This window comes from Hemibagrus wyckioides, linkage group LG09 (assembly GCF_019097595.1).
Source record: "Hemibagrus wyckioides isolate EC202008001 linkage group LG09, SWU_Hwy_1.0, whole genome shotgun sequence".
Taxonomy (NCBI): Eukaryota; Metazoa; Chordata; class Actinopteri; order Siluriformes; family Bagridae; genus Hemibagrus; species Hemibagrus wyckioides.
Genome location: NC_080718.1, coordinates 15,775,840 through 15,888,156, shown reverse-complemented (window position 1 = coordinate 15,888,156; position 112,317 = coordinate 15,775,840). Strand labels below are relative to the sequence as shown.

The 112,317-nt window shown below is 36.5% G+C and overlaps 4 protein-coding genes across 13 annotated transcripts in view; 2 read left to right on the top strand and 2 right to left on the bottom strand.

The window, feature by feature from the left end:
* Positions 1-4,413, top strand: part of kiz (kizuna centrosomal protein) — a 25,098-nt gene extending 20,685 nt beyond the window's left edge. For all 5 annotated transcript variants that reach the window (XM_058399752.1, XM_058399751.1, XM_058399749.1 and 2 more), the window contains 2 exons: positions 3,184-3,233; positions 4,204-4,413. In XM_058399752.1, coding sequence (XP_058255735.1) covers positions 3,184-3,233; positions 4,204-4,307 — 154 coding nt within the window. In that variant the 3' untranslated portion in view covers positions 4,308-4,413. The remainder of the gene's footprint in view (positions 1-3,183; positions 3,234-4,203) is intronic.
* Positions 4,414-24,189: 19,776 nt separating this feature from the next.
* nkx2.4a (NK2 homeobox 4a) lies at positions 24,190-28,465 on the bottom strand. Of its 2 annotated transcripts, XM_058398425.1 has the most exons (3): positions 28,187-28,465; positions 25,888-26,499; positions 24,190-25,506 (listed from the first exon to the last, which is right to left on the bottom strand). In XM_058398425.1, exons 2-3 carry the CDS (start codon positions 26,255-26,257, stop codon positions 24,821-24,823), a joined length of 1,056 nt encoding a protein of 351 aa, XP_058254408.1. In that variant the 5' UTR covers positions 26,258-26,499; positions 28,187-28,465; the 3' UTR covers positions 24,190-24,820. The 2 variants fall into 2 exon arrangements, with proteins under 2 accessions (XP_058254408.1, XP_058254407.1); XM_058398424.1 differs by lacking the exon at positions 28,187-28,465 and having other exon boundaries at positions 25,888-27,072.
* Positions 28,466-53,281: 24,816 nt separating this feature from the next.
* On the bottom strand, positions 53,282-94,516 carry nkx2.2a (NK2 homeobox 2a). 5 transcript variants are annotated; one of them, XM_058398309.1, is made up of 5 exons: positions 93,155-94,516; positions 64,532-64,805; positions 64,324-64,401; positions 55,626-55,940; positions 53,284-55,082 (listed from the first exon to the last, which is right to left on the bottom strand). In XM_058398309.1, the coding sequence occupies exons 4-5, from the start codon at positions 55,879-55,881 to the stop codon at positions 54,532-54,534; spliced, it is 807 nt and encodes a 268-aa protein (XP_058254292.1). In that variant the 5' UTR covers positions 55,882-55,940; positions 64,324-64,401; positions 64,532-64,805; positions 93,155-94,516; the 3' UTR covers positions 53,284-54,531. The 5 variants fall into 5 exon arrangements, with proteins under 5 accessions (XP_058254296.1, XP_058254292.1, XP_058254293.1 ...); XM_058398310.1 differs by lacking the exon at positions 93,155-94,516 and having other exon boundaries at positions 64,532-64,848; XM_058398312.1 differs by lacking the exons at positions 64,324-64,401; positions 64,532-64,805.
* A 120-nt stretch (positions 94,517-94,636) lies between these two features.
* pax1a (paired box 1a) lies at positions 94,637-98,835 on the top strand. The gene is made up of 5 exons (XM_058398308.1): positions 94,637-94,901; positions 95,336-95,965; positions 96,824-96,957; positions 97,197-97,389; positions 98,320-98,835. The coding sequence occupies exons 1-5, from the start codon at positions 94,898-94,900 to the stop codon at positions 98,409-98,411; spliced, it is 1,053 nt and encodes a 350-aa protein (XP_058254291.1). The 5' UTR covers positions 94,637-94,897; the 3' UTR covers positions 98,412-98,835.
* Positions 98,836-112,317: the final 13,482 nt, after the last annotated feature.

Genomic DNA, 112,317 nt, shown 5'->3' with positions numbered 1-112,317 from the left:
ATAAGCAAAACCTCATATTTTGCTGCCTTATTCAGGATTTCTGACCTGAGGTAATTCTGTAATTAAATGAGCAAAAAAAAAAAAGTCTTGCAACTCCTCTGCCCCAGCTACCTTCCTCTTCAGTGTATGTATACAAAAAAAAAAAAAAATCTCGAACCAAAACAAAATAATCCAGTCCTGCAGTTCTTGTGCTCAGCCAATAGAGAGCAGTCCTATTTAGGCTTACTGAATAAACATGTCATTTCCAGACAGTAGCCTGTAGAGGTCGCTCCTGCTGCTCTTCACAGAGTCATTACCTCATTGTGTCACTCCCCATTCTCCCACCCTCCTCCTCGGCCGCAGTGCAGTGCAGAGGTCTAATCAATCCTAAATCAGCCGTGTTGCAGGTCACTGCTGCGATGAGTGTAGGAGGAGGTGAGAATGGCGGCACTGCCTCATTTTTGCACCCTTACACAAACATTGTTTCAGAGTGCATGTGCTATTAGCATTTTTGTGTGGGTGGCACTTTTTTTTTTCTTTTTACACCAGGTAAATAAGTGGAATTTTCCTTAACCACATGGGACTAATTACAATACATAATAACTGTCAGTATGAAATGATTCTTGACATATATACTACTTTACAAATTCAAGAAGTTCATTTGATTCCCCCCCTCCCCCCTTCCTTCCTTATTTTTTTTCCACCTGTCTGTCTTCCATCATACATTTTGCTTAATCTCTTAGGAGAGATATTGTTAAGTGACATGAATGATGGCGGATAATAAACGCAGTAGTTCAGGGACTTTGACCGGATGTTTGTTTCTTTTCAAAAACAATTTCAGAGCAGAGAAACAGTCTTGTCTGCCAGACCCTTTTATTATGTTTAATCACACAACTATAATGATGCGAGATCACTGTTATTATGAAAATGACTGCCCAGATGCCAAGCATGGAACAGTAGCAGTCTGTTTACCTGCGGCACAGTGAATACAGCCAGTCGAGTCGTCTGCCTTTTTATTCTCGGTTCAAATTCATAACAGCAACCCACACGTATATTATGTCCCATATATTAATGTATCAAATGCTTGCATGGAAATGAACTGGGGCACTCTGCATCCAGCATTGCAAATACGTCCTAATGCCCAAAACAATGTGCAACAGAGAGAATAAAAAAAAAAAAAACAAGCACTGCAGCGGAGGTAAAACAGAGGTTTCTGTCAAAGTGGTAATTTGCATCATTTTACACATTACATTCACCTCCGTCTATGAGACACAGCTAAACAGTTGCCGGTCCAGTCTTACATATTCAGATTCGTTGCCTCAATTAAGTGAACCTCAGCACAAGATGAACTGGCATAAATGTTTATGGAAATGGAATATTAGATTGGAGGGGTCAGTGGCATCCGCAGCTCTCTATGGTAATCATGTCTTGAAATCAGACCCGTCCCTGTCTGAAGAGGAGCATTTGATGGAGCGTTCCCATGGCATGCAAGTCATATAGAAGAATAGCCCAATTTTACACACTGAAACGTGTATTTATTATTGTGCTTGTTTTAGTTATAGACAAGAAAAAAAAAGCAATGTTGTTGATGTGATAACAGTTAAAAAGAAATGATGCTACGTATTTTGCAATACACTTGCAGTCTCTTTTTTCCTGCTTCTTTTGTTAGTGTCTATTCTTTATCATTACTAGGGAAAAAGTGAATGAATATAATTTATATAAAGAATATTGCATGACTATATAGAATATATCAAACGCATAGCAGTTGTTTTCAGGGCCATTTTTCACAATTCTCATTTTCTAATTTCTGTGTAACACTCTAATCCAGTGCAGTTATGACGTGATTACATGATTAATGAGAATATTCAATATACTATTGTGCTCATCAAGGCTACATTGAGCATCTGCTTAAAAAAAAAAAAACTTCTTTTCTTTTTTTTTTTTTGCTTTCTTTCTCTCGAGTTTAGTAAATTGTAAAAGCAGGATATGTTCATGGTTATGCTAGTCAGCCATGTAAACTAGTTCATAATTACTTCACCTTGCAAAATATTTCTAACGTGTGTCATTTGTGAAAGGCATTTATTCTATTCGCTGAGGCTTTACTGTACTGTACTGCATTACTGTACATACATTGCGTCTTGTGGGTTGATTTATTTATTTTTTTTATTTTATTTAAATGTGTGAAATTTGAATTTCTTTCTTTCTTTCTTTCTTTCTTTCTTTCTTTCTTTCTTTCTTTCTTTCTTTCTTTCTTTCTTTCTTTCTTTCTTTCAATGTTATGAGTGAAAAACAGAAAGGAGCAGAATAAACAATATGGGTATATGATAACGCTGAGGACGGTGATAAAGATGAAGACGAAGACAACATTGTTAGGACCTGAATAGACCCTGTGCTGATGGAAATTGAAGAGCTAGCGTGTATGAAAAGTAGCTTGGGCTCTTGCATATGCATTGCTACAGATCAAAGGCTTGCCAGGGGTCACTCATTTACATAGAGATATCACTGATGCTATGGGAACCCAGCAACCCTCTGCTCAGAACACTTATGAATAAAGAGGGCCTTGACTGGGTCCTTCAGCACAATTAGAAAAGGAGTCAAGGAAGTTTATTTGGCCACTCGGCTCGTTTGCCAACAGTCCTACCAGGGAAATGGCAGCTTTCTGGAATTGGTCAGGTTTTCAAAAATATATATTTATATTTTATTTGTATCAGACATTAAGAATAATTGTGTCATACTGAAGGGTTGGGGGACAGTTAATGTTAATCAATATTTTTTTTTTTTTGCGTATGCTGTCTAACATCTGTCCAACTGCCTCCTGGATTTGGAGTAGTATATATTAGTTATAATATATAAAATGTGTGTTAAATATTGCAGTGTAAAGACAATAGTCTTGAAGAACTGTCAGTATGTCTGAGAACATGATTAACAGCACCAAGGCAAAAAATAAATTGTCAGCTAGAAGCTTGTGTGTGTGTGTGTAAACATTACCTTGCTGTGCTTACTATACTATGGTGTGCTGTGTGACTGATAACTACAGGCTAAAGATTTGTGCTGTGATTTTTATGAGCTTGACAAAAAACAGGGTAGGATTTTGTGCTCAGTATGGTTAGGTTAGGTTTGCTTTGACGTAAGTAAAATTGGTCTCTAGGACCTTTTGGGATAGATCTTGATCTCAATAATCAACTTTCTTTTTTCCCTTTACAGGAATGATCCAAAGAAGAAAACCCAGGCGTTCTCTGCTGTTCAGTCAAAAGGTAAGACCAGGACTATTGAAAATCAAAATCACATTGCATCATGCATTTACTGCAGCAAATCTCTAATTGCTCTCACAGATGATTGTTTAAAGGTATTTCTTCGTGTTAAAATGTTATACCATATATATTTATGTTGAATTCATAAATGTGTGTTGATTCATTTTCTCAAACAGCATGGCTCTGTCATTAGTGCTGATTGCAGGGTTTATATTAATGCACTTGTTTTAATACCTTATTGTTTCTATAGTAACAACGGTATTTACTGGGATTTCAGTGGAAAACACTCTGCATCGAAAGCCTACTAATAAACGAGTGAAAGTCATGTTATTAAATTGTCGATATGGAGTTTTATAACATTTATAGATGTCTCCATTGTCAATGCTTTGTATCTTTTTCATTGAGCGAGAGTTTTGAGCTTTCTCATTAATTTGTAACAAAAGAGAGTGGGAAGTGTTGTTTCTAGCTAAATTTTATTATTATTATTATTATTATTATTATTATTTTTTAAAAGTACCACGGGAGGAATTGAACAGTTTAGGATATGCTTTTATTGGAAAATAATACACATTTCTAGGTGTTGGGACGCATCACTTGTTGCTGATTGCTTTCTTATAATATATTGTATTTTATTATACAACTTATTTATACCTTGAAAATAATCTGTATTACATTGCAGTTTTAAATACATGTACATTGAGTAGTTGTAAAATAGCACCAGTAGGCATCCAGAGTAGTCAATAATTATATATAATGTAAATTTGACTCCAGTGTTATTTTTACTGAATTAAAACATTTTCTTGTCTTACCACAATCACTATTACAGAAGAAATAAGATTATAATTGCAGTTATTATACTACATCCATGCATATTAATTTATAGTAAGAGACAAGGACACGAAAGTTTTTGAGATTACAAATGCTGAAATGATTACATATTAATTTTGTTCATGTATTTTTATTTTGTTCTCAGCTTTTTGGGGCGATTCAGATGACACCAACTCTGACATTGAAATGGCCTTGCGTCCTCGATCCCACAACACTAATAACAGTGACTTTGATGACTTTTACGATTAGGTTTTATTTGTGCCAAGCGACCGCGCTATCTCGTTTGTTTTTCACCTGACCCTATGCTGTAACTGTCCTTCAAAAAATAAATAAAAACAAGTCTTTTACTGAGGAACATTAACAGTTCATGAAAACAAGGATGGGAAGACCCTCTTTATTGTGCACAAAGAATGTGGAGAGTGTTCAAACCAGGCTGGTGTTAACCCTGCTTGAGTCTCTTTAACTGAACAACACTTGGGCCTGGTTAAAATAGATTAAACTTGGTTTTTAAAGTGATTCCTTTGCTCTGTGGTGAATATTATGCATTTCAGATCTCAACACATTGCAAGCATCTCCACACATTTTTGCATCAGAGCTGGAGTGGAATGTTGTGAGTCAACTCCTGTGAAAAGCTGGTACACAATGGCCTCTCTGGATACTGCTGAAATACCTTTGAACTCACTCAAGTACCTATGGCCCATTTAGAAGGACAAAATGTGCTGCACTCATCTGAATATAGAAACAAATGCTCTCTATATTTGTACTGCCACAAGAACAAAATCAGATGGCTTAATGTGACGTGGTATTTCTGTCGGCACCCGCATACTTTACCTTGAACTAAATATGAGCGCTTATGTTTTGTGAAGGGTTTACAGATAATATTTCACATACTTTAGGGATTCACTCCTTAATCTTTTCATGCTCCTTCTGCAGTGTTGAAAACCAGCCTTGAAGAAATGTTTTGGAAAAGTAGTCTAACGCAGAATATTTCATCATTAATCATACATTATTTATGTAGGCTTTTTAACTCGAATAGATATGCTGTGAGTGATATTTGCTACAGTCTACACCTCTTTTTTTTCTAAACTGATGTACCAGTAATTTTCAGATACAGAAATATACATTTATAATACAGTAGAAATATTAACAGCTAACAGTGTCATATTTGTATAATAGGTGTTTTTTTTTTCCTGAGCCAGCTAATCAGTGATAATAACTGCAGCCATTTTAATGGACCTAAAATAACAGTACACACTAAAATTGCCACATACTGATATCTGGAAACCGTTTCCTCCACCATCAATATTCCTCGTCACCTGTGACTCGCATCTGCATGAGCAGGACGATGTTGCCTGCTTCGCAATACGTTTCTGCCTCCAAGTTAATTTGGTCTTGTGTTAATATAATTAGCATACGCAAAGGCTTAGAATCCTGTAATAATATAAAAGCAGCGGCATTCAGTCCATCAGTAGGATTCCATTAGTCAGTTTTTAGATGACCTTATGATGCTGAACCTGCTAAAGTAGGACTCCACACTCATTAGCAGTAATGGCTGTAGGTAGCCTTGACCCTCGAGTGCAGCACATACCAAAACCTGCATGCATCATTTGGAGTTTGCCAAAAAGCTCCCCTCACATAATATCTGAGTTAAGGATCATGTCAACAGATACTTGTGTGCTGAAAGATAGCTCTAGGCGAGAGTAACATTGTGCTGATCTCTAAAAACACAATCAGCTCTTTTTAATGGACCTTTTCCTCCAAGCAGTTTAGTCTTCATTTGCTATAACCTCCCTCACTGAATAGCCGGAGACACAAGGATGAATTCGGATTGTTCTAATCAAACGAAGCAGCTTTTAGTATCATAGATGCACATTAGCCTATTCGTTAGCCCCTGAAATTTTTGTTTCATAATTACAGAATAAAATTATTTCCTTTTTATACGTTTTATGGGCTTATAAGCATTGAAGATAAAAAGGAAGAAGAGATGCCGACTGCTGTATAAAAGAAATATCACGTTTGTCATCATATGGTTAGAATATTAGCATGACCCAATGACAGTCACACTCTTAATTGGCCGATGTTGCTTGATTGGGTTATAAATACAGCTGACCCAATGTCAACTGTCTCCATCCATAATGTTTCACTAACACTGTTGTACCTTTATGCCTTAGTTTGTTTGTTTATGTAAATTAAACAGTGGTCTAGAGATGGAATATGTGCAGGATGCGGTCGCTATACTGTATGCTTATGCGATGTGACCTGTCTGCAGTCTAGGTTACTTAGTCATTTGTTACATGCTGTTTCACTGCATTCATTTCATTTTTATTTCAAGCCTGTTAATGTATTTCTCAGAACCATATATATGTTAGTGGTATGTGGTGTGTATTACTATGAAAGAACATCTTCAAGGTTTAAAGGTTCTTTGTTGATTATTAAGGGCTCTTGGTTTCCAAAAAAAGAACTCTACTTGGAACTATTTCTGATAAGGGAAATCCTCTGAAATATTCTATGTAGAACATTTAAGGGTTCAACCAGGGGCACAACTGAGAAATCAAAGGTTTCTAAAAGTGTATGGACAGTTTGGCTCCAGGGTAGAGCTTAAAAAGGTAGCAGATGGTATGTTTCCTTGTAGCTGAAGTGGTACCATCAAGGCTGCATCTTTTGTACTTTTAATATGAAATCTTTTACCTGGGAAGTCGCATATGGTGTACCTTTAATTAGCTTTTAGAGTAAAGCTATAAAGGTATATTGATGGTCCTTAAAGCCCAATTTTTTAAAAGTATACAATTTGGTTTTCAGATGAAAGATATAACCATGCATCTGCAACATGAAAACGGTACAGTCTGGTACTTTTATTTCTGATTTCTTTAACAAACAGCCTGTTTTAGGTTTATACAAAATCCATAATAAAAAATAAGAAGAAAAACGGAAGCTTCTTTGCTCATGGCCCACATCACTTTGTTTGGTTCGATGGTGGTGTGTAAGTGTGCGCTCCAATTATGCGATATTTCCAAAGATTTAGTCCAGCCTTGATGTACACAGAGGCCTCAACCAGTGGAAAGAAAGGATGACAAATATACACTGAGGCTTATATGACAATGAGCTTGAGCTGGGACAAATTTTAATTCAAATTTGATAGCATCTCTGCTGCATGCACTCCTTTGTATCCCTTTGCAATGAAAACCAAGCATTTCAGTCTTTAGCAGCAGCAACTCGTACAATGAAAGAAAGGAAGACCCAGATGAAAGCAAGTAGGGAAGTTAAACACTCTCATTAACAATGATATGCCAGCATTGTGCCATTTGCATATTGCATGTTTATGTAATTTATTCTCGCTTGTTGGGCAAGTTGAAGTTTGAAGTGTGTACCTTCCATTCTTTCCCTCTCCACTTTTATTTTTTACCAAGGAATAATGATTTAAAACAAGGTCATTTGATCTTCTGTTTCAATGGGCCTTAATTAAATATTCATTCATGCAGCTATGGTTTCTCTGACAGTGTTTCTGGTGGAGTGTAGCTAAGACACAAAAGCACAGCTTTTTGTTATTCAAGCCCTTATGAGGTTTTGGAAGACTCAGATATGTAGACAGTCTTCATAAATGGAACTCAGACTGAAAAGTTTTCTAAGTCTGATGATTTGATTGAGATGAACAAATGAATAGTTTTGTTCACTCGCAGATATTTCCTCATTTCTTACTTATTTTTAATCATGTTTACAAAAATGTATATATTCAGTATTTTCATGATCTATACATATATATTGTATGAGGTACTGTATGTATGAAGACAACAGCGCTGGCTTTAAAGGAGTAGCACTTGGACGCAAGGTGAGACTTGTGCATAGAGACAGATGACTGAAAGTTTGATGTGATATTATAAAGAATATAGTGCACTATAACTAAGTCACTAGGTCCAATCTCATGTACAACCAGTAAAATATTACTTGATTCAGGAAGAATCTGAGCGACCCAGAGGGGAAACAAAACGTCACATTTACACATGAATGTGTTGTGAAAACAGAGTGAGGGTGGAGACTCAAAGACTCGGGTGAGACTCAAAGAACAGACTGTGAGCTGAGATTCAGTACACATGCTGCTTACGGACATGGTTGATGTTCGGACTCAGAGAAGGTACACAAACTGCCTGACACCCCATATTCTAATATAATCATGTTTAGCACAGAGCTACATTGACTGCTTCATTCATTCATCCATCAAGTGCACTCACCTTCCACTTTATTAGGAACACCTGTGCATCTGCACTTTCATACAGTTATCTAATCAGTCAGTCATGTAGCAGTAGTGCAATGCATATAATCATACAGATACAGGTCAAGAACATCAATTAATGTTCACATTAAGCATCAGAATGGCAGAAAAATGTGATCTCAGTGTCTGACTGTATTACTGCCAAATGGGCTGGTTTGACTATTTCAAAAACTACTTCAGAAAATCTCCTGGGATTTTTACACACAATAATCTCTAGTGCTTAAATAGAATAGTACAAAAAGAATGAAAGGTAGTTCTACTGGCAGAAATATCTTGATGGGAGATTTAACATGAGAATGGCAGACAGGAAGTCTAAGGTAGTTACTCTTTACAACCATGGAGAACAGAAAAGCATCTCAGAACACACAGCAGACCAAACCTTGAGGGTGATCACCTTAGTTTCTATTCTTATCAGCCAACAATAGATATCTGAGGCTACAGTGGGCACAGGTTGAACTTGACAAAAAGATATTCTATGGAAAAGAAAAATTGCATGGTCTGAATACAAGCGTTCACACTGGAACATGTTCTACTTTTTAGTAAGTTGGGTCCAAACGAACTGTTCGTGACGATTCACAGTGCATAGATCATGTAAGGCTGCTCCACTCCACACCTCTGGGCCCCAGTGTCTAATGCACAAAATCAAATTATAATTAACCACATTTAAGTTGGAGCAGCAAGTCCCTCCTTATAGGTTTTCCTGTGATCTCTCCATGTTTTTCCCTCTCATGCCCATGGAGTAATTAATATGGGGAGGCATCATGCTCAGCAAATTCCTATGAGATGGGCTTGCTAAAGCTGTTAAGGCCAAGAGGCTGAATTAGTATTCATGCAGGTTTTCCTGCTACAAGTCTCCACTCCCACTGGGACCGTGGGCTAGATTGGGTAGACAGACAGCGTTCATCCTTGATTATGTGAGCAGAATGCCACTGAGCAGCATGAACATAGAAGGGGAAAAACATTCCTTGGGCAGCAAATCAATTTCTGTGATATGCTAAATGGAATGGTAGTGTGATTTTTTTTAACCCCACAGACATCAGGGAAAAAATGAGAGGCAGATTCAGAGTTTGAGTGTCCATTTACCTATAACTCTGCAATTTATAATATACTTTGGTTTTGTTTACTAACCAACTGCTGAATCTACTATACTATTACAGCATGTGTTTATTTGCTGATGAATTTCACCTCATCTATATGCAACTAGAGCATCTCCAATTTGATGTGTCTGCAATTCTGAATGTGTAAAATGTGTAGCTTTTAAATTCCATACTTTTTATACTAATAGTCTGCATTATTCATGGACCTACATTATTCACATACATTAGATTCTCAATTTGCTTGTTTTCTAATAAAAAAAAAAAAAAGGCTAGTTGTGCCCATGGTCTTCCACTTATTATGCTAAGTATGCAGTGTAGACAGGGAAAATATGAAAATGACCAGAAATGCCTAACTACAGTAGTTAGCTGTGCTATTTTCAATGATAACTTCACCTGTAGCTAATCCTTTACTGTAGTGTAATTCCCGCAGATATGTGTAGTTTTAATAAGTAAGATGATTATATATAAGAACTTAACACAACTGATGGTCAATATGTTTCTGTGTCTTCTCAAATTCTCTTCTCCTGGCATTGTTTTACATTTGACCCTAGCTGCTCTCTTGTCAAGAAGCCCAGCACCGGATCATGAGTTCTGACTTGCCATCAAATAATTAAGCCAGTGCAGTGCCATATTAGAGCCTGTTCGGCAATCTGTCAGAAACTAATTCACTACTCGCTGTACGCAGGGCTACAGCACTGGCACCTTATGCTCTATGATTGAAGGCAATCTCGAGGGATGGACAGAATTATTCATCATCTCGTCCTGCAGATAGAGGCAAAATCATCTGTCTTGTTTCTCTCTGTCTGCCACATATCCACTGACTCGCTGCTTAAACAGCATTAAAATGATCTGAAGAGTTCAAACTTCTCACCCAGAAGTGAAGCCCAAACTCTTTCCTCCCTGTGCCTATGTGTCTGTCTGTCTCCCTAATCTACATGTTCAGATATTCAAACCCAGTTCATAACCTGCTGCGACCTCCATAACATTTCACTTCATTCCACTTTGTCTGTCTTACCTCTGGGAATACAAATGTTTATAGACTGTTGGCTGCAGGCTCCATCTGGGCCAGCAGAAGTCACATTACGGTAATCTCTGCCTGGATTAAATCTGTTGTTCATGGAGATGTTAACAAAGGTGATAAAACAAGATTAGTCAAGACACACAGTGTGGGAATTGTAGAGTGCGTTCTTATTAGCATGCACTGTGCTCTGAAGAGGAGAGCAGGCACAGAGCTCCTCATGGGGGGAACAGGGTTCAGCCATTAGCATGAATGGGAAATGCTAATGCTGAGCCTCAGACACCTGCTCCCCAACAGCAGCCCTGTTTAGATACTGATGAAGCAAGGGAAGACATTCCAAGTCAGATCAACACTAGGATATAAAGTAATAATGATATTTAAAGTGGCACACGGCATTTCAGCAACTGCTACAGTTCACTCAGTTGGCTTAAAAAAGCTGTACTAAATTACTAAACTCTAAAATCCTTAGTCATGTTTTATTATTCCCTCAGAGTGTAGAATCCGCTGCAAACATTTGGTAACCCAGAATTTATTCAAGATCAAATAATAACCAAATGTACATTTATTCATTTGCTCCATTAGATTTATTATTTTGGCGGACGCTTTTATCCAAAGTGACACAATTGAGTTGAGCAGAAGAGGGCTTTATTCCAGGGCCCATCAGTGACACAGTGACAGTACAGAGGGTCAAACTCATGCACATCCAATCACTACAAATGTTTTGAAATGTTTAACACTGTTCTTTATTACTAATAATTGGAAGATTGTTTACCACTTTACCATTTAAGGGGGAAAACACTGTTAACTAGAGTGAAGGCTTAATGTTACATTTGCAAAAAGGTTCAGTATTTAGCAGGCGGTTTGTTCCACCTTAAGAAGAACTGGTTCTGACTAGCCCAAATTATTTACAAATAAAATAAAAAAATAATGAAATCAATTGTGATTGCTTTGAAACCAATTTAAAATTAGTTTTGATGCAATCGGTTGCCAACAGAAGTCATATCATTTGTTGATCAGAGGCCATCTGTGAGCAATTTAAGCATCACATGAGCTCAGTATTAATACACCTGTTCCTGAATTTTAGATATGCCCCCAAGCCATGGATATGGAAGAGTTTTGAGAAGGAAACCGTTATTGGAAAAAGAAAATCATACCAAAACACATGCTGAAACTTGTGGGGAAAAAGGTTCTCTTGGAACATTTTCGGGCAGAAAGCACTGTGTTTGGTAAGAACATAATACAGTGAAGCATGGTGGTGGATGATTTCGATCGGCAGGGACACAGAAACTTGTCAAGGTTGAGGGTAATTTGGGTAGAACCAATTACAGGGCAATTTTAAAAGAAAACTTGTTGCAGTGTCAAAAAACTTGTGACCTTTATGCAACCCAAAATCTTTACTTTTTTTGGCTTAATTAATTAAATAATTAATTAATTAATCTTGGTGTCACAATAAAAAAGGCTTTGCAATACACATTCAATTTTTAGATATATTGTGCAAATCAAATGATAAAAATCTAATTTGCTTGTAAAATGATAAAATGTGCACAGCACTTTACATGGGTATTTTATGAATCATAATATAGACTTAATATGATTAATTACTACTGATCACTTGTGTGAAGTATACTGTTGTTAGCATTTCATAAATGTGCATTATCCAAGGTTAATATGTTAACGGAACAAAATATCTTTTAAAGGAGTTACTACATTTTTCCCCCATTCCCCTAGTGTTATTGGGTTACTAAGCACCTTTATTATTTAGTGTTACCAGAAATTAAATATGATATTAATTTTGGAAAATAAACTGTGCACTGTTTGCACTTTCAAAATCTTAGCACCCATGTATCCATTATTATTTGACAGTATTTATGCCACTGGTCATTGCACCTGATCGCTTTGATATTTCTTGATGTGTCATGGTTTGACAATTGTAAATTGTGTCTATATAATTTTATACCTTTGCTTGATTTAATGTTCTTAAGGGGCATATAACTAGCCAAGCACCATGACAGCCACAGCTACTGTAAGCCATATCACTCAGGTTATGGAGGTTTTGTTGTTCTTTAAGAGCTACTCTCCTATCCCACCTCTTCTGTTGCATTATAAAGCAATGTAGTCATTGACCCTGCTCCCTGTTGACTTAGAGACTTTGTTCATCAAAAGGGGAAAACTCACTCATAAAGGTGTGTGAAGAGCATGTGACCACTCCACAGCCTGCCATGCTGTTTTGCTGTATTGTACTTTCAAAAAGGGGAACAAGTGCTCTCAAGTTTCATAGCAGTCTGAATGTATGGTATATAAACCGTTTGGATAATTAGTGTTTTGTCAATACTCCACATGAAATGGAAAAGCCATCACTTTCCTCCAGAAGGAGTCTTATTGCCACTCTTAAGGGAATGATATCTGCATGTCCCACTGTTACTGAGGACAAGGAGACCAGTGTAGCAGTATTGTACAACAGATAAAGTTACTACTAATCAAACTGTCAGTTATTTTTTCATCAGAATCTCATAGTGGTTACTATCAGCTTCCTTTTAAACAGCTATTTAAAGAGAACAAACTGGCCATATGCTCTGGGTGAGAGTAATGGCATGCTCTTCCCCTGTCAATCACAGAGACACTAGCTTGTAATTGTGTAATTGTGTAATTATCTGTTGTACAATACTGCTACACTGGTCTCCTTGTCCTCAGTAACAGTGGGACATGCAGATATCATTCCCTTAAGAGTATAGGGTTTAGTTTCCCATATAGGGTTTAGTTTCTTCTCCTGGGTAGTTCAACTGACACAGTGGGGCTTAATTTGGGCTAGGAATGAAGGCTTCGTGTAGCGATTTATGCTAATTATTTAAGAGCAGAATTGCAAGAGAAGAAAATACATAAACAAACAAATTATTGTAGCCTTACAAGCGATCACATCGCCACTTTGGTAAGATATTGGATATTGGATAGTCACAGAATTTGTCCTATAAACATTAAAGGTTAATTATTTAAAGTTTTATTTATAGGTTTCAAACTTGGTATAAGTTTGGAACTGGAATCTCAAAAAGGAAAGAAACATCAGTCAGGTCTCACGTATCAAACAACGGCTGCCAACCAGTGAGGATGAAGGTTAACATGCTTCCTCCCATGACACATGAAGCCATCCTATCACATCCTGACTCTTATGCATGCATATAAATGAGGTCCCAGACACTCATGATTGGCTAGTGTCTCTGTGATTGACAGGGGAAGAGCATGCCATTACTCTCACCCAGAGCATATGGCCAGTTTGTTCTCTTGTGCTCCTGGCGATGGATGACTGTGGCTGCACCACTAGTCAGCTCTAACATTCTATACTGAAGTCAAACTGCACTGTAAATATAGTATGTTTGTTTCTGCTTCTGCAGAATTTAAATTGGCTTACATATCCTGGCTTTTCTCTCATTCTACATATTGCTGTTATGCACACACGTGTTCACTTAGTGACTCTAAACAGAAAGATGCATATGACATAGTTAGTTGACAAAAGTAATGAATATCAGTCACCAACCACAGAATGTATGCAAATTGAAATGATATAAATCTAACGTTTTATTCAGGAAATAAACCACAACCAATTTTCTCATTTAAAATGGGAACACACAGGTTGTCAAAATCAAATGAGAACCCAAGCCCAAGCTTTTATAAGCTACTGTAGATTTGCTTTAATTGGTTAATAGACTATGATTTGTTGTTGTTGTAGTAGACTTCTTGTTGTTGTTTACATGTGAACCAGTGTTATACAGTCATGAACATGCACTAATGGTAGACATTTAGAACTCTAGCTGCATTTGATCGACATAAATCGAAAAGACCACAAAACACAAATGACAAGGATATACAATTAGCACTGGGGATTGTTAAGATTAGACAGACTGATTTCATTTAGCAAATCTTATAGACCATGAAAAAAAAAATCTATCTTCTTTCTTACCAAAATTTTAGTGTTTGGTTTAATTAATTATTGGTGGAAAGTTCCATCAGTACTGCAGGTGACTACATGGAAAAAAATTGGAATTAAAGAGGACAGAGACCAAAAATGACTCTAATTTGAGACAAATTGCACCGTATTCATCTGCAACCCCATCTACATAAAACTGCTCCAAGGCCACTCATTTTGATCTGTAATGCATGTTTATATTATGCTGGGTGTCCTAGAGTGCTGTGTTTAGAAGCGTTTCCTTTATGACCAGTGCTGAATAGGGACTTGTATGGTTTGTTTTACTTGGCAGTGAGAAAAAAAATTGGGAATAGCATAGTCCTCGAGTGTGAGTGTCTGTCTGTTCATGCAAGCATCTCCACCTTTTATTAATGTAGGACACATTTACAAGTGCAGCAATATGTGCTATTCAGCTGATTCAAAAGACCATCAAGCGGTGCTGAAGCAAAGGAAGGCCAAACCACATTCATTTATTTGCTGCTCTGACTACCTGCTGTTCAGATCTCTACATAATATAGGATTAATCCTTTTCAACATTGTGTATGTGTGTGTGTGTCTGCATGTACGTGTGCATGTGTGGCTGTGTTTATGTGTGTGGCTGTGTGTGGTGTAAAATCTGAACAGCTTTTCTCTTCTTTCATTTCAGCTTCATTTTTTTTGTGTAAAATTCTAACCCACTGCCCTCACACTTTGTTTTAAACTTAGCAAAGTGCTCTTTCCCTTGCACCCTTGATGAACTTAATCAGTCTTAAAGGAGACTCTCATATTTCCTCAGATGTCTTAACTGATGAAACTATGTGAACCTCTGTTAGAGAGAGAGAGAATGTAATCAATGAAATTCTGCCCTGGTCTCCTGAGTTCCCTAAAGGTAAGGCCACAGTTTCTCTTTAATGAAAATAGTGTGAATTAAATCTTGCACATTCCTGATCTGTGGATAATTGACAGAATGCTTTAACTGTCTGTATTGCAGCAGTCTGGGCAACCATAAATCGCATTTTGTGTTTTTTGTGAAATGTAAAATCCCTCTGTGCTACATAATCTCTTATATACTATGGTATCTACATAAATATCAAGCATACTTTTGTGTCTATTAAGTAAAGTGCTACTGCTTCTGACTGATTTTCTCTCTACATAGTTTCATACTTGAATTTGAGTCACACTGGTATGCCTCCCAAAAGCCAATTTTCTTGAGTTATGGATGTGTTGAGCTGTCCAAACTCCCTGATGTGATGTCGATTTCATGAGACCAGGCTGAAAAAGCCAAATTCCATTTATCCACCTAAATGGCCATTATCTGAGTTTAGCACTTGTCCAGAGGTCAGATCAGGCTCTGTGGGGAATTAAACATGGTAATGTGAGCGATGGCTGTGGAAGGGCAATGCGGTCAATCAAAGGCTACCTTACATCTCTCAGTGCCGACATTGGGTGTTCCTCTCCATAATTCCCTGATTTGACTTTGATGTGCCAATTTGTGCCTGATGAATAATTGTCTGGTTTGCTGATAACTTGTGGGAGTCAAGAGCATTCTGGTGGCACTCAATGCAAATGGGATTTTTGGGTTAGGCGAATCACGACAGTGTCCTCCATATATCTACCATGTGATTCTGTGGATAAACTTAACAATTAGAGCTGTTTGAAGAAGCCATTTTTGATTAGTGCAATCAGTAAACAGCATAGCCTCTCCATGATTGTCCTTGTGATTAGATGAGTTGTCACTTGAGAAGTTGCTGGAGATTTTAATTTATGGCCTTATAGTCTTGAAAAGTACAGTAATTACCTTATGCGTATTTTGCAGCCTGGATAAGCTGCAAAAAAAAAAAAAAAACTAGAAGAGGATGATGAAGAAGAAGAGAAAAGGGACTAGAGGAAAGATGCAAGACGTTTTTTAAATGACAAATTTTTGCATGCAAAGATGAGAAAAAGAAAATATTGATAATAATGTTTTTCTTAATATTCATTTAAGATGTGCATCCAGTATACTTGAGATATACATACTTCTGTTAATTAATGTTTTAGTAAAGTTCACTTAGAAGTAGATTTAATACGCAAAATGGAATAGACATTTAATGAGAAACGTGAAAAAGAATGAAAAACCTGAAATAGTATTACCTGTTTCTTACCAAAAAGAGTTGGATTCACTAAAAAGTAAAATAACTAAAGGTGAGAACAACTGAAACTGTAAGCAATCATTATACTCGAAACACCAATTGATCGGGTAAAATGATTGATTTTTGCGAAGGATTTCCAATCAGTGGGCGCCCAACATTAACTGCTGACTGATTCTAATCAATACTGCTAGGCACTGTGTGTCTTGTGAAAGTAAAGGAGAGTGAGCAAGAGCGCAGATCCAGGATTAGGCCTGCCTGATTAGGGCAGCTTTAATGTGCTGTTGTGATTATGTTGCTGCCTAAAGGATGCTAATTAACCATGAAGTGTGGCTGGACTGAGGACTTTGGGGAAAACATGAGGAATTGACTGCAATGCATATTGTCCCTGCTTCCCTGTGTCTTCATCTACAACCCAACAAAAGGTTCCAGGAGGGATGACATGAAGAGGGAACTAAAACTGAGTTAACTTTCTCTTTTAGTGTGTCACTACCCCCTGTGGGGCAGGATGAATGTGCCCTTTCTACTGCTTGCCAGAACTAACCTCTGTGACCAGCTGCTGAAATCAGGCCAAACAAACACTCCAGCGTCTGCTGTGACCAAGAGGCCAGCCAGCTGTAACACACCTTTGTCCCATGCGTTTCCTGGCCTAATTGGTTACATTTGCATAATGTACATGCATCATATTAAGCAGGTTATGTGTAATGCTGCAGGGAACAGGAATAAAAAATATGGAGGATCAGATGGACAAGCCTGAAATTCAAGCAAACATGAAAAGATAGACACCTACAAATGTGAATACATAATAGATAGACAGAGGGACTGACGGACAAGCAGAAAAATATAAAACCAGATGTGAACTCAGATTGTACCATAGACAGCACTGTCTGTTCATGTCTATTGCACACATACTAACTTTGAGTGTCTGACCCCCTGGTAACACAGGAGGGGGAGCAGGAGCAGGAACGTGGGATTTGGGGTGTAATCCTGTTTGTCTTCGGGGGGAACATGGACTGCAGGCTATTGATTCTAAGCAACAGTCTAGAAATTTATTAAGATGAACAACAGGCATCTAATTGTAAATGCCTTCCTTGGAGTACCATGTCCACTGATGAATGGTGAAGAGGAGACAGGTTGCCACAAGATGATAATTGGAAAGAAAGTGGGTGGTCTTTCTCTGCTCTTTGGGTTTGTGTAGTTTGTGTATTAGGTTTGCTCTGCCCAGTTTGTATACAGGGATAGCACAATGACAAACGTGCTGAAATGCTTAGGTTCATCTGCACTTAATGACGCAAGTGTTTGTCACTTCATTTTTCTGTCTTAATTAGGCTGATTAAACTTATTAGTGGGCTGATCCCTTGAGTAAATGTAAGGACATTACTGTGATATTAACAACTTAGGTTAACCTGTCTATCCCTAGGCTAATATACATATGTTCACAAACCAAAGTGATATAATGAGCAGGGGAAAATTTGATCATTTTATTTGTCATCCTCTCCATAATCCTTCATTATGGTAATATTTGTCATGGAGTTGTTTCTCGTTTCTGTAATAGCTGTCAGTATATCAGGTTATAATTATTATGTAATTACTGCTGCTTGAATACACACCACATTTTTAGCATTGTTTCTGCAAAATTGTGCATGCATGCATATATGTGTATGTATGTGTTTGCGCATGTGAAAGTGTGCATCTGTGAACGTGTCCCAGCAAGCACCTAAGCGTGGACATATAATGGGTACACATAATGAAGCAGAATCTGAACATATGCAACTTCATTCATTCCTCTCACATGTCTGAAGTGGTCACACACAAACAATCCGTGCTATTGGCCGGATCCATTTGAACCACCATCCAGCCTGGCTCCCATAAACAAACAAGGCCCAGCCTTGCAGCTGGCCATTGCCTTGGCAACATGGGATTGGGACAGAGCTGTGGACTAGTTAGAAAGTGTAGCATTGTGAAGGCGCAGCAGAGACCTGAAATACTTGAGCACTTTACAATGCAGCCCATTCAAGGCCGATTTCAATTTTGGGGAGTGAATACAACTTAGACACTTGTGTCTCTTGAGAATGCTATTGTTATCTGGAGCATTTTGTCAAGGTGTACAAATGTTCCTGGTTGTTTTATAAAAATTTAATGCAAAGCCGGTGCATAGATATCAAAGGTAATTGGCTTATAAAAATATTCCATTCTTTAGTTGAAATCCAGTTAGAAAGAAATGTGATGGTTAGTAACATTTTAACTCTAGGAAGCATGGGGTGTAAATAAACCGAAACATGCATATTTATTTATTTATTTTTACACCTTTCTTCTTCACACTGTGGCTGTGTGATTTGTTATTTGTAGAAATGAACACAACCCAGCAATGATCACTAACATTCTATTTTCTTTTAACCAGGTGTGTAGGGAGTAATGAATTTTGCTCCGGAATTTAGACCTAAATTTGGAAATTGTTAAGTTTAGGCTGTACTTTCTGGAAAGAACACTGTAACTGAAGGAAACTTAATAACTGTTCCTCACAGTCTATGTCCTGTAACATTTCCAATCCCTAATTAACAGAATGATTAGCTAAAGCCAAAGGTCTGACCTATTGACAGTATGATTTTTGTAAAATTATGGTAAGAGAACAAGTATTAATGAATTATTAATACCTGCTATGGTCAGAGTATATGTATACTCCTTGCTTACTTGCATCATGGCTAATGTTTTTTTGTTTTGTTTTTTGCATTTCCACTATTTTTTTATTAATGTAAGTTGTTAGCATTATATACAAAGAAGGAGAGAAAAAGAAAGACAAGAAATAGGACATGGCTCAAAAAAGATGGTTGCAAACATGCATACATAGACCACACACAAAAAAGAAAACTTAACTTAAATGTAGCACTTCAGAAAATATTCAGATATTCAAAGCTGGTCATTAATGTTCACATTCACAGTGCCTCTTCCATCTAGGTCCAATATGGTGCCTTATTTAGAGTATATTAGTTGTTTAAAGGTAAACAAATTTCTCTTAAGGGATGTTTGCTAAACTTAATGAGGCATAAGTAATGGTGTACAGCCATAATTACAGCTAGCCAAAACCCAGCAGGTAGGGACAGACTGGCCATTGATTCTTGCTTCAGACCTCTTCAAGTACTAATCAGCTTCTTTGGTTCTGCAACTCAGGCCTTGCAAAGCCATTGTGGGCCTGTGTCACTCTAGGTCAGTAGTTATTAGTGGCGACTGAAAACAGTTTCTTTAACTACTTACGGGATGCCTGAATAAGATGCATGGGGAACTTGGAGGGGGATTACAGGCTGGCCAGTGCAGTGCAGGCAAGCACAGAGAAGAATGTGACATGGTTTGGTAATAAGGGATGCTTCTCTCTGTTTCTCTTCTCTCTGTTTCTCTCTCTCTCTCTCTCTCTCTCTCTCTCTCTCTTGTAGATGTGAAGGAGTATACACTAAAGGGTTTTGAACTGCCTTCACAATATTGCAGAATTATACAGTTAGAGCTCTAGAAAAGTCCGTTTTTACTTTTGTGTGTGTGTGTATGTGTGTGTGTGTGTGTTTGTGTGTGCGTTTGTATGTGTGTCCTATAGTTCTCAGCAATGACATGCCTTTATTTACTTATTTTTATGGAAATCTATTAGAGTGAATATTGCTTTCTGAGTCCTCTGGCATTCTTCAGATGTTTTTCATTCTGTTGGAGGATTATTATTTGCTGGCTATTTCTGCCAGTTTTAAATAACTAGAATTAGGAAAGTTTGTGTTTTACATGGTCTACAATCTCATCTTCTCATAACCACATGAAAAAAATGACTCTACACACAATTTGCAGAAACAAAGTCAATGGACCAACAGTGTCATACACTTTATGCACATGGTTTTGCATAAAACTGCCTTAATTCTGTATACCTTGCCAAGCCAATTTTGGCTGCACTGCTCTGCTGAGGTGGCAGGGTGGTACAGTTACAATTGTCTGAGGATCTGAGGAAAATAAGATGCAGTAGAGGGAGAAGTGAACAATAATCTCTTTTGGTTTAAAAAAAAACAACAACAACAACAACTCAACAACAGTTAAACCAATTAACACCACTAATAGATATTTAAAAACTGTTAGCAGCAATTTTAATGTTCAGATATGACCTAGACTGATCTAGGAAGCAAAGAATTCAAATATCTTTTAGCTGTAAGTATTTTCAGACCTTCTCAATTGGTGGTAACAGAAGTGGCTCTTATGTTTGGGGATGTACAGCCTCTGGCTTGCCTCAGTGAGTTTGTGGGGGTGGGGAGCTTCATGCTCGCTTATTCTTGCTTAGAAAATTCAAATTATGACAAAGGACTCCAGTCAGTGATTTTATAGCAAATAATTGTGGATATGACAACAAAATGGCTCAGATGTATTTAATTGTGTAATAATACCTGCTAAGAAGTAATTCACTCTTGTAGTATGCTTAATTCATTTCTGAGAGAAAAGGGATATTTCAATCTTCAAAACATAATAAACAATTATGATAATGAAAAATCAATACTCTTGTTTCTGCCACTCATCATTTACCTTTTGATGATTACATATCATAGCTCCTTATATTTCAAGCTTCCATGAATCCTGTATAATTCAGTATCCAAAACTATATTTAATAGACACAGTTTCTCTTTTATTCTCTAGATCATCTTGTTGTTTTGCCTATAAATAGTCTGGAGTCATTGTTCCTATAATTTAGAAAATTATTTCATGAGCTCTGCATTTGTTCCCACAAAAACTGTAATGCTGACATCAGGCAGGCTACTCCAATTAGTGCTGGCCAGGTTGCTAGGTCACCATGGTCAATTGAAAGACACATCAATAGAACTTGAAAAGGTTTCTCTGCGATCAGACCTTCTGACATATTAAGTAGAATAATGGTAGGAAAAAATACAGACAAGGCCTCCAGCCTGGATTCAAATTACTTGCTGTTAAGAATTCGTTTGGATCCTGCAATTAGCAGCAAAGAATAGCGCTCCAAAAAATCTACTCTCTTTGAACCTTTATATTTGTATTTTCCAAGTGTTGAATAAATGGTTTTAAAAAAAGCTTGCAATTATGTAGTAGGTATCTACACTGCATGATAGAAAAACTGTGGTATGTAATTTTTACACCTCTTCTGTAAGGTGTCTAAGAACCTCTGCAGGTTGTAAACATATTAGTGACCGTTAGGACCAGGACCAGAGAATTCAGTCTTCATCTCTTACTTTGAACCCGGAATTCATCATATATTTTAGTATTGAAATTAATCAAATATAATTAATGTTTATAATATTTAATATTTATTCATATAGAATATAGGTAACAATTTAAATACTATATTACATAGTTGCATATTCAGCATTAATTACAGCAAAGTAAAACTTTATTTTTTTGATATTTATGTTATTTCCATATAGCTATCACAACTGTGTGATTTGTAAAATACTACTACTATTACTACTACTACTACTACTACTACTACTACTACTACTACTACTACTAATAATAATAATAATAATAATAATAACAAATGCTATGAAAATGGGCTGGAGAAATTGATTGCTTGGAACAAATATCACAACAGTAGAGTTATATGTTGATGTTGCAAGGTTTGTCACTGTTTAGAGGATTTTGAGAGTCTTTACCGCATGCCACTAAAGATTCAGAATAATGAGGCCAAAACAAGGTCATAATCTGTCATTTAAATCCAGCCACTGTCCTCAGCACCATATTATTGGGATACAATTTGCACATGTATTCAATCTTCCAAAGCCCACTTAAAGCAATATCATAATCAGGTGGCAACAGGTTAAAGCATGCTTTTCAGGATATGTTGGACAACAGAACCATTATCACACAGCAGCCATCTAACACTGCCCATATAACCTTTACTAACCTGTTACTGATAATGAACCACATAACCTTGTGACAGCAATATTTTCTTTCACGAGAAAGATGTCCTGTACTAATTTCCTAATGGGTGATAATCATTCTCAAAACGCATTCTCAATAATAACTGAGCATCAGTGAGCTTCTTCTTTAGACAATGCACCTTAAAAGTCCTTACATTTCTCTATAGCATTTACTAGGGGCTTTTTTATCACTCTGGTAAGAAGCCTAGAATGTGGTGTACCAGAGCCTTCCATGAGCTGAATAAATTCTTTAAAAACAAACAGACCAACAAAGAAACAAACAAGAACCCCAATAATAATAATAATAATAATAATAATAATAATAATAATAATAATAATAATAATAATAATAACAATAACAATACATATTATTATTATTATTATTATTATTATTATTATTATTATTATTATTATTATTATTATTATTATTGTAAAAAGAAGAAACATTACGATTATTTTGTAATAAAATAATTATTAATATTTTGTGAGTTACATTATTTAGAATTACATCCCATTTTAATTTATAAGTAAGAAAACGTTTACAAACCTTGATAGGCAAGCTGCATATTGTTTAAAACAGTGCAGTAAAATGATTTGTGTTGAATAAACACTTGAACTACTGAAATTAACACCTACAATGTTTATTAAAAAAATCCAGCTGGACAGGAACACTATTATTATAAATGAATACCTGTCTTTCTAATAGTGTGGGCCCTTCGACCGAGGATACTCTTCTCTACTATTCATTCACAATAACTGTTCAGTAGTTATATTAGTGACCATGCTAGTTCAATAGTCTAAATGAAAGGCATTTTGCTATTGATAAAAGCCTTTATAGCAATGTCTGCCTGCAAACAGGCTTTTGTATTAATTCCTCAGTAATTTAATTTAGCTCCTGTTTCGCTGTAAATGGCAAAGTAATTTAACCATCAGCGAGAACACATCATGAAAATAGGGGAGATGAAATAGCTGAGATAGATAGTGAGATAAATAATAACAAATAGACTTGGCGAAAATATTTTTCTCCGTCCTCTTCACATAAATGTGTAACATCACATTTTTAAGAACTAAACGGCTGATCATTTCTGTGTTACGAAAAATCGCTGTAGTAGGTTTTTTTAAAAAAAGCCTAGGTAAAACTACTATATTCTGGACATTGTTCATATTAGATGAAAAAAAGTCAGATTCACTTTCCAATTTCACAATTTCAAGACAATTTCATTACATTTTCATAGAACTTTTTCCCGACTGATAAAACATTTCTGTATTATATATATATATATATATATATATATATATATATATATATATATATATATATATATATATATATATATATATATATATATACAGAAATGTATTGCGAAATAAAATTAACACATTAAATTAAATTAAACAGCTTAAGATCGTATTGATTAATGACTAAAAAAAATTCATTAATTGCATGACATATACATGTATACTATATACTATAATATTATAAATACAAATATAAATTATTTGTATTTTTTCCAGTTCAACTAAGTTTTAATCATTTTCTGATTTGTGAAAACAGCTTAATTCGCAATTGTCGCAAACGTAGATTTAATGTAGATTTATATTATGTTTAAACGAGCTATGCTATGAAAGTATTTTGCAGCCTAGCTCGTAGTCTCTTATATTAGTCCTAATTACTTGACACAGTTAAATTTTCTTCCATCGACCTTACTTTCCCTTCTACTGATCCTCAGTAGTACCGCGGGCCTATTGAAAACTCACTCCAAATTAATTCCCGGAGAATGACTTGTACTTCAATCGATTTATTGTCAACGTTCAATTGGTTTGAAACATATACAGCAGCCATAGTGTATGTGTTTGTCTTAACTTACAAAAAGGAAATAAAATAAACCACCAAAAAGTGTCATTTATATTACAGGTAAACAGAAAATGAAGTGTTAGCCAAATATACAGTCCCTACTTTTCATTAATCTAAAAGGATACATTAGCTTACAATAGTCATATCAGAATAAATTCAATTGTTCATCGCGGGAGGTTCGTTGTAAGATCAAGTCACTCGGAGATCTTCTGTGGATCATAAGTTCGTACCTGACGCCCTAGCATCCCGTTTTCTGTTTGTGTACCACTGCTGAGAGCGGCGACCTTGTTCAACAACGGGTACCCTTCTACTACGATAATAAAGGGGAGTCCAAAACACACAGAATAAGGCTAGAAATGACATCTTGTCCTTCACGGGCAGAAGTGTTTAATGTAGAAAAAAAAATCATGCCCGGGATAAAAGAAAAGGTGGCTTGACCCAAAGCCTTGTTTTATCCATACACACTCCACATTCTCAACCGATGTCTACTTTTGGCCTCGTTTTCACTTCAGAGTTAGAGTTTGTATAAAAAAAAAAAGTTTAAAATGATGAATCAGTCCTACCACGTCCTGCCATAAAGCAGGTTTGATGTGACCATGTTGCTAGTGTAATCTACAGACGTGTCTATCTGTCCCATGTTGTTTAGTGAGGAGTGAAGGGATGGAGGACTGGGCGACATTTCCTCTAGGTCTTGGGCCTGTACCAGGGCTCCCACCTGCTGACTCTGGTGTTGATTTATAGAGTTACTTGTGGCAGGAAGCACGACCCCAGAGCTATTCTGTTGTTGCTGATGTTGCTGCTGCTGCTGCAATTGCTGTTGGCTGGGTGTCGGAGTGTTGGAGCCGTTCTGGCACGGCTTTCCGTCCTTGACCAGCACGGGTACAGCCACCCTCCTGGGCGACTGCTGCTGCTGGCACAGGTTGCTCTCCTGCTGCAGCTGCTGCGCCGCCTTGTCCTTGGCCTGCCGTTTCATCTTGTAGCGGTGATTCTGAAACCAGATTTTCACTTGAGTGGGAGTCAGGTGGATCATACTGGCCAGGTGCTCCCGTTCGGGTGCTGATAGGTACTTCTGTTGTTTAAACCTTCGCTCGAGCTCGTAGACTTGGGCTTGAGAGAAAAGGACACGTCGCTTCCGCCTGGGCGCCGCGTGCAGCGGGGTCATGGCTTTTGTAGCGTCCGCCATGCCGCTCAGTGTTCCCATTCCGCTCATGTTCATACCTGTGGAAGGTCCCATGAATCTAGAAACTTAAAAATATACATAAACACGTACGGACGTTAAATCACCAATAGAACCAAGATCAATGCCATTTTAAATAACGTTGCATATTGCTGTTATAGGTGATATTTAAATACAGAGTAAATACCCAAGTGGACATTTATATCTAATAAGTAACCTAATCAAACGCAATGTATGCAATTAATGACATAATGTGTAATATCTGATAAATTTCTAATGAGATTATATCATTAAGTAAAACTAAATTAAGTTAGTACTTAAAACTCATCCATAGCCTAAAAACACTATATTCATATAACTTGTACATAGTTCAAAAATACTATATTTAATTTTAGTGTAATAACTGATAAGCTAAGCAAAAAAAAAAACTTTAAAACAAAGCTCCTTACTTGTTGAATATCTTGGGTCGGGGTTGGCGCCGTACCACCCTGTTGCCGCCGCACTGCTCCTCATAGTTTCTTGATAAGAGGGCAGATCGCCCATGTTGGCAATGCTTCCGTTGCAATAGCCGCTCATTGCGCTGTGGGAGAACTGGGAGACGGTGTGGGGCATGTGGTAGGTACTGGCCACCGTGGCGTTGTGGCCCATCGAGTGTTGCTGCATGCCCGTCTGGGATACCTGAGGTTGCCGGTAGGCTCCCAACGGAGATGCCAGGTTCCCAGAGCCCTCCATGCCACTAAACTTCTTGTACGTCTCTTCTATGGGGCTAAGAATGTCTGTCACTGAGAACGGTGTCGTGTGCTTTGGGCTCAGCGACATGGTTCAGAAAAGCGAGGCGGGGATGCGCGTGGTGGAGCCGCTCGGCCGCGTCGTTCTCGCGCGCGTCGACGTAAGAGAGCGCTCGCAGTAGTTGCCTGAGATCCGATTGATCGCCTTCGAGGAGGAGGCGAGCCCTGGCCACTCTCATCTTGGGTTTATTGTAGCCAGGCGCCAGGTTTACGACAAACACGAGGGGCGGAGCGATGGCCCGCACCAGCAAACAATAGTCATTGACATCTCGGCTAGATAATTGAAGGAAAAAATGCTTTTAGTTTCATATTAAGTTAAGCCTCCTGCGTTGCTTACAATGTCTCCCCTTCCCACAATTCCCATTTTTTGGTCATACAGTAGCAGTCTCATCATTTAAACGAGTGTTCCCTTCTCTGAGCCTCTGTTTTCATTCCACCGAGCGGATCAGCACCACTTTTTTCCGACGCGCTGTTGCTCAGCGTCAATAGGGAATTCCATACTTTTCCCCCAAGTTTGAGAGCACTTTGACGAGACATAAGCGCCACCGAGCACTAGCAAAGAGGCACAATGAAGGCCTCTCCATTGTATGACCTAATTTATGCGCCTTGAGCATCATTTTGCACTACCAGAGAGGGGCTCTTCCAAATTAGCTCAAGGTAAAAAAAAAAAAAATTCTGACCACAAAAAAGTGACACTGAAAATCATATGTAAGGCTACTTTATGTACACACATTAGCTAAGCACACTGAACACTGACCTTTGTTTTTTCTAGGTTTATGTAGGATTATGAAGTTTATCGCTCTTGCAAATCTGTCAATGCATTCGGATATGATACTACTTTCTTCTACAATATATGGCTGCCTTAGGAAACTGCATTTCTTTGTTTAGTGTATTTGATTTGACCGGTAAGTGACTGCATCGTTTTGGATGCTGTCTTGTTCTCTCTCTCTCTCTCTCTCTCTCTCTCTCTCTCTCTCTCTCTATCTCTCTCTATCAATCTATCTATCTATCTATCTATCTATCTATCTATCTATCTATCTATATATATATATATATATATATATATATAGATAGATAGATAGATAGATAGGTAGATAGATATATCTATGTTAATTGCATTAATTTTATTTTCATAAGGTGCCGTTAACTGAATCTGTACAGGTGAAATTAAAGCCAGTTTATCTGAATAATAAAACATGCTGGATGTTTTATACGAATGGAAAGTTTAAATTCATCCACAACCAGCCTTCTAACCAAAACTCTAAAGTTTGTGGAAGCTCATCAACTGATGACTGAAGATTGAAATTTTTGCAAACCAAATTATTGCAAATTATTTGTAAATAAAGAGTATATATATATATATATATATATATATATATATATATATATATATATATATATATATATATGTGTGTGTGTGTGTGTGTGTGTGTGTTTGTGTGTGCGCGCGCGCGCATGTTTAAGACTCAAGATATCGACTTTAACACTGCAATGCGCAGCCCAAACGTGCGCATGTTTATTGTTAAAAGCTCCAATTTCTCACACAATTTCACACACACTCAACAAAAACGCTGCATTTAAATACTTTTAAATCAATACATTCTCCTCATATATTCCGCTTGAGTAACTTTAAGCTCCTAGGATTCATAGTATCTCAGCCTTCAAAGTCATTCCAGAATCAGTATTTGGTGAATATCCGATGCGTTTTGTTAGGTCGTAATTTAAGACACCAACTAGCCTTGTTAGACTGCACTGATGTTGCGTAGTCGCTCGCAGAAACTTGGCTGGCATGTGTGTGCCTCCGCCATTAGGTAAATGAGGCCGGCCACTCAACCTTGTGCAATATTAAGACAGAGAGCGCGACCGCGGGCCAAGCGCGCGCCTCACTGCAGCTCACCAGAAACACGACACTGGTGACCGATCAGGATTTCAACTCTGCTTAAGAAAAAAAAGTTCTTACTTCATTCAGGATCAGATCACCCGAATAAAGAAACGCAGAAAGGACTGGAATGTAGAGGACCACATTATCGGAGGTATTCAAACGGACTGGTTTGTCATGTCCCTGTTCTTCAGTAGCCTATATAGATATTTCTTAGAAAGGAAATGAATGATAACTAACCTGTTGGAAAAAACTGTTTTGTATTCAAGCACAGGTTTCTTGATGGCTCATAGATTCCTCTGTATGACCTTGCCTATGTGTGGGTGTATGTGAGCGTGGGGCGTGTGTGTGTGCGCGCGATCGTGCTAGCATGTATGTGTGAGGATAGCTGCAATGGAAACACAAACCCAGAAAAGAAACCTGCATACATTCGTGTATATATATATCCAAAGACTGTAACTTGCAGTGAAACCGATTAATGTGTGTGGAATTTAAATTTGTTATTGTGAGATGTGTGGGTGAGGATTTGGTGAATATTAAGTTTGGACAGTCCTGTGTGGCTGCATTATGTGATTATAAATCCACGTGATAGGTCTGTTCCTTTATATAAAGCTTATTAAAATGTATCTCGACGACCACGTCAAATTTATGTATACAGTCCTAATTCGGTGCTTCACTTCCCAGGACTAAACGGCTGGGTAAAACATGATTGATTTTCTTAATCTAGCTATAAAATGAAGCCAGTAAATAGATGCTAGTCAATGGACTATTAACAACATGTTTACTATGGAGGCGCTAAAAAAAGATATCCGTAGTTTTCCTGAGAGAGCTATTTGGTTTGACCTTGAGGTGGTTATCAAGATATTGTATGATCCCCTCAAGTTCGTTTCCCTTCCATGGCTCACAAAGGCGGCAGAAATGTTAAGCGCCATTGGCCAGTCATCAAAATAAATGTTGTTGGTGTCGTATTCATCAAATATGCTCTTTTTATCCGAGCTGCACTTAGTCTTTGATGGTTGATGTCTGAAAGATCACGGCGTAATGCATTCACACTTTAAAAAGTCCAATTTTAAGGAAAGTCAGCAGTTTGCTGCAGAGAGAAAGGGCGAAATCGCGTGTTCTCTAGAGTGGCTGATGGGGCTATAACAGGCGGATGAAGGACTGAGGGGTACCTGAGGGCCAAGAGCGCTCCGAGTGAGAGCGCAGCTCCCCAGCCATCATCTCACACAGTCAGCGGCGGAACACAGTGTCCAGAAACGGGTTACTGACAGCGCAGTAGCCAACTTCCTCTTTAACCTATAGTTTCAGGCAGCGGTGAGCAAACTGGTGGCACAGGACAGTTAGACTGAGCATGCTGTGTTATGACTGTTACATTATGCGTAAAATTAAACTTTTAAAGAGCTTGATCTCTCCAAGGCGCTTCGCGGGTCGCTTAAAAGAGCGTAAGCCATGGCTCTAACAGAGATGATTAATTCTTCCTCCTCGCTTAAGCAGAACACCCACGACATACAATAACTTTTCAAGACGCACTTCTTCGATTTTAATTACACAACTGTGTACTAAACCACTAAGGCGCACGTTCAAGGGGTAGCATGCAATTTGTGCCAAGCGCAACGAGGATGCGGAACCAAAGATCCACGGCCAACACACGGGCTCTTTGTTCTGTTAATTTAGAGGACAATTTACATAAATTAAGATCATCATATCAAATCTGTTACCTTTGTAATTGCAAGAAAGCCGTAGGACGCCAGGTCCCGTTGGGTGGAAGGCTAAAGTTGCCTACTTGGGGAAAAAAACGCATTTATCTTATTAGGCGCTTTAATGCAAATAGCTCGAGGAACATTTGCTCAAAGATCAGGTTAAATGGTGCAATGTAGCTGAAAGCTTTGGAGACATTGATGTTTAAGTTAGCAACTGTATTATTATTATTATTATTATTATTATTATTATTATTATTATTATTATTAAATTATTATTATCTTAAAAAGCACATTATTAACAATAACATTACAGTTTACGCTAAATGCTACTAGGTCTAATATATCTGGTAAATGATTTATTAAAATGACTTTTAAAACACAAAACCCTCATCTCCAGTGCATCAGAATTTAGGTACATTCTGTTTTGAACAAACTGTCAATCCTTAATGACTTAATAAAGATCTCAGATAATATAGTATAATATTAAAATTATTATTTATTATAACGCCCATTAGGCGTTGTGGAGTTTAGTTTTAGTGTTCCTTATTTATATTTGATCAAATTTCTTATATGCAAAGCCATAGAGAACCTAACTCTGAATAATACAAATAAACCTGAGATCTGTTTTGAAAGTAGCTATTTTACTTAATTATATTTTCTTCCCTTTGTAGCGCAATTAATGCGTTAGCGTCCATTGCCCCTTATATTAACACCACTCCTAACATTAAGCTCAGAACGATCCATTATAGCTAAAGAGCATTTAGATCTAGATGCACATTTATTTCCTTTTTCTGTGGCGTCTAATATTTGAACCATTTTACAGTGAAATAGAGTGTGATATGTGAGATTGCATTTGCAATACATTTGCAATAAGCTCACAGATCTGTACTGGTCAGTGCTATTACACGGCCATCACACGAATAGCTCTTCTTTTCCACCTAGCTGATATTTCTTATCGGACATCACTCACAAAGTACTTCAGGTTTGTAACGCAGGGTTTAATACAGTTACAATGTTACATGGATGTATTTCTAAATGTCGAGGACATTTTGCAAATAAATTTATCTGAAGAGGCTCTCTGGTATTTAAGTCTTTTTAAAGTTTAAAATTATTTCTTTTAACTGGCTTGTCCTAAGAGAATATTTCATATAAAGCAATGTTCACATATTATTTGTGACCCATTTTGGGCCAGAGCCTGCAGGTGCTTGTCGCAGCTCCTTAAGCGATACATACCCGCTGTGAAGAAGGTTAAAGGTCCTCCCAAGAGCACTAAGTATCTGACAGGCCTCTCCAAAACCGTATTCTTCTGTCCAAGTTTTCATTCACATGCAATTAATGGAGCTCGATAGACGAAATGATGCTAATAGGTAGCAAAAAACACAGTGATCTAGAGGCAGGAGCATCTAGAGCAGCGTCTAGTTTTGATCTGGTTTTTTTTCTTTTGTATATCTTAAATGCATGATAGCTTTTTGTGAAATGTGAAGCAAAAAGAAAAGCGAGGAATCCGAGAATCCGATTTTGTGTTTGTTTTCTTATTGCGATGAGGAAAGCGTTTATTTCTCATGATGGCGAATCTGGCGAAGAATTTTTTATGATCTTTTTTTTTTCTCGGATGCTGTGCATGTATGTGAGTATTCAAAACTTACTGATTTCCAGTAAAACAAAACAAAAACCTAAAAAAAACTGGCTAAAAATAGGGGAAACGATACAGCAGTGGTCAATATATGCTATGTTATAATCTGATAATAAGATATCTGATAATATTATCATCTATCTTAGTGTGTATGATTTATTTAGTTCAGGTCTGTATTTTTGTGAAAGTGATAAACTATTCAATTGTATTTAAAAATATATTACTTATTATTTATATTATTTTTTAAAACATTTTCCTATGACATTATTATTATTATTATTATTATTATTATTATTATTATTCTTATTATTATTATTATTATTATTATTATTATTATAGTTTTATGGTTATAAAAATGTCCACCATCTTTTCAAAGTTATGAAAATCAAATTAGAATTAGACAAAATAAAATCTAATAAATATATTATATAAGTCTACACAGAATTAACAAAACACCCAGAGAGGTCTCAACATAAAGTGGAGCATTATTATTTATTCTCATTCCCTGAAAGTAGACTGTGTTTAAGAATAGAGGAGATAAGTTGCATGAGAATTTTCTCCTTTGTCATTACACAATTAGAAAATTCCCCAAGATTCACAAAATTAACTATCTTTCCTTACAGATGATCTGCTATAGTTTAATATCTGACTACAGTGCAGAAAGTAACTTTCTTTCTTTCTTTCTTTCTTTCTTTCTTTCTTTCTTTCTTTCTTTCTTTCTTTCTTTCTTTCTTTCTTTCTTTCTTTCTTTCTTTCTTTCTTTCTTTCTTTCTATTCTGATCACACTTCTAGATCTGTTTGGGATATTTAGCACAGATAAATGTGGAGGTTGTCTGATTTTCTTTTTCAAGTAATTTTAGAAACATTTGAGTATTATTGTTCTACACTCACCATTTTGTATTCAAGAAAAAGTATTTGCATCACATCCTGCCTTGTCTATTCAGCTAACCATATAAAAGGTAGGACAACTTATTATTTTGTGAAGTCATAAAGAAAGGACTGAATGTAATATTAGAATTCCAAGATATGTGATTGAGGCTTCTTATAAATTGCCTGTTTCAATTAAAATCAGAAAATGGACAAAAATAGTTTCAGTGCTTATTGTGTCCTTTGTCTGAGTCACTCACTGAGATCAGTAAATTCAACATTTTCAGCAACTAACTAAGAAAATCATCAGCTGCTCTGACTAGCCTGCTGCCTCTGCTGGACATTTTTGCCCAACAGGATAATTAGCTTTCCTCTTTGTTATAGTCTTAATCCCAATACTTCAGGAAGCAAAGAAAATAGCAGGGTCAGGATTTAATTTACATTTGCATTAAGATTAGGGCCAAAAAGCAATCAGAGTGTAATTTTCAGTGCATAAAATATTGTTTGTTTGTTTATAAGGGATTTGTATCTGTTGGGTATTTTAACCTTATAATAACCTAAACGTTGAAAATAACTGCTGTTATATAGTGATAAGTAAAATTCAATATTCTACATGCTTTAAATTAAATGTATATCCCGACTTTAATCGCAACTTTAATCAGGTTTAACATTTTGCATCATGTAATACGCAAAAGATAACATCCTGAAGATATGCAATATCTTACATAATGTCCATAAAATATAAAACAATGATAGAATCAACAGCTTCTTGTTTTAATGATGTATAAAACTATACACACTGTTTCCTTAAATCATGATCATTACAATAAATACCAGAAACAGTTATCCAGACACTGACCCTACATAATTCTCTAATTAAGATTTTTATATAATTGCACCAAAGTCTTGAAAAATTAGGAAGAATATGATGATGTGCACTTGCATTGAGCTATTAAAGAGAGTACATAGGATGAAAGGAGCAATATAACCTAATATAACCTATGATAATATTCTAGTCTTACATTTTGCAAACCCTCTCTCTTCAGTGCATTAATAGACAAATTCATTCCTTTTTGGCTTCTTTTATATTTCACGCAGGTTCTTCTTACAAGCTGACAGCCTTCAGGAGAAATAAGCTGAACACATGGATCTGATTACCCTGTAATTTCCCTCCATTTCTGCAAATTCTTATGGCTCTTTTGTTTTTCTTAAATATGAGCTTTGAAATAAACATATAACAATGGACAACAAAGGAAGCTGCTTATTGTTTCATAGGAGACAAGAACTTGTGAGTAACTGGTGCAGAATTAGCACATGTGCCCCAGCATTAGAGCTAAAATGTACAACCTTATATAAATGTTAGTGGTTTAGGGAAATTGTAGTGTTGTTTAAAATGCTAGTTATATTCACAAAACTAATGCATAACTGAATGTATACATGTTTTTTTTGTTTAATAATAGCTATAAGGTCTGATTCAAGGTGAGATAAATAGAAAAATAGATCAAATAAATAGATAAAATAAACAAATATGTTATTTAAAAATGTGTGGAGGTATAATATAAGAGGTATATTGTTTTCTTTAAAAATATCTTTTGTTATAACTTAAATTTAATCTTCAATCAGTCCAGAAAATGATTTGAATTAATGTGCATGCAGCACTGCATAAGTAGCAGCGGTACAATACAGAGTAGAAGCTGTAACAGCAATAGAAACTGTATCAAATCCCTGAACACTATGTGATGCAGAAGTAAAATTACTAGTTGTGCTTGATGTAAGTACTTGTGGTATTTATTAATAAAATGTTAATAAACGACCAATATTATATGCACAGCAAATATTCATTAATACGAGAAAGTCACGGATAATGCTGTCGGCTTTTTGTGCTCCCTCACTGTCAGAACTATATCTTCTAAGTTACAATGAAGTTACTAAAACAGTCACAGAAGTAACTGAGTAATACGCTTTAACATGTACAACTGTTTAAACTTGAATTTATATTGATTTAACGAAAGTTATATTCTATTTTGTCTAATGAATACTGTGTTCTCACAACTACAAACTCACTTATATCAAATAAAATACAAAAGAAATAAAACTGTTTTCATTGCTGTTAGATTTAATTACATTTTTGCTATTTTTATCATTTGAATCAATGAAAACAGTTTCCCATAACTTAATGAAAGTCCACAAAAGTCTAATATGGATATTGTCTAATATGGTTATTGACTTCATTGACACCAGCATATATATAGTTTTATATATAAATCTAATGGTTAGTACCACTATGCACTGAGTTTTAATACATCAAGTCAGATCAAGGCAATCAGCATTTACAAATTTCTTTGCATGCTTTCATGCTTAAATGCTTCACAAATTTCTGACAAATTGACAATGGTGTAAAATATGTCACCCAAATTGTACTATGGAAGAGGAAAGATCACTATAATATCATGATATCACTAAGATTTATAAAAGAAGAAATGTTTGCACCTTGCTACATCAGGCATAATAATAAATACTGTAGAAATACAGTCACTGTACATAGATATACAGTTACAGATACAGTAAATGTGTTGAGAGTGCAGTGATTTAATCAGTCATTAGCGAATCCTTTCTGGACACAGACTGAATGAAAAAATTCAACTAAAGAAGAGCGTGGAAGTTTCTTAATAAATCATTTCTTTTACCAGTGTTAGTTATGTGTGATATTCTCCATTGTTTTAATGCCAAACCCGAAGTGCTGATTGCAGAGGTTGTTTTGTAGTTGGTCTTTGTAGTTGCTGATAGGTTCAGTGAAATGCACAGGCTGAACTCAGAAACAACATAACAATCATTCAGTGACAAAGAACTATGATTAACAATTTAAAATCAGTTGCTTATCAAGTTCTAAACTCGATAAGTGAAAGGTATTTTTTTTTTGATAAAAGGTATGTATTCAAAATTAAGTATAGATTTATATGCATTAATTTTATAACTGTGCTAAATGAAAACAAACATGTCACGATATATTAACCAGGGGGGTTTATTTATTTGCTCTAATTGTGTTACTTTGATTTGGTGCTTATTTACTTGATCTCTACAGATGCAAAACACACACACAAAACAGACCAGCACATCAACACTTATTCACAGCAACATTCTGCCTTGATTGTGTATTGTAAGTACTAAGAATTTTTTTAAATGTATGTATTTAACTGTTTAACTATAAATAATGATTGTAATAATAATAAAAGAAAATATTTAATGCTCTTTTGATTTTCTTGATAGATGTTATTTTGGTAGCTGTATTATGCACTTGTCAAAGAGCTAGGCCTTTTTTTTCTTTGTTTTTTCTTTGTCTTTGTATACTTTGAAGAAATTAATTTTAATGTTTTGTATGTATAGGAGAGAGAGAGAGACAGAGAGAGAAAGAGAGAGAGAGAGAGAGAGAGAGAGATGTTTTTTTAATGTAAAAAACATTAAAAAAAATATAAAAAAATATTGGAAATAATAACTCCTTAAATAAATCTTATGACTACTATTTGGATTTTTGGGATTAACAAGGAATAAACATTTCAGTTTTTTGTAATGAAGTGTTTAGTTTGTGTTATGTAAGATCACAGTTATGCACTTAAATGAAAGGAAATATGAACAACATAGTTAAAACAAAAGAGCAAAACTGGTTGCATAAAATAAACATTACATACAACAATTAAAAAGAAAACTTGTTCTAATTAGCACTCATGCACTCACTTTCAGTAAATCAGGGTCATGGTGGGTCTGAAACCTGGGAACACTGGGATAAATTTAGAAATGTTAAGTTTATATTTGGAATTTCTAAATTTCTGTAATGCCATTTTGTGGCAATGTCAATTGTTGATAGTGCAATATGAATTTGAACTGAATTGGGCATGAGGCAGTAACTCACCCTGGTTCACAGGGTGTCATACACACATAGATCTTAACCAATCCAACTACCAACATGATTTTCAGATGTTGGAGGAAACCAGAAAACCCAGAGGAATGAACACAGACAATGGGAGAACATGCACAAAAACTCCACACAGCCAGACACTGGAGCTAAGAGGTGGCAACATGGTACAAGCTGACCTACTGCGCCATGATCTGCTTTCAACACATAATAGTGTTTTCTCTCAAAATTGTATGTGATGAATTACATGTGCCCCTAAACATATTTTTAAATAAATTCTTATAAACCAAAGAATTTGCTTTCACTCACCAGGAACTTGTCTTCATGTCATCTTGTCTTGATTCACAGGGTATGGATATAAGGGTACACACAAGTATGTATTTTATTTTTTATTTTTTTACTATTTCCACATTCATGAGAAGAAATGTCACACAAAAGAGACAGTTCTAGCCTACATAGCCAGGCAAAAATACAATTAAGTACAATTTACTCATAATCAAAAGATTTATGTGTTTGAAACTGTTTGAAAATTTGTCAAGAAATGGATCCATAATCACACCAGGCCACTGATCACCATTTTAAAATATCATAGTTTACTTAATTCTGGTGGCATTCAAGTTTAAAAATTCAACTATCAAAAAAACTTTTATAACCAAAAAAGGTGTATGGAAGTCTCGCACGAAAGATGGTCTTCCCGAGAGCATCTCTATTCTTCACCAAACATCATTACATCACATCATCACAAGTGTAATTGGCATTGTGTTGGAGTCAGATGAGACCAAAATTTGTGGTCATGCACGGCATCAGCATGTTTGCCAACAAAAAAGGATTGTATACAAGAAGGAGCACCTGATACCCAGTAGAATATGTGGCTCTTGTGATTTTTTATTTTCATAGCATCATGAATTTCAGCCAAAACCTGGCTACCTGTGCCAAAAGGTTAAGATATGGACAAAGATGAAGCTTTTAACTACAGAAATCAAACATGCTTCCAAATAAACCCAGAAATGATTAGAAACACATGCAATAAGCATCTTAGGCTTATCTTACTCATCTTAGGATTTGAACCACACTGAAAACCTGAGTGGTCTGAGTTGAAGAAGAAATCCACATGAACAACCCAAAGAATATAATAGAGCTTAAAATATACTTCATGAAGGAATCAGAACAAAATCCCTTTATAGGTTTGTCTAATCTTGTTAGACATTACAAAAGGAGACTTTTTGCTATTGTATCTCTACTATTAATTGTACGGGTGCCTACTTGCACTTAAGTAAAACTATATACTAAAGTTACTATATAGTATACTATAAACTATAAATTCCCTGTATATGTGAGCTCAAATATCTCTTATTGCATTTGTTATTCGTTATGTAGATAATTTTATTTTGAATGTTTACTCATATGAAAGCATTTATACATAAAACATATTCTGACAGCACCAACCCCATTGTCAGAACTGGTCACATGCTCTCACCGGCCACTTTATTAGAAACACCTGCTCAATTGTGCAATTATCCAATCAGCCAATCATGTTGCAGCAGTAGAATACATAAAAACATGCAGATACAGGTCAAGAGCTTCAGTTAATGTTCACATCAAACATCAGAATGGAGGGGGAAAAAAAGTCATTTGCTGCCAGACGGTCTGGCTTGAGTATTTCAGAAACTACTCATCACAGTTTACTCAGTTTACCCCAGTGAGCAGCAGCTTTCTGTGTAGAAATGCCTTGTTAATGAGAGAGATCAAAGGAGAATGGCCAGACTTAGATATGATAGCTGACATTTTTATCATATATAATATCTATCAAAATATTGCCAACAATACAGCATAGTTGTTGCATTTAAAGCTGTTTTGCTAGCACTTTGTTTAATGTCTTCAAAAATGTAATATCTTTAGAATGACAAACAAACAAACAAACTACGGTGAGCAGAAAAACATCTCAGAATGTACAACGTTATGAACTTTATGCAACAAACTGCAGAAGACGACATTGGGATCCACCTCAGACTCACTAAAATTGGATCAATGAAGATTAGAAATTGTGTGTTCATCTCATCTGCATAATTTTATGCATTGTGCTGCTGCTAGATGATTGGCTGATTGGATTACTGCATGGATGAGCAGGTGTACTAGTGAACTTAATATAGTCAGAGAGTGTATATATTATTATTATCTTTTATTTTCAGCCAAGAAGATTGCTTCTAAAAATGTCACCTGAAAAATGCAAAATTGCTCCTGCTTTTTAGAAACCTTGGGACAGTAGTAAGCACAAATAGCAAAAAAACAGCAAAGTCTTACTTGCTGAATTTGAATAACTTCAAAGAGGGAATTTGAGAGAATTGGCATATACATTCACGTTTTGAGCATATGTTCACATGACAAGTGCGTGATGTCTGGGTTCCTGTAGTTCATTTAATCTGGATTAAATTAAAATTAAAAAACTCCAAACAGACAAAAATGTTCCAAATGCATTATCTAAACCACAACAACACTAACATTTTAGTTAAACCTCTTTTTAACTCGACTGGGTAGTGAATAAATCTGTAAACAGAATCTTGGATCATGCAACAAAATATTTTTTTTTATAATTAACACTCTGTCTACAGTGACTTCGCAAGGTGTATGCAGGTAGAACCCAGCCTGCAGCTTCACACAACCTATAGTGCAGTGTTAAATTATCCTGAGTATGAGACCCTGTGTTATAAAACTCAACTTTCATAATTGTAATAGGGATTTACCATAGAATTTGTAGCCAACCCATTCAATGTCTCACAAACACTTATGATGTCCTGTGGAGTGATTTTACATTTTATTTAAGCAGGTAAAGAAATGCTACTCTAACCCACCATGGGATGTTTAAACACAGTGAAGGTGGGTTAAGGTGTTCTGGGTCATATGTATATATATATATAAACCCTAACTCACTAATGAATGACAAATGGGCTACTTGCTTTCAGTGCTATTGTTTCTATTTTTAAAAAAAAGGAAGCTCATGCATTTCTATTTCTGGCAGCATTGTTTATATTCCTCAGTACAGTGAGACAGCAACTTGGCCTTCAGATTTTTCTAACTGATGTTCCTACACATAAGGTAATTAAATAATTTTATATATAAAAGAAGTACTTTCTTACCTTTGTTCTTATGATGAAGTATGCAGTGTGAAGCCGTTCTCCAGCTTTCTAGAAGGGGTTTTGCAAGTATTGTTGCGTATCTGATGACAGCCATTGACATTCACCTTTGGAAGCTCTTGCACTGACTGTAAAATACAGCTATTGGTTGTGTAGTGAAAAAAAACAGAAACACGTGAGCCATTACACCTCATAGATCCATCCTAGTGAAACAGATTCCTCCTGTTATGTCAAAGATGCAGCAAAATACCTCATCCTATGTATGAGTTTATACAGTGATCAGGCATAACATTATGAGCACTGACAGGTGAAGTGAATAACACTGATAATCTCCTCATCATGGCACTTGTTAGTGGGTGGGATATATTAGGCAGCAAGTGAACATTTTGTCTGCAAAGTTGATGTGTTAGAAGCAGGAAAAATGGGCAAGTGTAAGGATTTGAGTGAGTTTGACAAGGGCCAAATTTTGATGGCTCGACCACTGGATCAGAGCATCTCCAAAACTGCAGCTCTTGTGGGGTGTTCCCGGTCTGCAGTGGTCAGTATCTATCAAAAGTGTCCTTTAAGTCCTGTAAGTATCCTTTACTTCCTGTCAGTTAGCAAAGTCACTCCATGGAGACCCCACCTCACAGTTTAGACGAGTTAAAGAATCTGCTGCTAACATCTTGGTGCCAGATATCACAGCACACCTTCAGGGATCTAGATCATGCCTCAACAGGTCAGGGCTGTTTTGGCAGCAAAAGGGTGACCAACACACTATTAATTGGTCAAAACTTTATGCCTGATCAATGTATAGCAGCCCAACATTACATACCTTAATGTGCACTATAAATTTAATTAGATAAGATCTTAAACTAATCTGATTTTCTTAAAAACTTTAAAGATACTAATTTGTCTTATTTATTACTAGAGGAAAACCCTTATTTCCCCTCAAATAACATCTGCAGCATGTGCCCTAATCCAGAGCAACTTAAAAGTAATCTGAACAATTGTGGGTTAAGGGCCTACCAGTGCAGCTTGGTGGACCTGGGATTCAAACTCACAACCATGTGACCAGTAGCCCAATGCCTTAATCACAAAGCTACCACATCCCATGCTGAGGATATATTAAAATAATAATTGCATAATGTCTCTTCAAAACAGAAATATGATTTTGAAAGCTTTATTATAAACAAAGTATAAATAATACATTGAGATAATTGTGAACAAAACTTTTGTGGAACTGCAGCTCATTGTGATTTATTTTCACTGCTTTCCAGAAAATAAATAAAGATTGAACATACAGTACCTGTTCCTGTTTAGGTTAATATCCCAATCCTGCATTAGGATTTACACATTCTAAACCCAATTTGAACTCAAATAGCCAACTATCCAACAAGCTAAACCTGGCAATTAAGTAAAATACCCCGCAAAAAAAAAAAATCCCAGAACATTTTTTTTGTTCCAGTTGAGTTTTTCAGAAATGTTTTCTTTATGGAATTATAACCTTCAGGCTTTCTTGTGCCGTATGTTTCAGAAGTCTTTTGGAAACCCACCTTGTCTTTTCTTAGAATATTTAGAGAGCACTGCTGACTTTGATAATCAAAATACAGTGTTCCACAAATATTCATTCATTCATTCATTCATTCATTGTCTATACCCGCTTATTCCTAGGACTCCTAGGGTCACGGGGGTCTGCTGGAGCCTATCCCAGTGCACATAGGGCGAAAGGCAGGGGTACACCCTGGACAGGTCGCCAGTCCATCGCAGGGCCACACATAGACGAACAACCACACGCACTTCCACAAATATTATAAAATAATTCCCAAAAAACAACCAAAGGTAAACAATATGTTAAAAGTAGGGAAACTCTCTTTTTTCACAAGACTATGTATATTTAATTTTAGCAGTGGCTCAGTAACATAGATTTTGGTGGAGCAGAATGACATTAATAGTGACATAGCCTTTATTAAAATTAAGTAGCTCAATTTAAATGGTTAAGACATACGTTTGGTCAACTGCTTTGATACAGCAGGTATGATTCCTCTCAGTAGCAAACAGAACAGGTAATATCATATACCAGTGTTGCCAGTTTTCAGCAATATTTACAGCCCAACTGTAGCTGAAAACTACACAAAAGACCTGAAACTAACCCATATAATTCAGGCTATGTAAGCATTTTTCTTCTTTTCTGCAGCCTTTGAATGGGAAACCTGGTCACCATGGTGCAAGCACATTTCTGATATATGGGCTTTTTTAAGAGCATTATTGAGGTCAGGCACTGATGTCAGATGAGGAGTCAGTGCACAGTCAGTGTTGTAATTCATCTTAAAGGCGTTTAGTGGAGTTGAGGTCGGGGCTCTGTGTAGGCTGCAGGTGTTCTTCCACTCCAACCTTCACAAACCATGTCTTTAAGAAGCATGCTTTGTACACAGGGCATTGTCATGCTGGAACAGGGAAATTGTAATTTCACACAATACAAAGTTATCCTATACAAATTTGTGCTTTCAACTTGCATTGCCAAGTGTCTACAAACATTTGGCCATATAGCCTAACTCTCCCCATGTAAGGAATGTAAAGAAAGCTGCTGGCCCTGACTCTATTGAACTGGAATGGTAAAACACTCTGTCCCTTATCTTTACAAACATATTTAACTGTTCATTAGAACTAAATACTGTTCTTCCATGCTTCATGACATCAGCTCTCGACCCAGTTCCAAAATAGCCAAAGATATTTGGTCTTAATGATAACAGACAAGTAGCTCTTCCATCTTACATCATGAAGACCTTTGAAAGACTGAAGAATGGATTTCTCAAATTTTCTTAATGCACTGCAGTTTGCCTACAGAAGCAACAGATCTGCATTAAATATCGAGCTTCAGTTCACATTAAAGCACACATATTTATAAATTTCTGGCAATACAAGAGAAACACATCACTTTGCAAGTATGTTAGTTCATTTGTACCAAGATCAAAAACGTCCTTTCTGACAGTTTATGAGAACTGTTCAGAATATTTCTGATCCCTGGTCACTCAGGACTGAGGACAATTGACTGAACTGATGCATCAGTGAAGGTGATCAAAAGTGCAGATGACATTACTGTGATTGGTCTCAACCTCCATTGTAAGGCACTACTGTTTCTGCTCAAAGTGTAATATTTGCATATTAGGTGCCGCATTTGTGTATTAGGTTGTTAATTGTGTTGGGCGTTATACATGTAAATGTATATGGCAAATAAAATGGTTTTGATTCTGACACTTGAAAAGTAACCAGCTGTAGCATTATGAATTCTCTTTACTGAAACGAAAGAGCCCAACCTGTTTCATCATAACAATGCCCCTGTGCCCAAAGAGAATAGATAAAGAGCTGAGGTAGAAGACTTTAAGTGGCCTGAGCACTAACCCCAAGCCCACTGTGCAGACCTTCTTGTCTCATCAGTGCCCAACATCAGTAATGCTTTCGTAGCAGAGTGGGCACAAATCCCCATGGCCATTTTCCACAAATCTAACAGAAAGCTTTCCCAGAAGAGTGGATCGACGAGGGGACCAACTGAATTTTAATGCCTATGATTTTAGACATAGATTTTAGGTGTCCACATATTATGTGCATTTTATACAAGTGTTTGTACTTATTTTTACTTGCCTTGCATGTCCATGTGTATAGGACATATCTAACTGAATTCACAAAAACTATTATCTATTATTATATTATTAGACCTACTGTGGGAAAAATATTAGTATTAACACAAATAGATGTTTTAGCAATCCAGCTATATCAACGATAATGCTGACTGAAACTCCAATACACAAAATAGCTTTGTGCATGAGGGCTTTTGTTCAGAAATGAAAAGGATTTCTAAAGAGATACAACATGTCCAAATTGTCCAGATTTTATGTGTGCATTTTATTAGTGGCCAGCTTTAAAATAATCTAACTGCATTCAAAACAATTCTATGAACTTAACCTTCAGAGCTTAAATGATAAACATCTTTCACCAACCCTTGCCGTTTCTATGAGCTATTCAAACAAATCCTCTTTCATGGGAGTAAAATGTGTAATCACAATATCAGTGAAACATCAGACATACCTCTGTATTGCTGTTCGGATCTACAAAAAAAGCTCTCTTCTCATTCTGAGGGCTAGGGTGGTTTTTAGCTGAGTCACTCATGTGCTCATATACAGGTGGTTAACAAATTAAAGGTAAAACTGGTGGCTCTATTATGCTATCATCAGCATTTTGCTGGCATGGTTTGTGTCACATGTCCCCAAAGAAAGAAGGGTTACTGCAAAATTATTTATTAATAAAATTATGAACACAAAATTATTCTACTCACCGTCGTCTTATAATGAAACATTTCTGTCCTGATAAGGAGTGACTTTTCCAGGATCATGTTTGAAAGGTTCACTTAATGGTGTGATAAGTGTGAAAATCTTAGTCAAGTGAGCCCAACACAAATAAACACCTATGGGAGATTTTGGGCCGACATGTAAGACAGTGATCTCCATCGCTGTCACCAAAACACCACGGATGAAATACCTTTTGGAAGAAGAAGTCTTCAACCTATCAGTACAATCTAGATCTGAATAGTACACCTATGCTCAGGTGCACAAGGCTGTTTATTGAGGATGTGGTAGCTTAGTGGTTAAGGTGTCGGCCCAGCGAATGGAAGATTGTGCATTAGAATCCCAGGTCCACCCAGCTGCCACTGCTGTGCCCTTGAGCAAGACCTTTCATGCTCAGCTTTATAAAAAATGTGATAAATTGTATGTCGCTCTGGATAAGGCCGTCTGCCAAATGCCTGAAATGTAAATGTTCTGGCAGCTCATGGTGATCCAACATCTTACTAAGACAATTTATGTTGTTTGTTTTTTTTTGTCTTCATCTTTTCTCTATATCATTGTTTATGCATCCATATACAGTATAACCTTAAGTGTAATCTAATGTAAAAATGAGCTTATGGATTTCTAAAAAGTATTTCCAGGGAGGTTAAATACATAAAGGATGAATTGGGAAATTTCCAAAAGCTTTGCAGAACAATGAACATCAGATCAAACACTTTCTCAACCAGTTACGATCATTGTAATATTACAGTTATGCTTCTAAAAATACACCATTTAAAAACACAATAAAACACTAATGAAACTATTTCATTAATATCCTCAGCATATGTTTATGTGAGTTATGTGATAAACACATAATACATTGTATGGTATATAAAGTTTATTTTATTTTCTTAATATGTTAATATCTCAGCACAAACAGGTTCCAAATGAACAGCTGATAGAATATTAGAAGCACACAACCTGACATTGGACAAGGGTTAAATCTTTATTCATATAAAAAAGATTTATACTAAAGTTTTATTTATATTATACCATTTCAAACTTTTGAAACTTCAAGCCTCTTACCATTATTAAGCAATGAAATGTTTGTACTTCCATATTATTTATAGTATTTTTCTACCAAGAGTCCCACTGTTACAAACCCCTGCACAACATCAGTTCTTGTTCACGATGAGTGTCATGATTCGTGATTCAAAGCTTTTGTATCTGAAAGTTTACATCTAAATGGATATAAGTAAACGATTCCATTTATCAGCCATGTATAAGGATTACATTTATTGAGGATAATTATGGATGGTCTGATCAGAATATGCAAAGAATATCCATTCCAAGCCCAACACCAGTTATACATAAAATAAAATATAATGGCCATACATAAACATTAATGATTTATAGCTGCTATTTTTAGTTATAATTGCAGATTCTCATCCAAAGCACAATTTGCAGTTCAGGCCCTAATGGTTCTCTCTTATAAAGAAAATCAGATTTTGGAATAATTTATTTTCATCTTGCTGGTTTTATGAATAAATACAAATATGATTACAAATGGGTTTTTTTCATAAATCTATTTGTAAACATGGTATTAGCTTCCACTGTTATGCTGATGGCACAGTTTTATGTTTCAGCAAAGAAAGATCAGAGTCACCAGCTTAATATGACTGAAAAATGTGTAAAGGACATTAGATAGTGGATGCTTATTAACTTCCTCCCACCTAAGTGCTTGTCCTAGGACCACATACTCTGGATGGCCTTTCTTTTTCATCACATGCAGCAGTAAAATACCTGATTATTGATTCCAGTCTTTCACTTGAAGCTCATGTAACAGTAACAGTACTGTGCAAAAGTTTTAGACAGGTGTGAAAAAATAAGTAAGAATGCTTTCAAAAATAAAAGTGTTAATAGATTGTTTTTATTTTTATCAGTTAACAAAATAGAAAGTAAACAAACAGCAGAGAAATCCAAATAAAATCAATGTTTGGTATGACTGCAAAACAGCATCAATACATCTAGGTACACTTGCACACAGTTTTTGAAGGAACTCAGCAGGTAGATAGTTCCAAACATCTAAGAGAACTAACCACACATCCTATGTGGATGTAAGCTGCCTCAAATTCTTCTGTCTCTTCATGTGATCCCAGACAGACTCAATGTTGTTGACATCATGGCTCTGTGAGGGTTAAACCATCACTTCCAGCACTACTTGTTCTTCTCTACACTGAAGATAGTTCTTTTTGACATTGGCTGTATGTTTAGCATCATTGTCCTGCTGGAGAATTTTTTTTTTTTTTAAATCTGATGATATTACATGATGAATAAGTATCTCTTACTGTGTTTCTCAGCATTGAGGACACCATTAATCCTGACAAAATCTCCAACTCCATTTGCAGAGAACTTCCAAAGAACCTCCACCATGTTTTATTGTTGCTGCAGGCACTCATTACTATACCACTCTCCAGCCCTTCGGCAAACAACCTGCTTCCTGCTACAGCCAAATATTTCACATTATGACTCATCAGGCCAGAGCACCTGCTGCCATTTTTCTGCACCCCAGTTCCTATGTTTCCATGCATAGTTGAGTCTCTTAACCTTGTTTCCACATCTGAGGTATGGCTTTTTGGAAGCAATTCTTTCATGAAGATCATTTCTGCCCTCCTACAGTAGAAGGGTGTACTTGGGTCCCACTGGTTTCCACCAGTTCTTTGCTGATGGCACTACTGGACATCTTCTGATGATGATGGGAAGTAAGCATGATGTGTCTTTCAACTGTTGCAAGTTTTCTTGGCTGACCACTGCACTGCCTATATTATTGTCTGTATCTTTGTGACTATTCAAAATATCTTGAACAGCATATATGAAACCCCAGTCTGCTTTTAAATATTTCCCTGGGAGAGATCTTGCTGAGGCAGTATAACTCCCTTATGTCTTGTTGCTGTGTTTTGTCTTGCCATGGTATATGACCTGTGACATGAAATGAGCTGAGCTGCTTTTGTTTCAGTTAATGACTATCCTTTAAGCCACATACGTAATTGATATGATTGGTATAATCATACACCTGACTCTGTTCCTACAAAATCCCAGACTTTCTGTAAGTGTACAAAATGTGCAAGATGCTAGTTAGAAGCCAAAGGGTAGTCACACCAAATATTGATTTGATATACGTTTTTCTTCTTATTCACTCACTTTGCATTTTGTATATACAGCTCTGGAAAAAAATAAGAGACCACTGCCCAATCTCCAGATTTGAACCCTATTGAAAATCTCTGGAATGTCATCAACAGGAAGATGGATGGTCACAAACCATCAAGCAAAGCTGAACTATTTGCTTTTTTGCAAAAAGAGTGGTATAAAGTTACCCAACAGCAATATGAAAAACTGGTGGAGAGCATGGAGCCAAAACGCATGCAAATCAGGGTTATTCCACTAAATACTGATTTCTTAATGTTATTTAGCCAAAGCATTAACACAATTTGTTTACAAATTATTTGCATTTTATTTTATTTGAGTTATTTAAGCTCTACAAATACTGCATGATCTTGGGTTATTTTGATGTGTTGTCATTTCCTTTAAATATACACTCTAAATAACAATAGTTATATTTTGAATTTAGGAGAAATATTGTCAGCAGTTCACAAAAAATGAAACAAAACTGTTCATCTCACCAATACATGAACCTGGAAGAAAAAAACATAAGAAACTCATTATTTTTCAGTGGTCTCTTTTTTTTTTTCCAGATCTGTATATATTAAAAGCATTATTGCTTTATAGCATTACTTCACACCTGCCTAAAACTTTTCCACATTACCTTTAATGTCACTAGGATAACCTTCATTTCAGAAATATTGCTAAGATAAAAAAAAATGTCAATGTCATTACATGATGTAGAAATAGTAGTTCATTCTTTTGAACTAAAAGATATGAACACATCACCCTTATCTTATCCACAATACTTTGGCTCCCACTCAAATTTCACATTGATTATAAAATACTACTTCTCACCTATAAAGCACTGTATGGTCTCATGCCACAGTGCCCGAGCAAACTTTTGTTTGTTTTTATTATCTGCCATGCCTATTTCGATCAAAATGTGCAGGCTATTTGTTGGTACCTCAAGTATTAACAGATTTTCTTACAAGCTCCGCAGTTGGTCAGTTGTTGTGGTGGAGTAGCTGGACACTTTATGTCCCAGGGAGTCTCCTCTTTAGTTATGCTGTCATAGCTAGTCTTGCCAGAGTCCCTGCTTGCACTTTGCACACACTGTACATTGTCCTAAACCAACACACAAACTCAAGAGCACCTTATATTCTCTCTGTCACTCTCTTTCAAGCTACATATGCCACTGCTGTTGAAGATGGCCCAATGTGGACTACCTCCAGATGCATGGGACTGCTGTGGATGGTACCACTTGGAGACCATGGCAGTGACTTTGAACTGCTGTTCCTGCGGTTGGTTTTGCGCTCAGGTCTCCATCATTAGATGGCTTAAGCAAGACAATTCTGTTAAATCTTTAAAAATTTAAATGTGAGGTTTCTTTATCATATTGTCTCAAGGAATATTCCTTGCCACCACTGCCTCTGGCTTGCTCATTAGGGATATAATAAACATAAATTTAAACTTTGTAATTTTTATTCAGAGTTTTTATATTCCTGTAAAACTGCTTTGAGACCCTTTGTTAAAAGCGCTATACAAATAAAACTGAATTTAATTTAATTAAATGTTTTAAATAATATGGAAATTCATTATCCAGCTTTTTTGTTTTACACATAGATACATTTATACTGTTCAGATATTTTTTTGTGTGTAGGCCTACATCTAAAAAAAAACCCCAAAAAAACAAAAACCCACATATGGACATATATTCATTTGCCATGTTTATCCAAAGCAAGTTACAGTTAAACTGAGCTCAAAGGCCTAGATATTGTTGTCTGCAAGTCCTGGGATTTTAACCTGCAGCCTTCTTATCACTGGTTTAAACCTTTAAAATGTTAGGTAGACCCTTAACTGCTGACCCAACAATGGCACCTAGGAAACAAAATGTGTCATCACACAGTATATTGACAATAGAGCAAATGTGTAACACTCCATTACACATTACACAAATCTAGAACAGAATAAGTTACATCGATCCTGCATATGACCTACAGTTGAATAAAGTAACTCATATGTTTTTGCATTGATATAATGAAAGACTGGATTGATATATAATAAAAATAAAAAATATATGATTAAAATGACACAAAATGTATTTGCTAACAAACTGCTTGTAACCCCTGACTTTAAGGTACTAGATTCAAAAGTGTTTTTAGTATTACAAGAACATAATTCTTTTTCTATAGCTGTTTCCAGGATCATAATGAAAATCAATAACATTTAACATACCAACCACAAAGTGTCTGACCAAAATGGTTTTCCTGATCCAGAGGTCACCACTGGAACAGAAACATAAATTAAATACAAACCTATTACTCCTCAATTGTACAGTATGCATGTAGTCACATGTCACAAATCACTGAGGTCCAGTGTGTGTACTTTGCGTCTATGCATGGACCACAGAACCGATAAGAAGGCTTGAGAGATCAGCGGACCTTGAGACTGTTTTGACAGTGGAGACAAGAGCTCTCCACCAGTCTGACATCCATGACCCAACCAAGTACACATACCAAATGCTCCATGAACTGTTTAAGCTCTGTTTAACCTCTGCAAAAAAATTCCAATAAAATGCTTGGATGTAATTTCTAACTTACGCCATGAATTATGTCTAAAACTCTTGCATTTTTGACTGTATCAATATTTCCCCAGGACAAACACTAATAATATTTGTGTTAATATTATTACATTCCTCAAAGCATTCAGAATCGCAGATTTTTAAACTTTCTATTTACCTCTGATCTTGAAACCTGATGTGACTGTCATTTGTTTATTGGATTATTGGTTATTATGTTATAGGTGGATATTATTTTTTCATCTCATAAGACCAAACGGAGCAGGACTAAGTGCAACCAGACCCGGAATAAACACATGAAAAACACGTAAAATCCCACTGAGTTATGGAGTAAGAGCTTTAATTTGGCCTAATTTTCCAAAATTGAAAAAAAAATTACGTTGTAAATCTTTAGTGTTACAAGAGCGCCACCTTGCTTAATGCAAGACCACAATAAGCATTGACTTTCCATATTTTAAGGGACACCCATTAAACAGAAATGCAGGACATGGCATCTGTATTTGGCACCATAGCCAGGCGTGTTTATTTAGTAGGGTTTGTTTGTTTGTTTGTTTGTTTGTTTGTAAACACGCAACAAAAAATCCTCAGACTATTCTACAGGATATAAAAACATTACATTAATATGACCAGGCTGTTTACTTCTACAATCTCGAACAAATGAGAGGGGAAAAAAAAATACAATCTCAGAAAAAGAGTATTCAGCCATCCATTTCCTTATCGCTGGGGTGTTACAGTTATGTTTTAAACCTTTAATATGAACCTTTCACCCGGAAATATGGATACAGATTATCCTACTTTTTGGGGGATTTATGATCGTAGATAATTAGACTATCATTACTCTTGAGAATAAAGCTTTAACAGTAGCCAACACTATATAAAACTTTCTACATATAAGCTTACAGAAAAATCCAGAGACAAGGAACTGTACAGTTTAATACCCTTTTTCCTGAGAGAGGACAAACCCGCCTTGATTTTTGACTTAAAATTTGCACTTGTTAGAGCATGTGGAAGTTGAAGCCAATTGTAACTCCAAGAAAAGTGTTTGGACAAAGTGTAGGCTTGTGGTTTCGCGAGCCAATTGCGCCTCTCTGTGGCTCTTTGCCGCTTCTGCGCTACGCCTTCCATGCTGTTTCCTCCCACATTTAAGGTCACTGGTCAGTGAGGACGCAATCACTGTAGGCTGGATTGCTTTTAACCTGTAAAGAATCATTCACCGTCCAAATGTAATAGTACCATTTTAAAACACACTGAAAACGATTTATAGCATTTAATCTATGTAACGCAGCGTGCTGGACTGGATGGTAGACTGTAATGAGGCGCTTGAGTGAGAGGTTTTCTTGTAAAGGACTCTGTCGCCATCTCGTGGTTCTCTACATTGCCATCTTTATTATCCTGTGTATGAAACTGTTCAATATCTGGTTTCTGGCGGCGGGGTCAATGTAATCTGGATCTTCGGAGAGGCAATAAAATAGTAGATTACTTCCTTTAAATAAAAGTCCCTCTTATTATGGCACTGAGAACGCTCGTTATTTGGAGATGTGCGCGATAAAAAATGATTTATGTTTGCCGTTCAAACGCTCGCGATTACCAAGATCCAATGAACTCATTTCCTGAAGAAATCCATTTCTGAGGCATGAAATAGCATTATCCATGGGTTAGGAAGAGCGCAGTCATATTGTCGATTGTTTGTCTATCTCTCTCTCTCTTTTTTTTGGTTACAAAGTTTCTCGGAGAACCTGTAACTGAAACCAATTTCAGATAAATGCAGTGTTTCTAAAGCGATGACACGGAGCTGGATTATTTTTCTATCACAGTGGATGTGCGCTGCATGATGGATACTTAGGGTTAATATTGGTTTGACATAAATCATTCTTTCATCTTTTTATAACCAGAGAAAAAAAAATGTTTTGTCGAATATTTTCAACAGGGTTAAATAAAACTTTTTTTTTTTTTTTTTTTTTAAATTAAACTAAAAATAAATAAATGCATCATGATCTTTTAATATACATTTTTGGTGGGTACCTTCCCTTGTGACAACAATTTAAAAATACATAAAATATTATTAAAAAATAAATTTTAGTGCAATCTCAACGTGTAAATACCACAAGTTATTAGCTGTTGGCAAAGTACATTTTTATGTAGCTCAATTTTTTTTATCTCAAATTTGTTTCTGTGCTTTTGAAAATATTTCTCTGCCATGGGCTTAATTATTAAGATGTAAAATTAGGCATAATATTTTAATACATCTCGTCCACATGCACACAAAAAATCTTTCCATAGTGGCATAAAGTTCAGAAAACACCAGTGACATTGCGAGGCTAAAGGCAGAGCATAAAAACGGATTAAGTTTGGTGTCTTAAATAGTTTTGCAGGAGTATCACCCAAGACTTCGCAGGACAGACAATAATCGTCCTCTTTCACAAGGCCGAAGAGATGATTCCGGAGAGGCTAAAGGGAATGAGAGAACTGTTGTTAGCAGTGCTAAATCAAGGAAGAAGGACTCCCTGTTATCTGTGAATGGCTTTGCCTCTTTCCCGAATAGATATAGCACGAATTTTTAATTCGTTTTTCTTTGAGAGACAACAATGCTGTGTTTGAAAGCCGGACACAATTTGGGTTTTGTGAAGGATCCCTTTCTCTTCTCGTGGGCCCAGCTGTCCATATGGAAGAGAACGTGTACAACAAGGACCACAATGGCACCAACAGACAGGCTCACAAAAAAAGAAACAAGGATGTATCTCCCTGATTCGGGATGCACTGCCCGACATAAAGGGACTGAATAGTACCAAGAAACTCCGACACACACACACACACACTCTTTCTCTCTCTCTCTCTCTCTCTCTCTCTCTCTCTCTCTAACAAAGAATACACTCCCCCTGTTAAAATGCACGCCTCTAACATCCACAACAACCGACCCCATGCCTTTGTGCTCTTTTTCCTGTCGTGTACAGTATATTGTGTAACGATAGACTGCTCTGTCACTTTGGCACACTCTGACGACTATTAGATCAGCACTCTAACAATATTCTACGCACTAATGAACCATTTTGGGACAATATTTGAATGTAATAGACAATACCAACTTACTATATAAAAAGTTGTAATATATATATATATATATATATATATATATATATATATATATATATATATATATATATATATATGCAGACTTAAAATAAAGCAGACTTTAATTTAGTTCATAGATTTTGTCCATGAATTTCGCTAGGTAAAATGAGCAAACCTAACAAATACAATCCGAATATATTTTTTTGAATTTGTTTAAGTTTGAATAATTTATAAACCGTATTCTGTAATTTAGGCAAAAAGCAAACCGTTTTCATAGAATTGCGTGTAGGACATTTTCTTAAAAAAAAAAACACATTAAAAATATCACTCGATTATTAGTAAAGTTAAGGATTAATTCAGATATAACGCATGATATATCAACAAGTCTGGCGATTTAGCGCGCAATAAAACATGGTGCTCTCAGAATCCCTTCGTTAGGGGAAAATGCCCTGGACTCATGACACGGACCTCTGTAAATAATTAGCACCGTGTGTCAATCCACTAGTTTGTTTAATGATAGTGAGGTCGCTCTAACATCTGTTGTCATTTGCGGGGAAAACAAGCCAAGAAAGATTTTTCTATTGGATATTGTACCTACTTCAGACAGTGGATCTGTCTGTGAATCGTTTTAACTAGACAATAATCCTTCGTGCGGAGAAAAAGTATTTCTTTCTTCCTTCCTTTCTTTCTTTCTTTCTTTCTTTCTTTCTTTCTTTCTTTCTTTCTTTCTTTTCTATACAATATTTATACACGCTCTCTGAGGTTATCTAAAATCTAATCTAAACAATTTTTATTCTTTCTGTGTTGAAAACAGTCACAAAGATATATCTTATGTACTCATATGAATTTAATATTGGGCATATCAGTGCATATCAAACATGCAGTAGTACTTAGTACGTAATTAGCACAATGCACACTAAAGTACCTAAAGCGATTTCATTGCCTCAGTATAAAGCTTTAAAAGCGAAAGCAGAATAACAGAAGAAAGTAACTCAAGCATGATATATTTTTCTTGTAAAAGTGCTATTTTTAGCGCTCGAGTTTTGGAGTACCGCACAGAACAGAAGAGAGCTAGCGGATGAAAAGCTGCTTAACGGCTGAAGCCCTCTTATATTAAGTAAGTGGATTTTTACCCCATGTCACAAGTGACTTTAGCCTTCTTTTTTTGCTGAAGTGACCATACATATAAATTCAGAAAATGGAGGCAATTAATGCCCTTTCTGAAAGCAGAGCGGAACAAATTTATACATACCCATGCGTCTTTGCTGGAAAGTAGCCTTTCTATAAAATCATGAAAACATTCCATAAAAAGCCAAGTACGATCTTTTTTTCTTTTGGTTCGTGAAGCAGTCACTCTACAAAAATCACGATAAAACTAAAATAATATCAATGTATCCAGTCCGTGCTTCCGTCAAAAACCAAACGTAATCCAAAGCGAATTTTTTTCTGAAACACAGGATTTTATTAAAAGTCTTATAAAAAATGGGGTAGCCTATTTTTCATCAACGCTCTTTGCAACGGCTGTCAACATTTTATAGAGATATTTATCGATAACTGTTGTTCCATTTTCCCTATCTTCCAGGGAATATAATCTATGTCTTCATAACTAAGTGAGCGCCCAAATATATCTGCATTGCATACACTTACCACAGATATTTACAAAGAAAAGAAACCAAATAAAAATAAGCTAAAAGTTGCCAATGTTTTATTCATGGCCATAAATATATTCGGTCCATCGTAAAAGCTAGAAATAAAATTTTCTATAATTATAAAGTGGTCTTGTACGTGCTTATAACACGAGGGACAAAAGGAAAACATTTCTACAACACACAATAATATTTTACAAAATTTCACAAGAGCTTCAACATTCTCGGATCTGGGAGAAAGGGCTGGACCCGGTTTTCTGAACGAAAACAAATGTAAACACGGCGCACACATCAGCCCCGAAAATGAAACGGCGAGAATGGGTCGAGCTGCGAAAACCAGTCTTTTCTTTATTTTCGTTGGAAAATAAAAAAAACTCTCTAACGAGGTCTTTGAAACGCAGCCCTAGCAAAAAAAAAGTCACTACGGCTTCACCAGGTCCATTGTTGCGTTTGCACCAAGTGCGCCGTGGGGAAGTGCGGCGTGGCGGCGGCGCTGTAATGCGCATTATACTGCATGTGTTGCAGAGACTGAGCGCTGTAGGCAGAGAACGGGATGCCCGCCTGAAACGTGGACGCCAAGTCCTGAGTTTTAAGCGCGTGGCATGGTTTGCCGTCCCTGACTAACACAGGCACGGCCACACGCCGCGGGGAAGGAAGGTGGCTCACTTCCATACCTTTCTCCGCACGGGCTCGCTTCATCTTGTATCGATGGTTCTGAAACCAGATCTTCACTTGAGTGGGCGTGAGACGGATCAGGCTGGCCAGGTGCTCCCGCTCGGGGGCTGAGAGGTAGCGCTGCTGTCGGAATCGACGTTCCAGCTCGTACGTCTGCGCTTTGGAGAACAGCACTCGCCGCTTGCGCTTCTTACCGGAGTCGCTGCCGCTGCTCGAAGTTTCCTTGTCGTTGTCGGGTGACTCATCTGCCGACGGCTCGGGAGATTTAGCGGACGAGTCCTGAGAGGTTGCAGACAGACCGTGCACTGCATAGAAAAATAAAAAGTCAATATAATCATTTTTATATGTATTTATATGTTATGGAACTTAATCACAAAACGAGAAAAAATTCCATTGCTCAACATTTCAGAAGCAAATAAATATATACAGTGACGATTTAATTCAACCCCCTCCCCTTTAGAGGAATTCTATTGCTAAAATCAAAATTAGTCTCTGACTATATGGTCTGATTCATTATGCAAGACTTTATACGCAACACTTGTTTATTAACAAAATGCAAACAGATACATGGCAATTGTTCCAAAGAAATCTGCTTTTTTATTCACCATGCCATTTTACAGAAAAATTGGCTCTGAGTTCGCAGTACATTCAACAGTACCGTGATGCCGTAAGACAAGTGCAACATCAAAAATGTGCAGGCAAAATAACTCATGCTGTAAGAGTTTGACGAAAAATATGATATACACATGTTATACAAATTAAAACGTTCATTAAATATGGCCTGGGTGAAAAAATGACTTTTAAAACTGGTACAGGAAATAAAGTTGGAATTCTTCAGCGGTACTTACACGAGTATTGAATGGTGTCGGTAGTTGCAAGCCACCTGGTGTATGGATTGTCAGTATTATCGTAAAAAGGGTTCTTTAAAGGCAGGTTTTGGACATTCTCTATCGGGCTTTGCACTAGCACTCCAGGTGTTTTAGTCGACTCCGAGCCCTCCGTATCCTCCTCAGTGCCAGTGATAGATCCTTCCTCATCGTTTGTGTCAGGGAGGTCCAAAATGTCCTTCACCGAAAAACCCGTCTTTGTGTTGGTCAACGACATGTTCTGGGACGGCGGATGCAGTTAATGCCGGAAAGTTGCTGCACCACTTTGGCAATCCGCTGTTTAAAGGGAAAGAATCACAAATGCACAAGCGAGGTTTGGTGAACGCAGAGAATCAATGCAGAGAATCAGCACGAAGCACAGTGAAGGCGACTCATGGGGCTCGGTCGATAAGCATTGCCTGAAAAAAGTAGCGGAGGAATCAGTTCTGTAAGTCCAGGAAGAGCGCCACAAAGAGTGAAGAGCTACCGCTGCTTCATGGATCTCGCGCTACGGCTGGGTGTTAGGGGGAAATAAGCCATTACCGGACTGATCAGTCCATATAAGGTTGGTCTCAACACATGAACCTGCAGTGAAAAAGCATTAAAAACGCAAAAGGTTGGCCACGTGTGGGCGGGTCTTGGGAGTCAAGTGGATGAAGACAGTGTTTGCCGATGTGAAATTGTGGGTTTTGGGGAGATCCGAGCCTATACCATTGGTGCTTCACAACATGATGAGTGGTATAACGTGTCAATTAATTACAAAGATGGGGAGGGCCTTTTTACACCCTATTTACATACAAAGGACCTCCAAGTAGCTTTATACACGGCGCAGAGCAACTTGAAAGCTCGCTTTAGCAAAACAACCGTGAAAAAAAGTTTATATATATATATATATATATATATTCCTATATAATAAATCGGAATTGAAGGTTTATTTTACTGCACGTATATTGGCGTTTATTTCAACACTCAACTATTTGAGATCGCCTCAGCTGGCAAAAAGGATAATTTATGTAAAACTTCTAGGTCAATATTTTAGTTGAGGATTAAGATGAAGAGCTTTCACTGGACATGATTGAGTCATCAAATACCATTGCAACAGAAACACTTAGAAATACATTATTATTATTATTATTATTATTATTATTATTATTATTATTATTATTGTTATTATTACATTATTATTATTATTATTGTTATTATTATTATATTGCTGTTGACAGTGATTGATTACCGTGGCACGATGATAACGCAATCATTAGGGAGTTATTCTCTCAATAAAACGACTCCGAATTCTTATCAAATACTCTTTACTATCTAAAGTCTTTCAGCAGCGATCAAAAGCCATATCTCATGTTGAAACATCACGTTTTTTTTCTTTTTCTTTTTCTCTTTGCATTCTGCTTAACCCAAATACAGAACAGGCAAATTATTCCTCTTTTTTCTCCGCTTTAATAGGCTTCACTCTTACTGGTCCTTTTCGTTGCCCTAGCTTACAGAAAAGCAAAGCATTATTGTTGATCAGTGTCTTTTCCTCTCGTTCTTTACCCCTCCCGTCTCTCTTTTCTTTTTGCTTGTGTGCCTCCTATCTCGTATGTGATGTGGGTGACAATGTTGCACGTTTTGAGCCAGTTCTCTGCTCATCCTGGGTGGTCGAACCCGGGCAAACACAAATACAAACCGATTGCTAAGCTGCAGACAATGGAGGAAATGTAGACAAATGTCCGGCTCCTGTTGGAAGCCTTTGTCCGGCCGCAGTTTTTGCATTTATTTAAGGGCCAAAATAATAGATGATTGACGCCCGTGTACAATACATTCTAACTGTTTGGAATAAATCTGAGGTTGTTCCTAGTTGTCATGGCATTCAACTGCATTCAGTGAACTATCTCTTCATTCATTTCTGAGCCCCTTCGCGATATTAAAGAAAGTCCTTAATTTTTCCCTCTTTCTCTCTCTGCCTTTCTCTCTGCACACACACACACAGTTCTATTAAAGCACGATTGATTACATTACATTATTATTATTATTATTATTATTATTAAAATAATAATAATAATAATAATAATAACAATTTCTTAATTCAGATTAGGTCTTTAATTTAGACATATAAATAAATAAATAAATAAATAAATAAATAAATAAATAAATAGTTTTAAATGTTTGAAATTTGAAATCTCCCGGTACACTGTCCAACATGCATACTTTTTTCTAGTATATTCTGTTGGTCCTGTAATCAGTTACCTGAAATGTAAATGCTTCACCAGAGTTTTGCGTGAAATTAATCATGCAGCGACATATGCAGGACAATAGCAGCATTGAACTGGCCGGGCCTGGAGCAAAGTCGAACACTAAGCGCTTTCGCAAGGTCACTCTGAGCACTGTCGCTGGAATAAAGCCACACAGGCATACACACGAACCGTGCTTAGTATGAAAAGAAGCTCATCCCTCGAAAATAACCTAGTTCACAATAATCTCACAGAATCAAACACCTACAGAACGCCGCCGTTTTTAGTTCAGTAAATTATCTTATAATTATTATTATATATATTATTGTTAAATAATTTTATGATTTCATTCAATTTGCTCGGTATGAAACGTATGCAAACGGTAAGATGCATTTATGACTTTAACAGCGGATTATTTCGGTAGCCTAAAATCAGTCTTGCGTCACGTACACTGCGCGCTCTAACGGATGACGGAAGCAGCGCTCGTGCGCGGGGTGCGGCCACTCACTTATTTGAACAACTCAAGCGAGGAGGAGTTCGGCAAGTAGAAGTAAATGTGCACAGGCTAAGTGGCCATACTTCACTTCAAGAGCCATGCCTCGTGTTTACCTGTTTACATTTACAGGTATAGCTCTGGGAACACACTCCCGCAAAGCATGCCGCAATTTAGCTGATTTGCTCGACTCGTGTAAATCCTGATGAGTGCTTTCAACAATGTTTACATCGCCACTGCTCTCTATACACGGCTCTGCTGTTCTCCAACCAAATATAAGAGAACAATAGACAAGAAACAGAAAAAAGCGTGTGTGTATACATACGCCTTTTTTCTATTTCTTGTCTATTGTTCTCTTACACACACACACACACACACAGTAGTAGTAGTAGTAGTAGCAATAGTAGCTGCAGTATTAGTAGGAATACTAACTATTAGCAGTAATAATAATAATAATAATAATAATAATAATAATAATAATACATGTTAACAAAAGGGTTAATAAAAATTACAAAATTGAAAATATTTGATCAACGTTTCCTAGTGCGTGCGTGCTTGTGTGTGTGTGTGTGTGCGTGTGTGTGTGTGTGTGTGTGGAGAGAGAGAGAGATCAGTCCAAATGGCATCAATCTCTTGTAACCATAATGCAAACAAATGTTCTTAATCTATTGGCGCCAAACTGGAAACTATTCCAACAGTACATTTTCATGGCCAAAACTAAACCAAAAATGATAATGGGACCGAGTTCAGTAAGAACGCACATGATCTGTTTAATAATAAGTGCAATTTAAATACAAAGCACGCTTTAGCCATTCACAATTTTTTAACAGTGCAACTCAAGGTTTTAATTTTTGTCAAGTAAAAACTGGTCTTTGTATTGAACTCTTGTCGTCTAAATCAGGTAGATTTCCTAAATTCAATGCTTTTCGTGTGGATGCATAAATAAATAAATAATAAGCACTGCTAATATTCATTTTGCAGGGAATACCTATAGGCATATTGGTGGAAATGTTTCTGCATCAGCGTGAATAAAGTGCGGCACAATGAAAACAAACAGCATAAAAGCGAAGGTTGCTCACTAATTAATTTCTCGCAACAACAAAAATGTCACAAGAATTAGTAGATAACTCAAATCGACTCTGCCCAAAATTTGAGAACACCATTGTGAGGCAGGAAAAGACCTTCATATAGCCTATTAGATTAAAAAGTAAATCTCAGGCTGCATGCAGTCAGGACGCCGGAGGGAAGTGTGAAGCCTATAATGAGGTTGATCATTTTTCTTGCTTTAATCGCTGAATTTCAGTGCGTTTCCAAGCCTCAGGCGAGTATTTAGGCTTTGATAATATAACCTCGTTTCCCTTTAGGTGCTCATGACAAATGTGTAAACTGACAAGGGCGATTGCGTGTGCCTTCCCTCTGATTAAAAGGCCATGAAGTGCCGAATGCTGCTCTAAGCCCGGTGGAGTGTGGATTTAAGCAATCGCCCCAAGAAAACGCCCCGTAGCGTCAAGCATTTTACTGCTGTTTGATTCAGAAAATCCAGGCACCTTTTGGCTACAGACGTTGTGCTTTTATTCGTCTGAAACCGTCTACTGATTAAACGTGTCGCAAAGAGATTAGCTCAGTGCCCGTAGCCCAGGGAGATGCCTATTATTTGTTAAACTACTAGTTTATTTGTAACGGTGAATTTTCTGGCGATAAATTTCCTCTTCGGCACCTTTATCGTCGCACCCGAAACAAATTGGTTTAAGGATTATCATTTTAATCACTCATGTTTTCAATATCCTAATGCCTGAAGGGAATGCCTTCGAGTTTGTTTGAAATTAATTACTGAATTTCTTTTAAAAAGCCATGGTTACTTCGTGTACGTGGGGATTTCTAACATACTTGGATTCATCCTGAGTTTCTTAGTTAGAATCCAGCCAAGTAGAAAAAGCAGATAGACTTTTGCATGGGAAGCATCAGACACTTCTTTCTCACTGAGAGAGTGAGACGGACAGCAGTGTTTTCACTGTGGCCCGGTTCTCTCATCTCTGATACTCCAGCGAACTCTACTGACAGAACTGAGCATTGTCCTGAATAAAGTTGTCCTTCTTTAACAACTATCACTACAAGAAATCAACAAATACTACTACTACTACTAATACTACTACTACTACTACTACTACTACTAATAATAATAATAACACATATTATTTTGGCCCTGCATGGTCAGTTTATTTTTAACTTACATACACTAAAGAAAACGACTCGGTTTAAGGGATCACTGGATAATTCGTAAAAAGATTTAATTGGAACCCTGTATAAAAGGGAACAATTTGACATGTTGGTGAAGATAATCCACTGAGGAACTTTATACGTTTTCAACAGACTTAAATTTGCAATATGCGATCTATCACACCTAATAACCTTTCAATCATACTATCATCGTAGTCGGAGTAAGAGATGATCATAAGACGACGCGCGCGCGCACACATACACCCCACAGAGAGAGGGAGAGAGAGAGAGAGAGAGAGAGAGAATCATCTCGTGAAGAGGTTGAGTGATAAAGGTAAAAGTGCTCACCTGGCGGCTTACGGAAGAGTGGTGTATCCAGAGTTAAGACACTATGCCGTTAATGAAATATCTCCAAATGGAAGTCAGGAGTGCACACGCCTCGATAAGCCTGATGTGCTTTTTATACCCGACCAGCAAGTGCTGCTCTCCTCTTATTGTCCAAGTGCGTTTGCATAGCTGGCCAAGTGGCTCTGCTGTAGCTGCCACACTAACACTGCACCATGTTTGTTTTCCCCCGCAATGACGTGAGGCAAAATATTGGCCATATGTTCATCGACAATAAATTGGTCATGAGAGCAAACACGGCCGCCTCCTGTCCGGGCTTTTAGCTGCGCGTGCGGCACAAAATCGCCTAATCTGTCGTTTCTAAAGAAGTTTCTGGACTTCTTCATGTAACCTGTAGCAGAATACAAGAAAATGATTCCACACTCTATGGATTAATCCTGTTAGAACTGATTATCTTACATAAGATGCATATTTACATTTGCTCATATGGCTGATATGTTGTTTAAAAATCGTTTGGTTACCAAGGGCTTATACAGTCAAAAGGGCAGATGTGGCATGTTATTTTGGAAGAAAACAGTTTACTTAAGATACCATGAGGCAAGTGTTGACATCCGAGGTCAAAGTAGTTGTACGCTCAACTGGAAGAGATCTAAAGCGTGCGTAAAGCTTTACACTGATGCGCGTTTAAACCGCCAGATAAAAGCAATGTTTGCAAACGAATTGATATAGTAATATAAATGTAATATAAAATGACTACAGAATTATACACAGTAGCCTAAAATAACGTGTACAACATTTTAAAGGTTTGGCGTGCAATGTCTCCAATTTAACCTTCTTATACAGGAATCGATCGGATGTCCCTTATTTTTGTTAAACAGACGTGCTGTATTTATAATAATGTAAACCAGGTAAGTATCAATAGAGCGTGTGGATATTAGGCCTCCGTCCTACTGCCATCCTACTGGGCAATTCACTGAAAATGAAAACGAGTTCCTTGGGTGTTTTTATTTTTGAATAAAAATAACTGTGCATGTCCAAGGATTGTACGTGTAGTAAAGATATTACTGCCTTACAAATAGGATATACACATTTGTATATAAAATACGTCACCTTTAAGGGAAGTAATCTGAACTGGAGAATGGACGCCTCATAACATAGATGAGCTCACTTAACGAGAGCGATAATTATTCATTATTACTCTAAAAATTTTTATTCTGCCTGTTGGAAAGACCTTGTACGATAAGGCTCTTCTTTAACACCGACATACCCTATATTTATTAATTTGTGTGTGTGTGTGTGTGTGTGTGTGAGAGAGAGAGAGAGAGAGAGAGATATTAGAGCCATGGAGAGCTAATCTCTCTTCTTCGCTAACTGAGGGGGGCAGTTTGAATGGGCAATTTTACTGTGTGCAGCCTGGAATTCTCCTATTATAATGATCGTGTTGCCAAGTAATGCAGAAGCAAGAAGCAGTCAATGAAGAATACATTACTGATAGGTTTTGTAGGTCTCCACTTTACTGATGAAAGATTAGTCCAGCACTATCTCTCCTCTTAAGAGTACTGCAGAATACAAATAAATAAAACGGCCTCATTACAGCATTCAAACTCCACATTAACCTAAAGTAGCGGGTAAGACCTGCAATGTATTCATGCAGGTCCTAGTCAGTACAAAAATCCTTTCCACTCACCCTAGCATGTGAATCCTCTTGTGCCGTGGGAGTTCCATTAAATCTACTCAGAGGGCCAACTAAAAGACCTTCAGAAAGACGATGGGGAAGATAGACCCTTGTGGTCAAGCTATTAGAACTCATCCCTGCCCAAAGCCTGATGACTGAGACACTTCAGATGAGCTGGACAAGCACACAGAGCACATAAAGACACCAATGGCATGCCATTCTTTAATCTATCAGTTCAAGTTTCGATATATCAGCCACTCAAAGGAAGACACTCATGAGGAAGGAATGCTTCTCCACAAACGTAACTGAGAGCTTTGTGCATTCTCATCCAAGGGAGCACTCTGAGGAAAAATGTTCAATTAACACCCGGGTGGCCTTGTGCATTTTAGTGTGAGAAAGATTCCTGATCTTGGGACTTGTTCACACCTTACTTTTTGCTTAGCATGATGACCACTGTTATCGACTTAAAAGGAACCGTTTTACACTTCTGACTGAAACACATTTAAGGACATCTCTGATTAAATGGTGCCTCAAGATGCCAGGTCACATGAATAAGGAATTTGCAGAACATTGGACAAAGATTGAAAAAGAAAGACTTGATGAACCTTGTGAACCAGACAAAAGCGGTGAATTTAAAATTCAGCTTGATGCTGGAAGAGCCATCATAATGTCGGTGAGACCAAACCCAAAGAAGGCTCTGCACCTTTCTGATGCCAGTAGGCTAATCAGGTGATGGCTGCTAACATTAAGTGCTTGACAATATCCTAAAATTTTGTATTTATATTATTTATATTTAGCATCAGTGCAGACCAGACTTACTGCTACCAGCTGTGTACTCATGCATTTGTTACCATAAACCTTTTCATTCTATACATACAACAGAGGGTTAATAAAATCTCCAGTCACATTTAATCCCATAAAAAAGTCTTTTTCATTGGGGTAGGCTAAAAGTATGTTTTAGAAAGAATTTTTGCTATTCACAATGAACAAAACTGAAACATAATTCATAATTCCATGAAGCCCAAAACAGCCACAACCATAGATACATACAATTAATCAACTGAAAGCCAATATAATGATAAATTAATGACTAAAAACAGTGTTCTTGACCAGGGCAACATTACAAAGCAATGCAATGTGGAAGACTTTATTTTTAAGCAAGATGTCATTTTTTCAGTGTGGTATTAAAGAAGGGTAGATTAGAAACTGATTTTATACCATGACAATGGCACCAAAACTTCACAGAAATGAACAATGGTTCATTTAAAAAAAACAATTGCGACAAACACTTGAAATTTTCCATGATTGCACATTTGTGCAGATTATTTGTGATTTAAACCAGAGGAGGGTGGGGGGCTGAGGGGAATCAATATGAACGTGTGGAAGTCTTAGCCACTGATTAGGTGTCCTGCAATTATTCCTAAGAAGCTCAATTTTGATGCACAGTCGGGTAGAAATCAAAACTAAACAGCACTTAGCTCATGCGCATCACACAAACTACAGACAGAACAAGTGAAGTCAAGAAGGTTCAAATCAGCCAAATATCCAATAAACAACTGACTGACAGGTTTACACATGAAATTTGTTTATCACTATATCATTGTGCTGCAACTCCAAATTGAACAATTAACAGTGATGAATGCTGATTACAGCAGGTTCTCTTCTAATGGCTTCTTTTAGACATTTTTCATTTCTTTTGTGGTGGCAGGGCTAGGCTGTACATACCATTTCTGAAGATTGCATTCTCTCTTGCCCGAATGCTGGACTCTGCCAGCCAATCGTGAAACCAATCATATGACAGACCTGAAGGATAATGACAGAAAAGAAAAAGACAATTTTTGCAAACTTACAAGTACAGTAATACTTGCTTGGGTGTATTCTAATAGTTCCTCTGCATGTATGCTTGTGGTAAATGTGGTAAAGGCTGTTATACCTTCAAGTCAGACCTCCTGGAGTCACCATCATGTCACATCACATTGCCATTTCACATGATAAATCACACCAGCCTTGGCCTTGGTGGCAATTAACATCTTTTCTGCTCCCATTAAACAACGAAGAGTTTGGACAATCTGCCCTTCACTCCCCTTCTGCAATCCTTCAGGATGTGAGCAGCTACATTTGCAATATGATATCAGTGTCCTCATGGTCCAAATAAGCAGGCTGTCCAAAGATAGCCATGGAAGTTATATTTCTATATGATACAGCCTCTAAAAAAAAGCAAAAGAATTGTATTTCAGATAAAAAAAAAATATTTTTGCTATATCACTGCAATAGTGGCACAATAAGAAGATATTAAGTAGCCATCCTTCACACCATCAAAGCATAACAAGGGCTTACTTCACATTTCAAAAGGAGCTTTCATTCCATTTCACTCATTTCCATGTCTGATGTACTTGAATATATCAGTCTTGTTTCAAAGTCCATTCTAACAAAGAATAAAATGCCTGGAGAGTATTTAGACTTGCAACAAGATAATCCAAACTTCCTTTTAAAATTTCATTTTTAGAGATCATTATCTAAGATGAGCAAAGAATCACACCAGTTTAAAGAGATCATAGAAGCTTTCGCTGATTGAGATGCTGCTAATTTTCTCCAATAATCCATGCCTGATAATGAACATTAGCTCTGCATAATTTTGTTGAATGAGGAATGACTAGACAACTGATTTATATTATAATAACTTTCCATTAGTGATCGTCTACTTATCAAAACATATTCAGAATTTCATTGTGAATTTCATGCACACAAGAGAAGAAAAATCATCCCCGCATGTCTTATGTAACTGATATCATGACTTTAAAAATATTATGATTCATGAGGATGTGAAAATAATATTCTGCCTGTGGATTCTGTGTGCATATATGCCTCAGTCGGGTCTGCTTGTTAGACAGCCAGAGTGTACTGGCTTTTAAATTGAGGTTGAGCTAGTGTTCTACTCCAGGTAGGCCGGCCATACAAAGAGACGAGACCACAATTTTGAAATGGTTGTAACACTCACCTTGAACTAGACATCACCCCAGAAAGACGCACATTACCCATCTGCTTTTTCTGAAGCCTCTTAATTAACACATCGAAAATAAAAGCTGAGAAGAAGAGCAAGAAATTCAATGTGTCTTCTACAGATGGGCAGACAAATTTCAAGATAATTGTGCAGTAGATATACTCTTTATATTGGACCTATGATGGCAATTAGCACGTTTTGTGGAGAGGGGAAAACTTTCATCTAAAGCGGTCAAGATGACAATTTGTGATGATAGATTGAAGTCCATCTGTGAAGGGAATCAAATTTGCTGTCCATTCTTCAATACTGAAAGGGTGCTTTTATAAGGTGATATCAATTGAAGAATAAAATGTAAAGGACCTATGAAGAACTCATCTTCAACCAACCTTAATTGGCCATCTCTCTCTCTTTTTTTTTCCCCAATTCAAATAAACATGTCTCCACAATGAAGGCAAAAAATCCTATCTGAATATGCCATTTGACATGTAGCAAAGCACACTTTGATTTAATTAATAAAATGATAAAAAAAAAAAATCATTTCAATAAAAATAAAAGCTTCTGGGCATTTATATACCTATCAGCTTAATGACACTATACAACAGCACAATGTAGTATTTACAAAGTACACATATTATATACACTATGAGGTGCATCATGTAATTATACCATAAAAATGTGATATTATATTTTATATATGTGCAATATTAAGTATGTGCAAAATCATATAGGTTTGATAATAATTCAGAAAGTGAGAACAGGTCAGGAAACATGCCGTTCTAGCATTGAAAACCAGATGTTGGAGTTTACTCATTAATTCAGTGACCTAAACAGACTTAATGACGTTGAAAGCTGTAGAAGGAAGCTGGCCTACGTTGAAAACACGTCAGAAAATTCACAAATAAACAAGAATTAGTTGCATTATAAGTCAACACATTTTAGGACATCAGCTCTGTTTATGTTATGTATTTTGAGCTTGCAGCCTAATTAGATAACATAATCTTAGATCATAAATTTAAGGGTTCTTCCTCACAGAAGTGCGTATGTAAAAAGTAAACAATCTTGTGCATGTCTGCTTTGTGTAAGCCCATTTTCTCAGTGTTCTCCTATGGAGAAGCAAAGTGAACCCTGCAGTACAAAGTGAGACCTACAACACCAGAAAGACATTTGCTTGGCCTCCTGTCTGGCTCTTGCCTTTGCTGCCATCTAGTGGTTGAAGGCTCACTGAGTGTAGGGCACACTGCTCAGCCAAAGTACAGTAAAAGTACTGTATGCAGCGCCACGTCTCACAGCTAATTATTGCCTTTATTTCTCTCAGACCACAAATAGACACATTTTCAATGGGTGACATGTAATGGGCCATTATTGGAATAAATGGGGGTAATAGCATGGGTTTGTGACCCCCTTGGTGCGATGGGCCTCTCCATATGGTCACACCTGCCGAAAAAAGGTAATGTTTATCACTGACACCTTCCAGGGCATGAAGAGAAAAGCAAACCAAAATGGCTGTGGAGGTCAGGGCTGCTGGGCTACGTTAGGTCAGTCACATCCCAAATTCAGCCATTTGCTAAAGCCACACTCTTGTGGTTGCCAGGCTACCATCTAATAAAGGTGGCAAAGCATGGCATCAGGGAAAACAGAAGTAAGATGTTGACTTTGAGATAAGTACCTCTTGAAATGAAACAGCACCATCACATCACATTCTACACAACATTTTCAGAGGTGAACCTTAAATTGCTGGCAAGCAGGAGGGGAAAAAAGTCTTTTGTTGCGCATCTCTCTGAGTCACCCACATTTGCATAGCATTTGGGTTAGTTAAGGGCAATTAATTACTAATGTTTTAATTACAGCTCATGAATGGGATAATATAATTCTTGCTGGTTTTAGGTTTATTTCTAGTGCATGAGTGTGTGCATATGCTTAATGTGCAGGCACTTGTAGGTCTTCTTATTAAAGTAAACAAAAGATAATTATATGTTCTCTTACTAAACAGTGGTTTGGCAGGTACTTAGAAAGTCATTGTTGAAATGATAAAAAGAGAGGATATGGTCCTTCACACATAATGTAGCATTTACTTTAAACACTACTGTATACACTGTGACTGGTTCCCCCTCCCAACATGTCCCACTTGCTTGTATAGTGTCAATAGTCAAGAAAACTGTTTTGCTGCACTTATAGCTGGAAATCGTACTTGACATTAAAACACTTACACAACTGCTTTGTTTGAAAAACAGCTCACACTCTGTGGAGGTTCTGATAGTGAATATTATCCGCTGCAGAAAAAACACCTCACACTGGAGCTGTTTATGCTGCCTCTAGCTTTTTGTGTTTCTCATATTCATATACTGTTACAGGGATCTTCCAAAATGTTGTTGTTGTTTCGGCTGCTCCCAGTTCAAGGTTGCCACAGCGGATCATCTGGTCCACATATTTGATTCGGCACAGGTTTTATGCTACATGCCATTACTGATGCAACCCTCCCATTTTTTATCCGGGTTTGGGACTGGTACTAAGTGTTAGGGATCTTCCAAAATTACACTCAATATAAGCAGATTCGAGTGTTTTTTAGTCTGTATGTTATGATTGACCAACTTCAAAATAATGAGACCAACACTCAAGGCTAATCATATTGATAAGTAACAATAAGCCTGTCAATTATTTAGGAATGCATAGGTCACATACAGAAGATCTGCTACTGGGCAAAGCATCCATAATGGAGAATGAAATTTTACTTTCATGAAACCACCTATACAGAGAATAATTCCTTTTGGAATAACTTCCAATAACTGCTAGCTAGCTTGCTCATGCTAGGAATTTGTCTAGCTGTTATCCACATCAGTATCCCTAATCAGCAAATATAGATAATAATTATTCTATACCCTATCTATGATCTCTGTTATAAGTGTTCCCATGGCTAGGCATTTATTATTAGTGTAAGCTAACAGCAGCAACCTCTGCGGATAACATTAGCTAAATAGCTGCAGTGCTAATTCAGCATCAGCAGTTAACACTTTAGTGCTATATCAAATTTTTACAGCTTTGCAGCATGCCCCAGTGTGTCCAGGTATACTGATGCAAGCTTAAATGCTCATTTTATCTTAATGTTACTTATTCATTTGTTCAGAGAAAACAAAGGTGTGAGAGAAGAACCAGAAATTGGTAACACATTTTCCTTCCCATTAATGGTTAGATGTTAATGGCGTTGTTAGTAATATATTAATTCTGGATAGTTAAAAAGTTGATAAACTGTGTTGCCTTTCCCATTCATGGTGCAGTTACAATCTGTCATAGTATCTGTACACATTCACCTGCTTGCTTTCTATGAAGGACAGTCCACCGTAATATAGTAAGGGTAATTATGAAACTTTTATATTGGTCTATTTAATATACACTGATCTAGTGAACTTCTTTTCTAAACTAAATGTTTGACATTTTTTTCCTTGCTATTTCCCATTCAACAGTGCAATACAATAAACTGCAGTAACGTAGCCAGACACATTGCAAGCGGCAGAATGTCGCCAACAGATAAAGGAAACTCAATATTAATTTCATATTACCAGTGACATGTGACAACAAATTGAAAGCCTTTTCAGATTCCTACCTGTTTAATTTTTGTGCGTTTGAATGATTTGTGAGGAACTGCTTGCAATTCACACCTTTTCATCTAATAAAATTATAGAGGATGTTTTAATTCTAGGACGTGATTACTTACAGTAACATTCTCCTGTTTGGGAAGTCTGTATGATTCATGAGCTGTCTCTGTTCTGCAGACAGTGTGCTAGATTAAAACTGGGGAGAGAGAGAGAGAGAGAGAGAGAGAGAGTGTGGGAAGTGGCAGCAAACTCTGTTGTGCTTGGACTAATGCAGGTGATAAGGCACATTGCATGGTCTTTTTTCCAATTTTCAGCTCTCTAGTTTTGGTAATCCTGTGCTCACTCTGGCCTCGGATTCCAGTTCCAGATCAGGCTGGAATGAGTGGAACCCAGTTTTAGCCTATTAAGGTTCTCTACCTCAAGGTTTGACATGACATGTCATTCTGAGATGCTTTTCTGCTCACCAGTCATGTGGCTTTTTCGCCTACAGAATCTGCTGCTCACTGTATTTTTTTTGTTTTGTTTTTTTGCTTTTCACACTGTTCACTCCAGTATGTATAAACACTAATGACTGTTTGTTGTGTGTGAGCAGCAGTTTCAGAAATATTCAGTCAGTTTGACCCAAACAACAAAACCATGGTCACTATCACTGCATTTTCTATGCATTGTGCTGATTTTATGAATTTGTTGTTGCCACATGATTGCCTGAATTGCATGAATGCTCTGGTTGCAGGGATAGGCTGTACTAAAAAAGTGGCCTGTCCCAGTGAGCATATATGTCTTATCTGCATCCAACACAAATTTCAGCCCAAGGTCCCTTAGCCTCCCCCAGCTATATTCCAGATCTGTAAAAAACCACTTTTGTTTATTTATCCACAGTAATGTTTTTTCTTTTCTTTACATAGCTAATATATGATATGCTTAAAATACAGCAACAGAAAATCAGTGATGCCAAGAGGTTCCTGCTGGAAACTGACATCTAATTACTTTTAGAATGGAAGGTTTGTTTTTATTATCCTTAATGGTAAAACTGATACATAATTTATGTAGAATAAGTTAAAATAAAGCAGAACAAAGGTCATGTACCCCCAAATTTTAGGAAACATGTTTTGATAATCTTAAATTAGGTGACTGTAAGCAGAGCAGGTAGAACTCTTCATCTTTTAGTCAAAAAGGACAAATATTACAAAAGGTAAGGTGAAAATAACGTAAAATATACGGTAGGAGTCTCAGGACGGGCAATGCTCACTGGGTTAGGTTTTGAGAGGTGCACACAACTACAACCCTAATTTAGGGCTTCTTATTCATGATTTCTCATTTGGACAGATGAATGGAAGTGTTCCCCTCTGGAAGGGTCATATATGATGCACCAATTAAATACAACAGCAACTAGTACATTTCAACTGTGGGTCATGCGACAAATAAAGTTTTCTGACTGTCTTAACCTAAAGGACTTAATAATAGCCAGATTCTTAGCCAGATGACCGTTTGACATGTGATTTTATATAGCTGATTGAGAATGTAGAATTAAAAGGTTCTATCTGATGAGAGGAATAAATTACATCATATAATAAATAAACACAATGTGCATACACCATGTGACTAAAATCTGCTTTGACCTTAATGGGGGCCAAAACTTTAAGGTTCAATATCTTAAAATCACAGAATTGTCAAACAGCAGCATATAAAATCACTGCAGCTGCTTCTAAACTGTCATCCAGCCCTGCAGTATTGTCCACATTAAGGACCCTAGTGTGCTGTACAATTCCTTTCAGCACTAGCCATCAAAGCAAACCCATTTTAAAAGGGTGCAGTTCTTTTTCAAGTTCTTTTCAAGAAAGTGATTGTGATGTTGGTTACCATACATATTGCATGAAAAAAATACTGCACTAAGCAATGGAAAAGCTTGGGAGATTCTATCACACTTTCACAAGCAATGCTCTCACATAGACAATATACTAGACATTTCAGTGAATTCTGTGGTTTCAGCACAAAAAAGTTCCAGTGCTGTTTTTTGGCGCATCCTTTATTGTCATTTACGATGTAAATGTCAGTTTTCATGTTTGTTAATCTTCAGAATGCAATCTAGTAATCATATATGGCTGTATTTAGATGCCTTGGATGAAAAAGGGCAAGGGTGCTGCAATATATTCATAAATTGATTAATTCTTTCCATAGAAGACCTCAGTTAAGAGTAATTTCATCACCTGAGGTTATCAGTAGAATGTACTGACTTGAACTGTTTATCAGAACAATAATTCAACAGTACCCAGAAAAAATGCTTTTACTTTAATGCAGACTATCACATATGAATCTTGTACAAAGAAAAACCTTGTTGATAACTAGGGGAGTGCACTGTGGCACATTTTTGTTCATACATGCAGTGAATGCTTTATACTGGCCTGGGTTACCATTGATTAATTGACTAAATTTACTTATAATTTGGGAAAACCATTTAAGTTTGTTAGAATATATCGTGGGCAGGTGCAAACAGCGGACAAGATTGGTCAAACGTTCTGCAGTATTGGGTAGGATTGGGAATTAAAAGCAGTCCCACATGTACCTCTATAAGGACTGACCAAGGAGCTGCAATTAAGGTGAAGAAAACACACAAAGTGAAAGCTGTGTACATAAAAAGGGGCCGATGGACAATAGGCAGGGCAAGGCCTATTCAGGACCTTGATCCTCAAGCACTGACCAGAGGTCTTCTACAAGCACTGAGAGGGATTGTTTATAGGGAGCTTTGGGTGGGGTGAGTAAGGCTTGTGTTGGGTGAGGACTATAAGTGTCCAGAGAAGAGCCCGCTGCGTGTTGCTAGGATGTAGCAGAGTGGCCATGAAGGGCCCAACTCTTGTTCTATGCAACAATTGAGGTGTCAGGCAATTATCATGTACGACATCTCAAGGATTGCTGGTGGGGGTGGTGAAGCTGGCTCTTCACACAGAATAGGGCACACACCAAAGAATTATACTAATACACATTAGTTTCTTTTTAATTAATTATGTATCCATACCAAAATTGTCCATTCTATAGAAATTTGTAAATAATAATAAAAAAGTAAACAGTGGATCAACTTATGTATATTTACAGGTGTCTGTGCCTATTCTTTACAAAACTATGTAATCTACTAAATCTGCTAAAACACCATGGAAATGATTTATCATGCACATTCAGGCTATAGTTCAATCAAGATCATCTAACCTTTAGTCAATTATGACTAAATACAGAACGTTAGTACTGTACCTCTCACAATTACTATTGTTAATTGGTTTTTAACCACAGTGCCACCACCTGACATTCCCAGCAATGAGAAACAGAACATTGTCAACCTCTGGTTCTTTACCTTTAATCTGCTCTTATTCAGGGTTATGCAGGGTCTCCATTATGTCAGGTAGGGACACTTGCCCTCCATGTCTCCTATGTCCCTACAGACCAAGCTGCTTGCTTCCCTTCACAATACTGCCATCCTCATCTGGCACCCAGGTATCAAAGAAAAAGTGGTCCTCCTCTCTTGTTTCTTCATCAAACGGTCCCACATTAGCATTTTCTCATTAGTCAACCACTTTTATCATTCAAATTTGTAGATTATCACTTGTCCTAGAGATGAACGTAGGTTGCCCTTGACAACAAAATGGCAGACATGGCTCTCCAGCAGTGAAGCCACCTGATGTGATCCAGCGCCAACAGCTTCATTGTTGCATATGGCCCCCAAAAAAAGAAAAAAAAAGGTGAAAGCCTAGGAGGCTGTGTGGAATTTTCAGCAATGCATTTTAGGCTCAGCTTCATATTCAATTTTGCTTTAGTTCTCCTACAACTTAAGAAAAGTTCACAAACAAAAGCTTTTAACTCATTATGCTATATTTTTTGTGCTGTGTTGCATTTAATGTTTTTAAATGTTAACACAGACCCAAGGAAAAAAATTCTAGCCATGTAAATTAAAAAGAATCTGTATATAAAGAACTAAAGTAGCCTATTTATAACCATATGTAATAAACACAAATACTTCAGCAATACTTAAGCCCCACATGGAGGCCACAGTTTTGGCACAGTCAACAATGTGACAAGCACAGAGGAAAACATCAGCAATTGATTGATGGTGCAGTGGCAATTGCTTTCTCATTAAATCACATGAATGCATCTGTCTTCACTCACAGTCATACATCAATGGTGAATGTACATGGGGTAGTGTCCAACAACTGTTGCTTTCACTCAAACAACTGGTACATTATACTGCAAGAAATATATATTTTATATTTTCATTTGCACACTTTTATTAACTGGGAATATTCACTTCAAAATGAACAGCACATTATTAAGTCTTCTAGTGGCTCTTAGGTTTTTTTCCTTATCAGAGGTTTGTATCAGCATGCAATTCATCTCTAGCCATTCTTCACTCGGAATATGTTTTATATGAGGCCCCATTTATCATCTCCTGTCAGCCCTTAAAGGAGGCATTATTCGCTCTAGAGTTATAAAGTGGAATCATTAAACAGTTTTTCATTTAATCTGATGCAATAACGGTCTCCCGTTTATTGGATTGTGAAAAAGAAAATAGTAAATACAATTGTCTGTCAAGATGAGGCCAGATAGCAGACCTTGTCTTGCTTCCAGCCGTGCACAACTGAAATGAAATTAGGTGTGTAGAGGCTCGACGTGATCAGATTGGTTTGACTCTCAAAGTGAAGGGGACGAGTTAGAGCAAGTGGTGATGAGTACAGAAAAACCTCTATGAACTGCGTTTCAAACATGCAACCTCAATGCTTTTTTCCCCAGTGACTTCAGTCAAATCAAATGCACATCTCTTTTCAAAAAAAGGAGAATGATTTAACACCCTGCTACAACACAAATTCCCAAATATTTGGTGTCTGGTGAACTCCATTCACTGTGCATCTCAAAAGCATTGCCTAACATCAGGCAAATGACTGCAAGCAATGAATGTAAAGAACTGAAATGGCTGGATAGACTGATGCCCAGGATAATGACCCATAGGAGAAAAAAACAGCAAGCAGCTGAAAAAAATGCTGTTTGTAACATATGACATGTGTTCCCTAACTTCTCAAAGAGTGCAAATTCCAATGAATTCTATTAACAGAAAGGACAAAAAAGTATATAATGAATGATTAATACAGAATGGCAAAGGAAATGGCAATGGAAAAACAGACTGCTTAAAGAGCAAAAGAGTTGACTGGATTTTTTTGGTAATCTATAAAGCAGAGATAAAATAATGCACATCTGAATTAGATTTCATAAAGCTCTAAACAGTTCATGATTCACCATGCACCCTGCAGTCTTTAGAAAAAAATGGGAAAAGACTGCCCCCCTCTGGCTAATCAGATCACAGACATGGCAAATCTACAAAGTCTTCAGATTGAGTTGTACATGCACAAGTAGAACAGATTTCTAATAGATTAGCAAATCTATTAACTGCATTTTATGATCCAACCCACACATGTAGGCCTACAATCATCACTGGGCTATATTATTACAAATTCTATGAACGTTATATTGATGTCTGGTAACACCAATAAATACATGGAGATGTGGTTTAAATTTGTAATGTGAATTCTTCAAGTAAGGACCTAAGTTAATAAATAAACATTGTAGACAAAATAAAGGATCTAAAATCATTTAAAATCTTTGAGCCACTGACATTAGCTTTGAAGGAAACATATGTTTTGTGGATGTACATCTAATTCCTCTCCACATCGACCACTGTCCATGTCAGGCATTGAGAGGTGTGTAGGGAGGGGCTTTTCCTCATTTCCTCCTTTTACAAGCATGGCCTTGTGAATGTTTTGGTTGAGGGTTTATTAAGGGTGCACACAACTATACAGTGAAGAACCAATTACACATACAGAACGCAGCATGAAGGTCAGCTACAGATCTGGTCTCCATTTACAGCTCTTCTCACAAAACAATGTTTGATGCAATCTCACTGCCTAGCCTGCACTGCCAGCTGCTGGTGGTGGAAAGGAAACATCATTTCAGACATTACTGAGTATAAGGAAAATTTAAACTTGTGATTAACCCAATATACTTTAACATACTTTTCTCACATTTGAGGAAAATGATATATAAATTATATATATATTTTTTTCACTTTCAACAGAAGACTGACACTTGCTAGCAAAATGACAACTACCCTCTTTTTTGTGCATTATGATTCAGTCATAATGAGTATTAATGTAACTAGTAAGATTGGGAGTGTGAGTGTCCCAGAAGTACAAAAGATAATGTCAGAGTCTGGCTCATAACTAAAATGTGGTTTGATGATAAGTTACATTCACTCAAGGGTGCAACCTGTTAATATTGTTGGTAGATAAGACAAATTCTTTGTCCAGGGAGATTTTTTTTTTTTTACTGTATTTTTAAAACACAAAAGCTCTTTCCAGTGTCCACAGTGATAAACATAACATGGGTTGACTGACAAATCCATGAAAGTTCTACTTTTCTCACAGTTATCTACACATAAACTTGTGAAGGCCATTGCAGAATACACATGAGAGGAGCTGAAAACTTAAGAGGTCTTTTCTTCTTTCTGTCTGTGTCACAAACACAAAACCATTGGCATTGGACTTTTTTTGCTGCTTTTCATGTGCATGTAAAGGCCAAGTTTAGGTCAGGATTATTAATAGAGTATGTCATACCCAAGAACAAGTAGCCCAGTGTTCTTTGTATTTGTATAAACCTATATTCTAACATCACTAATGTCATGCGAGTTTAAGACTTTTATTCTAGAGTTGTGCAAGATGCAACTTCAGTCAGGATGAAATTACAAAAATGAACAAAACTAAAAATGAATGAAAAAACATGATGAAAAAGCTTTAAAATGTATTGTACATATTGTGTTGTAGATTATTTGTTTTGGGGGGAACAGACAAGCAAATGACCTGTCTCACTGTAATTTAGCAAAACAAACTAGGATAAACAACTATTTTATTTTCTAAAATCAAGAGAATTACCTCTTCTAGTGATAAAATAAAGACATAAAACAATTTTTGTCTGCAAGGTTCTTAAAACAATTTGCACTACGTGAAATGTAGGGCTGTTACAAGTCCATCCCACTAGAGGGCGCTGCAGTTTCGTTGTTCCCCATTGAACCATGTCAAGGAGCTTGTTTGTGGATTGTTAACATACTGCACAAAGTACAACACAGATTTATTATATATTTGTTCAGTAATTTTGTTTTGAGCAGTAATTGCTTTAAAATGTTAACTTTACGTTAAATGTAACTGCCATAGACGTGATACAAACGCTTCACTTAATTATATTTTATTGGCTCTTACCTTACTATGGAATAAACAGTATTAACCAATCGGAATTAAGCATTTTTCCAAATAGATCTGATTGGTAATGTGTTATTTTTGTCGATTTATTAGCAGCTTATGTTAACAAATTTCAGTGGAAAACTTATACTGGTATTTTATTCCTATGTATTTATTATTTTTGTTTATTGTTTATTTAGTTATTTATGTGGCATGTAAAATCGTGTTTCAGTCACCAGCTGGTATCTAAACAAATGCACAGGCGTGTCGCACTTATCTGCTTATTTGTACAGATCACATCGTAAGTCTGTTTTATTTTCGGAGTTTTGCTGGGTGTTGTTGAATCAAAGTGTTTGTGTATCAACAGATGGCAGAGGTCATATTACACGGATCATATTTGCCTATAATAATAGATGTATAAAATTACCCACCCCATACAACAGCAGCCATTTTATTTCTGACTCCATCTTAACAGCATAGCAAAGGAGCTTGTGTTTGTAAATGTAACATATAAAGGTGTTCCTGTATATAAAATACTGTCCTGGAAACTAGTAAAAATATAACTTGTCTGCCCGGTCAACATTAGCTTAGTTTATTTATTTTCGGTTAAATGAACAATGAACAACACTACATACACTATATTGGCAAAAGGTTTGGGAGACCCCTCCAAATCACTGAATTCAGGTGTTATTTTTCAGGGCTTGGGCCTGGCCCCTTAGCTCCAGTGAAAGAACTCTTAATGCTTCAGCATACAAAGACATTTTGGACATTTTCATGCTCCCAACTTTTTGGGGATGACCCCTTCCTGTTCCAACATGACTTCACAGAGTCCAGGCCTCAAACCAACAGAACACCTTTGGGATGAATTAGAGCAGAGACTGCGAGCCAGGCTAGAAATCAGTGCCTGACCTCACAAATGTGCTACTAGAGGAATGGTCAGAAATCCTAAACCCATGTGGAAAGCCTTCCCAGAATACTGTAGTTGAAGCTGTTATAGCTGCAATGGGTGGGCCAATTCCATATTAAATTAATGTGCATATGAATGTGGACATCCCAGTTTTGAAATGGCTCAGAGTCTCCGCTCTAATTCATCCCAAAGGTATTCTATCGGGTTGAGGTCAGGCCAGTCAACTTTCTCCACACCAAACTTGCTCATCCATGTCTTTATGGACCTTGCTTTGTGCACTGGTTCGCAGTCATGTTGGAACAGGACGGGGTCATCCTCAAATTGTTCCCACAAAGTTCAGAGCATGAAATTGTCCAAAATGTCTTAGTATGCTGAAGCATTAAGAGTTTCTTTCACTGGAACTAAGGGGCCGAGCCCAACCCCTGAAAAACAACACCTGAATTTAATGATTGTAGGGGTGTCCCAAAACGTTTGGCAATATAGTGTATTTGGTTAAATGCACATTTATGCTAGCAGGTTTTTCTAAAATTCTTCCCCTGGCAATAAGGCTGGGTGGCATTGGCTGGGGAGTGGTAGCAGAATCTTGTACACTGTATACAAATACATTCTTTTAGATCTCATCATAAGTTGGCTTATGTTAGCTGCTGGATAATACTAAAACTTTAGGGCATCTACATCCTAAAATATTTCTACGTATACCTTGATTACCAAACCTCTTTCAAAGTCACTTTTATTAGTCCTTTTGTGTTGCCAGACTGATTAAAATGTGTGCCACAGAGCAGGAAAGGTTGTTAATTGCTTAACTGTATCCTGCAGTAAACTTGCCTGAAAGCATCTGTACTAGCAATTCTTCTTCAATCAATGAATTTGTGTACAATATCATGCCACATTCATATTTTTCAAATCTGAGTGAAAACAGCATAGTCACATGCAAAATAGATAAATATGATCAATAAAGAAGATTGTGAGGATCATCATTCCTATGTCTATGCACTTTAAAAAAACACTTTCCACAACAGGGAACACTTTAAACACACACTGGATCTTGATTAATCTTGAAAATCCTTACTTACATACATTGGGTAATTCACTTAGAACAAAATGATATGATCATGGTCCTTGGAAACCAAACTCATCAACCCACTGAGGGCTGGATTAAAAATCACACTGAAAATTAAAGTAAAAAAAAATGAAAATGAAATGACAGGCTGGTCCAACCTTAATGAATTTCATCACTCATAATGTAAGTCAGTAGTGTAGGCATGCTCCTGATGAGATAGTGGATTGTGTCCTGGGGGATATCTTTCCCAGAAATGGATCAGGTAATTTTTCGATACATAATGTCCCAGAGGTTTTCAATTGGATTCAGGGAGCGTGACACTAGTCCACATGGCCACATGATCCCAGCCATTGTTATGCACTAGGAGGAACCCATGGCCCACTGCAAAGATACATATGGTTGGGCCATCCTGAAGGAACTGCACTACCTGTGCAACCTGTACTGCTTCCTGCAAAACCATTTCCTTTTTCGGGGTTACATTGCTGTTGCCGCTCCAGTGCACCTTTTGCCACTTCCATTTTCACTAAAGCAGGTGAAACTAATTCACAGTCAGTTATGCTTCCGAACTGGACAGATTGATATCATTGAAGTTACTTGACTTGGCCTTGTACTGTGATGATTAAGTGTTCCCTTAATTGTTTTGTGCAGTGTTACTGACTCTAGCGAGTTTCGGGTTTTTTCTTGTGCTCATGCTTGTATGTTGAGTATTCAGTGTCCTCAATTTCATGATGAATGTGTTGTTTCCAGTCATGTCCAGAAGATGGTGCATTTGTTCAAGAATATGGATTATATATCCCTCTGAGTACTCGCTGGAGTCAGAGGTCTTGGATATCACATTTGGAAAATATTACACCAAATAAGTTGTTAAACACTGTCAGCAGAACATGCCAGTCTTGCAACCTTAGACCAAGATCTAAGATACTGGAATTCACCTTAATCATTATATCATAACTCAGCCCACTGCAAAATGACACAACAACAACCTAGTACATTTGCAGGTTTAATATTTTAAGTGAATTACTTCCGATCATTTTGATTAAAGTTTATTAATGTATGAGGAATAACAAAAATATGGAAGCTTTACCTATCTACATCAACTAAGGTTAATATTATTAAACTGACATAATTTCATTACAGTGCCAAAAGTTTGTATAATATGTCTGATTGACCAACCCTGTGCTCTCTACCCATGTAAAGATAAATGATTTAACTTCAGTCACCTGTCACTTCTTAGTCCTTTTTGCAACTCTCCTACACTTTTAATTAATCAGTCTATTATTATTTTTAAAAATAGTTTTAGTCGAAAGATCTAAACTTTAATTTGAATGGAAACTAGTGTATTTATTTATTTATTTATTTATTTATTTATTTATTTATTTATTCATAATCTAATATTTAATTCATTTATTTATTAGTTGTGCCAAAAAACTAATAACTATCATTTGTTATTATTTTGCCAATAATTTCATCATACTTCATCATACAAAATCTAATAAAAATCTAATAAAAATTTTTGGCTACTATAAATGAGAAGTAAGAGCTATTAAAGCACTAATAGGATGTTTCAGAGAAAGGAAAGCTTGTTTTGGCTCTCATTCAAATGGCAAAAGAAAAAGAAAGACAAACTTTAGGTATGGTGAATCATTCTCAGAGTAAAAGTGGACAGTGATGAATTCTTTTCTAAATTTAACTCAAACATGTTCCCTCAAGAATGCTAATAATGTCATGCTTGATTTAGTCTCAGTCTCTAGAGACAGCTTCTATCATTTACAACCTGTTTAGTGAGTTCTAGATTTGACATTAAGTTGTCCAGAATTCCTGTAAGGTGTAGGACGTATGTACTATTAAATATGATTCCATACTTGAGTTTGATATAGTCTTAAAATCTTTTTATTTAAAAATGTACTGTAAAAAATGCGACATGTGAATTGTCGTTTACACATGCTGTGAAGCTAGCTAGCCAATGTCTGTATAGCAGAGGGAAACATAATCTTGCAACTGTCCAAATCCCTTTAAATTGTGGTGACTGCTCTGTGTTTTGTTCTTATTTTTGGCCTGCTGACATACCACTGACACTGGTGCTGAAATTGCTCATAAAAATGATACCTTGTGATTATAAACATGAATTGTTAATTAAAGAGTGTGCACAGCCTGCAGTAAAAGGAACTGCACTGCCAATTTCATACATGTGGGGGTGCAGGAACACCAGGAAGTCTTACATGATTGCTTACTAATTATTTGCAGAAACTAATTCAGCCTTGGAAGGGCATGTGCTGATTGTGTATTATTGATTCAGGTTTTTCTCTTCATAGATCAGTCATCCTGAATTATATGAGAGAGTCCTGAAAACTGTAGGTTTGATCACCATAACATTAAAACCACTAACAGGTGAAAATAATAACAATGATTATCTGATTTTGTAGGGCATTGTTCTGCAGGGAAACCTTGGGTCCTAGCTTTCATATGGATGTTACCTATGGATGGAACCACCTACCTGAAGACCGTAGTAGAACAAGTGCATGACTTCATAGTAACAGCATTTCCTAATGACAGTGGCCTCTTTCAGCATGATAATGCATGCTGGCACACTGTATGCATTTTTCAGGAATGGTTTGAGGAACTTGACAGAGTGTTGACGGTATTGCCTCCAAATCAATTGAGCATATGTGGGATGTGCTGGACTAACAATTCATATCTATGGAGTCCCACCTCACAATTTACAGGACTTAAAGCATATGCTGTTAATTGTGTTTGTACCAGCCATGTGGAGTCCATGCCTTACTGGTCAGAACCCATTGTGTGAAACCCCTTGTGTTTTAGTGGCACAGTGGGATGTACACAATATTAGGCAGGTGGTTGTAATGTTATGGATGATCTCTCTCTCTCTCTCTCTCTCTCTCTCTGTATATATACACTATATTGCCAAAAGTATTCGCTCGGCTGCCTTGACTCGCATATGAACTTAAGTGACATCCCATTCCTAATCCATAGGGTTCAATATGACGTCGGTCCACCCTTTGCAACTATAACAGCTTCAACTCTTCTGGGAAGGCTGTCCACAAGGTTTAGGAGTGTGTTTATGGGAATTTTTGACCATTCTTCCAGAAGCGCATTTGTGAGGTCACACACTGATGTTGGACGAGAAGGCCTGGCTCTCAGTCTCCGCTCTAATTCATCCCAAAGGTGTTCTATCGGGTTGAGGTCAGGACTCTGTGCAGGCCAGTCAAGTTCATCCACACCAGACTCTGTCATCCATGTCTTTATGGACCTTGCTTTGTGCACTGGTGCACAGTCATGTTGGAAGAGGAAGGGGCCAGCTCCAAACTGTTCCCACAAAGTTGGGAGCATGGAATTGTCCAAAATGTCTTGGTATGCTGAAGCATTCAGAGTTCCTTTCACTGGAACTAAGGGGCCAAGCCCAGCTCCTGAAAAACAACCCCACACCATAATCCCCCCTCCACCAAACTTTACACTTGGCACAGTGCAGTCAGACAAGTACCGTTCTCCTGGAAACCGCCAAACCCAGACTCGTCCATCAGATTGCCAGATGGAGAAGCGTGATTCGTCACTCCAGAGAACGCGTCTCCACTGCTCTAGAGTCCAGTGGCGGCGTGCTTTACACCACTGCATCTGACGCTTTGCATTGCACTTGGTGATGTATGGCTTGGATGCAGCTGCTCGGCCATGGAAACCCATTCCATGAAGCTCTCTGCGCACTGTTCTTGAGCTAATCTGAAGGCCACATGAAGTTTGGAGGTCTGTAGCGATTGACTCTGCAGAAAGTTGGCGACCTCTTCGCACTATGCGCCTCAGCATCCGCTGACCCCGCTCCGTCAGTTTACGTGGCCTACCACTTCGTGGCTGAGTTGCTGTCGTTCCCAAACACTTCCACGTTCTTATAATACAGCTAACAGTTGACTGTGGAATATTTAGGAGCGAGGAAATTTCACGACTGGATTTGTTGCACAGGTGGCATCCTATCACAGTTCCACGCTGGAATTCACTGAGCTCCTGAGAGCGACCCATTCTTTCACAAATGTTTGTAAAAACAGTCTGCATGCCTAGGTGTTTGATTTTATACACCTGTGGCCATGGAAGTGATTGGAACACCTGATTCTGATTATTTGGATGGGTGAGCGAATACTGTTGGCAATATAGTGTATTTTATATACATGTATATATAAAAGTATATATACAGAGAGAGAGAGCGAGAGAGAGAGAACTGTATAAACAACTGCCATTAGCATGCTAGCTGTCAGACATATGAGGTGTACACAGGCACATCTGCTGTCTAGCCTCAGGTGCTTTGAAATGAAATCAGGTAAAGCAGATTCTTCACATCATTTTAAACCTTAGTCTAGAGGAGAGTGAAATGTCAGTCATTCCCTACAGCTGCAGTTATTCATCTTAAACAAATACCAATTTAATTTAGTTACTTAGCAGATTCATCTCCTTGAGGTATATGGTAACATGTTCAGCAGACATCAAATATTAATGTGTTAATCTGTTAAAATAAGCATTCAAACATTCTAATAATGTAATTTACCTTGTGTTGCTTTTCTAGTAAAATGTGTGAATCTTGAAATAAAGTATATGAATGTTATTATTTCTTCTGCTATTATGTATGCTGGCAGATAGCCTACAAGGAGATTGGTGGAAACCTGTTATTGTAAAGCCTTATTTCACAAAGAGACCAAAGCTAATTGCTTTGTGATTGTTGTTTTAAACCTATATTATAGAATCCTCTATAATCCTGTAGAATTAATAAGTTTATATGACAAAAAGCTCTTGACCCTAAAATGTTTCAGAATTAAATGGATAGAAATGTTTCAATGACTTCATCAAGCTTCAGCGTGCCCCAACAATACACAACAGCAAATAGAAAAGAGAATACAAATACTATTAGAATGAAAGGTGTTTGAGATTGAGTTGCAAATCTTACAAGCTCATTTCGATCTAGTCCAACAAAATTTGTCAAAATGTATCTAATCAGTGAAGCAGAAATGTAGATTAATTATGTATTTTAAGCAGTCATGTTAAAGTCTTGTGAATATGTGTGTGTGTGTGTGTGTTGGGGGTTCATGTCCAGAATATTTGTTCTGACTTGATGAAAGCATGTTGAAGTTTGCTACCTGCATGGGATTTTCACATTCATTCCTCTGAGATATTATAACATACTGTCTAACACTCAAACAGTGGAAATCCCCTCTTCTTTAGATCACCCCTGACCATTTAACAATTTGAATTGTCACATGGAATAAAAAAGTGTGTGTGTGTGTAAAACTGCTACATATGTTCAGACTGTGTCTAGCTTCTGTCCTGAAATTCCTTTAAATATTGCTGCTTGCCTAACAAGAAGATAGGCTCAAATATGAGTTGTTAATCAAATATGAGTTGTTAATCATTTGCATAAAAACACTGTTAACCTACATGAAAATATGTTTACAGATTTTCTTACATTCTATTCTGAAAATGTGGTTTTAATGGGGGAAAAACAACATAATGCAAGTGGCTTAAATAGGTACATGATTTTTACTGGGATGAGAAGATCAATGGTTAACGAAGACATGCTTCATGATTTTTTTATTTTTTAACCTGAACTTAACAGAGAATTGACCTTAAAAACAGCTGCTCAAACGTGCATTTTTGTTGGCAATGTAACTGTATTTTTTTCCACAAACTGAAATCGCATTTACTCAGCATTGCCTGCCACAAGGTTGAAGGTTGATGAATCCTTGTGTAACTGCACAAACAGGCCAGCATTATGCAGACACCAGGCTTAACTTATGCAGCTTTCAACAAAATCATCGAAATGACAGACGACTAGTGGCACAAGTTTGTGGGTATTTCAGGAAGTCAGTAGACCTCTTATGTGAAATATCGAGTCAAGGGTTTTGCTGATCACCCAAAACAAACCCACACCCTGGACCAACTGGCACTCACACAAGGGCAGAAATAAGGGATCGTATTTACAGATACCTGGCTGCTGGGTGTAAATGTGGTGAGATTTAAAATAATATTTGAAAAACCACAGCTGCAATGTCAGTAAATATATTAGCTAAATATCAAAGTTATAATCATATCTTTTGTTAATTTTTCTTTCCTGTTCATGTCTGTCCTTTTGACCAAACAGATCTGTCAAAATCGTGAGTGTTTAATAATTATTAATGCTTCTAATCAACATTCGCAAGGTTCCCAGTGTCTAAAAAGCAGTACATAAATCAGCTTAAAAACATTGTGGAAACAAAACCCCAGAGCCAATTCCATAAAGTTTTCTTACTTATTTGGAACCACAACAGTTTAAAAATCTGATTGTTTCTTACAATCTAGGTCTTGAAGCTGTAATTGCCAAAAGCTTTGCAATGTACTAACTCTGGAAATTTGTGTTGTCTAATTCTATTTTTTTCCTTTAGTTTTCCTTTCCATGCTTATGAGTACATAAAATTTATATTCACATAAAAGTGTCGAAAAAGTTTTTGCCACTCACTGTATTATTAGAGGCAGAAGGCTATATTATGTTTTACATGGTCTTGAATAGTCACTGCTGGTCACACAGACTGATATAGTATTTGTTCTTCTCAAGGTTTTCCTAAGCCCATTAATTGTTGAATGGTTAAACTGCTACAAGCATTTACAACCCCTATATGTAACATAAAACGCATCTCTGTGGCCTTGATGTTATATAGGTGGAAAATGAATTCTTGAGAATTCCAAGGAAAAGCTATCTTCTTCTGATGTGTACATAGACAACAAATAAAGGTGCAGTGATACCAAGCATCTAGCTTAACTGTAAGAATTTATTAGCTGAGGAACAGAGACAAATCCTAAAGACAAGAGAACTTTGAAAACCTAGTAACACAATTTAAAAAAAATACTGAATGCAAGTACTGCTACACATAATGCAAGGTTAGTGCTTGAAGTGTTGTGGAAGGAATATACACACCTTTCTTTTTTTAGAGTGAAAGAGAGGAAGCTCAAGTACCAGGACAGTAAAGCAGTGAGATCTTGCACTTGGAGCAGATCTTTGTGAGGTTACATACAAGGTGGGCAGCAGCTTTTTAAATGTTCTAAAGAAGGGATATGGCATTTTTAGTGAGATGAGCAAGAAGAGTGTTACAGTAATATAAAATTGCTTATATAACAGGCCCAGTAATTTGACTAATCAAACAGTGTTCAAGACTTATATTTAGTATTACTGCACTGGGATATTTCACTTTGTGTATCACTCCACTCGTCTGTGTTTGCTGCATAAAGTTCCACTCCCTAGTTTGAAACAGTAGCTATAGTGACATCCTTAGTGGGCATGACAAATAATACTTTTTAAGACTATAACATTTCAGTGTACAAATCAGTGTAAGATACCTATCTAGTTAGTTAACATGATATAAAGTGAAAATGGGTCACAGAGCAATAATAAGCAGAACATTTTGTATCCTCAATGTCGGTTATATCCTTGTCAACATTCAGTACACCCACATGCAATATTGCTTAATTAGAGCATGTATAGGCTGTTGAGCAGGTTCTGTGTTTGGAAAGAGGTTCTATGCTTCTGGTGTTATGAAGAAAAAATCTGCTTGCTCTGATTGTTGTGATGTGATCAGAGAAGTCAAGTCAGTCATCTAAAACCAGTTTTGTGAAGATCCAGTTTCAGATTATTGGTCTTCATCCAGGAAAATATGTCAAAAAGGCAGTCTGATAGCTTGTAAATGCCATGAAAAGTGGGTGGAAGAAAAGATTAATAAAGCCGTGTGTTATTGGTGTGAGTGATAAGTGAAGCTATTAGGTCTGATCAGATTTTTTAAAATGGAGAACCAAATTGGACCAAAAACCGACTCTTGAGGAACCGCTATAATAAACCTTAAGACATGAACCTTGACCTCACTACTAAGAAACACATCAGAGTGCAGCTCTCTATCCACAACTCAGCAAGAGTGGAAATGCCAATCTGGTAAGTGCTAGAAGTCTAAATCAGAAGACAATCTACAATCACGTACTATTAATCTCTATTGTACTCCAAACCACCATTATTGTCATTGATGATTTAAATCTGTTGACTGGGAAAACTGGGATGAACATTGAACTCAATGTTGAAATTCTGACCCTACCATCTGTCTGCCTCAGAAGAACTTGGAATTCTTCAGACAATGCTATGTTTTTAGTCTTCAGCTGTCCTGTGACCACTGCAGCCTCAGCTTTCTGTTCCTGGCTGATGGAAATGTAACCTGATGTGGTCTTCTGCTGTCGTAGAGCATCCGCCTCATGGTTTGATGTGTTGTGCATTCTGAGATGCTTTCCTGCTCACCAGAATTGTATAAAATGGTTATCTGAGTTACTGTAGCTTTTCTGTTAGCTCCAACTCCATTCTCCATTAACCTCTCTTATCAACACAGTGTTTTCATCTGCTGAACTGTTACTCACTGGATGTTTTTTTCTTTATTGTAGTATTCTGAGTAAACTCTAGAGGCTCCCAGAAGATCACCAGTTGTAGAAATACACAATCCAGCCTGTCTTGCACCAACAATCATGCCACAGTCAAAATCACTGGGATCGCATGGGGTCTCTCAGCACCCCACGCTTAGCCTCAACATGGAAGTATATCCACTTAAAATGATATACTGTATATGTAAAGAAGTTGCTTTATTGTGTCATCCACAGAAGGGCGAAGTCTTTATTGATTAGGTTTTGTCAGGTAGACATAATTCTACTGAAGAATGACATAAGTGTCATTGTTCTCATCATCGCTGCCTTTTCTTGACCTCTTGACCTGATCAAAACCATTTTAAACAACAGTAATTGTACCCTTTAGTGCTGCCACCTCTAGGCTTAAGTGATCACTTCATAATACAGCTTGCTTTAATTCCTGGGATCTTTGACTGATCTGAGAAATGGATGAAGAAATAACGTCAGCCAGGCAAGCAACAAAACTATTGAACAAATGAAATTCAAAAGCTCAGAAAATAACCCCAAGGAGTGGTTTTATCACTGAACAACTTGCATAATTAAAAACAAGTGGGCATTGTTTACGGGATAAAAAATCAGCAATAATTATTAAGCAATATTATTCAGCAATACTTTTAGTGAGAACCTATACCATTTCTGAAACATCTCATGCTAATGCTACATATAAATCCTTTTCAGTACCTTTATATTTCACTTTTGATGCATAAATATTAAACAGCATAGGACAAAAGAGGCTTGATGTCAAATCTTAAAGCTGGTGGTCCATCTTTTTCCAGATTTTTAAGGAATTGTACAGATCAACTAGCAGCAGTTATCACCTATTTAGTGAACCTTTGCTATCAGGTAGGGATTGGTTCCAACTCAGATATCTAGATGTCAGATTAGATATCTCTTTTTGCATGAGTGTAAGAGGTGTGCAAGCACTCACATGCAGCTTTTTCCACATGCTTTTCCTGAAGTTTTTTTTTTTTTTCAGTCAAAAAAAGAGAGATTTCAGTTTACCTCTCAAGATTCAAGGTACCTTAGAAAACACCAAATATAATGGCTGAAATGGAGAAGCAACATGAACTAATGGCACTTGTGATGACACATGGAGCTTTTTAGTTTTAATTACATTTAATTAAATTACAGTTTTAATTAAATACATTTTTATTAACTGAAAATGTGTTTAATACAAATTTTGTCTACAAATACAAATGTCATAGAATTATACATGACACAGATTTAAAAATGGCCACCATGTATATATTTCTAACAGGTTCTACTACTGACACTTTATCTTAACACATCTGCTAAGGTGGCTTGTCCAGTTTAGTGCACTGAATGTTTTGCCAGTAATTCTGAGAATGTGGCAAACAAAAGGTTTTGCGAAAAAGAGTGTACAGGACACTGTTCTTTGCAAAACCTGACAATCATCATCATTAATCTTCATCATTAACGTATGTTGCCAATTTTAACAGGATCAATCTCTGTAGAAAGTAAATGAATAATTGAACATTTAGATTGTAATATAGACAATTTATGTCTATATTCATGTTATTCATGTTCAGTAAATTAAAGTTTGGTAGTTGATAGTACTGCATAATAATCTACAAGTCTACTGCCACAAACATATACTCTCATGCTTGTGTATTGGATGTATATCCCTCACAGTAAAATGTTCTGCAGTGTACATATTAAAAATAATTTGCAAAAAATACAGGTGTGCAGTTGTTAGGTGTTAGACTAGCTTTTGAATGATATACATGCATGTTGTGTTACATCAATAGTTCTTCAGAAATTCACACTTTCACATTGTTGCAACAGCTTTTATAGAATATATGTCCCAGTAGTTCTGAGGCATGTCATAATGTCTCAATTCAGTAGAATCAAGTAGAAATGTTTTTTTTTACTGGTTGGAATAGTAATTTTTATTTAGAACACTAAATACAAGTCTCTATGTCTGGCAGAAGTGCAAAGAAAGGGCATCTTAAGGGTTTTTATGCGGTTAAAGGTTCCTATATTCCCAAAGTGGTTCTACTTGGAACATTTGGTTAATACATATTAATACAATGGTATTCCCACTAAGCTTTTCTGTCATTAATGAATGTGTGATTAATGCTATCTAGGATGACAATGTCCCAATCTACAGTACACAAGGATTCAGTGAATGCTTTGATGATTGTGACAGTGTTATAATTTATATAACATTCTGGACACACTCTTCACTACCATCATCAAGACACTAATTAAAGCAATATTGTGAATGAATGGTGTCCATTCCCTATAGTGCCGTTCCAGATACATGTAGAATGTATTGAGGCTGTGTCTCACAGTAGCTTAATGCCTTATTAATACACTTTAGTTGTTTTTACCATTAATTTCCCGTCTGCTGTATTGCATTGTGTATTGTATCCTGTTTGGGTTTCATGTAGATGGCCTGATTAATGGTGAAGAGTGAGTTTGCTACCTAATCCATTTTTTTTGCAGCTGCAGCAAGCAATGTGCATTAAGTGGAAAACAAAATGCAAAGTGAACATATTACATGTCCTTAACAACAATCAGGGATGTTTTGTAAGAGTTTACCATATTAAATATTCAGGCAAGCAAATCTCTACATGCATGCATATTAGTAAAAGACAAATATATGGAAATATTCTCCAACAAGCAGCTATGACTAGAAGATTTTCAGTGTTTTGTAAGATATAATGTAATGATTTGTAGAGAGAAAGGGGCATTATTGAGTAGATGTCAGAACAAAGAAATGCAACTACAAGCATTGGCCTTGTTTCCCATGAGAAAATGAAGAATGCCTCCCTGTTATAATATCTTATATCTTAAGGTATTACTTATATCTTTTGTGTGTTTTTGTGACATGGTTGGTTTGGAATTTTTGCTGATACTTGGCATCTTGGATAGTGCTATTAGCTGTTCACCTCACACACTATGAAACACACAGGAAGTGCACCTTCTGTGTTGACTTCAGTTGAAACATGGTATGTCTAAAGCCGCTTAAAAAGAGCTGCTAAACAGTATGCTGGATGACTGCATGCTGTCCACTCTTAACTGCCTATTCTAAAAATAAATTAACAAAATAAACTTGTAACATATGTTGAGTGTGATATCCTCTTGTCTTAATTTTCTTTAATTTTATTTCATATGCTGTTGTTAATGTCATCATTTCCCACCAAAACTTATAGTCGTAAACCACTCCTGCATGCATACAAGCCCAAATAAACCCTATACCCACATTACATGAAAGTAAGCTATATTTAATGCTTTTTCCACACTATAATACAAAAGTTAATAATACAGCATTTCTAAGCAAAACAAAATTGAAAGATTTCAAGGAAGCTTTCAAGATATTGCTTGGTTAAAATTGTCCCTAAAACATCAGAGACCTGCTACCCCTTCAAAAGTAATGTGTATTGTGATGATTAACCTCTGTGCTCTGTGGCTGTGCAAACACATTAGTCTGCACTTAACAGGTGAATTAAGTTTTATTTGTTGTTTCTCTAAAAATAACCAGAATCAGAAAGATCACAAAAGCATATTCACAACAGTGTTAGAAAAAAGAGAGATAATGCTGGTGTACTCTTGCAACACTTGCATCTCTCTCTCTCTTTCTCTCTCTCTCTCTCTCTCTCTCTCTCTCTCACACACACACACACACACACACACCCCTTCTCTTTCTTTCTTTCTTTCTTTCTTCCTTCCCCCTTCCTTTCTTTCTTTCTCTTAAAATTTACCAAACATGAAAACATTGGAAATGGATACATGGAAATAAGCTACGTGTTACCTCAGGCACTGTATTACAGAACATTTACCATTAACGCTTTTCCAAAAAGCAGATGTTGCCATGTATTGTTAAAGCTGAAACCATGCCATGGGTCGTGTTCTGAGTTGTGTTTTCGTCCAATGTGTGACATCGTTCCACACCTTCCAATTAGATGTTATTTTTTTTATAGGGGGGAATTTTTTGTAATGGTCCTAAGTAATTAACCCCGCTGCTTGGAGCCATTTTTCCTTAAAAACGCTCTAATTTCAACTAGACATTGCTGGGGAAAACCTTTCTTATATATATATATATATACACATGTATCTGTGTGTGTGTGTGTGTGTGTGTGTGTGTGTGTAAGAATATAAGAATCAAGGCATGGGGGGAAAGTGTTTAAGAAAAAGAATAATTTTTACACAACAATGCTACTACTATTACTCTACTACTACTACAAATAATAATAATAATAATAATAATAATAAGAAGAAGAAGAAGAAGAAGAAGAAGAAGAAGAAGAAGAAGAAGAAGAAGAAGAAGAAGAGGAGGAGGAGAGGAAAAATCCTGGATGGGTTAGTGATAAAACTCTGTTGATAAATTTACAGGTTAGAGTTTATACAGTCGTTTTTTTCTGTTCCTCTCCTCGTGGCTTGTTCTAATAATTTCCATACTTCTCAGTGAGATCACAAAACTCACAAACACTAAATCAAAACCGGGGACACTGTGCGTCTTCAATAAAACACTATGGCCCATCGAGGGGAGAGAGGGAAAAGAAAAAAATAAATAAAACCACATCAGTTAGGAAATGCAATATGTTATTAGCATTTTTGATTGCCACAGTGTTATTTGTGAGCGGGACAAACTCAGTGCATCTTCTTGTTGGAGTAAAACAGGTTATGTTCCCCAAGTGTGTCCCCAAACATCTAGACAACCGAATATTAAATATAAATCATTATCTCTCTCTCTCTCTCTCTCTCTCTCTCTTTTTACTTGTTGTTGTGCTTGTGTGTAAAAAGACTTCCTATCGAAGGCGACATTTCCCTCCTTTTCAAAACAGTAGAAAGACACCAAAGAGAACTTTGCGCTTACGAAGTTTATAACGAAATAGGGCCATTGAATGGAATGACGTATTTTATTGTGAAAGAGTCCAGTCATATGGCTGCCAATGGTGTAATGTTTTCCAGTCATAACCTTCTTTAAGATACAATTGGACCAGCCATATTCAATACAAATCTAAGCCAGTGGCTATAAAAGAACATCTTTGGGTCCTGGCAGGTATAACGTCTAAATGTATAGACGAGTAAACTGCTCAACAGATGCATCTAATTACAATAGATTTTAGTTATTAGTAATTATTTACAGAAATCAGACGAAACTCAACGCGATATTCAGTGACATTAGAGCCTCCACTATTACAAAATCAGCCTAAATGTGACACTGATTATAAAAACAGATTATAAAAAGCTGTCCAAGTTCAGAGGCTAACATGTATCCACACCATCTCCAGGGCTGTTTTTTTCTTGTATAGTCCAGTCCTTGCGGGAGTCTCATGCCTACTTAAAGTCATTCGCTTCAAAACCAACATTGGATACACCTAGAATCCACACAGACAGTATAAACAGGTCCCATAACAAGGCGACAAGGTGTTTAAACAGCATAAATAATGCTGATGCTAGAGTAATTGATTAGACTGTTCTATATGTATGTAAATATTATGAAAATGGCAGGCCTTTGTGTGCTACAATTTAATAGTGTAATAGCGAGTATTTCTTTAAGCATGTTCGTATAGTTATGCGCTCTGGTATGACTACCTGGAATAAAAGAAAAAATAACCTAGAATAACATTTAATTCATTTAATACAATAATAATAAAAATAATGTATTATATATTTTTATAATTATATTTTATATACAATTATATATAATATAATATAATATAATATAATATAATATAATATAATATAATATAATATAATATAATATAATATATAGTGTAAAAATCGTATATAAAATATAATTATAAAAATATATAATAATTACTTTTTATTATTATTACTCTTCTGTAAATTATTTATGCTAAGACCGTTTCTTTTTTTAATTCAACTTTTTAATCAATTTAATCAATTTTAATCAATTTTTATAACTAAATTGTTATAAAAATATACATTGTTGCAGCTGTTATGTTTTAATGAAATAATGAACATTACTGAATAATACATAATTAAGTTATTTCTTAAAATTTGTGGGAAGGAAAGCATGCAGTTTCTTAACCGCAACATTTTTCTCATTTCAAAAAAGAGTTACACATTTCATGAAAAGTACCTCAAAAGGTTTTTATATGTCCCACCTTTCCAGATAACTAAAATTGACGTTCCTTAAAGTCGACAGTGGCTTTAAGGAATACCCCAAATAGCCGAATAAGAAGGAGCAATGAGCTGCTCGGCAGTGATGTGTGTTATTATTATGTAGCCCTTAAGCTTAATGAAAGTTACAATTTTGGAAGATATTTATATTGATACCTGAGTCTGCTGCAGTCCACCTTCAACCCCATTTTACGATCGGCTTTCTTTTTCATCATTCCTTAGCGTGTTGGTGCTCGGATCAAATCCTCATGCCTTCACGTGGTGTATCCAGAATTTTGAGCAGGACTGTCATTCCTTTTTTATCCAGATGAGGGAGACTGTCGCTGTGACTGTCGAATTTTGTGGATCCACACTGGATGACCGTTAACATGTTCAGAAGATTTTACGTGTTGTGATGTATCATATATCGAGCAAATATCCTGATTTGTAGGAACAGCATCTTAAAGACTAACAGGAGAGATGTAACAAGCCGACTAACCCTCATTGATGACGTTCCGGTCAAATGCCATGGATTCTCTCTATGAATTGATGACTGTTAACCAGCTATATTTTCCATGCATTTCCACCACTTTACCTAACAGTATTTTTAATATTTTATTTTTAAATCGGTGGGTGAACACCCAATTCAGAGTCTGTGCTACAATCCGACCTGATGCTTTCCATGTGTAAATGACCCTTTGTGAGCTCTGGTCACGTAAGATAGTGACACGGCCTCTTATTATTACCAATGGGTCGACTGTTAACTTTTACAAGTGACATTTTGCAAGCTAATAAACTGTACCTTCTTTACATCCTCAGGAAACACTGAGAACATGCTGTGATAACGCACCATCTTGGAATTCCGTCAAGCCCTTATAGCCCATAGGTCATAGCTTACTTGCAGCGACAAAAGCACTGATTACATTACTTTTAAATTCAGAGCTCATATACATTGCAATAGGCCTACTAAAAATATGCTTGAGTGGAATTTGCACAGCTTAATGAATTACGCCGGTCTGATCAACACCAAACGCATAGTTGTAACATATGAGTTGTGTATGGGTAAGATTAAATGCAAACATGAATGGGAAAATTTAAATCTATCCAAAACTTATTCAAAAACCCACAAGGATTTTGCAGTCTGTGTGTGCCAATGTCTGAATAGGCAAACATTGCAAACTGCATATTTTTTTACTTTGTTCTCTGGGTTTCAAAATTCTATCACTACTATTTGCATGCCAATTAATCCCAATTGTGTGCTAATGTATGTTTTTTCCTTCTATAAAACGTAAATAATCACAATTAAAGTGCTTACCCTATTCGTGCCAGTGTACCCTATTGCTCACTATATTGGCATTTTTATTAACTTCTTGTTCCTTAGTTCTCCACCGTGAATAGTCATTGTCGTTACAGAAAACACAACCCTCTAGTACAGACTTACTGCCACATTTAAGTGTGATTTTCTCCATATTAAACAGTCTTGGCGTTATTTTGGGCACAGGATGCACGGACCTCTGTGCGCAAGTTCCCCCTTTAATCGGAATTAGTCTGTTCAAGAGGTTAAATTACTTATACAGGAAAGCTTGCGCACGAAGCAGCCTATCCCAAGTCGCGCCGACCAATGAGACCAGCCCATAGCTTACAGCGTAACCGGAGCCATTGACGTGGAGGATGCGTCAAATTAATTCGAGCAAACTTCTGCTTGCTGGATCAGACAAATTTCGTCTTTAACGAATGAAGAACCGCTTTATAACCTCGTTCAAAGCTATTCTAAAATTTAGCTTCTTGAACAAAAGAGAGGCGATCTCCGGATATTTCCAGACTGATCTGAAGCTCTCTAACACTGCATGCAGCAGAGACGGTGCGTTCGGCCATTGAGGGGAAACTTTGTCAAGGAAAGCATCCCAGCACCACAGGGAAATGGGTGAGCCTTCGTTCACATCAGCATGCTTCAATGGGAAAGGGATGATAGAAGCAGGACATGTTTTGCATGCCTGAATAACACCAGAAATGACCGTAAATACGGCGTCGACTTCCAGTCGACTGCAGTGCGCGTTTTCCCCTTTTTATCTAGATGTAGCTTATGCAAGCACCTACAGTTAGCACGTCGACTGTGAATGCTATCGCAATACAAAAGATTAATCACTTTTGCTGTAGTTTAAATCAAGAAATGTCGTTTTTCCACAATGTGTTACACAATGATACTGTGTTCTTGATTTTTTTTGTCTTATAGTTCTTAGAAAGGAGACTGGTTGCAGTGGATGGTCATCACATTTTAGTCTGCTATTATTGAACAGAGTCAGGTTTTCATATGTCATAAATGCTATATTAATGTTAATGTCGTGCTTTCTCCTCCAGAACAAACCTACGGGGAGGTGAACCAGTTAGGAGGGGTTTTTGTTAACGGGCGACCTCTTCCCAACGCCATCCGACTAAGAATAGTGGAGTTAGCACAGCTCGGGATCCGTCCGTGCGACATCAGCCGTCAACTCCGGGTTTCCCATGGTTGTGTGAGCAAAATTCTGGCGAGATACAACGAAACCGGCTCCATATTGCCCGGTGCGATCGGAGGCAGCAAGCCGAGGGTTACGACACCAAACGTGGTGAAGAGCATACGGGAGTACAAGCAAGGAGACCCGGGAATTTTTGCCTGGGAGATTCGGGACCGACTTTTAGCAGATGGAGTATGTGACAAATACAACGTGCCCTCCGTCAGTTCCATCAGCCGGATTTTGCGGAACAAGATTGGCAACCTCTCCCAACCCAACCAGTACGAAAGTGGCAAACAAGCTGCATCGCAGCCGAGTCTTTCTTACAATCATTTATATCCGTACACATACCCCAATGCCATGTCCCCTTCCGGGACCAAAATGAGTAATTCTGCCGGTGTCCCTGTCACCGGGGGACATGTTAGCATACCTCGAGGCTGGCCTTCAGCTCACACTGTCAGCAACATTTTGGGCATACGTGCTTTCATGGACCCCACAGGTGAGACTAAGCCCATCTTAATGAAAACGAAACTGTTATGTAACTATATCCTTCATGAGAAGCTAGTATATCCTATATTATAATCTCAACAAGTTTTAAAATGTTGCAAAATGTTCAGATATTTCTGTTTATAAATGCATGTGTCAGACAAAATAGCTGACAGACTGAAAACAAAGTAATTTCGCGTCGTTCCACATATTTCGGCTAGGCCTCGCAAAAACGTTTGTGTAGGCCTCGATAAGTAAGCTCTTCTCTCACCAACGAATTTGCAGGATCTTGCTTGTATGTACGAGTCATGCTGCAGCATTTTTCACAATTTTGTAAAAATAACCATGTCTCTATGGTAATATTCTATTCGTGCAATTATACAACTCTATCACAGCCTTAGATAAGACATCTAATCTATTTATCACAACTAAGGCAGTCGGACAATTAATCGGAGAATTCATTTACGCGCATCAGAGAATCTATTTTAATTTTTTTCGAGAATAGTTTTAATTGGGATTTTTTCACAGTTGCATCTATAATTATAAATAAAAATAGGAAAATAGAAATATATCAATAAATATAAAATAATATAATATGTCATATAAATATATAAATAACTATAACATACATAAATCAAATTTAGGACATTTGGTGGTTAATTCTTGAACGGAATGCTATCAGATTTGACATGAATATTTATCTTATATAATTCTAATCATTTTTATATTATTCGTTCACTTTCTCTCATAGCCATATTTCGTATTATAGTCCAGTGGTATTATTTATCAAAATCATTCATTTCATGTAACGCTAAAGGTCATACAATGTTAAGTATGGTGTGGTTTTATTTGAAATGTGTTATTTATCTAGCTATCGCTGGTACTGAAGGCTACACGCCGAAAATGGAGGACTGGGGTAGTGTGAACCGAGCAGCCTTTCCTTCTACTCATGGAGTCAACGGAATAGATAAATCTTCCATTGAGACGGACATAAAGTACCCTCAGGTAACAGCTTTTTTATGCAGTCAATACATTTGGCCAAACTGCAACTCATTATGGATAATTCGTATAGTGGGCCTACTTGATCTGTTTTTCATTATTTTGGGCTGATTGCATAATCAATCATAATGATGCTCATTAGGCTCTAGCTCTAACCGTTGCGTGTATGCGCTTGTGTGTGTGTTTGTGTGTGCGTGTGTGTCTCTCTGTGTGTGTGTGCGTGCGCTGTTTTCCTGTTCCCTTAGCCTTCATCGACTCTGCCTAGTTACGTTGCGCCGTGTGCCTATTCCCCCTCGAATCAGTATGGTGTGTATAGTGGTGCAGCAGGCAGCTATGTGAGCCCCGGGCACCACTGGCAGGCTCAGGGATCGAGCGCTATGACCATCCATTCAGGGGAAATCCACTCTGCTATGTCCTTCAAACACACAGCCCGAGACGGTAGGCATGTTGCTGTTTAAGACGGGTTTGCTAATAAATCCACGTTATGTTTAGCATATTGGGAAGCTGGATTTAATAATCTGTATTATCGAATGCATCGATTGCAGAACTTGTTTTTTCTTCTTTTTACCAGTTTAGTACACCAGAGATTTGTCTGTGTGGTGAAATATATATATATATATATATATATATATATATATATATATATATATATATATATATATATATATATATATATATATATAGCCATATTTTACTCAGTTTGGCGATGTCTCTGTCACTTTATAATGCTTAATGTCATTTCAATTTGCTGAGCTAGTTACAGGCCAGGTATTATGCATTTATGCTTTATTCGGACACTGAAAATTACTGGTAGACTCCCGCTGCTTGAGAATAATTTGCAAGGGGATGTGTGTGGAATAGAAAATAGTTCATGTCAGGTCAGTTTGCAGTGTTATGTTCTCAGCTGGCGTTTGCGGTGCAGCTTACGTCATATGAACTAACGGAAAGTGACATCATGAAAATATACCAGTTTATGGACATTATTATCTCATTTTATTTTTTTTAATTAATGGAATTTCTGCTGATTTTGGAGTCATACCCTATTTACAGAAAAATTGACAGATTTCACAAGGGTTTTTTTTTTCCTGTTTATTCAGTTGTCTAATTGAACTGCTTTGCATAACTGTCTAGAGTCTTTATTTTTATTTCATGTACATTATATTTTTTATAGATATAGCCAAACTTTTTTTTTAATACCCAGCTAATTGATCCGCAGTAGAGTACACCTCTCTGCACCTCTCTGCTATGCTTTAGATGTTATAAGCTTTCAAGCTATTGTCCTAATTATTGTGTATAGGTGTGCAGTACTAGAACAAAAAATTACAGCTTGTTTACTCTCTAAATATGCCTCCTGTTTGTATTTCACAGGAGACAGAAAACCCCCGAGTCCCCTAAGTAAGCAACAGCACGAGGTGCTGAGCAGCATACACGGACTCAGCCTTCCTACGTCATCATCATAGCCCTGGATATTATGTGTGGCGCGTACAGCGTAAATTTTAGCAATACTTTTGCCATTTCACGAACAGTAAGTCCAAACGCTACGTTTCCCCTTGATGCGAAGAGCAATCTGCCATACATTCTTATTTTCTGAAACAAAATGAATGTAATGTTTTACTTTTATTGCAACTGTGCTTTGTGCTGCGTTGAATGTTAGTTGGTTGTTTTGGTCTTTTGTCCCTCAAAATTCTTGTATGTTTGCGCTATTTATATAAAAAAAAAATTGCATTGCGAAATGCAGAACGAATTCTTGTCATTGTCCAGAATATCTTGACATCTGTGTAACGTTATTTGTTACATATCGTCTTCACTTGGGAAATAAAGTGCAGTACCTTAGTTACAGTCAAATATGTGAACTGAGTAATTGTTAATGTAAATATGATAAATTCTTTAGTTCTATATTTTTATAAATTCTTGTGTAAGTAAGCTGAATAAAGGCATTGTACAAGTACATTTCTATACACTGTCCTTATTGTGTCTGTATACACGTTGAGTCATACACTAATTGGTTTTAGCCTCATGGTGTTCGTTGGTATTTGGATGTGTTGCGTGTATTATCGAGTCCATCAGCCTCTGGGTTGGTGGTATCCCAGAATATCGTACAATGACCACAATTAGGTGCAAAATGCTGTTAAAACTCAGGGTTGTTTCCCCCCTAAAACATTTCAATGCAGTATGCACGGGTGATAAAGATTACTTTGCTTTCCTCTGAACTGTTACCATGCTTAATGGCGCCTAGCAGCGTTTGGCGCCTTATGTGATGCTATCTTGGTTTATTCTGGATTAATGCCATTAAGTCAGTAAAAATATCGAATATCGAATTTATTGACTTCCTTGATTCTCAAATGTGTGCAAAGGTTGGGATATAACCAGGGGTACAATTATTTTTGGGGACAGTTTAGACCATTTGGGAGGACAGATACCTGTTTATAACTGTCCAAATGAAATTGGCTTATCAGAGATTATGATATTTCAGCTAATTATTTTAACATTAGATAAAATATTTAAAACAGTGTCAAGAATAGAACTAATAGAACAGCTCGGCTAAACGAAAAGTAACCCACGTTAATCCTTTTAATATTTTTTGTCATTTTAAACGTTTTTAGTTGAATTATGTTTTTATTTGATTTAACACTTATACTGTTTAGGCCTATTCCAGCAGTGAGTACAATTCAACGCAGTTTTCCAATTTTAAATGCAATTTTGTTTTGCCCCGATTTAAAAATAATAATAATAATAATAATAATAATAATAATATTGTTATTATTACAAATGTGTATAAGACATTCATTGTTTTATTATTTTTTAATATTTTATCATTGAAAATTTTAGTGGACGCACCGAACTACTCGTTTTTACTCCGGAATTTCGCGTAAATTGCTAGCGTTAACTATAAAATATGCTCTTCTTTTGTCTATGACAGAGCCGATATATTCCAACTGGTCTGCTGTATAGGAAATCTTAATTTAGCGTTAAATTTGATTGGGATTAGTAATGCGGTTGGCTGTCACATGCTATGTAGAAAAGCAGTTTTATGGTTATGTTGACGTACCGTGCTTTTTAATACCGAATCATGCGGAAGATCGCTGCTGTCTAGAACATCCGGGTTGAAACCTTTTTATTTCTGGAAACTTGTTTACTTTACATTATTGGTTGGCGAGTTTTCAAAATTTGATTATTGTAATAGATTTTCAAACAGCATTAAAAGTTTTTAAAAGTTATTTTTACATGTGTCCTTCCCGGACAGAATACGTTATTTGTGTATATAGGCCATTGTCAGCCTCTCTCAGAAATAGCTCTTGGTTTTATTCATGTTTTAATCTTTAAAAGTTACGTTATGTGAATACTGAATCAGCATTTACAACAAAGTTTGGTTATCTTTGCATATTTATATACAAACACACGTGTACACACTTTACATATTTAATCTACTGTTAAGCCATTGTTGCCAGTAATCCTGTTGCCAGTTTCCGCTTCCAAAGCCTTACACCGATAATCTGGTTATATCAAATATTTAATATTTTTTTATTAATTATGTAATAATAATAACAATGCACTGTTCACATCTGGATATTTATAAATATTTATTCAAATATTCAAAATGTATTAAATTCCATCTTCCAACTGCAACATAATGAAATAAAATTAAAACAGTCAGCTTTTTTCTGGGAAGTTTGAAGCGTAGATCTACCGTCGACCGGTATAGCAAACATATACACAGACGGGGGAGAGAGAGAGAGAGAGAGATGATGATGATGATGATGATAAGGCTAAATAATAAAAGTAATGTTGAAAGCATAACACAGTTTAGTTGACATTCGTGCGTCTGTTAACTTACACAGCAGGTGGTTGACAATGTTCACCAGAGAGAATAAAATTCGTCAGTCAATACTCTGAGGAATGATTGCGTGCGGAATGAAAGACCTTGTTCGCTTTCCGTTGTTTGCAATCCCACCCGTAGTCTCAGGTAAACCGTCTGAAATGATTCCCACCCTCTAAATACATTACCCTGCACAATCTAACCAAAACACTTTGAAAAGTGACTGCTCTGCCAGCTCTGTGGTATCAGCTTTGTCTTTTCTTTATTATTATTATTATTATTATTATTATTATTATTATTATTATTATTATTATTAGCACCTGCAGAAGTAGTATTAGTTTTCTACTGCCCTATATAATCGCCATGGAAATAGAGATTTTGCACTAGAATTAACGCGACACTTCACTTACTGCTTTGTCGTTTCTGAGAACACTTTTGTAGTTGCCAATCATTATTTTAGTTTTTATCATGAATCGGTCTATGCAGTAATCAAGCTAACAATCAAATAATTTAGACTTTATCTCTACGTAAGTATAACCGAATCGGGGCTTTGGTTTTTAAATTTTTTTTTTTAATCTGATGAATATTTTGATCAGATAAATAATAAAACGACGAAATGTGGATATATGTCGATATATGTCGATATATATAGTTTATAGTTTACAGTTTATTCATTCAACTCAATTCAGCAGGTCAGAAAATTATTCATTATGGCTTATGGTGAATCCGCTGACAGACGTGTCAGCCGCGTTTTGACAGGGTGTATGTGATGTGCGCTTTAACCTTACCCTGACTTTCACAGAGGCACTTAAAGTTTCAAATGTCTTACTTAACATGAACTACCTCGCAATCATAGTAGTGTCCCTTAACAGTCACAGCTATACATGCAAATACCATTTTACTTATGCAATTCGGGACAAAGTTGTCTTCATATAATAACTACATTAATTCATCACTGTAGAGTATCTCATTGCTAAATGATTGATTCTAGTCATGGAAGCTGTCGTAAGCCTCTAAATATTGTGTGTGGTTTTTAAGCAAATATATACCCAGCGAGTGTTTAGTATAGTTGCCATCGTATAGTAAGTGTTAATTATGACTGTAACTGAAATGACAAACAAAGCAGTTACCTTGTGAAGGAATATTGCTCTCAGGGCCAGAAAGAAGGACAGAGAAGCTTGCCTTATAGAATCCATTAGACTTAATCTTTGATACATATTGCTGTATATCAAAATGTAATGTAGTTCTAATTTGTAAATGCTGGAACTGACTGCCAGTGTCTAATAGCGTAAGAATATGGCAGCTACACTTAATACATATGCTAGTGTTCTGTCTATTATTGAACTAAGAGCTTTTTAGAGTATTACATTATACTTGTACTATTTTGGAGAAATCCTCAAAACAGATGCTTCATAACAACCATTGGAATTTATTGTATACAATTTTGGCAGAATCTTTACATACTTTTAATGAGTTCCACTCATGAAGGAGGCATACTATTCAGACTGTAGTGTTGTTTTATGTCTTGGGTGCTTTTGCCATTCTCTTCTCCATTTAAGCTCAGGTGTACTGGAAAAATGCAGTTTAAAGCAGACTGCGAAGTATTTTAACTAAAATACAGCACAAAGACAAATAGTTGGACCTTGAAAAACTAAACAATCTGTATAGATGTATACATGTACATGTACGTGTATTTCACAAAGTTTTTTTGTTTTTTTTTGCACATATTTATGGAAATTACCTTTGTGTACCTGAAACGTGTTCACTGCTAAGTAGGTAGGAAGGTAACCAACTAGCATGTAGCAATGAGTATATGTTTAGCTTTTTATTTGGTCAAAAAAGCATTATTGTTCTTTTGTTGTCTGAATGACACATGGCTAAGATGAAAATTATCTAAGTACCATAAAATATACTTGACTGATGATTCATGACATTTCAGTCAGGGCCTGTTTTTCTAAAGGCACTATGGCAAAATAATATTAAACCTTAGAAAACGTTCGTTTTGGAGCTTGGACATGTATGCCAGAAGAACATCCAAGAAAATGACAACAGTTGAAGAAACCCTGTATAGGATTTTTTAAAGAGCTAGAGAGAAATTGAGTCTTTCAAGCTCTAAAACACTAGTGAAAGGGAAATCCTCTTACTTTATCCAACTATCTTTCATTCTACTTCCTGGTGCTTTTATGCATGAAGAGATTTATTTGGAGCAATCAGCAAATGTAATGTACAATCACTAAGTGAGGGAGAATGTTTTGGTGTTAAAGGCCATTTGGGAGCTGCAAGCTTAAACAGATACTAATGGTGATGAAACAAAACTCAACTGTTAAGTCAAACAATGAGAAGAGCTATGCCTTTACAACATCTGAAGTGGACTTCAGCATTTAGTGGCTGCTTTCGTGTTGGAATCATTTGTCATTGTCTTCTGTGTGTAAGGAAAATATTGAACTGCTTCTTTAGAGACAAGAGCTCATCTTATCCTTATGACAAGCCATTTCCACTTTAAATGGTTTTGGGAATTATACACTTGTCTGAATTCCAGGTCTAAACCACTTTCTGTTTCACAGGCCTACACTTTGTAAGCTAGAACTGAATAAAATTAATGGAAGACCAAAGTACTGACACAAGTAAAGGTGAGTAAAGGAAAACACATTTAACTTGAATGCTTGCCAAACTGCTTTACATGTCAGATTAATGCAAAAAAAAATTCAGTGAGACTTTATACAAATACATTCTTACACATTTATAATCTTGGAGGGATTTTTTTTATGCAAATTACCATAAATATGTCATTGTGAAATATGTCATGTGTATTTTGTCAGCATTTTTAGACATTTCAGCATAATATTAAAACCAAAACAATTTTTCATACATTTTTTTAGAATCATGAATTCTTGGTCAAATTCACTATAGCATGTAAGGAATTTGACTCGGGTTATAGAGCTCTTGTTGTGCTTATAGACATTACACTTTACAACATAACAAGGATGTAGACCACACTGGTAATTTAACACACATATGAACTGATATTATATACTGTACAACTACTGTATTGTGTTAAAAAGAAGAAGAAGAAGAAGAATTGTGCAGAGATAAATGTTGCACAGAAAATACTACATCTTAAACACAAAACAGTGTCTATGTTCATATGTCAATAATATACCTTACAGTACTGTATACAAAACATACTTCACAATTATTTAGAAAATGAAACCATACTTGTATTTACAGCAACATGGTTCATTCCACTATCCAGGCTGTATTCCTGTCCAGGTTTCTCAGAATAGGCTCTGGATTTGCTATGACCCTGACCAGGATAAAGTAATTACTGACAGTGAATGAATGGGATGATGTGTGAGCCAAATATTTAGGAAAAATAAAATTTCAGATTTCATACAAATGAAGTGGTAAGAAACTGTACTTATGCTAACCCAAACCGTTCACAGCTACGTTTAGGTGTAAATGTTTTTGGAATTAAAAGCAAGACACCGTGTTGCCAAGAGAATATTCTAAGAAACGTTTAAAATCTATCAAATACGATTTCATTTAGAATGAATATTATCTATCACTAGGAGTATGATACAAACGCTTGGGCAGTGAGTCTTTTGCACTGCTTGCATGCATAAAGAAAAGCAGAGAGTTTCACTGATGAAGATAATAAATGGCTGCCTCCCATGTTCCAACTTGCCATGGAAACTCACCACATTAACCATGCACTTTGAAAGTTGAGTCAGACAGACAAGATGATGACATTCATCTTCTCCAATTAAAACGTAGCATTTCATGTCGTCTCCGCCTTCCCCTGCTCTGCGGCCTCACACACACTGATCCATGGATGGATTTGTTTTGCAGACGTAGTGAGACCATATACATGCAATAATCACCAGTTCCTCTTAAATCTACATGACTAAATCAGCTTGAAATGTTTGAGTTGTTTGCATGCATGCAGAAATGGTTCTTTTTAGGACACAGCCAACAAAATGTTTGGTAAACTAGTAATACAACCCAATGTTTCTGTGTTGTATTAGCATCAAGTATGTAAATAGCAACAAACTGACATGTTGCATATGTCTGGTTGACAGAAAATATGCATCCCAGAGAGAGAGAGAGATTCTTGTGTCTTTGTAAATGGCTTCTACTGTAATATTTTCTCTGTGTGTGGTGAAGATATCTTAGGAAGGATCTAGACAGTGGCTAGTGCAAAACTCCCCATAATTTTCAGCAACTAGAGAATTAATCTTCTGCCTAGATGGCCATCTGTGATTTATTTGAATGTGCTGTGCTTCATGCTGTGTCAGACATGGCTGCCAATACTATTGAGCTGTATGACATGGGATTTAACTGTCTCTCTCAAGTCAAATTTTTGGCTCCAGTTCTTATGAGGTGATAATAAGACAATGACTTCTCTCAGAAATATATCCCTATGCTTCACCACTATCCTGTCCACTGGCTTTAGAGATGGGATTTTTTGTATTCTGATATTTACAGAATGAAACTAGATCCTTTTCTTAGGCTATAAAGAAATATTATCCCTGTGACATTGGACATTTATATAACATGCAGCATGTAACAAAGAAAATGTAGAGATAATAAATAATGCAATGAGGAACTTTCCTATCTTTTCGTAATGTTAGAGTTAACACCGTCCATTTAATGAATTGATTTTATTCAACATACAAATAAAAAAAAATTGTTTCATGGTAAAACAAGTGGTGAATAAAGATGGATGCAGTGCACCCATACACTAGCCACTAGTGAAACATAATGTAGCAGTCACCTGGATGCTAGGAGCACACACACACACACACACACACACACACACACACATACACACACACAATCGCAGTAAAGAGTCATTAAGGAGACCTTTCAACCAAAGAGCATTATTTAATGTTAATAAATAATTAAACAGTTTGCAGTAACTGAAGTACTGAAGCAAAATTAAAAGTACCGTATAACATGGTGTGTTTTTAAAAAAACATAATTGCAGTATTTTTACCTGTTATCTGTTTTTATATATAGTATTTATAGTCAACATCAAAAGAACAAAAATTTCCTATTACATAACTATAATAAAAACCATATAAACATTATAAACCTTTTTAAGATGATACTGCCACCACCATGCTTTAATACAAAGCTATCTTTTCTTTTAAAGATACTTTTCTTTTAATCTGCAAATATGTATCATAAAATTATGAATAAAAAATTCTACCTTGCTCTCATTAGACCATAACACATTTTGCCACATGATTTTGGGCGATTTAGGTAACTTGGATGCTTTTTGTTGCATAAAAATGGGTTGCTGTCTAGTCTCTTTTCATTCTGTCTTGTTGTCAGCATTGCAGGGACTTCCTGTTCTTGTTAATTTCACTGAGGTGCCCAATTTTGTTTGATTGTTGATGATTTAGTTTCCATGGTACATCTAATGTTTTGGTTGACCTCTCCGGGCTAGTACCCTTCCCAAATGAGATCTCGTTGCAGACCTTGACTTCAGTAGTCAGTAAAACCAAGAAGATGTCAAAAAGTCCTTTTTTATTTGGGGTTAATCAGAATCACTTCACTGGTGAAAGGTGTATTGGTATTGTTGTTGAACATAAGTTTGTAATTGGTTAATCTTAAGCACAATCACATGCCACATATAAATGGACATGGAACTATCTTATTCTGAGTTTTTATATATTTTTTGCTTGTTTCCCTTAAACATTTCTATTGTTTTTTTTTTCCTTGAATTTTGATGTTATTAAATTGTCAGTGCTTTGTAACAGCCAGAGATAAAAGATTAAAATTTCTGGCATGGGAAAGACTTCAGATCATTGGGCTCTTTTGTGATCTCTTAGTAACTTGACAAGCTGGAAAACAAAGAATGAAACAGGCTGGTAAGAGAGCACCTGTTTATACCTGTTACAAAATGTTATAACAGAAACTAACACTTTTGCAGACATACCACAACATTAAAAATATAAACATTATTTTTAAAAATGAGATTCAGTTTATTTTAATAATCTTCCTTTTTGTTAATAGGTAATGTGGTACAGGGGATGTGGCAGCTTAGTGGTTAAGGTGTTGGCCTGCTGACAGGAAGGTTGTGAGTTTGAATCCCAGGTCTACCAAGCTGCCACTGCTGTGCCCTGAACAAGGCCCTTAACCCTCAACTGCTCAGTTGTAAAGATGATAATAATAATGATGAGATAAACTTCTAAGTTGCTCTGGATAAGGGTGCCTGCCAAATGACAGAAATGTTAATATATTTTTTCCAACACATACACCGTTATCTATCTATCTATCTATCTATCTATCTATCTATCTATCTATCTATCTATCTATCTATCTATCTATCTATCTATCTATCTATTTATTTATTTATTTATTTATTTATTTATTTAATCTTTCTTTCTGACATACAGCATAATATTAGATTTAAATCTTGCATTTGTTCATCTAAAGAATAGCTATAAGTCATTTAACATTATTTAACATCTTTTAAGGAAACATTAATTAATTAAAATGCAATACTGTATATACAGCTTTTTCAACAAATGCTTCCACATTAATGATGCACACACATGACAAAATCTCCTTACATACTTTCGTAAAGCCCTTCACAAAGTCCTTCACCCACCTCTACATTAAGAGACAAATGAAGCCAAACTGTTTATGTCTATAGACAATACAATGTAAAGTGGAAGAGACAAACCTAAGTATCTAGATTTATGGAGAAGAGGCACATAATTGTTTAATGCAGGAAATGCCAATTAGCTTTTAAACAGGACCAATGGACATCAAGGCACACATGATGTACACATTACTGACTGGTGGAATATTGGTAGAAACAGAAGAAGGGTGTATTTATAGAGTTCTTTAGGGATGGAGAAAGTTTTATGATGAGAAAGAGCAGGAGGAAAATTCTCTCAAGAAGACATACTACCTCATCTGAAATTCAGGTTACAACTTTACAGCATCTACGTTGTTTACAACGTATGTTAGAGTTTATGCTAAATTCATTCATTCATTCATTAGACTTTAACAGTTACTTGCAAATGCTAAAAGTTCTAATAAAAGAAATGCATTGATAAAATTCATTGCATATATAGTTCACTAAAGAAACTCATGTGAAAAATGTGAATGGCTTTTGGGTGTGAATATATTTTATTTTGAGGAGACTGCTCATGGTTTTGGATGCAGCATTTGCTTGCAATATAAATGTGTTGGAGCATTTGAGAACTGAAATGTGTCCAATAGTTAAATTGAGATTTAGGAAGTTGGAGAGCCATACTTCTTTCAGCGGCTGCCAAGAATGTGGGAACAGTACTGCTCAAGTTATGTGTTACTCTATGGAGGTCTCAACACTGATATGGTGGAAATGTGATTAAAGCCAGTTTTTGATTAATCTGTTTCTGTTTTAAAGGATTAATTTAACTACATAAAAACATGTTCACATTGTTTTTTTGCAAATAAATTATATAGCAAAAAAGTCTCATTTAAGATATGAATGGATAGTTTCAGTGTCTGATAATCTTTGTTTCATATCTGACATTCATTTCTTACTCAACTCTTAAATTTGATTGAGTGATCACAAATTGATCCTACTCTGTTATCTTGCTTGATAAGTAATTAGTTTGTAAGTTGTCTTTTGACATAAGCAGCCTATCAAATTTAATCTGTTCACATAAAATCTGCCTTCTGTAAGAAGATATGTTTGATTTAGCTCTCAAGCTCAGTGGTGAATCACTTTGCAAGTCATTCAGACTAGGCTAGCTTTCTAGTTAACTAGCTACATATGTGACAAAATGCTTATGCCAGAAACATCATAGCAGGAAAAGCATCAATAATGTAGCCTAGCCAAAGGTTAAGGCATCATTAACCTAAGGTATGCAGAAGGTTGAAGCTACTATAAGCAGAATGAATGAATTCAGGGAAATCATGTACAAGGAATGCATTTTGTTTTCAAGCTATAAGAAACCTAATTTCTGGTTTAGTGTACATGATGCAATTATTTTAAAAAATTTGAATAATAAATAAATGAATGTGAAAAACAAATTTTTCATATTATTTTATGTCTCTCCATGATTCCCTAGGGAATTTTAAAAGTTGGATGATAATAAACATTCTTCGGTTAAGTGAAAGCAACACAGAAGTTATTGTGTTTGGAGCCTCTACTTCCTGGTAACAATGTGGGTCACTAGTCTGCAAATATATATATATAAAACTACATAGAAATCTTTGAGTCATCTTTGATTGTGACTTAAAGTTATGCCAACAACTTAATTATTTTGTTCATTTTTGTTAATCAAGTTTTTTCCAAGCTTGTTCATTATTTATAAGGATTTAAGGATCATCATCTAAGCCTTTTTTTTCATCCAGTGTTTACTACTGTAATTATCGGTATTTAGGGATTTGTCAGTCATCCTTCTTGCACCTTTATGTGGTTCAAAACTCTTCTGCTTGCATCTTGACAGGTTTTAGAAAGAGAGACATAGACATATAATACCTATACTTGTATCTCTTAACTGGCTACCTGTTAAGCTTGAAATGATTTTACTATGTGTTTTAAGACATTACATGGATTAGCACAGCTTTACATTTCAGAATTAATCTGCCCCTACACTATATCAATGCCTCTTAGAGCAGCTATTCAAGTTTTTCTGAATGTTCCATAATCCCTGTGAAGGTCAAAGGGTGACCAAGCCTGTGTTTTCAGTTATAGCCCCTAAAATGTGGAATAATTTACCCTTCTCAGTTAGGATAAAAACTTAGCTTTTCTTTCTGGTATATGCCTAGCTGCATTTTTCATTTATTTTATATTTTTTAGCCCATGCAATTTTTTTTCCATGGTGGAAATGTTATTATAACTATTTTATCTTTTAGCTTATCAGCTTATGTACATATAATTATAAACATTATTTTATTACCTTGGGTGATTTTATTTGTCCTGAAAGTTAGTTTTAAGTGTGCTTTACAAATTAACATGACGACTTATATTCATCAGGAGATAGCAATAATGTATCATTTATTGCCACTTTGCTCTTGGAATCGTTTATCAAAGTCTGTGGTAGAAATTCCTTCAACATATATTAATCAAATAGGATCCTGACAACTCTTAAGCAAGGCACAACCTTGAGCTTAAAACAACTTTTTAGATTACTACACAGTGATTTGTCACATGCACGTCCTGGTCTGACAGAGGTAAGGTGTACAGAGGTGTCTGTTTCCACTGACACACACCATGACACAAAATACAGTGAGCTGAAAGAAGAACATTCTCACCAGGAAGTGAGAGACAGACAAAAACTGGTTATCATTAACCGTTCTGTTGACAGCCCATCATTCATTTTTGCTTCCAGTATAGCAAAAGTCATTTGCTTTAAGCTTCAGGCATTTTCAAATCTATGTACAATAGATAAATATATCATAACATATTGTTTTTACAAATGTGTTTCATTGTATCATATTGTATTGTACTGAATTGTATTATATCATGTTGTCATATCATATCTTCAGTCTGACTCTCTGTATACACTCAAAAATCAGTCTGCCAAACTATCTATTGGTTAGGTTTGTACAAAGATGTTTTTTTTTGGGGGGGGGGGGGGGGTGGGGTGGGGGGTGGAATGGGGTAAGTGTGGTCAGCTGCTCAGAAGCTCTCAGGTAGACTTATCCACCCCACTCAGTTAGATCAGTTTTTCTATCCATCTCACCACTTACCTCCTATTTCAACCTAATCATCTATCATGTATCATGAGTTTAAGCAAGGGGACGGAAATCAAGTTTTATGATGCGTTTAAGTTTAGGATTAGTGGTGTTACTTGAGTTTCCACTGCAGAAAAATAGTGACTGAACATGTGAGGCTGCAATTCCAGATGGTGTAGGAGCTTTACATCCTTAATTTTAAGTGTACTTAATGTCAAAAAACTTCACAGGAACCTACATTCTTAGACAAATGGGCTTTTTAATGCTTCCTTAAGGGTTCATTGAATAATCAGTGGTTCTTAGTGTTCAAAAAAAGGTTATATTTGGAATCTGTTCTGAGAGGAAAACCTTTCTTTAACCTGGTTCTACATAATATTTTTAAAGGTTGCCCCAAATAGTTATAATATATTTTCTAAAAGTGTTAAATTGTCTGTACACATTATAGATTTGTTAATCTGTTTTATTACTGATCCAAAGCAGTCTGTCTTATGTTTTGAGCCTTTGTGTGTAGCTATCACAGACAAATTGTTTTTTAAAAACTTAATTAAAAAAATATTACTTTTCGTAATATTCCAGTTTCACTTACAAGCTACAATTCAATGCAATAACTCTTTATACTGATATTTTTTGAAATGCCATAATCTGATAGTTACCCAAGTTGTTAATGGGTTTCTTCAAAGAAGAGTGGCTTATTTGAGAAATCCCTTTGCTTCTTGATGATAATGAGGATGTAATATGATCCAAGAGCAAATACTTTTATTTAAGTGGATGCACACCAATGCTGGGGCCAATCTTTGCCTTTGTGTGAACAATCACCTGATCAGTCTATGCAAACAAGACCTGGAACATCCTCTTTAACTAGCCTTTCTCTACTGATCAAGATCTGCACTGTGGTTTGTCTGAACTGCTGCTGCTGCTGATTCTTCCCTTCATTATTTTTATAAGTCTAGCTTTAACCAGCAATGCAAATAGTGTCACCTCACTATTTCCTCATGTAATACCTCACAGGATAGTTTTATAGCATGCTCCATCTCACACACAACCACAAGTCTAGATCAAGTCTTTAATAATGATTGAGTTTAGTTTTTTTGCAATCTGAAAATATCCTGTATATATGTGTGCATATATGAATTCAGTGGTTTCTATTGGTGTGTCTCATGCTTAGGCAAAACCAACTAACCAGTGGTTTTATGTGAAAAACAGCCATATTCCCAGCAACTCTTTATCTTTGGCTTGCAAATTCTCTTTTTCAGGTGAACAAAAGCTATATGTCAGAGAGAATGAAGAAGTGCTTTTAAGGTCCTCTTATGCTCTGTGACTCAAATGTCTGTTTTTGGTTTCACAGGGTTCTATCAGTTTCCGGCCAACAAAGTTTCTTGGTCCTCAGAGTAAATTCTAAGACACTGGACATCAGACGGCTCTCCACCTCTTTTTACTGCCCCCAAGAAGCAAAGCAAACAAACAGTAGGGAATTGATGCTGTTTGTTGGTCCAGAGTGTCAACAGGTGACTCCTCCAGTTTTACACACCCCTGGTGCCATTATGGCCCACCTGCAAATATGTGCAGCATGAGGAAGGAATGCAAGATGAATTCCCAATAACTTTAGCTCTTTAGACATGATTTAATTCTCACATGAAATAAAAATCACTTTGGACACTGACTGTGTCCATTAATGTCAAGGACTAGGTGTAGTCTTTGTCTCAGAAGACAAACTTAGATATTATACTGACATTCCTCAGTTCTTTCACAACATCACACAATCACTAGATTTGAAATCAATGTTGTTTGTGAGACTTATTAAAATAGTCTCATAAAGAAAGCTGTAATAATGATACTATCTCCAACTTAGGCTTTCACCTCTC

Excerpts from the sequence above, each read along its gene's own strand:
- nkx2.4a (XM_058398425.1), bottom strand. The coding sequence starts at position 26,257 with ATGTCGCTGAGCCCAAAGCACACGACACCGTTCTCAGTGACAGACATT. Across the intron at positions 25,507-25,887 it reads CGACCCAAGATATTCAACAA|TTTCTAGATTCATGGGACCT; the intron begins GTAAGGAGCTTT and ends TATATTTTTAAG.
- nkx2.2a (XM_058398309.1), bottom strand. The coding sequence starts at position 55,881 with ATGTCGTTGACCAACACAAAGACGGGTTTTTCGGTGAAGGACATTTTG. Across the intron at positions 55,083-55,625 it reads CGACACCATTCAATACTCGT|TGCACGGTCTGTCTGCAACC; the intron begins GTAAGTACCGCT and ends TTTTCTATGCAG.
- pax1a (XM_058398308.1), top strand. Across the intron at positions 95,966-96,823 it reads TGCTTTCATGGACCCCACAG|CTATCGCTGGTACTGAAGGC; the intron begins GTGAGACTAAGC and ends TTATTTATCTAG. Across the intron at positions 97,390-98,319 it reads CAAACACACAGCCCGAGACG|GAGACAGAAAACCCCCGAGT; the intron begins GTAGGCATGTTG and ends TGTATTTCACAG.